Genomic DNA, 127,742 nt, shown 5'->3' on the forward strand with positions numbered 1-127,742 from the left:
AGGCACAGAGAAGCGTGTAAGACTGCAGCTCTGTCTCCTGGCCTGAACTCTGGATTGTCAGGGCTTTGGCTTCCTAATAAACTCATAAACAGATTTCTAGATATGAGAGATGCTCCATCAAAAGTGGGAATGAATGCCGTCTCTCCTAACCAGACCAGGTCTCCCCCAGAAACTCTTCCAATGTTGTCTTCCAATGATTAATAATTTAGAGTTTATTAAGGGATCATATTTCATTCTAACTGAGAGTGAGGACAATGAATCATGATTGGCTGAGACCACCTCACTCCGCCTGTAAACCTGATACTACCCTCACAGAGAATAAAAGCTCTGCCGCACAAAGAAAGAAGTCTACAAGCAAACTTAATGCTGAACCGCTGAGACACTGGCAGAATCCGTCACCGTGTTAACTGGAGACAACGGCCTCCACCTGGATCCTGTTTTTCCATGGTTACCACCGCAACCTCAACTGCCTGGATTCCAGCCAAGTCTGCAGCTGCTGCAACTCACAGTAGGCCAGTCTTAACATTCTGCTTGTGACAAGGGTTGATGATAAAATAAGTAAACTTTAATTTTTGCCATCAATAGACATCTCAAAATTCAGTACAAATAGATTACAGTTACAGACTAAACTATTTGCTTCCACCATATCACTCTGCTCATGTTATCTGCTGTTAGTTCACCTATGCTAGTTTGATCATACTTACATTTCTGTTTTATTTTTATTGCACATGTTTTCACTCTTTTATGTATATATTCACTTTAGTAATCAATAAATTGTAAATACACATGTAGACCCAACAGTTTTGTGTGCTTCTTTGCAATGGTGAATCGAGAGATCACAATCTCAGATATCAGACTGATTAAAATTTATGGCATGGATATTAACATTGATCTTGATATCAAAATTAATATTCCTGATTTCCATCTCAAAATTGGATGGTGGTGCCCCATACAATGAGTGTAAATTGGATTTTCCAATGATTATTTTGTGCATTTATGCAACAACTGCAACAAACATGACCTCAAATCCCATAAAACAATTATGTGCTGTTAGTAGCAAAATCTTTACATGCTCTTTTGCAGGAAATGGAGATTATAAACCCCTGACCTTGCAAAAAGAAATGCAACCTCACATTAAATTTTTAAGTGAGGCGTGAAACAGGGATTGTAAATCTAAATATGGGTGTGTATGTATTTGTTAGTGCATGAGAGAGAAAATATGGTACGTGTGTGTGCATTGGTGTGTGCCAGTTACAGGCCTGCTGATGAGGTACACATCAATAGTTCTGGGCTTAGAATACGGTGTCATGAATTTTTCCATTTTTATATTCCTATCAGTTCCCCCTGGATGAACTCAGCAGCACTGTGCTACACAGACCAACCGACAATGAATTGTTCTTGAAAGACACTTAGCCACCTGTTGAAAAGCTTAATTTTGCCCTTGACCATTTTCAATCATTTTGGTTTTGGAAGTTTAATATTTAGTTACTGCATATGGTGAGTATGGTGAAAGTCCAGCATAACATAAACATAGACTGATTACACTACCAATGTTTCACAACAACTGGCTCAGTCACAGGCTCATTCATCCAGCTGTTTAGTAATATCTAATCATACTTATGCAGATGTATGGCATAGTGTTCCATTTGAAACTGCATCTTTGTTTTGAGCATTTCCTACTCATGATAACACCAAGCATCTGAAATGAATTCCTGCAAAGTGGCATACTGCAGCATTTCATTCAGAGTGATGCTTTTTCCTACTTGCCTACATGTATATTTTTGGAAAAATGCAGCCTTGAATAGATCTCATTAGATCTAGCTAACAAGATGAAAAACATCCTTTTTATAAAATGTTATCATGTCCATAAAGAAGGGTAAGAATGAAGAGAATAGGGGAAAAGGGAGCCTCAGAATAAGACAATCTGAGAGAAAAGTGGAAAATAAGGAAGAAAAAAGATGAATGCAAGTAGAAGAACATTTTCATGGACTCTGACTCATCCATCTGGCTTTCTGTTATGATGTAAAGTCTCACCAGAACCACTGAATGAAGAAGTCAAAGCAATGTTCCAGACATGGCTTTGCTATATTCAAAGCTGCATTCAGAGTTACGCTGCAGTGAGGTCAGTGATACTCAGGCCTGAAGAAACTGATGCAGCAGAGCAACATATAGTAAGGACATTTGTCAAGTAGGTGATGCAGTTTTTGCAGAGTGATGGCACATATGCCAATCAGGCAGGACTGTTTTATCTGTTGTCATGTTATCTTTTTTATTTTTAGACACTAGTCATAAACCAAAGAATTAGAGTGAATAAATTAAACCACAGACATCAACTTCATAGTGGCACAAGATGAAAAAGTCAGAGGATAAGTCATTAACTTCATCCTCTGGGGCCATGAATGTCATGAATAGCAAAATGTCATGACAATCATCAGTAGATGCATAGGTTGACCCACCGCCCACATTGTCATCCATATAACCACAGTGATGCTGATAAGAACATTTTGACAGAAGTGTGAGGTGAGACAAGCAAGAGGATGAGAAAGCGGAGGAACACAAAAACCAAAACAAAACAAAAAAAAAACAGAATCACATGCAGCCAGAATGTATTAAATAGAAGAGAAATTAGTTTGAGGTAAAGGCACAGGTGACAAAACAGAGCCAAGCTCATCACCTCCTCCCTTTCTAAGGGTCAGCTCAATTATTCAATCCTGTGGTGGAAACAGGGATGATAATGTTTCAAGATTTGATGAGATGTGTCTACTTTTGAAACATTGCTCTTTCTTCTCTGTGAGCTGGGTGATTTTTTCCCCCTCCCACTCTTAACATTTATTCCAAAACTATTAAGTGACTCCATTCAAATGTGTTGTAGCTATTTTTACTCTGTTCTTAAGTGGTGATCAGAACAACTGGACAACCTAAAGTGACATCTTGAGCTCCATAAACACACAATGAGCACAGCTTTGTGTCACTATACACTGCTCTTCCTGCGGTTACTTAAATTCAGTTCCCTGTCACTCCTCTGAATTTGAATCTTTTTCAGTCTTTTTCTTGTTTCGTTCTGATGGCTGCCACTGACACAGCCTAACCCCCCACCTCCATCTATAGCTTGTTAAATTTGACTGACAGAACTAGATATTTGTGGTGAGTGTCAGGGCCGTGAGAGTTTGGAAATAGAACAGAGGGAAGATGTCCATGCACGGGGACTGCATGAAAGTAATATCCATAAAAGTGCTTTAACACTGTTCTAGCTTCACCAATTTGTCATGAATGATTGATTTAGCTAGGGAGGTATGCAAGCATGCAAATAATGCCTATGCACACACACACACACACACACACACAAATAGATACCAACGTACAGGGTTTTGATGAAAATGTGAATATTCACTCTCCATGTACAGTAGCTCTGGTTTTGTCTCCACCTATTGCTGGTGGAAATTTCTGGTGTTCACCAGCTAGTTGCTAACTTTGCCAATGTGCTGGGCAGGTAGGGAACCTACAAAACAGTTGTAAAACTGATTCCTGCTGCTACTGTGTTAATGAGAGCAGTGAAACTGAATCAAAATAGAGACTGTAAAACCGAAACAATTAAATAAAAATGCTGAAAAGCTCTGTAGAACTGAGGGGAACTGCTGTGTTGAGTGATAATTGTAGATGATAAAAAATGTTAGCATTGGTTAGAGCAGCTTTAGAAGTATGTGAGTGTATGCATTGCATGCATGCCTGTCTTTAACAAAGACATGATGACAGTCCTGATTTATGTCTCCTCAACAGAGCACAGATAACAGAGTTTGCTGCTTGGCCTTGAGGACAAAAGGTTACAAATGACATTTCAACTTACTTCATACACTAGATCCAATATACTTACACCTTCCTCAGCTTTCATTTTTTTCCTATTTAATTCAGCTTTAACCAATTTGTGTTCAGTGTATATGTAGTGATATAAATATATACGGTGATATATAGATCGTTAAATGGATAACATAGAAAGCCTATATCCTATATTAGAGTGGGGAAAGCCATTTAAAGCAATTTTCTGATTCAAATAGCAACCAGCTTGGTGCACTACTTACTACTTACTGACAGGTACCCGCTGTGATAGAAGTGTTCATGCATGTGACTAGATTTTATTTTTAGACATACAGTTTAAGCACTTAAGAGCCTACATTGCTGCCCAATGAAGGTTATTTACAGTATCCCTGCAATGTCAACTTTGAAATGAAGTTTAAAAAAAAAACAGCTTTGATAGAGGCTTTGTGACAGTTTATTTAGCAATTTTGTTTTTCCAATGTAAGATCCTAAATAAGTAAAGATACCATGTTTTTCAGTGGTTGGCAATAATGGTTGTGACTTATCATGAATATTACCCATGATATTGTATTAACAATGACACCTGACAAGAGAAATAATGTCAGAATCATTTCCTTGCTGTCTTGTGCACATGTTTTAGTACAATACATATAACAATCACCAATAATGAAGCAATCAGTAATCAAGTCTAGCATTGTCTGAACTTCAATTAAGACAATCATCAGAGCAGTGTGGCTTAGTAATTTTGTTCACTTCCTGTGAAACCAGAACAAAAAGACTCCCCACAAGATACATTTGAGCTTATTGTGATAAAAACACAGATGTACCTAGTTACATTAATGGTGGTGGGCCTTCTCATTGAACCAGTATTCAAAATAACAGTTCTACTGGCACACATAAATGGAATCTCTTTTTAAAGTTACACCTGCGTTTGAGTCCAAATATCTGCTGTGAGAATGGTGCTATTGTGCTTTTATTGTGCTAGTCTTGCAACTAAAGGCTCCATTCATTCTTTTTCTTTTACTTTTTCTTCTTCTTCTTCTTTTTTAACCAAAACCATTGTCAAGTCTCATGTTTAGGTCCTCAATGTAAGAAAAAGTAGGTTTGGGCAAGCAGTTGGGCATACTAAGAAAATTCAGCTCGGTCTGTCTCAGAACATTAGCCTCAGTGACTGAACAAGACCAAGTGACTCCAGAATGTAAGCTAACAGTAGTTAATGTTAGCAAGCCGGCCACACAACACATAAATATCACAACTTTTATGTCAGTGAAAGGCATATTTCACCTCTGGTAGGACAACAAACAAGCTGTCCATTTGTAATACATATGCAGAATTTTGAATTGTAAATCCTTATGCTACTTAGTAAAGAGATAGCATGGACACTGAACATGACACTGGACAGACTTTTGTACCAGTAATCTTGTCATAAGTGACCATTGGTCTCAAAGCACTTAACTGTAAGGAAATTTCTCCAGTTATGTTTAGCTTCCAAACAGGCACTCTTGAGTAAAACTGTAAAAATGTATAGTGGTGGCACCTCTATTTAAGTGGAATATGTCTTCTTCACCTTTTATGGAAATTAAAGACAAAATGAGGAATATGTTTTAACAATCACTCTTTTAACAATAAACACTTAACTTAAACAATTCAATACATTCAATCCATCTTCATTACCTGAAGATGGATTGAATAAAGCAATATATAACACACTTGGGCCACAATATCCAGGGCTTTTTTAGAATTGTTATAGTCCATTAGAGGAAATGACTTCCACCCAATATATTCAGTGCAATTTTCATATTTAATACACCCTTTTGGCCTGTGCTTCCTGCAGCAGAGCCTTATTACCTTCATGAAAGTCTTATTTAAGCAGGCAAGTCGACTAAAGACAAATGCATATATTATTACAGAGCCTACAGGACCTTGAAAAAGAAAGGATTTTATCCAAAGAAACAAATTTTTTATCTATTCAGACATCTATTTCATACTGGTTCCCTAGTGAATTATTTTAACATGTATGAATAAGAGTAGATATTGTATAAGAGAAAGCTACCCTGAGCATGACCATTTCATATAAAGTTCAAGAGAACAACATTTCAAGGTTTCACACCAATACTGATTTCTTCAAACTGAAGAAAAAAGTAGGATATTAGAATGCAGGAATGTTATTGGCTGGTGTGCAAACAAGTTGTTTTCATTCTTGGTCAAGGGTACAGTCCAGATGTCAGCCATCCGTCAGACAGTTTATAGTGCAGAGTCACTCCAGATGGGATCCATCACACAGAGGCATCCAGGCCGATACTGTTTAGTTTAACCATCTCAGCTAGGTAACGCTCCTTTTGGCATTTAGATGCAAAGCCATGAACACTAAAGGAAAAGCAGTTTGGTGCGAGCTTATTCGATGAACCTTGTTTCAGTGAGCTTTTATTATTTACACACATTTGTTACCTAAAATCAGACACTGATCATAAATGCTGTGTTTTAAATAAACAAGGAAAGCCATAGTTAATCAAAGTTGTGCATGTTCCTCTGCAATTCAGACAGAATAAATGGAGATTACAAAATGTTGTCAAGGAACAAGATACATTTAAAAGAAGGGAATGGATCAAAATATCACCAAACTCAATTTATTGCTTAAACTACACATTTTTATGAGACCTAAAACTTCCTCATTTCCACAGTTCCTTGTTCTTTTCTCTACCCTAAAATAAAGAGTAGAGGTGGAAGAGTAAAGGGGGACGGTGATGAGGAGAGTGACTAATTTATTAAGTATCCGTAGAAGACCTGAGGGTGCAGAGATGCTCTGGCGACACCTGGTGGTCACTGTCTTCTAGTATAAGTGTATCTGTATCTTGTAAAACTGCTTACAAGGAATTATAGTCTGTGTGAGAATATAAAATGACAATAGGCCATAATGGAGCATGTGTTCATATGTATAAGGCTTATTAAGATAGAAATTATTTATCATGTTAGCAATTCAATTAGCTGTGGTGCCTCCACTCAGGTGTCCTTGAGTGTGTTGTATCTAGAAAGCACATCAGTTGCTTTATATATCGCTGCTATATATTCGTGACTTTAACAATTTCTCTGTGCTTATCGTTGAATCATATTTAGTGATGTTCATCGCTCATTTTTGATGAAACACCTCGCACCACAAAATCTGTAAATACACACAGGACAGGACCAATAAAATTTTTTTAAACTTAAGTTATCTAACTTCACTTTTCTTTCAATTTCAATGTAATCCACATAAAAGAAGAATATTAAATGATGGTCTTTGTTCATTTGTTAATGAAACATGGTAATTTAAGGTCATCTTGGAGCAAAATGCGTAAGTACGCACAGGAGATGAGGATGAATGAACATAATTATTTTCCTTATTTACTTCTCATGTAACTATACTGCTCACAGTTGAGTTTGTAATGAGCTGATCTAACCCCTCTGCTTCCGTGCAGCCAGCAGTATATAGAGAATTTAAAATGTGTTGCCGTGGTTGAACAGCCGGCACATTTGTATTTTTCCCCAAGAGGCAGCTCCATGTGTAAGATCCATACAGACAGACAGACAGACAGACAGACAGACAGTGTGTGTGCTCTCTGCTTGTATGTCTATTTGCTGAGGGCTGGCTCGTATTCGCGAGTGCAACTCCAGCTTGGACCTTCCCTCGCCTCACGTCAAAGAGACAGCCGCGTGCACCGGGCTTGGTTATTTTGGCGGATCCTGCTGTTTCTACGCATCGAGTAATCCGGAAACAGCAGCAGCAGCTTCTCTCTGCCCTCTCTCACTTCGCCGTGGTGCGCTCCAGACGCACTCTTCCTAGTTCAGGATGGACTCGTCTCCGTCTCTTTGTCTTTACCTTTAGCACCGACTGTGACGCTGCTGTAGTTTGGAGGAGTTCGCGTGGAAGGAGCTGATCCTCTGTCCGCTGTTCCACCGCTCCACTACTGTTTTTATTTTTGATTGGACACTGTACTCTCATCTCTAGGCTGCTGCTCCAAGATGGGAATGTGCTTGCATCTGCTGCTTTTGCAGTACTACTTCGTCTCGAATTTTGTGTGCAACGCCGTCGCCTTCGTTGAGGTGCCCTCCGGAGGCAGGTCGGACGGGTATTGCGGGCGGATTCTCCAGGCACAGACCCAGGGGACCCGGATGGATGGACATCATAAGTTCAGGCTCAGAGTGGAGGGGGACCCGGAAACCTACCAACCTGGCAGCACCTACAGAGGTATAGTTTGTTTTCAGAGTTAGTTTACGCAATCCGTGCGTAAACCATTGAACCAGTGGACAGTTTAATGAAGTTGGGAAAAAAAACAATCTTTATTTCCAGAAAGCTTGAATATATCCAATTACCCAACAACTCACTAACTTAAATAATAGCCATAGTATTCGAAAATGTCATTAGAAATTGCAGGTGGGAGGACACAGTTTTCAAACTGGCCTGTCTGCCAACTCTGCAAGAAGAGTAGTGGTTCGTTAAGGCTACTTAGTGTAATGTCCAATGACTAATATCCACTTCCTCTACTACTCCTGAAAGCAAGTGGACATGCATGCGCGCGCACACAGACACTCACAGATAGATAGATAGATAGATAGATAGATAGATAGATAGACCCCTTCAAATTTAAAGTCCCTATTCTGCCTAAAAAATCAGAGATTCTTGATGAGTTTAGAAGTGAACACTAGGCAGTTTGCAGTTCAGCTTTTTTCAATAGTAAGACCTCGCATGCTGTTCACTTTGTCTTAAAGTTTCCCCACTGAGATTGTATTCCAGGTCATACAGTTTTTTGGCTGTGACAACACATTTTAGCAAACTAGGGCTCAATACACAACTTCAGGGATAAAATAGGTTCCTCCCCCAAAACCTCATAGCCTTTAATTAATGAGTAAGTTCACTTTTTAAAAAACGAATGAGATTGAAAAGCCTGACATCATCCTTCTCAGTGCCGAGGGCAAGTTTTGGGATAAATGGGCGGATATGAAAATGCAAGGTAAATGCACAAGAGTGAAAAAAAATTCTACACACATTGTTGAAGTAGGTAGTAGGTGTTGAATTAACACTGCAAAATCAGCAGTGTTAATTCAACACCTACTGAGTTAAGTTCAACACTTTGAAAGTGTCTATATTGGTCCACGCTACATAGAGTTAAAACTACACTTTTGAATGTGTTAAATACTTCACACTATGACAGAGTTGGAGCAACTCTCTCAATAGTTAAAATGTAACACTAGTCAACACAGGTGAGTGTTGAATTTATACAACACTAGTGTGTAGTGTCAAAAGTTAACACTATCCATATATTCTTTTTTAACACTGAACAGAGTTACTGCCATATTAACACTGTAGAGGATGTAAAATTGAACTCAATTGAACTCTTTGTACAGTTGATCTGTATTTTAAAAACACCATCCATCCATCCATTATCTATACCTCTTAAGGGTCGTGGGGGGGGGCTGGAGCCTATCCCAGCTGTCATTGGGCGAGAGGCAGGATACACCCTGTACAGATCGCCAGGGCCAACATATACAGACAAATGACCATTCACACTCTAATTCAGTTCTATGGGCAATTTAGATTCACCAGTTAACCTGCATGTCTTTGGACTGTGGGAGGAAGCTGGAGAACCTGGAGAGAACAGAGAGAGAACAGGGAGAACATGCAAACTTCACACAGAAAAGCCCGGGGCCTGAACCAGGGCTCAAACCTGGAACCTTCTTGCTGTGAGGCAGTAGTGCTAACCACTACACCCCCGTGCAGACCAAGCACATTAACCTCCGTGAATCAAAACATGCCATTACCACATCCTCACCTTGAAAATAAAGAAGAATAAAGTGTTACCTCACTGTTCTGTTGTACATAAGGGACCAGTGGACTGCTAACTGCTATTTGCTGCAGCTGGCTGGTCTCCCGCCTCCATGCTGGAAAAAAACAGACATGTTGGACCTCTGGCAATAACACTGGCTACGTAGTGAAATCAACTCTGTAGAGTTGTTAGCAGAGTATGTCATTTAACTCTCTGTATCAACACTGACACTGTCTGAGGAATAACTATCTTGTAGTCGAATTAGACTTTAACAAGAGTTGAAACGACTCTATATTTTTACTTTCAACTCTAACACTGAAAATCTAACACTTCTGATTTTGCTGTGTACTCACATTTCATCATATGGCTCCCGTTCCTGGCCAGCTCCCTGCACTAGACTCCCTGCATGAGATTCATAGACTTTTTAAAATTCTAGCATTAGATGCTAAGCCTTTGTTTACAGCCCCCACTCTTCCACATCGCATTGATGCTTAAAGTTTACAGCTTTCACATGTGCTTCTCCAACATCATCGATGGGTGACCTTGTGTCATGCAGTGTGATCCAGTGTGAATATCTTTTTACTGCTCAGTTTCTCTGTGGAGAAAATACACATAGTCTCTCTTCCTTTACAGTGGTCCTCCTGGCAACCAGCCCTGCTTATTTCAGAGGTTTCACCCTCATTGCACTGAAGGAGGGCAGAGAGGGCACCACAGATGATGACTACATTGGCCAGTTCCAGGTAAGAATAAGCAGGTGTGGAGAGGAAAAGACAGAATCTCTGCATACTGATTGTGCTTTGAGCTTTCTGGGAAAGTTTGCAAAACATCTCATTTGCATGCTTTAATGCATATGAGAGTCGACTTAGCTGCTCCCTGCTGTCTTCTGATATGGAGGTTAAAGGAGGTGTTGCTGACAGATGCAACACAGCTCCCCTGGATGAAGCAAGGAAACTGAGCTCTCCTGTTGTGGCGGAGAAGAAAAAACAATTTAGTTGCCTCTTTGGTGCAGCTTTTCCAGAGTGAGGCAGACATGGCATCCTTCCCGCTAAGTAGGAGAAATTTCCTGCAGCGGAAGGAGAGAGGGAAGGAGAGGGCAGAGGAGAATAGAGAGGAAGAGGCATGTGAGGACAGAGAGAAAAGAGATAAACAGAGAGAGAAAGCAGGAGAGAGATGTGAGGTGTTTGGTTCAGTAGTAACACAACTCCCACTAAGCAGCAAAGAGCTCCTGAGGAGAGAGCCAGACTTCCTCAATTACCTCCTGCTCAGTGTAAACAGGAACACACATCCGTAGCTGTGTTTCCTCATGCTGATCCTAACCAGACCTTTACACAGAGCAGGAGGTTCCTCTCATGTAGCCAGCAGTTTGAAGAGCAGACTGACAAGTTTGATGAGATTTCGTAGTAATGCTGCTTTCCCAGCATGCAGGTTGAACAGTGAGTGTAAGGTATTTAGCCAACTCTTAATTTCAAATTATAATCCTCTTTTTTTAATCATGTTAGGAACATCTGTGTTTGTAAACACTCTTGTACTTGAGTCAAACAATGATATTGTGACTTCTCCTGGATTTTCCATTGATAAGGGGGTGAAAGAAATTACAGTGACCAAATCAGTTCCCTGTATTTGGATTGATAAACAGTCATTTATGTTTGGGCTCAAACTTTTGTGATTTTGCATCCATCCATTCATCCAGCCACCTGACCGGCTGCTCAACTTCAATTAAACAAAATAAATCACCTTGTAAGATTTTCAGCACCAGTCAATCAGGCAGCAACCACTAATGATGGTTTAATTATAAATTAGTCACTGCCCTGTTTTGTGAGAGATGGAAATCAGTGTAACAGGAATTAGGGATAGACCAATTATTGGCCGGGCTGATTATTGGCACCGATATTCGGCATTTTGACGCATATCGGCATCAGGCGTTTTTTTTAATCTGACGGCTGATAAGGGATCAATTTAAAACGCGGTTATTTTGGCTTTGATGCAGCCGCGTCTCTCTGTCTGTAGTCACTATTCTGTCTCCAGCATTGTCCTGCCCACAGCACCATCTGTGAAAGCTGTGCATGCACCGTGCTCATGCACACTGAACAACTCTGCTTTTTGCACCACAATCTGGTGCTGCTCAGTTGGGGCTACTAATTGATTTCTGTGCAAATTTAATTTAACTTTGTTTTATTTACTTTATAAAACTCCAGGAAGCTATTTATTTATTTATTTAAAATTTCAGTTAACTTTATAAGAGATGCTGCTGACCCTGGGAACTCCCTGCACTTTTTGTTTTTGTTTGAACTTAAAACAAAGATAAGTGAAAGATGAAATAACATTTCAGTTATATTGAAATTTTGGAAAACTTTATTTACTGTAGAAAACTTTAGGGAGCTATTTATTTGCTGCTGAGCCTGGGAGCTCCCTGCACTTTTTGTTAGAATTTTAAAACAAAGCTGTCTATTGTCTAAGATAAAAAAAAAACCTTTAATATGTTGCAAATCTGAAAATCAGTTTAATAAACATATGCTTAAAGGCATTTAAACGAAGTAAGTGTTGGAGTTTGTATTATACCAAAATTTTGACGCCAATATTTTCTCGTTTACTGCAAATGAATATCGGCTCCAAATATCAGTTATCGTTTTCCTTGACTACTAATAATCGGTATTGGTATTGGCCCTGAAAAAACCTTATCGGTCTATCATTAACAGGAATGTGCAGAATATGGCCCAACTCCAACTGCCAATTCCTATTAGAGCATGCTTTGAATTGCACTTTACAGCTGATATATCTGTCGAATCACACAGCCCTATAAGCTACTTGTACAAGCAGTTGCAAATGAGCACAAGTTAAACAAACACCTCTCCAAAACAGTTTCAGCAAAAACGAAATATTATAGCCTTCATGGATTTATTAGCAGTATTTTATTATGTGCATTAGAATGGATTAGTTAGAAAATAATTTACACTGTGCAAAAGTATGTGGGAAGGTTGAAAAAAATATGTGGACACTTCAACATTGCACCCATTCCAAAACAATAGGCATTAATCTGCTGCTATAACAGTATAACAGTTGTTTGTTAGTCAGCCAGTGACCAGATTTGTATATTTATTTAAGGTTGGACCACATTTCAATAGAATTTGATGGAATATAGCAATTGCAAGTTAAGGGTAATTTTGTGTGAGCTCTTCAGGCAGGATAAAAACAGCTGAGAAGTCTGCACTGATGGTTTTTCAGTAGGAGTTTGGTGTTTCATGATAGAATAAGTTCTCACAACAGGACACAGGAGTAAGCACATTTTGTGTAGCGCATGGAAATTTTAGACATCAACTTGCTTTGGGTTTAAACAGTCCAAAATCAAACATGTCAGCTCACTCTGCTCTATTTGATTTTTGCTCCCTGCACAATAAACACCTTACAGTCTCAACTTCAATGTCCCAGCAGAGTCTGGAGTGAGGCTGAGACTAGGGAGTAGGCAGTAAACAGAAACTGGAACAGAGCGGGTTGAGTGTGAACAAAATAAAAACCTGACAATCAGGCTTTTCAATCTATTTAACATATATTGGCAAATCCATCAGACACTTTTTGTTCTATAATTGACACTTTTATCCACATATGTGATAAGGCCTCTTTAGACATCAAAACACAAATCAAATCAAGTCAAATGTTCAAAGAATATATCTGAAAAATTGACCATACTAAAAAGATAAAGAAAGAAAAAAAAGAAACTTTACTTTAGATTCATTTTAGTATCAAAAATTAGTTTTAGAATGATTTCATTTATTAAATACACCATCCTTTGTGTCCCAGTTTTATTAGTGGGTCGATAAGAGAAGATGCAGCATGACAGTGAGTCTGGCTTTTTATCTAAATGACCCCAATCCATCAAACTCAGCCTCTCTTTATCAGAGAGGTTTACATAATAATACTTATTTACAATGAAGTTGAATACAATGATTCATATTCCTGACAGTTTATTTTCCACAAGTTAATTATGCAGCTAGTTTTGCAATGTCATTATTGTTATTGTGCAGTGGAAGAGGAGTCACAGTTGTGGTTCCCTGTATGGCTGTTCTCTCTCCTTGCTCTCTGGTACTCGGTTGTTTCTGGCAGCTGTCCTGGAATGTGCCCGCCTGCTGCTTTACTAAAACACAATAACAGAGAGTTGCTGCTCATTGTTTTTTCCTTAAGCAATAATCTGCTCTTTGTCCCTGTTACTACCATTAAAGGACTTCTGTCTTAATGTGTCAGACCTTAGAGAGTATATCTGTGTGAATGTGAGAGACTCAGTATCCCACTGAGTCTGTAGTCATTGTCTATTTGGAAATGTGTGTCTTTGTGCTTGTACATATATGCACCAAGTGGGCATGTGGGTATACATAAGGGTCGGTGTGTGTGTTTTTCCCAGCTCTCCTTGTGTTAGTGTGGGACGTGGGTCATATTTATCTAGGCCAGCAATGTGTTATTGCTCAGGGAGACAAATGGAGCCTGTTTGGATAAGGGGAGAGATGAGCAGACATGAGATATTATCTTCTTTTTTTCTTCACAGATTATCTGGGGTTCTGAGTTTAGCTGGGGATAAACAAACCAAATCAGTTTAAAGTGCCATAGCTAAATCGTAGGTTTTAGATAGAGGCAATTATGTAAGCGAAGCAGAGCTTAGAGGGCTTTATAGAAAAGGACATGTAGGATGTGTGCAGGGTTGTAATGATGGTGACCTGATAGACAGAATAATCACACTCAAATGTGATCCTAAAGTAATTATTGCTTCTCTACCAAAAGATAGATACATGCTGCATAAGCCTGAGTTTCACAAACGTCCCTGATTTCTGATTATCAGGAATTTGCAAGGACAACTGCATGCTTGTTTATTTCAAGGAATGTCCAGTGGTGCCAGAGAACAGTCTACACAACTTTTATGTAATATGCTTGACAAGCTGGTTGGTTCAAATGCTTGAGGTTTACATAAATAATGTTGTACTCTACACTGATTATGGCTTATTAATTACATATTCCATCAAGACTATGAGTGCGAGGCCACTTTTTCTTGCTTAATGCATTCAGCTGTGACTATTCAAGTGTCAGGCTGGATGAGTCCTCGCAGGGATGTGGCAAATAATTTTGGGAGTATTGTGAATTGATGTTACAAATATGAGCAAAATTTATTTTTTTTGTCACTCAAACATTTTCCTATAACGAAATTCTATAATCTAACGATAAGCTACAGTCAAAGCTTTTACTTTTGCTGCTATGCACACCTTGGTGTCTGGTAGCCATTTTTCTACTGCACAGGAAATTATTTCAAATTTCCAACTGCAGCAAAAAGTGGTTTTTTGACATAGTTGGCTAATTTGTTAGAATGAGTAATGACTGACCACCACTGAACAAACTTCAGAAACAGAAAACAGGTTCATGCTGTCCCAATAGGGTCTGATACCTCCATGTAGTGATACCAAACAACAATCACAACTGTAGCACCAAAAGCTGATCCCTCACTGGCTTCCCAGTCGTGAACATTATTTATTTAGAACACAAACATAGAAGAGCCAAAGATACCTCTGCCAGTAATTGAACTCTAAGTCTCTGTATTAGGTGTGTGCTGACTCACAAATATTGTTTGTGATGGACAACATAATCAGGCTTGAGGCACCATTACTGACAACTGAACATCGGATTTGTCCTTGTGCATTACTGTTCATATCAAGTGACAGTTGATTTGTGGAAATTTGCATGGAAAAACAATACAGTGATGAGCATTTAGCAACAAAAATAGTGACCAAATGAGGATCATTAAGCTTTCCATCTGAATACAAACATAGTTATGAAGCTTGTCAAATAAATGCTTAATCATACAATATTTTGACTTTATAGTGTGAAATTATGGTAATGATAATGATAATATATAATAGGTCAAGCAAAAATACTTGCAAAAGAAAAGTAATTAGCATTGTTTGGTGTCATTGAAAATGTCACCACTTCATTCTTTTTGGAAGCCAAAAGTGATAACTTGGATCTGGGAAAAAATGTGGAGGTGTGTTTTGAAACTGGAGACATTTTGGTTGTAAAACTCAAAACAGCTGTCTATCAAGTTAAGAAAAAGAAATGAGTATAGTCAACAAGTCTTCCAACCTAAACTGCCATATAGGGCATTTGTCCCTGCCTTCTGATACAACCCATTTGTCCCTACCCTCCTCCTTTCAGTGTTTCCTGAAATAGCGCTCCCTACTGTGGCAGGTGAGGACACAGAGATACTGCTAAAAATCACTATTGAGAAAACTAACCTTTCTATGACAATGTAACAATGCCATGGCATGGTTCAGTTTAGGCACAAAAACTATTTGGTCAGGGTTAGTTAAGGATTCTACTAAAGTAAGATGATCATCGATGATCTTGTTTTATTTGAACATGGTCGTAGTTAAGAGAAGTTGGACTGTTGATTTGACTTTGAGCAGCCTCTTGTATTAAAGTCCATCCATCCACCCCAACCTCTTCCCTAAGCAGACTTTGTCGCTATACAAGAATGTCACCTGACTTCCTCATTTGCCTCCTGTCATAATTAGTATGGCCACTAGTAGGCTTGGGCCAGTGTAAAAAGTTTTAGACCATCTGACCACCAAGCCACGTAGGTCCATGGAGAGTAGGTATAGTATGACCCAAGAGTTAACAGTATGTTTTCTGGATTATTCAGACTCAGAATGGTCAGATAAAACTTTACCATATTGCATTTGCATATCTCCATGTGTCATTTCGTCTGTTCCCTGAGTATGCACTTTTCGTCAAGGTGGCAGACTTGTCTGTCATTGCCAGAGCTTTTCACAGCAAAACCTTGATAACATCAGAGCTTTTGCACAAGAAAATCTGAGATGAGAAAAGGACATGACAGATTTAAAGAAGGGCAGGAAAGAAATCATTTCAGCTTCCTTTACAAATAGAACAGAGACAGTACATTTATCTAGTCTGCTTGGGCACAGACATCACACACAAACACTCTAGCAATGACAATTGACAGCAATGACAGCAACAGCTCATAGAAACTGTTCAAATTTCTCTTGAATTGACCTCTACAAGGCAATGGAGTACTAAAACTGTTGATAGACCTGTAAAGAGTGGATTTTTTAAAAGAGGTTTGCGGTCATTTTTACATTAAACAGACCCAATGAACAATATGCTCCCGCTTCTCCAATGTTATTTTGTGTAATTGAACGCCAAAAGCCACAGAATTGAAAAAATCCCACCCCACCCCTACACGCACACACACACACACACACGCACACACACACACACACACACACACACACACACACACACACACACACACTATTTTTTTTACAGAGTAGCTGTTTGGATATGTGACACTGCTGCCTTAGTTGGGTGGCTTAGCCACAAAATGTAATATGATGCAATATAGGTGATAGCCCCAAGATCTCAGTGGTATTCTGCAGTAATAGTACTGCTTTGATTGATGGAAAGCTTAAGGCAAAATGTTGGTGCCTCCAAGGTCTTCATCAAGACGAGGACTTTGTTACTTTCTGAAATAAGCTCATCTTCAAGAGGTGGTGGAGAAGTTTCATCTCTGTACTCAAATCCCAAAGGTTTCAACAGTATTCACTCCTTTGTAACTGTTTTGCATTTAATTATGATCCTGCAATGTACACACCAACCAACAAACACACATGCACTAATATCACTCTTACTGTCAGTTTTCTCCAGGGATCTGAGATGTTTGTTAAAGCCTGGGTTTGCCATGTCTGTTTCCCTCTCTGTCTTTGTGTGCGTGATAATGTGTGTGTGAGTGTGTGCGTGTGTATGTTTGAACAGGGCTCTGCGTTTGCTTGTGCAGGCACTCTGAAGCATCTGTGTTTACTGTCTCAACAGAGAGCGAGAGACTGAGAAAAAGAGACTGAGATAGACAAACCGTGGACACACACAGACATGCCAGCCTCTGCAATGAAAACAAACGCTCCTTTACCAGTCTTCCCACACTCTCTTCCTCTCTCTGTCTCACTTTCAGTCTGTCCTTCCATCTCTCACACATTCCCCATTACAAGTGATTTAAACGTTGATGTGTTTTACTTGTTCCTAGTTTGATTGTTTGACTAGAAACTGTCAGACTTGGCTTTTGAGATAATTTTCTGACTTTTGAACTTACCTGTCCTGACTTGACTATCAAACATGCCAGTTAGAACTTGTCTGTCTTGAATGCCAACATTTACAAAAAACAATACATTTGAAAATGGTGTGGGGGTGGCAGGTGAAGTGCATGGTTTATGGTTTCTTTCTCTTCTTTTCTTCACTTATCTATGTCTCTTTCCTCACTCGCTGTCTCCCTTTCTCTTCTGCCTCCAGCCAGTTGTTTGTGCCTGCTTTTGACTGACAGAGCTTCAGTCTTGGTGATACAAAGTAAACTAAACTGTGAGTAAGACAGAAATACAATAAAGTATCTCTAGAAATAAAAAAAGAAAAAGAAAAAAGAAGCTGTCAGTGACTTTGGTCCCCAACTTAATGTCCAAAATCTTGGGACAGGGTGTTAGGTCATCATTATTGTTGCGCTGAGGCAGCGAGAGAACCCTACCAATAAGGTCATAGGCCATGGGTGCATGTGTCTGCCTGTGTGTGTTGAGTCTTTAAAATGTCTGGCAAGGTCCACGTACCAAGGGGACTGGGCCTCACTTAGTGACTTTGAGTTCCTTTGAGTGCTGTTGGTTTGAACTGGTGTCAAAAGACAGAGATTTGCATTGTCATCATATCAGAATTAAAGATAAATCATATTACTCTGGTGTCAGTTTATTTAATGAGTTATTCTCCAAACTGATACCATGTTATAGTAGATGCACAATGTACTCATTTCTGCACTCACAGCACAGTACATTTTGCTTCCCTTGCTCTCTGATCACTGACAAAGATGTGAGACTACTCACTCTATGCACACACCACATATTTATGTGTTGTGTTCCATAAGATGACACCTACTTTTCATGTTTTTCCTTTTTCAAAATTTTAAGCAAAGATCATGCCTGAGTTAAGAATATAAATGTCAATCATACTTGAAATAACATCTGTGTCAAGCAAATAATATACTACCCTGGTAGAGAAGTGCTATGCGTTTGCAATTCAAGGCTTACTGCTCCATTTAGTAATGGTTTTGTGATACACTGTTTGAGATGATTTATACTCATTTTCAGAAAAAAATGGGAAACCTGTTTTTGAATTCAAAGATATCAAAGTGACAATTTCAAAAGCAATGTCATTTGTTTTTTTATATGTCAATACTAAATACTCCATTCTTTTGGTCTAGATCATTGACGAGGAGGACACACAGTTCATGACCAGCTGTCCCCCTGCAGTGACAGAGAGCACACCTCGCAGACGCACTAGGATACAGGTGTTCTGGACAGCACCGCCTACTGGGAGTGGCTGTGTTATACTGAAGTGAGTTTCATTTTTGTCTAATTATGCACCTACCTTTAAACAGAAGATTTACGCCATTTGGTGTTACTTCTTGAAAGTAACCTCACATGGTAAGTGGTAAGTGGTACAGAAAAAACTGAAATCTGGACTGCTACACCACCAATGAAAACTGCATCCTGGCATGGTCATTGTTGTTTTTATAGATAGTCATTACTGGCCATAGGGAACACAATAAGTAAGCTAATGACAGGTGTTTCTCCAGAAGCTGTAACACACTGTGTGTGTTGTGTAATGGGTTCAGCCCCTCAACAAAGAGACAGATGATTATGTGGGTAATTTGTGGTTTAAAGCAGGTGTGACTCTAAAACCACTGTCTTATTTTAAGAGGGGGTGTGTGTGTGTGTGTATGTGTGGGTGTGTGAGAACACTGTGTGAAATGGCAGCAACATCTCCAACAATACTACTAAGAAATACTAATATACGAGAAGCTCTGAATTTCTGAAAGATCAGATTAGAGGGCTGGTATTATTTAATCTGAAGAGCACAAACTTCTCACTGTTGTGTCTCTATTAATCATTTTAAAAGTTCTGTAAAATGGCTGTGAGGCTGCTTGTTTTGTCAGTGATTTCAGTGTTTCCTCATAAAAAAGGTGGATGGGTGATACCAGTAGTGCACTGGTAACTGAGGGTACGTGTATGTGTATTAGTAATAGGAAGGACATCATTTTGGTGTTCAAACTTAGAGCCCAAGCAATAATTCTGCCAAGCCAATACATAAACTGATGTTGGTAAGGGGAGACCCTACGCATCTTGCAAAACTGTCAGAAAATTACATGTTGGATGGAACTTGAAATGGCTCCGAGTACAAGATGCGTCAGATTTTTTTTTTTTTTTTTTTACATAAAATTGCATGAAAACTCATTTCAGAAGAACACTCGTCATATATAGATAATATATTCTACACATTATTCCCAGAGATGTAAAAAGGTGCATAAGGTTCCAAGCCCGTTGTGCTTAACACTTATATAACTTTAATGCATAACATATAGTCAACAAAAAGTGATATGAAGCTACTCTGGAGTTCATATGACAAATCTGATAATTATTTGGAGACTTTAATGATATTTTGCTTCATTGAAAAGTTGAATATCCCTGCAGTAAGAAACAAAACTTCAAAAAAGGGAAAGCTTTGTATTTGTGCTTTTAATCACAAAGGCACTGTCACAATAAATAATGATTAAAAATGATTTGTGCACCAATCACATTCTGTTATTTTACAGTACTTAATGACATCATGCATATTTCTGTTTCATGTTGCACCATCACTCAGCTACACTGCAGTTTAGAAAAGTTTGAATTTTATTGAACAGAGTGGAATGCAATGAAGTCTTTATTCAGCCCTGTGTACTAAAGTACTTTGATGCTGATGTCATGATGAACACATTCATTCTTAATGTTGTTCTTACTTCTTACTATAGCCAGGGGTTATTGTGGAATTAAGAGAAAATCTATAGGTAAAAATTGAAGAGAGCAAGAAAACACAAGACTGACTAAGTGAAAGAAATAAGAGAATGATTTTCATTCACACTGACTGATTTATGTTTCTACAAAAATTATATTGTTTGATACATAACTCTTACAATGAATACATGATGAGGTGTAAAGTGTAATTCATCCAAACAAATCTTATATGGCTTCAGTTAACTATGGCGATGTATAGCTGCTAGCCACTTTTTGATAAATGAAGAATACAAATTATAAACAGCTGATAATTGAATCTGATAATTGAATAGAAATGAAAATGGCTCTGTCTGCCTTCCTCCCTCTTTTTCTACAGTTCTACATTATCCCTCTCTTTTTTGTTTCCATCTCCTTCTCTGACACGCATCTCTTCCTCCTCTGAGCGAGATGCTATAACTTGCCCTTACCTCCACAGTATACTCACAGCTGTTACTTTTAATTTATTTCCTCCTGCTGTATGACATATGGCAAGTAGCCATCCCAGTATTTACTAGTTCAATAAATCTAGTCCTGCATAGGGGAACATCTGCTATGCAAATTCATCTCATATTACTGTCACTTTTGTCTGTCAGCAGTGAGATAGAGATTTAGCATTATGTCATCTAGCATGTATGCCTCTCTGTCTTCCTTAAACTGTCCACTCTTTGGCTGTTGTAACTTGCTTCTCACCTAAATTTTGTTTAGAAGATTTTTCTGCTTTTCCCATGGTGCTGCTGGCACTGTCGTCAGACACAAACTCATGTGAGTGAGGGAGATACTTTGCAGTAGGTCTTTTCTATAAAATGTCACTTTAGTGTACAGCATTATAAACAGCCTCCAATGAATCATGCCTCTTTGTGATGGCCAGTGTCAAGTTAAAAGAATGAAAACGTAACCGTAACTATGAATCTTCCCACCAGAGTTGTGCATTTTCACTCACATCCCACATCATTCTGCCCCATGGGAATAGTGTCCGTCTTCTCCCCTTTTTTATCTTGCAATCTGTTTCTCTGTTCTCCTCAGCACTCGGTTATAGATTATATGTTGCCAGTCCAGGACATCAAGCACATTTCTCTCAGCTCATTCCAGGAAGCTTCAAAAACAACTCCTTACAGCTGGGAGTGTTCCAGTACTTTTCTTGCATTTTGTGAATCTCAGTGGTGTTTTTGCAAGTGGAGCCTCTGGGACTGTTTTTTCAATTTGATGCCAACCTCAACACCTGCGGTTTTAAAAACAATGCAGTTCTATTTTGGGTCACAAAGCTCTTAGTGACAGCTATAGCATTTAAACACTTGTTACAAGATTAGCTAGAGATTTAGACTTATTTATTAATACTGTTTGTCAAGAAATATCCCTATTTGCTTTCTTGCTGAGACTTCAATCAGATTGATACCATAGCCACTCACCGAGTTAATTGCCAACACTTGGGAATGGGGTGATTTCACAAAAAGGAAGTCAGACAAGGCGAAACACTTGAAGAATCAGATTAGAAGGGCTTTTATAGAAATCCTGTAAACTTAATTGAAACAAAAAAAATTACCTGCAAAATTATTACAAATTGTCATGATTTCACTGAGCCAAGACCCCAAAGCAGGACACAGAGTGCATGCTCACATGGAATGACAATTTGAGAGTCTTTAATGGAATTTAGTTGACAGGAGATGAATGCGAGACAGAGACGCTGGTCAGACTGCAGTCCTTTTATCCTCACCACACATATGATGAGGGGGCAAAGCAGGGACAGAGGTGATCTATACAAAAGAAGAGAATAGTCAGATATTGAAAACACTGCAGAAACTCTCAACCTTTTGCACATGAACTGTCTGTACTGTTATCACGTGGCTATGCGGAACCCTCTGGCGTAGAGTAGGGGGAGAACCGGGCTTAAATACTGGACCTGATAAGTTAATGGGAAACAGGTCTGCCAAACCTCCAGCTGCGCCCCACCTCTGCAACATAGACACATAAGAGCACACACATACCATGAAATGTGGGGTGAATCCTGAGGGATGAGGGCAGTTTTAACCTGCCAATTTATTAGATTCAACAATTCAACTTGTAATGGGAGGTTCTTAGTGGAGAGCCAAACCCGCTATCCAACTTGGTAAGTGGGCGCTGGGGTACGGTGATGGTCAGCCAGGTTGCGGTTCCTGGCAGCAGTCCTCAAGAGGGCAGCCCGGGCCTCTCTCCATATTCTCCTGCTCCACCTGAACTGGGTCTGGACTGAGGGGCTTGAAAACCATACATGACCACGAATGGTGACATACTGGTGGCGGAGAGAGGGAGTCGTGGGCATATTCAACCCATGCTAACTGCTAAGGTGTTGGGTGAACACACATCGCAGGGCAGTTTCCAGGTCCTGATTTTCCTGCTCCGTCTGACCGTTGGACTGGGGATGGTACCCAGAGGATAGGCTGGAGGCTGCTCCTAGTGTGCTACAAAAGGCTTTCCACACTCAAGAGGAAAATTGAGGACCTTGAAATTGAGGTGAAAAACATGCTGTACTAGCAGTTCTGCAATTTCCAAGGCTAAGGGGGATTGTAGGAAGGGGGAGTGAAATGTACAGCAAGCAGCCACAAACCTGTGTGTGTCCTGGACTGTGGTGGGCCACCAGAAGTGCCTTTTCAGGGTGCTAGCAACCCCCGGATGCCATGCTAGGTTCAAAGAGTGGCCACACTGGAGGACTTGTGACCTGAGGGGCTCTGTCACAAAAAAACTGTTAGCGGTTCTGTTACCTGGGTTGGGATGGTCCCTCAGAGCTTCCTTAACCTGCTGCTCAACTTCAGAGCGAACAGCAGCCAAGATGCAGGAGGGAGGCAAGACAGTTTCAGGTGGGGTGCTGGCTGGTTGGCACTCAGTTTGGTGGAGAGAGAGCGTCTGGCTTGGTGTTCCTGGAGCCGGGCCTGTAGGTTAGTGAGAAGTTAAAGCGGCCAAGGAACAGGGCCCACCTGGCCTGCCTGGAGTTGAGCCTCTTTGCTGATTGGAGATAAGTTTTTGTGATCAGTTCGCACAATAAATGGAACCTCAGTCTCAGTCTAGGGCCAGCACTACTGCAAGAAGCTCCCAGTTCCCGACATCATAGTTTCATTCACTAGAAGACAGGCGTCATGAGAAGTAGGCACAGGGATGTAACTTTTGGTCATCTGAGTACTGGGACAGTAGAATTGGAGGTGTCAACCTCAACAAGAAACTGTTTAGTTAGGCCAGGGTGGATTTACACAGGTGCAGATGTGAAACGCTCCTTGAGCTGTTTAAATGCCCTGTCTGCCTCAGGAGAAGGAGGTAGAAGTCAGCTGCATGAGAGGAGCCGCTACTTTACTATAATCCCTGATAAAGCGGTGATAAAAATGAGCAAATCCCAGGAACCTCTGAAGTTGTTTGCAACTGTCAGGGATTGGCCACTCTGCTACTGCCTGGATTTTAACTGGGTTTACCCTCATCTGCCCCTTCTCAATAATGAAGCCCGAAAACAAGACTGATGGGGTGTGGAAAGTGCATTTCTCTGCCTTAACAAAGAGGGAGTTTTCAAACAATGGAGGACTAACCTGATGTGTTGTTAACGTTCTTCTAGGCTCCAGGAGAAGTTCAGGATGTTGTCAAGTTAAACAAAGCTAAAGGATGAATGTGAGGCAGAGATGCTGGTCAGACTGCAGTCCTTTTATCCTCACCACACATACGACGAGGGGGCAAAGCAGAGACAGAGGTTTTGCACATAAACTGTCGGTACTGTTACAGCATGGCTATACAGAACCCTCTGGTGCAGAGTAGGGGGAGAGCTGGGCTTAAATACTGGAACTGATGAGTTGATGAAACAGGTCTGCCAAACCTCCAGCCGTGCCCCACCTCTGCAACATAGACACATAAGAGCACACACATACTGTACACTCAAACAAGGAAGGAAACACAGGAGGAGCACAGACTAGAGAAACAAAAAACACAGAGGTAATGAACAGACCATAACCCTCCTGAAACAAACATATAAGCCATATTTCCATAAGGTTTTTCTACATTGTTTTACTCCATTGGAGGTGTAACTGGCATTCTTTTTTTAAAAATCATTTTCAGTTTTATGAGAAATTAAATACACAAAATGTAAACCTTGAATGGAGAATACAAAGAACATACAGAAATAATAAATAACAGAGAAAGAAAAACAAAAAACAGAGAGACTTGAAAAGAAATAGAGAAAGACTACCAGACAATACATAATAACATATAACATAACAATAAAAATAATGGATAAGCAGTTGCCAAAGTAATCAAATAATATGAATGTAACAGTCAGATCAGGTACCACATCCACACATAAAATTTGGCAGGTCAGCGTCAATGTAAATGTGAGTCTCAAATCTGAGATGTGTGTTAGTTCTGTGTAATCACATTTTTTCCATGTGTATAACAGACAGCGTGTGAGAAGGTAGGTAGGTTTTAGGACCTCATTAAAGGCTTTGAAAAATTCTGGCCCAAACCCATCAGGTCCAGCTGCCTTACCAGAAGGAAAGGCTTTAACGGCATCCTGTATTTAAGACAATGAGAAAGCTGGAAGCTGCTTCTAGTTGTGGAAAGGGAAGTGATTCAAAAAAACATCATAGTCTTCCTGTGTAGCTGTTAGAGGTGTAGATTTCAGAGTAAAACTCCCTGAATTGTTTGTAAATATCCTTTAAGTCATTCATTCCTTTCTTTATTTATTTTGAACACAAAATAAAACAAAAAGATACAAAACAAAGTGTCCGAAAAGGATTAGGTAGAGGTAAAAAAAACTCCCCGCCCCTTTTTAACAATACATAACAATCATCTTTAGTATACAAATATCAATTATTTACATTTTAGTTTACAATTCATATTACATCAACTGCTACCAAAACACTTCACGACCCTGTTCCAAACCTACACCACCACCTAGAATACTACAGACCACTTTGCCACCCAGTGTCTAAGATTAAAAGTAGATCAACATTTACCATCTGTACAAGTCCACCATGTATATCCCAAGCATTTCTTTCTTATATTGTTAGGGTTAGGGTTAGGGTTTGTGAATTTGTTTATATTTGTGCTTTGCTTCAATCTCTCATTCAATCCATTCCATAAATCCAGCACACAAATTGATATACACATATTCCTCTGTGTGGTACGAACACAATATTTTTTGGAATTAAGTTGACCTCTTAAATTGTAACCCCCCTCTCTGTTACCAAACATTTTTTTAATGTTTACCGGAACATGAACATGATAAGTGCCATTTTAAGTTTAACCAGATCCCCTAATTTTAGTGTATTTGCTTTCAAAAACAGTGTGTTTATGTGTTCCCTAAAACCCACAGTGTGCTATTCTGATTGCTCTTTTTTGTAGTATGTAGAATGGTTATAAGTTGAATACACAGGGAACCAAGATTTGTAATTGAGTATGTAATGGTTTTCCCCAGGACTGCTATGCTCTTGGCTAGTTTTGTTCTGACTTGATTGATTTGGGGTTTCCAGCAGATTTTATGGTCCAGTCTCTCTCCAAGAAACTTCATTTCAAAAACTTTTCCACTTCAGCGTTATCAATTATTATTAGGGCCCGAGCACTTCGTGTGAAGGCCCTATTGTAATCGTAAGAATGATTCTCGTGATGCTAAAATCATGTTTTTGAGGGTCTAAACATGCTCAAAATCTCACGAAACTGCACACACATCAGACCTGGCAAAAATTGACATTTGATAGGTGTCTTGTTCATTGGCACCATAAAATAGCTCCATAGCGCCCCCTTGGACATACCTAAAATCCCATTTGAAAATTTTGCCCATTTTTGGCAATTTTTTGGCATTTGGGGATGTTGTATTTGATCGAACTCCTTCTACAGTTTTTATCATGTTGACCTCAAACTTGGTCAGGATACTCTCAAGGCCTTTGTGATTAAAAGTTATTAAAAGAATTTGTTGACGTCAAAGGGTGTGGCCGTGGCGGCACGTCAAATTTTGATGCCTTGTCATGAAACAGGAAATTGTGTTTAAGTTGCTGTATTTATTGTAAAAATTTTGATGTTCCATTGAAGGGCATGTCTGTGGCAGCGTTTCGATGTTATGCCATTAACCAGGAGGTTGATGTAACTCATGCAAAAATTGTCTGATCTGCCCCAGACTTGTTTGATAAGAGTCCTGCCCTGAACACATCTACATGGTTGTTGCTTATGGGCGTGGCAAAATGGCTCCAGGACATATTCAAAATCCCCTTGCCTTTGGGCTTAGTTTGTCCGAGTTGAATGAATTCGGAGGCATGATGTAACATGCCAAGATGCACCAAAAAGTCTCTTGACATCATGGCCTTAAACTTACAGGAAGTCAGCCATTTTAATTTTATTGCACCAATTTTGATTATTTTTTGCCATTTGGGGACGTTGTATTTGATCGAACTCCTCCTACAGATTTTATCATATCGACCTCAAACTTGATCAGGATACTCTAAGGCCTTTGTGATTAAAGGTTATGAAAATATTTTGTTGATGACAAAGGGTGTGGCCGTGGCGGCACCTCAAATTTCGATGACTCGCCATGAAACAGGAAGTTGCGTTTAAGTTGCTGTAACTCAGCCATACTTTATTCAATCAGCCCCAAATTTCACAGTGATGATAAGGGTCCCGACATGAACACACCCACATGTCAATATCCACAAAAAGTTATAGTGCCACCTACTGGACACAGGAAATGACATCCTGTTACCATCAGGTTGATATTGATGTGATCCACTTTAGACTTCGTCAGGAAAGCCTTAAGGACTTCATGATGCCTTATTGTGAAAATTTTGATGTTCCGTTGAAGAGCGTGTCTGTGGCGCCGTGGTGAATTTCAATGCTTCACCATTAACCAGGAGGTTGATGTAACTCATGCCTGATCTGCCCCAAATTTCACAGGGTTGACAACAGACCTGTCCTGAACACATCTACATTCAAATATATAGATGTTATCATGGTGGAAACAGGAAATGATGTGTTTTATCTAAAGAGGTTGATCTGATTGACATCAAATGTGGTCAGACAAACATTAATATCATACTGGTGCTGAATTGTGAAGGCTGTGAGTCTTCATGGGACACCCTTACTGTATCGCCATGGCGAATTTCGATGCTTTGCCATTAAACAGGAAGTTGTTGTAACTCCCGCATGCACCGCAGTCTCCTTAGGAAGTACAGCCTGCTTTGTGTCTTCCCATACAGGTGGCTGGTGTGTGTTGTCCAGTCCAGTTTATTATAGATCCACAGCCCGAGGTATTTGTAAGAGTCCACAGCCTCCACCTCAGCTCCCTCTAACAGGACTGGTCGTGGTCATGGTATGGACCTCCCAAAGTCAATGACCAGCTCCTTCGTCTTAGAGGTGTTGAGGTGTAGGTGGTTAGTGTGGCACCATGCAGCATAGTCCTCCACCAGTCTCTGATACTCCTCCTCGCTGTCATCCCTGATGCACCCGATGGCTGTATCATCGGCGTACTTCTGTATGTGACACAGCTCTGAGTTGTAACAGAAGCCTGAGGTGTACAGGGTGAAGAGAAGAGGGGCCAGCACTGTGCCCTGGGGGGGCTCCAGTGCTGCTGACCACAGTGTCAGACGTGATGTCCTTCAGCCTGACATACTGTGGCCTGCCAGTGAGGTAGTTGGAGATCCAGTCCACCAGGTAGGGGTCCACTCTCATCCTGCTCAGTTTGTACCAAAGCATGGGGGGCTGGATGGTATTAAAGGCGCTGTAGAAGTCCAAGAAGAGAATCCTCACTGTGCCGCTTCCTTTATCCAGATGGGAGTGGGCTCGGTGTAGCAGGTAGAGAATGGCATCCTCCACACCAACACCTTGCTGGTATGCAAACTGCAGGTGGTCCTGGGCGTGTTGCACCTGGGGTCTGAGGAGGCTGAGGAAGAGCCACTCCAACGTCTTCATTAGGTGTGAAGTGAGTGCCACTGGTCGGAAGTCATTCAGCTCGCTGGGCTGGTTCTTAGGCTTAGGCTAAGGTTGAATATCTGTTGTAGTGGCTCCCCCAGTTCTGCAGCGCAGGTCTTCAGTAGTCTTGGACACACTTTGTCCGGGCCTGCTGCTTTCCTGGGCTGGAGCTTCCTCAGCTGTAAATGGTAAATGGACTGTACTTATATAGCGCTTTTCTAGTCTTTTCGACCACTCAAAGCGCTTCACACTACAGATCACATTCACCCCATTCACACACATTCATATTCATATACATTCATATATATAAGTGCTTTCTAACACATGCACACACATTCACACACCGATGACACATCGGAGGCAATTTGGGGTTCAGTATCTTGCCCAAGGATACTTCGGCACGTGGACTGGAGGAGCCGGGAATCGAACCACCGACCTTCTGATTGGTGGGCGACTGCTCTACCTCCTGAGCCCCAGCTGTCCTCTGACCTGGTCTGTAGTGAGATTGTGTTGAGGTGGAGGAGGAGGATGGGGGTGTTGTGGTGTCTGGGGGGAGGTGTGTGGAGGGAAGAAGAAGAGATGGCTGTGGTGAGGGTGGGGGGGGGGGGGCAAGGCCTAGTTGAACCTGTTGAAGAAGTCGTTCAGTTCGTTCGCCCTCTCCCTTGTCCCCCATACAACTCTGGTCTTTGTGTTGTGACCTGTGATGGTCTTCACACCTTGCCAGACCTCCCTCATGTTGTTCTCCCTCAGCTTCTGCTCCACCTTTCTCCTGTAGCTGTCCTTAGCTTCCCTCACACAGTGTTTCACCTCCTGCTGTGCTGCCTTCCTGGCCTCCCTGTCTCTGCTCCTGAAGGCAGCCTTCTTCTTGTTGAGGACAGCCTTGACCTCCCTTGTTACCCATGGCTTGTTATTAGGGTAACAATGGACTGTCTTGACAGGGAGACCACGTCTGCGCAGAAGTTCAGGTACTCCGTCATATAGTGTGTCATCCCCTCTATGTCCTCATCATGTGGGTTGATCAGCACATCCCAGACTGTGGTGTTATTACAGTCTCTCAAGGCACTTTCCATCTCAGAGGACCACCTCCTGATGGATCGAGTTGTCACTGGCTGCTTTTGGACCGGGGGGTGTACAGTGGCTGTAGGTGAACCAGATTGTGATCAGACTTCCCTAGTGGGGGGAGGGGAATCGCTCTATATGCATCCCTTACATTAACATACAGAAGATCAATTGTTCTGTTGTTTCTAGTAGGACAGTCTACAACCTGATTAGAAACAGCCAAGGTAGAGTCCAGAGTTACATGGTTTAAGTCCCCAGAGATGATCATAAGTTCCTCTGTGTTGTGTCTGCAGCCTTGCTGTGACGGAGTGGATCTTCTCACAGGCAGTGGCTGCGTCTGCTCTCAGAGGGATGTAAACACTGACAGTGAACACATGACTGAACTCCCTCAGCAGATAATATAGCCGCAGACTAAGAGCTAGCAGCTCGAGGTCATGGCAACACAAGACTGTCTTTACGGAGATGTGTCCTGGGTTACACCAGCGATTGTTGATTACGGATTCCATGATTACGGAGGGAATCGATGGTTTGTAGCGCCTCCGATTCTCCACTAGCTCAGCCTTTAGCTTGGCCCCGGCCTTGCATCGCCTGGGTCTCCTCCTCAGCCGGGATGGGGCGTTGTATCCCGGCTCGGCCTTTTGTGCGCAGAGCCAGCAGTTCCTCTTGTGAGTAAGTGAGAAAACTGGCTCTTGGTTGCATTTTAAAGATAAAATTTTTCATAGGATATATATAAAGCACACAATCTCTCGCAAGAAGAGTAAAAAATTAGAGGGAAAGTGGTTAACAAAGGTTAAAAGAGCTAAAGAAAAAACTGGAGAGCTACTGGAGAGGCAGCCGTCTCCCACAGCGCCAGAACACTACAGAGGACTCAGATTAGACTCCGTTTTCAGTGTGGTTTCATAAGAAATAATTTGTCCTCCTGATATTTACTGTGAGTGTCTCCCACAGAGCTGAATCACTCACCTCACTGTTGTCATTGGTCTCAAGGAACTGTCAGATATGGCTTGAAATTTATTTTTTAAATGCCTGATCCTTAAGCAAAAGAGGGTAAAAGTGCCAGCTGTAAGCTTGCCTAGGAAGGGACTGTTGGAGGTTGAGAATGACTGGCCTATGATAAGAAGTTATTATGCTGTGATCAACTTAGGTCTATGATCTGTGCACATTAGAATAGAAAGAATAATTGCGTTTGGATGGGTGTTGTAATCTACAAATATATACCACCTTCTTCGACTGTATCAAATTGTTGAGGGTTTGCCCAGCAAGAATGTTGGGTGGGGTGGCAGAGGAAAATCTACATAAGGGTCCAGATAAAATGTGACTTGAGTCATCATCTGGAATCAAATCAAAAACCTTATGGAAGAAAGCAGGATCATCTGTGTTTGGCCTGCATGTATTTACCAGTGTAACAGGATGTAAATTATTATGCCTGTTCAGATTCCTCTGGATTTAGATGTGAAAGGTGACTGATAAACGTGTGAAATACAATTAGCTTTGAGTATTCTGTGCTGGGTGGCTTTAAGATGAGTTTCTTGATAGAAAATAATGTCAGATTTCACTGACTTATCAAACCACACATGTTCCAAGAAACCAAGGACAGAAGAATTCAGACTGTTATTAATTTGTAGTACTTTTTGCATTATATCAAAACACAAACTTCACCTTTAGTCTGGCAGCAAGTAAAAACCAACAAAAAATAAATAGTTGACCTCCATAGTTTAACGAGCGCTGCCTCCTAAATCGCAGAATCTTTTCCTTCTCCTGTGCAAAATGCACCCAAGCAATTATTGTACGAGGCCTGGAGCTGTCTGGTGGTTTGGGATGTTGTATGTGCGCCCAGTGTCAGTGACAAACGGCTTAGGGATCAGGAGACAAACTTGGTCGGCTTCCCCTTTTCCTCACCTTCCAGAATGCCCACAATCTTGATGTTGTTGCATCTGGATCCCCCCTCCAAATCTGAAAGCTTGCCCCATAGATTTTTATTTTTTCACTTCAACCCCTTGATGCCTGAATGTATTTACAATTGTATAAAAAAATTAATTATTTGTGTTTTTGCTTTCAAGCTGACGCTATCTCGGCTGCAGTCTGAATGCAAACGGTATGCAAATTCGCGACAATCGGCATTAAGGGGTTAACTCGACATTTTCTGCCAGATGAGTGGGAGCTTGCCTTCCTCTTCAGCTGGTGACATGTCTGAAGGTGTATTCCTGGCTTCGATCTTGCTGTGTCAGCTAGCTGGCGCACAACAGTCTTTCTGCCATGTGCAATTTTACTTGACATATTTACATTCCACTTTTTGTTGGTATTAAGAAAAATAGCCAGTGAGAGTTTCATATTAGAGTTTAAATTGATATCAGTTGTGTGCTGTGAGGAGCTCAAGAAAATGTGTCTACTTTGCATCCATCTCACTAGCGCTCCCCCACTGGCACTCACTTGTTAATTACATCATCTTGTTGCACTCTCTTCTTCTTCAGTGGTTTAATGGCATCCGACTTAAGAATTACGGCCAGCATTTTGTTTTACATATCTCAACAAACCAACTCCTAATATTCATTCAGTGGTAGTGAATCGAAACATGTATAAACACATATAAATCAGCATTTTCTTTTACTGATTTTCTTGAAATGTGTTACATTGTTTTCCTACTAAATTTTGGATGAAAGCCTGTCTTGTGACTGTATTTGTTGCCCCCTTGTCTTTTTGTTCCCAGATCTCAGCAGTAACACAGCTGTTGCAATTAGTCAAAATTGATTCAACAGAATATTAATCAAAAACAATTTTTTTACTGGCTTTTAAAATAAATAACCAGATACAATGCACAAAACAATCATTCTTCTTGTATGTTAATTTATATAGAAAGAAATATTCATTAACAATTAAATGAAACATACCCAAGAAAAGCAATTAAATTATGTCATGAGACACATTTTCTCCTTATACAAAAAACAAAACGTGATTCCAGACAAGCAATTAGAATTCTTTGGTTGTTGGTTATGCAGATTGGCTTTTTTCCATTCAGATGATGCATTTTTTGTCATTAACTTAACCCAGGTCTAACTTGGTTTGTCTGGTTACAAAGGGTAACCTTAACAGCTGAAATGATACGGCAAGGGCAAATGCTGATTTTGAAATCCAAGGTAAATATGATCTGCCCCTGAAGAGACAAAGTTGAATTCATTCAGACAATGGTATACCTAGCCATTCTTGCACTGTTTTGATTACCTCTCTCCAGAAAAGAGAGAAAAAAACTAAAGGATAAGTCCACTTGTCATGAATAAAGGTATCCTCGTGTCCAACATTTCCAGACGAGTTTAAATTATATTGTATTGATTAAGTGTCTTTTAGCATGTAAATTAAACATTCACTAAACAATTTTGTGTGAAGCTACCAAGACTGAACTACTTGATTCATTGTAAACCTTTGTTAGAACTGATATTGATATGTCTATATTATGTCTAAAACTTTCTTTCCATTGACAACCCATCTAAACTCTGGGATTTCCCAGGTTTACCCCTAACCTCTAACTCAGTAATTGGTTCTTCAGTCTTCTGTGTCTGATCTGAAGAAAGCTGGGAAAGTTCAGTCTTTGAAAAGAATGTTTTCATCTCTATATCTGAATAATATCCACGCATCCATCATCTATACCACTTATCCATTAAGGGTTGTGGGGGGTTGGGGCTGGAGCCTATCCCAGCTGACACTGGGTGAGAGGCAGGGTACACCCTGTACGCACTGCCAGTTCATCGCAGGGCCAACACATATAGACAAACAACCATTCACACCTATGGGCAATTCAGAGTCACCAGTTAACCTAATGTGCATGTCTCTGGACTTTGGGAGGAAGCTGGAGTACCCAGAGAGAACCTACGTAGGGAGAACATTCAAACTCCACACAGAAAAGCCACGGGTGAACCAGAGCTTGAACCCTGCTGTGAGGCAACAGTGCTGATTCCAAATAATATAGATTTGAATAAGTACTTAATTAATGATGATTAATGTTATGTGCCTTATTAAGTACGTCTCCCTTTTCATTTCTGATACCTGGGATGACGTGATTAGCATCTTTTTGTTTAAATTGCCTAGCCAGTAACTTATTACCTTTTTCTCTATTCTTTAATAAATTTGACCTCATCCTAAAAAGGGTATATTCAACTCTTTTTTCTTTTCTGGGATATATAATAATAATAATAATAATAATATATAACAATATACAATATATAATAATAATATAATAATTATTATAATATTACCACATTTGAAATATTGTCTTTATTCTTTGCTAAAATATGCAATTTGCCTCTAATAAAAGCTTTGGATGCTTCCCAGACAGTGACAGTTTTTTCATTGGATCGATGCTTTCATCTTCCAACATTTCCTTAAAGAGTGGGTCCTGGAATGAAGACATCTCTATCAGCTAAATAAGATTATGAGAGAAACACTGTTTTTGTGGGGTTCTCCCATATAGCCACCAAGCCAAGATCTTCACCTGTTGATCCTTTGGATTTATTTGGCTATAGCTTGATCTATGTGGCATGCCATTTTAAACCTGATTGAAATTTGCTCCCAGTTTTTATTTTTATTTTCAATAATATATATTTTGCTGTCACCTCTGTGAGTAATTGGTGGCTAATAAAGGATTAACCTTCTGTATATTCTTTTGGGAGGTGTGATTCTTTTTTTGACAGCAAACCTTATTTTAATTGTAACCTACTTTACTGAGTTTGTCTATCTGGCTGCAGCCTCTATAGTCTCTTCTTGAAAATTTAAACTCTTTAAACAAAAATATCAGAAGCCACTGGTTCTTAGATAGTAAATCTGATATCTTTAGGTTTGGGGCTGCTGGTTGAAGAAAACAAGCAATTTGAGTAAGTCATCATAGGTTTAGACAATTTTTATAGGTATTTTCCCTATTTCCTGACATTTCATGAAACGATTGATAAAAATGATCTGTAAATTAATCGGGAAGTTAAGACTCCACTGTTTTATGATCACATGCTATATGATCATAAAACAGTGGAGTCTTAACAAGCTCCACTTGGGGAGTAAACTTTTTTTCCCAAAGGTTCAGACAATGAAGTGATGTGAAAGCTGAACATCTGAAAGAAGTCAGCTGCTAAACACGGTCATCAGTTTCTTGGCAAGCAGAACATGTCAGCAGCTTTTGAATAGCACTCTTGAACATGTGCTATCTCTGCTCGTCTCAGCCATTATTGGCACTGGAACTGACAACAACCTCAAGATGCAATGTGCTACTTTTCTCCTTGAAGCAGGAAGTATACTGTTAGGCCTACCCTCCTCCTCCTCAGTTGGTCAAGTTTTCACCCCAACTCTTGTCATTCACCCTACAAAGCTGTTGGCCATGAAACAACATGTAGCCTGAGGCTGAGGGATACAAGCCTCTACAGGTGCTGAAAATGTCCACGTTTTTAACTTTTTTTTTTAACTTTTTTGACATATACTTAGCTCTGCTGTATTTATATTTGACACAGTGCTTCTTCATTCTTCTTGTTCTTGTAACATACCAAAATTTCATTTTGTTATACACATGGTGGCAAATAATCACAAATTGATTATTTGTTTGTTTGTTTATTTTTAAATAAACAATTGAATGTATCATGCTGGCAAAGTCAAATATCGTCTGTAACAAGACACTTATAAGTTTTATTGAGCTTTTATCATCAGCCACTTACCTCAGGTAAAAAGAGAAGCTGTGTTCAAATTGTTCCCACACATTATGAACTCGTGGCTCAAATGTCACCAGAGCTCCGTAGAAACAGGAAAATATAACACAAGCAAATGTCATGTTACTATAGTTAGCTTTTTAATAGTTAATAATCAGAACTATGTTTGAGATGGTTTTACAATAACCTTCTTTTTTAACCAAATTGCAAAGTGTGCGTCTACCCACAGAAATTGACATTTTCAAAAGAAAACAAGTCACACTCACACAGATTTTTGATATTATGTTGAAACCTCAGGTTTGACAATCTCAAACTCAGGCCCATATAGTAAAAACAACATGATTACATTTTTCTTTCATGAGAAAACTGTCAAATCTTTACTTTGATTATGATGATTCATCCAAACAATTTCCCTCCTTCCTCCATCTTCAAAGCATTGTTTAGTTTCAACTGCCACATGTTGTGAGGATTTTCAGCAGAAAGGTTTTTATATTTCTAGCTTGTTTTGACTTTTATCTTTCGAGAGCATGGTGTGCTTATATACACAAAGTCCCTGGGCCTTGATGGTGTTTACGTACATATGAGATTGTGTTTGTCAGTGTGAAAGATTCTGTGTTTGTGTATTTTCCACCCCAGGTCACCAAGGTCCTTGTGGCCATTCTGATTAGCTCAGCCCAAATCTGTTCTTTAATCTCCAGGAACTCCTGAAAAGTCTTTGAGTGTCTGAAAATGTTTCCATCTGAAGCGAAAAGTTAGAGAGAGATGAGAGAAAAGGGAGCAGAAAGGGGGTGAGGCAGACTGTTTTCCAGTCCAAGTTTTGCTGTCCTGTTAATCGCTTCTCATCTCATTATCAAGTTTACTCTTACATTTCTCCTCTCACTCAGTCACTGCCCTCTGGCTGTCTGTTCATCTGATTTTCACCTGACATTGACTTCCCGCTCAATCTTCCCATCAGTATTCTGGTGCTGTTACTGGTAAGACTCGAGGAGGAGGAAGAGGCCACTAGTTGTCTGCTTGTTCAATGTCAACACAAATCTAACTGTGATGACTCTGAACCTCTTCGAGAGCTGGATTTAAACTCTTCTGTCTTGATGCAGTCACAGACAAAGACAAGCCTTTTGAATTGATCAAAGATTAACTAGGTCATTTCAAGCATGCCCAGATGTCAGAAACCACTTGCTATGTGGTTGCATGGCCATCTGGCTTTGGGCCCTCTAACACCCAGCACAAAGCAGCACAAAGCAGCACAAAGCGCAATGTACCTGGTCTGAAGTCAGTGGTGCTGTATTTTACTGTTAATTCAAAGGTGCCTCATTAAGACAGTAATATGCATCTACATAGATGGGCACACAATATATGTACACTTGGGTGTTACACTTGTTATATGCACAGCAGCTCATAAACATGCAAAATATTAAAAATAAAAAGGTATGTTATATGTTGCATAATATTGCAATGCGTCGCTGCATGTTCCAGTGTCTTTGAACCCAAGTACACCACCAACAGTACAGGCAAGAAGAGATCAGCTGTTAGAAGAAGCCGGCCAAAGTCTGCCAGTATAATAGCAATCAAGGTGCAAGCACACCTGACTTTTAAAAGGAATGGGAAACGGTACTCTGATTAATTTACTGCATGTTATTCCCAAAACACATCCATATTTAATTAAGAGACCACAACCTCTTTTTCTGCCATCAAACTAGCCAAACTGGATTTGGACATGCCCTATACGCACTTGCTCAATGCGCTTTAGGCCATGCACTTAGACTAGAGTGCATTATATACATAACCTAATGCTTTATTAAATTTTGATATTTTACAGTTGAGAAAGTGATGATTTGGGTTAGCTTATTATTGTTAAGAAAGTTGCCCCATTTGTATGAGATGTGAGGACTGGCCACTTGGGTGAGGATGGGTTGTCATCTCACGAGGTTGTAACCTGGTTCCCAAAATGACTGGTCAGTCTCTGCAAGCCCTTTGTTAATTTACTGCCTTTTTAAATATGTTACACAGAGTCATACAGAGAGAGCAGGTAAAGAGACAGACACAGCTGATAAAAACTTTTTGAAAAATGTTTTGATGGTCACATTGTGATTTAAATATATATTGTATTGAATAGAAATATTTAATACAAATGGCAGGCAGGCAAAACTTACCTGACACATTTCTCTGCCTTGCAATATCTGGTGTCACTCTGCCCTTCGCCATCACGTCTCTACATCCATCACAGTTACTTTCGTGGGTCATTTTAACAACTTATAAACATTTTACATTTTCAAAACTCATATGATGAGCTTGAACCAACTATTTAACCTAAATTCAGTTAACTCATGTTTATTAAGCAGTGGGGAACTTGTGTTTATAAGTTCAATGTCAAATTCTCAGCAGATGTCAAAGGAACATAAATTTTACTAACATAAATAGCAAACTAATTTGTGCTGTTTATTGGTCAGAATTAAATCTGGCCTTCTTTTGTACTCTCCACAATTCATAACAAACTATAGTATTTATTCACATTCTAAAAATCCTTGTGGATGATTTGGTCTAATTCTTATTTAGATACAGAGGAAACAGTATATGGAATTCATATTTTCATACAGGGAAGAATTCTTCATTCTTGCCAATCAATGAACAATCTCCCAGTTATAAATCAATATCACATTTTTAATTTTGTTACTGTCCAGTTTTCCTGACTTATGTGTTATGTTTAGTTGTGTCATATTTTCCTTCACAGACTCAGTTTTTGTATATGTTCAGATAAACCCTTTAGGCACCGCAGTTATTTAAAAAAAAAAAAAAAAATCAATTTTGATATCAAGAATTCAAAAGGCTGTAGCTTGGCACTCTATCTGGAGCTATGGTCTGTTTCTTTCAGTTTTGTTGCTTGTTGCAATTTTGCGACTTTGGTGCTTAAAGGGTTAACAAACAAAAGTAAATAGCATACACTGGAGCTGCTCTCTGGGGAGCTCTCCACATGAATCTAAACAGCATACTGAAGATTCAGCAGCGAGCGCCATCCAAGCCTCAGGGTGCACAGAGGAGAAGTCAGCGGACATGTTGCTGAGGTGTGGAATATATATAATGCTATGGTAGGTTGGAAAACGGATGGAAAATCTAGATTAGTAATCATCAATATGCTTCATTTGCTGCGTAGCTGTACCTCCTTATAAGGAACTCCTTTACATTTTTCTATTAAGAACAGCATATAAAAGTGTCAGAGGCATGTAGACACAGCAGCTAAAAGAGTGTGCTATTTGACAGAAGAGTCAAAGAGAAGGGACATCTCCAGAGAGCTCAACTAGATGTGCTTACTCAATATGAGAGTCTGGCTCTAAAGGGAGAAGCTCAGTGTTGAATCCCACAGTCAGAGGGGGTGTTAATGGGGAAATGCTGTAGATGGTGCTCTCATAGTCAAAAGAATGAGATACTATTAAATAAAATGACAAACTATGACCTGTCCATACACACACAAAATTGGATTAAATCTTACCTGGGTGGTCGACATCAGTGTCTGTGGGTGAACAATACACTATCCCCATTTAGAGCATGCACACTGGGAGTCCCACAAGGGTCAATTGTAGAACTGCTGCTTTTCAGTATATATATTAATGATCTCCCATCAATGATGTTATGTGTGTGTGTAATGATGTTAATATAATAATGTGTACTGATGATACTATGTTGTATACTCATGGGAAAATTGATAAACGCAATGATAATTCCACATTTTTTGTACTGTATTACAACTTGGTCACAGGCTTGTGAAACAGCCCTAAGACCACTTGACTCACTATGTAAAAGTGCATCTAAGATTCATGACAAAAAACCATGTCAATACCATCATTGTTGTATCCTTTCTAAATATGAAATCTTAAATTTTGAAAATTTGTTAATGCACTCAAATGTTTGCTTATTCTTTAAAATTATTCATAACACTACTGCACCTCCTTTGAAAAAATTGTTACACTTTGCTCTGAAAAAACAACATGAGCAACTCGATTGGTTACAGGGGGAGAATGCCATATTCCACAATGCAAAACTTGGGCAAAATTTGACAAAATTTGGCAAAATCTGGCAAAACATCTTTATCTTATTTGGCCATAAATCAGTGGAAAGCTCTTCCAACAGAGCTAATTTCATGTACAAACTTTCAATCCTTTTCAAGCATAGAAGGTCTAGACTATACCCTTTATATTACTACGTGAGCAGTCTCATCAGTTCCATTTCCAGCTTCAGTGAGTTAAAAACCTAAAAAAACAAACACAAACAAAAAAATAAAATAAAACAAAAACTAACTAAAAAACACCAAATTGCTGACAAGGTTAGCAACTAGCTAATGATCACAGTGTAGAAACTAAAAACCTAGGTAATTTTGTGAGGAGTTGGTCGGAACCCAACTAGTGCTGAAGGGAGAGGGACTTGTGTTTGTCAGAAATATGACTTAGTGTAAATCCTTAAGTCTGCTGCATTCTTAACAACTTCATTATATGTCAATGTCTTGTTAGCAGCAGGTTCCACTGCCACCAAATGGCCAGAAATTAACTAATTCAGCTTTAAAGTTGGGGTTAGCAATTACATTCTAGGGCACTTTTATTCAGATTCAGGGAATGTCTCCTCATAGTTTGTTACCTATCCCCTCTGAGAATGTGCTGAATAAATTCTGATGTTTCTACACAGCCCTGGCTCTAGAATTGGGATATAAATGAGGGTAATAAAAGGAAGGGAGAAAGATGTAAATTCCAGTGCATGCTGATGCTACAGAGCGGAGAAGGGTTAATGACAGGTAAACAGCCTAAGAGGAAAAGGACAGAGGATATACATTTAAAAAGAAAGGCAATGACAGAGCCAGTGGGGCAGTATTGTTTTGTCCTGGTTGTTCCTGGTGTAATGTTAGTTAGACAAGGAGGAGAGTTGTATCACTGTCTACTGTGCTATCTCTGGGAAAATGTCCTGTCTGCACAGCATGTTAGTTTCACTGCAGCTAATATAAAACACAACCAAAGTGCTCTGTTGTTCACTCTACATTGTGATATTTGCCTTTACAATGTTTGCAAAGGCTTCTATAGACACAAAGAAAACAAACGCTAACAAACTGAAAACAACATTTTTAAGAGCACAGTGGGATTAATGCATAAATTGAAATGCTCCGCCATGTGAAGTTAAACTATTTAAACCACCAACTCTTGCCAGTTTTTACTCCATTATGTTGTGGATATTGTGTTTGTGTGTGTTCCTTTGATGAGGTTTTATATTAGATTTAGTATTTATTTTGTATAAATGTGGCATGGTGGTGCAGTAATAGGGGGTTCTGGGTTCGAACCCCATCAGTTAGCATGTTTTCTCTCTGGTTATTCCAACTTTGTCCCACAGTCTAAAGACATGCAGGTTAGTTTAATGGGTGACTCCGAATTGCCCATGAGTGTGAATGGTTGTTCTGGTCCTGGATCTGTCCTGGGTGTCCCTGCCTCTCTCCCAGCATCAGCTTGGATTGGCTCTGGTCCCCAGCAACCCAAATAGGACAAGAGCTATAGATAATGGACGCATGGATGGATGTTCAGAACCTACAAAGTGCTTGGTTATTAATTAAAATGAGTCCTTGATTTGTTCCTATGAAGTTATTCAGGAGTTTGTGTATCTTACTGCAAATGTTACCAATGAAAAAATCATGCAAGTTTGGTCAAGTAAAACACCTTTGGATATCTGAAACAGTTATAGTTTTTGCTATGGTTAATTCAAAATAAAATCCCATGTATATGGAAGATACCATGATGAGAGGTAAGAATTGAACACTGAACACTAGTTGCAGAATTTCAAGGTAAATGTACAGTAGATACCTTTTTTCCCATGCCTCCATTTGTACACGTGCTTTCTCCAGTTTAGAGGGCACTAACAGTGTTAGAACTTGTTTTCTCCTATACATGTCTCTAGTACAGCCTGCCTTCTCTGAGGTTTAGCAGTCTGTAATAGACATTTTCAAAAGAAACTGATCATAGACTGAAAGATACTGATAATGAGGACAGGGTGTCTTAAAGGGAGTAAGTGTACCTGCAGGTATGAATACTTAGAACTGAAAGCTGACAGCAGTGAAAAGAGGTGAACTGGTGAATTAATTTGATCAATAATCCAACTGACCATTAGGATCAGTGAAACTATTAGAGAATTTACTTAAAAACTATCAAGGCCAGCTCCATAGTAGTTTGTATATTTCACTTTTGTTTTTCAATTTCATGCACAAATAGTCAACCTATGTTGCAGGGTTTATTGCACCATTCAGTCTGTGTAAGATTTATAGGAGCAATATAACCACTAACACCTACTTAATGTCACCAGTCCCTCCTCTGTCTTCACAGTGTCATTCAACTCACTTTCATATCTCAGTTTTATGTGTCTCCACTGTATGAGGTGGAGACACAAGGTGAAAACCTTGCTGCTGTGACACAAAGACTGCCTTTTGAAAAATAGTAGCTATGTGTGTATTTCAATTTATATAATAAAGTTATATACTGCATTTATTTTAAAAACAATAGAAAAATATTTTTCAAAAATCTTTTAAATTGTATTTGCAGACATGCTGCTCAACTGGGCACCGTTTGAAGATTCTGCAGATTCTTTTTGCTGCACTAAACCATATCACAGAAGTTGATGTGTCAAAGCCAAGCACTGTACAACCACTGTCTTATAAAGTTATGTCACAATAGAAATATAAAGATTAATATGTTTCATATGGTCTGTTTGATTAATTAGAAGCCACACTGGATCTTTAAAACCAATAAACCAAACTTGGTCATAACAACAGTTTGGTTCACAACATTTAGTTCAAAATTGTAAAGTTTTGTGGTATGATGTGGTGTGGTATGTATATGATTTACTGTTCCATAAATTTGAGCATTTCAGTAAAGATTTGTAGGTTTAATAGAAATTATGCATCCATTAACTTGGTTTTGCAGCACACTAGTTCACAAATAATTTTTTTATTAAAGTTTAAGAATCCCTGCTCTAGAGAAAAATAAGATTTCTGTCAGCCACATTATTGGAAATTGCTTGGTTTCCACGTAGTTTTTGATTGTTGACTGTGTTAAATGGCTAAACAGCAGCTTATGACAGCATAGTGGTGCAAGGAGGTATTTTATCTTAAAAATATAGGTGCTAACCCACAGAGCTATTCAAAGGGAAGTGTATACAATGTTATTGCAATGTAATGTAAAACCACTGCCAATCTATTGTAAAAGTTTTGAAAGGCCAACAGACCTTACTGTACCTCTGGCAAATTTTTACCCTTTTTGTCACCACAGGACTACCATAGAAGAGGTGTTACACAAAGTTTTGCATTTTGACTGAAGATGAATGTAAATGACACTGGTAAAACAATTTATTTTCATTTGGACAGTTTCATTTTCAGCCAGTATTAGCTCATAAGTTAGAATGTGCCTCTGTCCACAGCCAGTACGAAGATCTATATTCTTACTTTCGAATGTAATTGCAGGTCTCTCTTCGTCTTGTCCGTGGGCATGATTGCTTCCTGTGTGTTCATGTGTACTGTGTGTCCATTATGAAACCTCAAGCAATCCATTACCTTCCCCTTTCACAGAGGATTACATAGATATTGAAAAAAAGACTACAGTGTTATCCACCTATGCCCTTTTTACACTCCTTTTACAAGTTTCTCTCCCTTTTCTTTCTCTCATAATTTCCCAGTTTTGCTCTTCATTTCCCTTTCTCACTTCCTCTCTCTTTGTGTCCTCAGGGCCAGAATTATCCAGAAAAGAATCATCTATTTCCAGGAAGAGGGCTCCCTCACCATTCGGCTTTGTGAGAAAGGTATTGACAGCTGCCCATCTCATCCCATCTGCTCCCTCTCTCCCTCATTGGCCCCTCATCTTTTCATCCTTGACCGCTCATTATGGTGTCATTATCCCTTGTTTTATCTGTCATTTTTTTCCCTTTTGGAGAAGAACAGCTTTCAGTCTTTTATACTATGTTTAAAAAAATATCCCTAATAAATTCTCAACTCTTTTAAAACGGTGAGACAACGGGTCTCTCTTAGCAAATGTTCATTGAACAATGAAAACCAAAGCCTGGACAAATGGTTTCTCAGACTTTACCTCAGGGGAATTTCACTGTAATAAAATCTTACTATCCTCACCAAAATTATTAGTTGTTATGCAAGCCAATCAATTTAATTAAATTCAATTCAATTTTATTTATATTGTGCCAAATCATGACAACAGTCGTAGCGGGAGAAGAACATAGCATAACATGGGTTCCATATAAGATGTAAGGTGATGCCAGTAATACAGTAGTCATAATGATAATAGTAATAATTAAAGTATTATCTGCTGACGTAAAACACTAATAGCAGTGTAAGTAATTTCTAATTCTAGCAGCAGGTGTTGAGTGGAGTTGTAGGAGCAGCAGGAGACTTGTCATCACAGATCAGACTCTACAGCTCCAGAGGCAGAAATACCTGCAGAGAGAGACAGAAGAGGAGGAGAGAGTCGGAAGAGCACAATACTACAGGAAAGGGAAGATACTGAGTTAGTAACATGTATTTATAGGATATGAATCCATACTGAGAGAGAGAAAGAGAGAGAGAGGGAGGCTCAGTGCATCATGGGAGATTTCCCGGCAGTCTAGGCCTATAGCAGCATATCTAAGGGATGGTTCAAGCCTGAGCCAACATTGTCTTGCCTTTAATGTTTGACTCATCCTGCTATATCTTAGATGTCAAGTGAGCATTTCTTCCAAATACTTTGATAACTCATAAATATTCATGTACTCCCCTTACCTGTCTTTGCAAAACATTGGTCAGGGCAATATCTGAATATTTATGAGTCTGTGCCACAGCTAATGTGTCATTTACTCACCAGTTTATTCCATCTATGTAATTTTTTGACATTCTCCCTGTTCCAAATTGTAGTCATTCATCTGGTAATTAATGCGGGTGTGCATTTGTGTCAAAGCTTGCTGATCTCTGTTTGTCTGTTAAATCCTGAACTATGTATAATTTATTAGGTTTTGCATCTTGTCTACCCTTAAATCTTTACATATGAATGTAGTATGTGTATCACATCCTGTCTCCCTGTAGAGCGTGTGTTTGGTGAAGCTACAGGAGCTCCTGCAATAGAGTGCTGTGCCTGTGGAACAGCCAAGTACAGACTCACCTTCTATGGCAACTGGTCAGAGAAGGTGCATCCCAAAGACTATCCAAGTGAGTTCAAACCATGGGCACACATTAATGCAGCATGTATATTGTAAGTATAGAACACACTGACAGATCTGCATGAACATTCATAAACCCACAAGCATGTGCATATCCATTATAATGATAATGGTCATAATAAAAACAGATTTTTGGTTTTACCCAAATGAGACAGAAATACTGAAAGATGGCACAAAAATGTTAACGAGGAGGATAAGATCCACACAGCTGTTCAGGTTATTCTGAATAATAATCTTAGACTTTTAACTGAAGTCTAAAAACAGCAAACTTTGGTTTTATGGTGTTAGGTGCTGGATCGTTTCAAGGTCAGGAGTAGTGACTTCAAATCTCCACTGGTTGCCTGCAAACACATGGTAATGATTAGTTGGTGCCTTGCCCTGCAATAGACCTGCAAATAACTTCCCATAATACCACAACTTAACTCCCCACAGCAACTATTACTTTTGTGAGTATGATACCGGTGGGATGGATATGTCAGTCACTACTGACTGGTAGTAGAAATAGATGGGCTAACATGAACACAGTGTCAGGCTGGATGACAGGATAACATGAGACAAAGTGGCAAATCAGTCTAATTATCAGGCTAATGTAATCATCATTATAGGCTTCAATGTATTAAATAATCACACATATTCTGTGTGGCAGAGACAGACAGACAGACAGAGTTAGGCGAATCCAGTACAACTATAATAGCCCTAGAAAACTGTGAAAAATATAATATTATTCTGCTCATACAATCAGTTAGTATTCACTCCGTTGCTGACTTACCCATTAGAATTTAAGCCATTCAAACCCAGATTTAGGTTTTTCTCTGTCCTGTCTTCCAGGACGGGCCAACCACTGGTCGGCTCTGATTGGTGCATCCCACTCCAGAAGTTATGTGCTGTGGGAGTATGGTGGGTATGCCAGTGAGGGAGTCCGTCAAGTTGCCGAGCTTGGATCCCCCATCAAGATGGAAGAGGAGATTCGACAGAAGGTAGAAGTGATATCAAATGGCGACTCTGTGAGTCACTCCATTAATGATGTAACAGCACTATTTCCATGTCTTTCCATATGTTTTCTTGGACTAAACCCAAGAGCTGTTGTTGTCTATGACAAGATACTGTGAGGTTAATGACAGGCTTAGGCATTAAGAATCAGAAATCACACACACACACACACACACACTAATTTTCCTCTGTCAAGATGGCAGCTGATGAATGTGCAATACAACAAAATTCCCATTTCCACATCAGACAAAGCATTGACAGTAGCAACAAAGACCATCTTCCTTTGCTTAACCACTCATTATGCTGGACCCTTAATGAAATCAGATTGCCTTGGAAAACATCAGCACACTTCTTTTGAGTGAGCTATGCCTTTAGGGGATCAGATATTTTTGGAAGGTATCCACTGCACAGCACCCCAAGAGGACAGGCCATTGTGTGTGTGTCTGTGTGTGTATATGTGTTTATTAAAACATAGCACAGACAGGGAAGATTGCATGACAGGAAACAGCTGAGAGGTGTGCATGAGCATAATGTGACAATACATTTTGTAATATGAGATCACAGAAATTGGCCGATTCTGCTATGTAGCTATTGGTATTTTAGGTCAAATACATCTTCCTCGCTTATTTTTAAAGTTACCCCACATCTCCTGACATTCCCACCTCTTCACAACTCAGTTTAAACAATGAAAACTAACATATAAGTCATTTGAATCAATTCATTTACAGTCCACATTGCTGAAATCCTGAACTTGTGTAGAATCAAAGTTATGCTGTTCATTTGCTGTACCTCCACTGCCTCAATTTAGGAACAAGCTAACATTTCACAGTACACAGAATTTCAGTGTCGTAGTTTACACTGTGACTTATATGTACTATTTTACAAGATTTTATCCGTACCTACCAACCCTGTCTACAGTATTACATACGTGTTGCTCAAGTGTGCTGGTTTTACTGAGGCCTACAGTATATGGCTGTCTCTGCGCATCCTCTTCCAGTACCACTCTCTCTCTCTCTGGGTACTGAAAGGTGTATCCTGACCATTTGCAAATGAACAATAGTGTTTTGTTAGTAGGCTGTCAGTGTGGTGTGTGCCTGTCAGTTTAGGTTTGGGCTGTTGTGTGGAGACATTAAAGGCTGACGGACGGCCCTAACTCCTCTCTTGGCTGGCTCTGTCTGTCTCTGGAGCTAATAACTACTCTGACACAATGGAAACTTCAGCCCATTTCATAGCAGAATGAGATGGCTTGATTGTGTACTGTAGACTGGAATGTTAGCTATTGAGCTGTAGAATGAAACAGCTTTATTGTACACTGTACACTGGAATGTCAACTATTGAGTTTTTGGACTTTGTAACAGGGAGGGAGGTAACCTTTTCTAATCCATGAATGAAAAAGGTTTTGTGGCCTATGCTACAGTATGTCCCATCTTTTAGGTAAGATTTAAAATTGTAGTTTATTTTTGGCCCACAAGTATAAAAATACAAAAAGTAAAAATACTAAAATTTAAATTATTCAAGAGATAAGGTCTTGATGAGACTGTCAAAGCCCCCCATAACTGTTGTGATCGCCTGCTTGAGCTCCTTCAGGGCAGTCAGGTCAAGACAATGCAACAATCAGTTCAGATCTTCTTTGAAGAAGACATCTGGGTACATGGGTTATTTGATTAATAGATTGATTGTTACATAGTCTAAGAAATAAAAATAGTTTTAAAAATCCATTGATTGTTCTCAGTGCCCAATTTCAGTTTCTCTTTTTGTTTGACCAACATTGCAAAATTTTATATCATATAAAACAACATATCATCTGCAAATTATAACATTTGAGAAGCTGGAACAGGCAAATAGAAAACAGTTGTTTATCAAAACTGATCAACTGACCAAAAAAATTGCATTAGAGGACATTAATTGAAATTACTTGTAATATGTTGATGTGCTATAAAAACTGAACTTGCAGAAAACGTGTGAATGAGCCAGCAACTTCCAGTGTCACACCTGTTGTGTATTGTGCAAAGATTGATACCCACTCTCATGTGTGCATGAAACATGATGCTACAGGGAGCAGCTGGTTAGCTTAGCTCATTATAAAGACTGGAAACAGGGAAACAGCTTGCTGTCCAGCAGTAACAAAATCTGCCACCATATCTCATTTGTTTAATACATATCTAATTTGTTACTAATAATACACTAATAACATAATTAACACAGCCTGGGCACTAATGTGCTTGAGGAAAGAAACACACACAGTTAGAGTGATGCAGTGATTTTTAAGACAGTTTACCGTAATCTTGTCAGCAGGACAACATGGACACCATTTACTAACCACTATGCTCAAAGGATGCATTGAGACTGACCCAACCTGCTGAAGGTAAAGTGGTAATAACCAGGGTAAAGGCGAGGTGACACTGTGCCAGATGGCCTCTGAGAGTCAAATCATCTTGATATCATCAGCAGCCTCTGATTCTGAGGTGATTATTTACAAGGACTTTGTCACTTAAATGGAAACAATGTATTCATCAGTATACTAGGGTTCATTTCAGTATTTGTATGTGTCCTCATGTACATATACAAACTTTACCGTGTAGAAAAAACTGTTACATGTTGTTGCTGAAAAAAGATATTAAGTTATCTTTTCAAGGTTTTAGACACAAATGAAAGCACAGACATACGCACACTCTTTTCAATTCTCTGGGGCATCTAAGTTCAGACAGGGTGAACATCGAAGTGGCTGCTGTAAAGGTGGGAAGCCGACATGGGTCAGTAATCCCTGTCTTAGCTGAGAATCCCAACCATCCAGAGGAGCAATCAGCTGTGGTGATGTGTGGACAAAGCCTTAAGACCGACCTCTCCAGCCCAGTGCAGACCTATGCTCCCCTAACTAACACACAAGACAGGCAGACTGGCAGACAGAGATGCAGACATACAGGCAGGAAAGACGAGACCTGAGAGCTCTCACTGTGATGATTTCAGTATGAGCTAGAACATCTCTGTCAGAGAGTTGCCTCTTTAAACTTCTGCGTTACAGGAAAACAACATCTTATTCAGAAAGTCATGAGGCAGAATTAGTTTGTTCTGTAAGCAAATATTTAGAATAGATGTTGTCTAATAGCCTGCTCCATCTTACAAGTATAAATATAATATGAGACACAGTCAAAGTTGAGGTGTTTGTTGATTTACTGCAGACATTACAAAATCATGATCAACATCTAAATCTCTCCTGCTTGTTTAAGTTGAACTTGGCCATCATGCCATCCATCAAATGCTCCCTGCAAAACATGTGAGCACTAAGGCTCACTGGACAGGACCTGACATGCATGCCTGTGGAAAATATGTGTGATAAAGCTCATTTTGAAAAGCTTCAGGCACATATCAGCTCATACAACACATTGCTGCATAGCAGCTGAAAGTCCCAGCTCGGACTACTTACTGAAAATGGGTCTCTCTAAATGCTGGCACCAATGACTTAACAGCATTCAGCAACAGGTTTAAACATGCCAGATCCTAAAGTGATTTTGTCACTTCACTGAAGGTGTCAGAATAAGGCATGAAGCTCTGTTATAGACAAAGAGAGGTGCATGGTGAATCTCCAAAGTAAATAGAAAGAAAGATTGGCTTGACTTAACAAAACTAGTTGTAAATTGTTTGTTTGAACTTTGTTTCACGTCAACTTTATGAATGCCCCTAAGTTTGTGAGCAAGATTCTCTGACAAAAATGTCAAGAGTTGAGAGAGCTTAACACACATTTTTGAAAATTAGCCGAGGAACACATAATATATAGCACTGTAGTATATTTGGGGAAGTTCAAGCAAAGATATCCAGCCTATAGTTTTCAGGGAAGTTAAGAAATGGATATAGCATGTAACCCTTCAGACCACAAGTTGCCATTTTTTACATTTTTATCATGAACCACTTAAAAAAACGTGGAATACTGAGCTGTAGAGATGCTGGTAGGTGTACTTACATGAGAGAACCAGGCTAGCTGCTTCCCCCTGTTTCCAGTCTTTGTTCTAGGCCAAGCTAACCAGCTAATGGTTCTAGCTCCATATTCAGCTTACAGATATGCCAGACAGCAATCAATGTAATTTCTAAATCTGAAATATATACACCACACACAATACTACTAGTCTACATTAAGTAAATAAAAGTTGACTGAGGTTATTTTGAACTGAAGCTACTAGTGTCAGTAGGATAAGATCAGACAGACTAGACAGATTTGGGTCTCTTTTGTCCAGAGGAACTAAAAGTATATTTTTAATGTCATTACTCCCTTATTCAGGAAACAAAATTATACAGCAGATCTAATTATTGATTGCTTGGAAATGTCACACAGAGAGTGTGTAACGATCACACAAGTGGAGGTTGTAAAATGTGAAGAGCTACTGGCCAAGGAGTAAATCCTCAACATTTTCAATGCCACAGCGCACTCACATGGGATGATAATGAAAAAAAAAATCTGTAGCCAACTAATTATTACACCCTGTTAAATGCCACGTGATTTCTGCCAAGCATGATCACACTGAGATCTGACAGCTGATGGCCAAAGAGCCACTTGTCTTAACATTAAAGAGGAGAAGTATGATCACAGTCTCAGTCAATTACATTTTAATGAAGTGAATTCAATTCTCTGCCTCAGTAGTGATTTCCACATCTGAAATCTCAAGGTCTGCCGCAGCTGGCTTGCTTCATGGTTCACTCTTACTCACCTCTAAAAGGATTTGCCAATTTGGTTCCTCTTCTTTCTGCATGCATTGCTCAGAAGGTGCTTCAGGGCATTGCCTGTCATGGCTACAGCTGTTGTGAAACGCCATTTGATGTGCGATTCTTTTGTGTGGAAGTTTAGTGTGTTTTTAAAAACTGGCTCAGCTTTTTAGCACTGCAGAGAGCAGGCAGTAGCTCACCTTTTCCTTTAAAACTGAGATACAAAGCAGGCAGGAGTATAAAGACAAGTGGATACACAGCCACAGATTTTCCCTCCAAATGTTGCCCTGAGCCATAGGCATGGCTGTATATTGCCCTGGGCTAGTACCTACCAGGCCTCTCTGGGGAAAGCTCTGGCTGATATTTCCTCTGTAAAAAGTAACCCAACTTTCTATTACAAAGTCTCAGTTTGACAAAAGGTTTGACTGTGAGATCTGTCACAGAGACCTTCTCTGTGCCTAGAGAGATCGGTCATGGTGCAAGGTCCATTTACAGGTTTCTCCTGTTGGTCTGAGGCTGCTTCACTTTCACAACCTTCTTCTCTGTAGATGCTATTAAAATCATCTTGTACTTACTTGCATGTCTTTACTGTTTTGTATTGATGTCCTCGCTCTTTCCTTCCTTCTCATCCTCCTCCTCAGTCATTGTTTCCACATTTGTAATTCTTTTTTCTTTCCTCCTTTCCTCTCTATTCCATTCCCTCTACTTGAATCTATTTATTTTCTTTCTTTCATGCTTCCTTCCTCTTCCATGAGAAAAAAAACACAGGTAACTTTCTGCCATCTTGTTCCCCCATTCCAACTGTCTTCTTTCCATTGCCTGCATATTTGCATTATTCTCTTTCTATCTTTCCACACTTTCTCTCCTATCCCTGAATTTTCTTCAAACATAACTAACTGATTGATATCCCTTCATGAATACCCAAAATGTCTTTTCTTTGTTGTGGTCTTATGAACATATCTGTTTTCCTCTTTTCTTGACTGTCTCATTTTTCTGTTATCCTACTCTCTCTTTCCTTTCTCCTTCTTCTCATAATGTTTTTCTCCTATTATCTCCCTGTTTTGAAAGGCCTTATTTCAGACAGATTGTCAGATAAGAGTGGGGGTGAAACTGAGGAAAGTAGACTGGGTGGGAAAAGAGGACCAAGAGAACTATCCTTCATTTTCATCTGTCTACTCAAAACACTTCACAGGAAATTGCTGCAGATGTGCCACAGACAGATATATAGGCGGACAAGCAAACACACACACAAACCACTCCTTCCATCATTGCTCCTTGCAGAAATCCGGATTGCACCACTGAATAGAGACGGAAAACACAAGGTGCTCTGAGAGCACTCTAAAGTTTCTCTCCCATTCCTTTCTCATGTCTGACACCTGTCAGGTTAAGAGTGAAGAAAGTAATTCTAAGGGACACACTTTCTCTGTCTTTGAGTGTATCTTGGTGTGTATGTTCACAGTCCCTCACTTTTTCCAAGATGTTTTGTCAAGCCATCACAACTTCTACACTCTACTGAGAGAATTATTTTTGTGCTGCTGCTCAGAATGCCTCAGAAGGGAAATTTTCTCTTCATCGGTTTGGTAGTTAGTTAGAATTACTGTTCAACATGCATGCAGTGAAGGGGAGAAATAGTCGGCACTAGACTCCACAGCTGTTCTTCTCCCTCTCTGTATGTATTTTACAGTGAAAGAGAATCTTTATATTTTTGTTTTACTGTGCAAAATATCTACATATAGTAACATAAATAAATAAATAAATAAAATAAATTTAAAATCTGATTGATTTTAAATTGATTTATCTGCTATTAGAATATACTGTACAGAAGCCCTAATGTGGTGGTCTTGGCCCAGATCAAACTTGAACCATTGTTTGGTTTGTGAAAACACTTCATTTGGATGGTTCAGACTTGTGGACCAATTACAGTAAGTTGAGGCAGGCTTGTCACCCATTAATCAATAGAAGAAAAAAAAATGAGCTGTGGTTGCACATGGGAAGCAGAGGAGGTGAAATATTTAATTGCAGTTTGGTCTGATGAGAAAATCAATAGTCAGCTTGAAAAAAACTTGTAAAACTACATTTTTATCATTTTTTTGCAGTGTAACAAAAATATGTGCTTTGGTTCAGACATAGGTCCAGACTTTCTGGTGTGAAAACACAGTAAGTGTAAATGAGTGATTAAGTGAGTGATTAAGTTTACCAAAAACTAAAAGGCATTTTAGTTTAGGTTGTATATTTAAATTTTGTATGCTTCTGACACTACAGTTGTCGTGCCTTGATGTGTATTGTTAGCATGCTGAGCATTAGCATTATTTTCACTGGTGTTTCTGAAAAACATAAAGCATGTACCTGGGGATTACCTTCCATGTTTTAAGACAAATCAACACTTTCCTACTTTTAGAACAGAAGTTAGAAGTTTCTATTCCACTCTGACTTAATGTGTGATTCTGCAAATACTGCAAATTCATTTACTAAGACTTTCCGTTTAGACATGAGTTAGTCATCCTGCGACAGTAATAAACTCTAGTTGATGACATATTTGTGTGTGTGATGCAAGTTTGCGTTCTCTCCTCAGCTCCTGTTGACAGAGCAAAAGAGCTGCAATAAATACCAGAAAGTATATTGATAAAATTTTAAGTCCATATCACCCATCCCTACCACTGGCCCGTCTTTCATATCATTGTTTAGTTTTTACTGTAATGTATTTTATTTTATCTTTTTATTCCTGTTTTTGTCATGGAAAACAGGTTGCAACAACATGCACATCTTTGGCAGTACTGACTTTCAAAGGAATTGGAAGAAAATAAAAAGGTGGTGGTGGATATCAAATTGCAGGAATACAATATATTTTAATCTCTCTGACCAAAACAGCCACAGGTGGACGTAATTACTTGGTGGTAGTACATACTGTCTGTGTGACATCACGTTATCTCTTTTGGAAACAGGAGGTGGAAACTTGTTGAGCCTTCATAATTAATAACACACTGATGCCAGCTGTGTTTCTTGATGGAAACATGGGAAATAATCTTTCGTTGTGTGCTTGTTATTCATCTTAGATTGACTCTTATCTTGATATTCATTGGTTGGAGGTGTCTTGATGAATTCACACTGCTGTCTTGCACTTCTTTCCACCTCTAGGCATCTTCTTTATGATCAGATACATGTCAACTTCGATAAAAACTGAATTGAATATATAACCCTTTTAACCCCTTTTCCACTGTAGAAGACAGTGCTTTGCTTGTTTACTGACATAGTTCACACATTTTATTTTGCACATTTTATGCATTTCACATACACACTTTATCAGGCCATGGATGTGATTTGACAGTATTTGTCAAGCTGATGATACAGCAGGCTGCTATGAAGGGTGTTGTCTGCCAAAAGGTATTTGGACTTAACTTCACTTGTCTCTGAGAGGGAGAGGTGGCTGGAAAATGAGAGACAGCTCAGCCTAGCACTAGTTTTGTGTGTGTGTTTGAGTGTGTGTGTGTCTTCTTCTCTGTGGTTGAGTTTGTGATTTGTGCACATGTGGGAGTAGTATGTAGTGCGATCTTGAGTTCCTGCTGTGAAAGAGTGAGAGGTAGTTAAGTCAGGGTGCAGCTGATGACAATGGGACATATACACACAAACACACACACACACACACACACACACACACACAGACGCACACATCATGCTCACAGAGTCCTGGGGGATTTTTGGAAAGCTTCTGGTGGTTGACAGACGGACAGCGTCTCTCAACTGACTCTAATTGGTCGAGAGTTTCAGGAGGGAGACAACTGGACAAATGAAGCAGAGGGTAAAGACAGTGACAGCCAAGATACATCCTCCCTATTTTTAAAAATTGTTTAATTTAATTCATGCTCACACCTAAGCTTTCTAGTCCCTTTCTAACTTCTCTGACACTATGTCACATCCTGCCCAACCATTGAAAAAAAAATCTGGTGAACATTTAATACAGACCTTTTATGTTGAAACACCAAGATACTTAGAGGTGCTAAGGTCTGAAGGCTTCTTCAGGCTGAATGTGAATTTTTTTAGGCCTGCGTGACTGTCTGCACATTCATTTGAATGATTCAAGTGGATGGCGACAAATGTGTGTCTGGTCTAGAGAGGAATCTTAAAATAATGCTTCTTGTATTCATTGAAAGAAAGTAAAATGCTGGTGATTGTTCAGTGGGTGGCAGCTTGCCATGAGGCTACATGATTTATCTGCAGCTTTTTTTTGTTCTCTTGCTTTGTTTTGTTTGCTTTCAGTTGTTTTACTGAACCTCCCAGAGTTTCTTTTAGCCACATTTTTTGCTCAAGTCACAGTGAGGTTTGGGCATCTTCACCCCCAGCAATGTGACATATTTCTGAGAGATGGAATATGTCATGTGATTTGAGATGTGATTTGATCTCTCAAAAGTGGGTGCGACTTTGTAAATACGGTACCACGATATGGAACTGAAAAGAGATATGGTGCTAGATGTAGCTGCAGAGGACTAGCTGTTAGCCTTCACACACACCTCCCTCACCTGTGATATTGGACCAGGAAGAGGAGGAGGTGAAAATTAAATCTCAACCACATTTTTCATGTTCATCAGCTGAAGAGTAAATGCACACCACCTATTACAATACTGCTCTTCTACAGATTTTTATTATCTTGGTCATTACAATACACAGCATTGGCGTGGTTAGCTAGCCACAGCTAATGCTTGGACTATTGGCAAATTGGCTACCTATAGTGAATAATCATGGACTGGAAAAAGACTCCAGCAAGAATAAAACCATGCAAAAATGCTTTTCATTTAAAGCTGCATACACTCTTTTTGCCACAGGGGCAAATAAAGATTCACAGAAGCATTATGACATTAGCTTTGTCTGTCTACCATATAGTACTAAGCAGGAAGTGTACAGTAGGTTTATCTGTGCTTTTTATAATATTTGCTTTCAATTTTATAAGGGTGGGAACATAAGAACTGAACACACAGTCTCAAGGGATGGAAACAGTCAGCTAAGAATGGCTAAAAGGTACCAAGCTACAGAGTTGAGTGATAATTATCAGTAGGTTCACAACTAATTGAGATCCACTAGAAATATTTATCAAAATGCTCTCTAACGTTTTTTTGAGACAGACCTGGAGGTGATATTGTATGGGACTCATACCCTTCGAGATCTCTAAATGGAGATATCAATTCTATCAGCACCACAGGGGATCACTGGAAACTGAGATTTTGCCTTGAAGTTTCTCTGTACTTTTCCATCCCTAGGAATACAATTTGTATAAATTACAGAATACAGAATCATGAGTAAACCTGTGATATCCATGGTAAAATGCCCTCAAGAATATAGAAGCTAACATAAATAAATGTCATATATTTATTTTGATTCTAAGCACGAGTTAAAAGTCAATTATGAGGAACATTCTACAACATTTAAAGGGTTGGTGACACCTGTGTCACTGTGGGCTCTTATAGTTTTAGCAGCCAGATTTAAAAACCTCAAAAGTCAATACTGCATTTGTAATGTATTAGTATTTTTGCAGTTATAATCACTAGGAGATAGGTTGATCAGTAAAATGTCATTTCCATGTGTTATTCATTGTTTGTGTGAAAGGAAAACTGAAGGAAAGTATATAGTAGAGAATATGTTATTAACAGTTTTCTTTCTTACCTTACAAGTGACTGAGACTGCGAACATAAACATCAAAAGGCTATGAGAATTCATTAGAAGTAGGGGAATATGACTTTTATTTTCATTATTATTGTTTTTCCTTTTAATGGCAGTATGGTGGTTCCAGCAAATGTATAAATGTGTTATTAGGTTGACAGTGATGACCACAGGATGCACTCTCCCTAATGTAGCTCGGTAAAGCAGACAGTTTTTTTCCTTGCAATATTTGGTTTCTATTCTTCTACTGGTCATTAAACAAACAGAACATCCTTGGCCTGGCACTGCCATTCATGCTATCTTTTGCTGATGTTTGCCTTCATAGAAAGCGACAGTTTTAACAAACAAATGTTAAATGAAAGAAATTATGTGATCAGTGTAGTTGACAATGCAATTTAGTGTTTTTTGCAATCACAAGATATTTGATTGCTACTTTGATGGAATGTTAAGGGCTAAGATGCCATCAGTGACTGCAAAGGCACAAAGTGAACGTGCCATTAAATTTACCAAGGTGAGTTGTAATAACTTCGCTGATCTGGTGCCAGTAGGCAAACGGATAGCCCAGGACAGTTACACGACATAGTGCGTATAACAGAGTTTTTAAGCATTTTCCTTGGGCCCAATTCTATTTTGCCTGCTCCTGTCTAGTAATTTCAATACGTCAAATGAATGTGTTTGGGCTGAGGTGGAAGAAGAGAAAAGGCGGCACAGTGCATTTTTGGTTCTCATTTTGGCATGAAATCACATTCGCATTAAAACATGCTCATCTTCATATCACAGATGGAGGGAAATCTCTGTAGCTTTAGATCTCCTGTATTCATCACATGGCCACAGGAATGATGTGTGAATATTATTAACTTGTGAGAATGAAATGTCTATGTTAAGGTTATTCATTTTTAAATAGATTATTTGATCCAATGTTATTGTAGTGCCCATATCAAATAAATGAATAAATAAATACAAATGTAATCTACAATGTTTGAATTTAGAAAAGGAGTGTGTGTGATTTAACACATGAATGGTACATTTATGTTAATTATCAGATCTCCTGGACACAGAGATATGATCAGTCAGGGCCTAACAATAAATACTACTCTGTGTTTTTCTAAATATCAGACTTGAAAACAAAGTTTAACAGTAAATTCAGGACTGCTAACACAGCTGTCCTCAAGATGAGTCCTGAATTCCATCAAATCTGCTGAGATATTTTTGTTAAAAGCAAAATTTCAAACTCAAGAGAGTTAGAGAGTTAAAATATTTTCTCTGTCACGAAAGTATTATTATAAGGATTATTACAATGTAATACGTACAGCTGCATCCATATAACCACCAGCAAAACAAGCTCACACATACATGAGGTTGTTTTCCTGCACTGTTCAGTTTGCAAATCTACCATCTTCCATTCCTGGAATTTTTTTGTAATCACTAAATAGCAAATTTCCAAACTGGAACTTTGAAGCTTTATTTTTGGTTGTTCAGCGAGATAAGTAGTCTCTCTCTCAGAGACCTATGACCTAGCCTTCAGACGAGAGGAGGTCATGTGATTGGTCATTATAAAGTTCGCCCCAACTCCACCTGCTGATTCTGAATTTCTCCTAACCATGCCTCAAATCTCTGTTTGCCCAAACTGAAATCTGGCCTGAGAAGAGGAGACATTTCTATACTTGAAAACTGAAATGCAGACTTTCAGAAAACAACAGTGTGCAGTATGAATGCTGCAGCATTCACACAACTGTTCTCCTACAGCTGTAAACTTTTTTCTACACTTTTTTTTATCACTTTTTTCTTCCGTATGTTTTTCAGTTGCTAACGAATCTTGCATGCTACAGAAATAATTCAGCTTTTTAAATGTTCAGCTTTCTCTGGACATTTAAGCCTGTGTACAACTTTTTTTCTGCAATTTATAGGTGATTTTATGTTCTCTTTTTTTATCAATTAAAAAATGAATAGGATCCTATGGGAGCTCTCCTCAACCTCCTTCAAAAACACTCAACTTTGCAAGCTTACTAGTCTTGCATACATGCAGCCACAGACTCCATTTTTAGCTTAAAATGTTCCAAGACTTTGATCTTTTAATGTTATATCTTTTCATGTGCTAAAAATGTTTAATGTAGGAGATTTGTGGCATTTTAGTGAGGGTTGTTACAGTTTCTTGGAGGATTTATCAGTGTGTCATGTGACCACTGAGTGAAGAGATCCTCTCTGCTCCCCATTTTTTTAAATCCTCATATCTCCCATTGTGTTTAGTGTATGGACACATGCTGTATATTTTTTAAAACCGTGTACCGGAGAGATCTATATATAAACTCATTTTCCAAGAACTCTGCTGTGTGGGCTTCAGTGGTCATCAGTCATCACACCAAGTAGAGCAGGTTGCTTTCTGATCAGAGGTTTGGCAGTTCAATCCCAGGCTCCTCTGGTCACTGAACCAAAGTGAAATTTTATTGATTATCCCAATGGCAAACCATTCAGTTTCCTTTGTCCTCCTTTGGTATAAAGCAGCATACATCAGCTAAGTTTGCAAACATTACTGTGCCTTTTATGGATAACACCACTCAGTTTTTGGGTACTGAAATTCAAACTTAGTAGTTATCGGTTTATTCCTTACTGCCATATAAAGCTTCTAACATGAAAGCTTGTCAGTAAAGCTTTAAAAGGCTTTCAGTGCAGTGTCCCGAGTCAACAAATATAATATATACAAAGATATTTGTTTTTTAGACAGATTGCTATATAATCCATATTTTACTGCATGTAAGTTTTAGCAGTGGACTAAGAGTTTACAATTAAGTTACATTCTTGTGCTAGACAGGATGATGACATCTCTCACTACATGCCATGTCTCTTTCTTTGTTTCATCTTATGTTGAAAGGATTTAATGCTTCACTTTGTAGTGGTCTTCATTTAAGCTCAATGTTTAGATGCACTGCGAGAATTTTCAAAGTCCGCTTTATTGTCAATTCTGCCATATGTATGCACATACAGAGGATTGAAATTTTGTTGCTCTTAGACCCACAGTGCTGCAAGGTGAACATAAAAGTAGAAAAAAAATATAGAAACATTTTTTAGAGAGAAATAATACAAAAATAAAAATAAAACATCTATAATACAACAACAGGTCAATGAATAAAGACTAACACACATAACATATTAAAGTGACATGGCGTGATGTTGTGCAAACGGAGCAGTCAAATGCTGTGTAAAGTGGCTGGTGCCCCTTAGTTTTTTTGTATGTGTGTGTGTGTGCGGGGATGAACAGTATCTGAAGAGCGAGCTGGGAGCTCAGGGTTCAGAGTTCATGTGTGTGGAGAGGAGAGGGGGGAGAACAGGGAGGGTGTTGAGCTTCCTGACAGCCTGGTGGACGAAGCTGTCCTTAAATCTACTGGTCCTGGCCCAGAGACTCCACAGCCTCCTCCCTGATGGCAGCAGACTGAAGAAGGTGTGTGATGGGTAGGTGAGATCACCCGCAGACAACACAGAGGGCTTTGCGAGTGAGGCAGATGTTGTAGACGGCCTGAAGGGAGGGAAGAGAGGCAAAGATGATCTTCTCAGCTGCTCTATGCGCTGGAGGGTCTTTTGGCAGGACGCAGTGCGGGCGCCACACCACACAGTGATGCAGCTGGTCAGGATGCTCTCGATGGTGCCTCTGTAAAATGTGCACATGATGGAGGGCGGGGCTCTGGCTCTTCTTAGTTTGCAGAGGAAGTAGATACACTGCTGAGCTTTCTTGGCCAGTGATGCTGTGTTGATCATCCAGGAGAGGTCCTCTGTGACATGCAGACTCAGGAACTTAGTGCTGCTCACCCTTTCCACCGTAGCACTGTTGATAGTCAGAGGGGCATGCTGGGTGTGCACTCCCCTGAAGTCCACAACAATCGCCATTGTCTTCTCCATGTTCAGAGAGCGATTGTTGTATTTGCGCCACATGGCCAGGTGGCTCACCTCACTCCTGTAGTTTGTCTCATCCCCATTGGTAATGAGACCCACCACAGGCATGTCATCTGCAAACTTGATGAAGAGGTTGGAGCTGAGTGTTGGTGTGCAGTCATGGGTCAGCAGAGTGAAGAAGAGGGGGCTCAGCTCATCCTTGAGGGGCCCCTATGTTCAGAGTGATGGTGCTGGATGTGTTACTGCCGACCCATACTGCCTGTGGTCTCCCCATCAGGAAGTCCAGCAGCCAGTTGCACAATGAGGTGTTGAGCCCCAGGTGGTCCAGTTTGTGTTTGTGTTGAATGCTGAAGTCTATGAACAGCATTCTAACGTATGAGTCCTTTGTGTCCAGATGTGTGAGGGCTGAGTGGAGGGCAGTGGAGATAGCATCATCAGTCGAGTGGTTGGACCAATGATGGAGTCACTGTTGTATCATATCCTTTTTACTGTGGAGATGACTGCTGGCTCTAAAGTGCCTTTTATTCCATAATTTCCCCTATTTTTTTAATTCCTTAATGCCATATGAGGCAACCACTGTCTGTTGAATTATCTTCTGTCAACTACTATATATCATAATGTTCTCTTTTTAATATGTGGTCTTACTGATCTTGTAAATGTGTTTTTTAAAGGCTACAGAGAAGAGATATGAAAAAGATATGTGAGAGCAGAGTCAAATGGATAAACCAGTATAAGTGATGAACTACATTAATAGAATTATGGTTGTAATAACTCTTGCCCAGTCATAAATGTTTAATAAGGTATTTGAAAATGCACAGTGCTGACAGAAAGTGGTGTCCAGAATGGATCGTTTTTACTTCAGGCAAAGATCCCCTGTCAGCAAATCAATGTGGGAGGTTGAGGCTGTAGTGAGACAGTTTGTTAAGCTGGCTGGCACTGCAGGGCCTGTCTTGTCCTTGACATGTCTTACTTTGTTTTATTTTGTTTGGTCATTTTACTTCTCTGTCAAGATTTCCTTTTCTATTTTGGAGGGAAGGGTGGTAAGGGTATCTTGCTTAAGCCTAACTGAAAAGGGGAAAGAGAAAAAGTTGAACAGAGAGTAGGGCAACAAAGGACGCTGAATCTCGAATCCTGCTTGATGGGAATGTAAACCTAGGACACTCAAGCTGACTAGAAAAAAAGCATACACTTTATGTTTGATTTACTTATTTCTCTAAATGTCCTCTTATAATCCAGCTGACATAAAAAGATGTAAAAAATTATGAGTTTCTTAAAAGTTGTTCCTCCTTCAATTACACAGCGCAAAGGTGTACTCAGACACAAACACAGAGCTAATTCTGTTAGAGATATCAGATTGCTCTGCCACTCTGGAAAAACATATGGCAGGTGCTGGAAAGGAGACTGATTGTCAGACCTCAAATTCATTCACTATGATATATGAAATGATAATGATTTATTTAGAGCTTTAACTGGTCAAGCACTACTTGTCTTGCATGTCCTGATGACACAGCACTTGCTAATACTATTTTAAAGTTGAGATAGTGCACTAATGATTAAGCAGATTATAAAGCATTTCTAATATTTTGTTAGGTTACTATATAATTGAGAGCACAATTAAAAATTTCACATGTTATTTGCTAGGATAAAATCCCCAGTTACATCCCCAGTTACAGGGATGAACTTCTAGTCTCAACTTTTACATCAAAATGTATGAGAAGCTCTCATTCTAAATAGTGGAACAGAAACTCCAGAACAACTGCTTCTTGTGATATGATTGTGTTTTTAAAGAATGTATTTTTTCAAGGTTAAGAATAAACACTCAATCTCAGCATTCACATAGTTTCATCGTGCCCTTACTCCCCCTTTGTTATCTCTCAGTGTTTCTTTTCCATAGGGAACACAATTTCACTTCTCCAGCTGGTGCTTTATATGTTTGCATCTGCATGTGAGTTCAAGAACCTCCACCCTCTCCTAATTGGGAATTTGTATTCATTAAAAGCCCTGGATGAAAACTAAGATGCACACCTGTTGTTTATGTCAGTGGCGGCTCTGTTGGAGGTGGGTCAGCATTAACAGTGGCCAACCATCCCCCTCCTTCTCTCACTAATAATCACATTCACATCATGAATCCCCAATTATCTCCCAAGCTGCTGCCCTCAGGCAAGATTCAACTCAGTCTTCCAGTTTCAAAATAAAGAAAATATTTTTTTTGTTTTACATGTTTTATTGTGCTTCCTGCCATAGATATTCATCTTAATTATTATTTTCCATTGTATCTCATTAGAGTGGAGAGGAAGGATTAAGTTGTGATCAAAAGAGGTGTGTTTGGGTGCGTGGGCTTTAACATGCATGAGACAGACAGAGATGGTAAGATTATATATCTTGTAGTTAGACGGTAACAGAAATACACAGATGACTGACAGTAAATAGAAGACACGCAGTAGCTTGTTAGCTTCACACACCTACCAGGTAGCAATATGTTGGGAGCTTTATAATGAGGCTGCTTCTTCCATGTGGACCAAAGCTTTAATCCCCAACACATCAGCACTGTGACATATGGTTAAGAGTGCATTGTTTGCCACCTACACACCCTCTTTCTTTGGTACTTTTCATTCTTATTCTCTTCACTTTGCTCTGAAATGAATCCATCTGCTCCTTTCTTTCCTTACTTAGTACTCACACCAGTCTTCTTTCTTTTGTTGCCTCCTTTTTGCTGTCACCTCTTTCCTACCTTCCCCATTTTGTTCTTTCTCAATCTTTTCTCCCTCTCTTTTTCTAACTAATCCCGCAATCACCATTATTTCAAACTTCTTTCTTTATCCTTTCCATGGCTGGGAGATAACTCCAAATGAAGTGTATGAGGCGCTGCATTTGGCTTTGATTGCTGTGAGTGTGAGCTCATGTGCCCTCATGTACACTCTCACCTTGCAATGGTTTGCTTTCTTGCTTTCTGTTCTTTTGTTTCAGTATAAAAAATATCTGCTCCTGATTATCAGGTATAAACATAGCAGGCGTGGGAATATTTAATCTATTTTTCTCCTTTCTGAGCTGCCCAATCTGCTGATGCATCCTGTTCTCTTAATCTCTGTCTGTCTGTTCCTGTTTCCTTCTCTTCACCAATGCCTTGTGGGCGCTGTCTTGTGTATTTTGTGCATCTTTTGTATCACTCCATCTCCTTTTATTTGCCATCAACATTTTAATACCTCTGCTACTGCATTAAAAAATAGGCATTGCCTAAAGATGACAATATTACACTAAGATTTTGAGTAGTAGCTAGCGGTCAACCGATTAATCAGGTTGATATCTGGCATTTTGAGATAATCAGCAGGTGCACTATAATTTTATTTTTTTCTAATTCATGTTCAAGTTCATTGTTCATTGGCACCAGAAACAAAGAGATGTCACTGGGTGACACTGTGTGCAATAACATTGTATATTTATTTTTTATTTATTTATGTATGTGGCCTGGTAATTCCAAGGGGATACCAAGCCAGATGAGATATTGGAATTGGGCACATTTTGTTCTTCAGACTTCAGTGTGAAATAAGAATAAAATTAAAGCTGCGAGCAGCGTTGAACGGGCCCTCGCACCCGGCGCCCGTCGGGGGAGTGGCCACCGCAGGGTCAACGCAGGTCGCAGGGCACACGCTGGCGTAACAGTTCCCACTTCCGAGATGTACCGAAGTGTCCCCACGGCATAATATTCACACCGCTGCGTTTCACTATGGAGACGCTGTTCTTCGGGTGGTACGCCTCTCCCCTCTTCTTCCAAACACCAGCAGTGTCTCTATGGCCAAAGAGCTCTGGTTTTGTCTAATCTGACCAAAGGACATGCTTTCAGTATGCATAATCTTTCTCCAGGTTGTCCTTGTCGTACTTCAGTCTGGCTTGAAGGCGTCTCTTCTGCAGAAGTGGAGTTCTCCTTGGTCTGCAAGCTCACAGTCCGTTCCTGTGCAGAGCTCTCATAATTGTCTTCTTTGAGGCTACAATTTCTGACTTAACTAAGTCATTCACTAGTGTCTTGGCAGCGTTTATGGTTTTCTTTCCAGGGTCATTGAAATCTTACCTCTGCCAGGCTTGTTCTGCACAGTGTGGCTCTCCTTGAATTTCTCGGTGACGCTTCTCATTTGAGTTCTTGACGCTTGGAAATGCTGTGATAACTTTGTATATCCTTCTCCTGCTTCCTGAGCATCCGACAATTCTTTTCTTCAAGTCTACAGTGATTTCTTTAGTTTTTGGCATGATGCTTTCTCAAGTGACAGCTCAAATCTTAACTGAAGTTTTTATACCGCGTGTAAAGCAACAAAAAATTTTAAATAAAAGCTTTTATGCTAATTATTTTCTGTGATAATATTTTTCAGAGCTCATCATCTGTGACAGCTCTTGGCTCTCCTGACTGTAACCTCCCTGTGGCAGCTTCTCACAGACTCAATCAACTCCTCTTCCCCTCCCCCCTCAAACACACACACACACACACACACACACATACACACACACACACACACACAGATAACCCCTCCTAAAAAGCCATCAAAGAGTAATACAATAGCTCCATCTGCTGGATAAAGCAGTAAATTGCGCCCAACATCTGGCCATAATTCACCTGATCTTGGATCTTCAACTTTGACGGGCCAGAACAGGCACATGCTTCGACCAAAACTCACAATTTTCGGAGCACGTCTTCCTTAGGTCCTTAAGTCTGTCCTGACAACATTTGAAGTGAATCTGGTCACCCTTCTAGAAACTGGACATCACACTATAAAATATATAATTTCCTGCTATAAATAGGTGGTGCTACAACAATTGTATGAATATTGACATATGGATGTGTGCAGATACGTACCATTAACAATCCTATAAAGTTTGATGCAGTTTGGACAAAGTATGGCTGAAATATAGCAAATTTAAAGCAACTTCCTGTTTCGTGGCGAGTGATCGAATTTGAGGGGCCATAGCGTCCACGCCCTTCAACAAAAACTCAAAAGCTTCGCAATCAAACATCATCTATGTCTTAAGAACATTTTATCAAATTTTGAAGTCAATCGGATAATGCGTTTAGGACAAGATAGATTTCCCGTGACCCCTGGAAATGGCAAAAAAGACACAATTTTTTCACCTTCCGGTCAAAATAAAAATACTTTCTGTTGGGTTTAGAATATGGCTCCAAGAGACTTTTTGGTGCGTCATGGGATGTTACATATGTGTGCACATTTTCAGATTTTTAGGTGCAACGGGCTTGAGGGGCTGTTCAGCCCATGCTCAAGACCCATAAATTATTAAATTTTTCACCATGACTGACGCATCTGCAAATTTTCATGACTTTTCGTGCATGTTTAGGCTCCCTAAAATGCGATTAAAGTGGCACCGGAAGAAGAAGAAAAAAAAATAAAAATAATAATAATGAAACCGAACGAAAACAAGAGGGTCCTTGCAACTCGGGCCCTAATAAAGGATGCTACATAAAGGTCAGGAGTATAGGTAAGAGTTCGACCAGTGAATTGAACGCTTTGCCTCACAGCTCAGCTCTATCTTCACCATAATGGTCTGTGCCTGCATTACGGTTTACACTGGACCAATCTCAATCTTATACTCAATTTTACCCTCACTTGTGAGATACTTGAACTCCTTCACTCAGGGCATCCTGGAGAGACCAATCCATCCATTTACAGTGATGATCTGAACCTTTAGTATGCTAACATGGTCACAATGACAGTGCTAATATGCTGATGTAACAATGTTTTCCATCTTCCCTATCCGTCAGAGCATCACAAAAGCAGCGGACTATGTTGTTTCTATACAAAAATGTATGCCAATCCATCCAGTAGATTTTGAGAGTCCTTTAGATTACTCAACCAAAGTAGTGGACCAACCAGCTGACATCATCATCCGTAGGTCCCTCCACTGGAGTGGGCCAAAAATGATAATTAAGTCAACAGTCATTACTCCGGAAAGCTCCACAGTATGATCTAGAATCCATTAAATAAACAGACCTGGGGTTGACATGAGTTGTATTTTCCAGTCTCAGAACACACAAAATGTAATTTAGTTTACTTCTTTTATTCTCCACACTGCTGTCTTTCTCCCTTCATTCCTTCTTTGGATTCTTCTGCTCTATGTTATTCTTGTCACTCCACTGTCTAACACTTACAGCTGGATATTAGATGATAAAGCAAAAACAGGGCCCCTATCTCAACTTCAGTGCCTGTGTCAGTGCTGACATGTGGGTTGGCATTTACTGCATAACAGCAGCTTGATGCCAGTTCACATCCCTCTTCATTAGGGATGCTGGAGCCAGTTATATTTTGCGCCAATCAGTCTTGTTGTAATTAGCTGTGTTCAACACACCAACCTAGCCCCATGACAAGATAATTACTGTGGGTTCCCAGAGGAGACGTGTGGGGAGGACCACAGAACTCAAGTAGAAGTTGTAGCTGTAGTTGAACCATTAGGCTGTGGTCTATTTCCATCAGTTTAATCAGGCTTCTTCTGTGGCTGATTTTAGAAATGTGGGGGTCGATGCAGAGATTGTAGAGTGATTAGTCACCTGCAGGAGTGTCATAAATAATCAGTCTAAAATGTGCTGTACTTGAGTACTTACATCTTTGTGATTTTATCAACAAGAGCAAACTAAATCCATGGAAGAAATGCTCAGTAATGAGTGAATAATGCTTTAAAAACTGTAAACCATTTTAACTAATCTCTCCGCAGCCAGTAGAGGTGTTTAAATTGCCAAAAGTGAATGTTTATTGCATAGAAACACTGGTAAATCAGCCTTTATTTATGAATTAGTATGAATGGTTTCGACAGTATCTGTTGTCCACTGTTGCTTTGTACTGTATGAAAAGCTTCTCCATAAGTTCATTAAAGCCCTGCAGCCATCTGAAGGCTGAGGGACACATGCATTGATAAATGCACACTCTGATTTGAGAGATGCCACGTCTGACTGCAGTGCCAGCAATGCACAATCATCCTCTGTGTTTGGTTGAAATGCTGTTGTGTCAATTTTTATGGCATAATATGACCATTTATGACATGAGAAACAGTATAAATGGAACCAGTAGAAACAAAAATAGTGTTAGACTGATGAGGTCCTAAAATGACTTCTTTTATTTCTGTCATCTTTGTACAAGTTAAATAAAAAATCCACACTATCTGCCTCTGGTTGCAGATATGAGGTTTGTTTCGCTCCACCATCCAGACTATAATATAATTTGCTGGAGAAGCATCTTTCCATTTGTTGAGCACAGCTGTTTCACAGCAATGAGAACAGTAATGTGACTAGTTAAGAGTGAGTTTAGTTATCACTGCACTGTCCAAATTAGATTCTACCCCAACCAGTTGTTGTAGCACTTGATGTTGAATAAATTTTGAGTCAGTTTTATGTAAAGAATGTGAACACTTACTTTACCAGCCATTTCAGAATATGACATATTTTCCTGTAGTTAAAACAAGCCTTATGAAAGTTTAATGAGCAGGAAAAACCTGTTAATGTATTCTTTGCTGGAAAACTCCAGAGCTGCTGCAAACTAATAGAGAGGAGCATAAAGAAAAGCAGTGTGAGTGCTTCCCTGGCCAAGTCCTTCTCCAGTGTTCAGTATATCACTGGTCATAAACATCATCCAGTTGATAGGTCACACAGACCAGAATCCATCTGTCTCAGCTCTATTACAAATATTTCTAGTTCAGTCTCTTTAGTTTTTCTGGCCTTTAAGGATCCCCTCCAGTCCACCTTTTCCGTTCAACAGTTTCCCTGAGAGGCTGTGAAATCTGCCTGTCCCAGACCCTCTTTTAGCCTGTCTTATGTTCACCCTCTGTTTTTTCCAAGTGGTCATAAACAGAAATCCCAGTGCGCAGTGACTGTATTCCCACAACAGCACCAAGTGCATGGAATTCATCACTCACTTTGACTGAGTTACACCTCGGCTCAGCTCAAGGTCAAAGCAATTACTGGACTTTCACTCCCACTCTGACCTCCCTCTTCCCCCTTTTCTCTGCTCTCTTCTTCACAACTCTAGTTCACTCTGCACAGTCTTTCACTCTGACACCCATGCTTTCTCATGATTTTTGTTTTTCTTTGCTGCTCTTTTCTTTTTCCAACTTTGTGAACTTTCTTTACTTGTCTTTCTACCTGACACGCTGCTTACAGAAGATTGTTCAATTGTTTTTGTTTTTTAATCTTTTTTTCTATTACTGTGTAATATACTTTGAACAGTATACTCTGAAGTTGTTTTAAGTTATAGTTATAACCTCCTCTGGTGCTACTGCTGCATCCCACTAGTGGCTCAGCAGCAGTAACTCAATGTCCTGGGTATAAATCAGTCCCACATTTGATAGCTAAGATAAACCCCATTTGATTGGAGATCAATGCAATAGCAGACACAATGAAACTGTAAACTGTAAACTGTAAAATACACTGATCAGCCATAACATTAAAACCACTGACAGATGAAATGAATAACACTGATCATCTTGGTATAATACAATGTTCTGCTTACTACATACCACCCACCTAAACATTGTTGCAGACCAAGCACTCCCCCCAATGACAATAGCACTCCCTAGCAGCGGTAGCCTTCCCCAGACGGACAACGCACAGAAACAGGAACACGACAAGGAGAGCCCAAAGCGTTGAGCCAGCCCCTAAACTCCCCAGATCCCTGTCTGATCAAGCATCTGTGGGAGGCACCACAGCAAACCAGATCCATGAAGGCCCTACCCCACAATGCATAGGACCCAAAGGTTCCTATGTCAACCCCCCAAGGGATCAGAGCTGTTTTAACAGCAGGAGGGTCATCTGCGTTATTCTCTTTACAAAATGTGGCAATCTATCCAATAGTTTCTGAGATATTCCAGTGTGGACCAATATGCTAGGCTGACTGACCAACCCTCGCCATCTATAGAGCCATGCCTAACATCCATGGCTAACTGTGTTTTGCTTATCTCCTTAAAGAGTCATTTTACTTTTAAGTCATTAGATCTGTTTCTTAGTTTTTTCCCCTTATTTTTCACACAGTGATTTATCTTAGGTCAGCCTATCCAGTACAATATAACACAAAATGAAACTGCCAGAGGCAATTTCAAAATCATCACCTCAGTAGCCAGAGGCGAAGAATCAGTTCTCAGTTGGGCACATAATGACCTTTGCCTTCCTCCCAAATTACAGCTAAGGAAACTTTTGAAGTTTGATTTATCTGAATTATCTGTAACCTGCTATAGAAAAAGGCTATATTCATAACCTTGGAAAAAGTGTCAGACCCTTTCTTTTCCCAAAGGTGTGTTATGGTTTACTTATTTGATAGGACACAAGAGAGGAGAAGAAGTCCCCTAATGCTACCAAGACTGTCACTCCAAAAGACAAGACATTAAATTATACTGGTTAATATGATGAAATTTCTCTTCTCTTCTCTTCTGTGCTCTGCTCTGTTCTCCTCTCCTCTCTTGTATCCTCTCTTCTCCTCTCCTCTCACACCTCAGGTCTCAGTGATAATGATATTTCAGATTAATCCTGATCACCTGATCCAAAAGCCTTTGAGGTGTCTTGGATCACCACATCATCTACATTTCAAGATCCATTTCAAATTCAAATTCAAAAGACTTTCTACTGAAGCCTGCAAATTTCTACCACAGCAAAACTTGGTTTTCAGAGCCAGTTGATTTATTTTTATTGTAATGACAACATCAAATTTCTTATCTCATCTTGAAACTATTTTCCCTCTGTTTTTTAATCTGTCATAACATGTTTTTTACATTTTTTCTTGGCTAACCAAATCAGCAAGTTATACCAGCAAGAGGTATAAGGGATGGTTTAAAATAGGATGATGTGTGGGTGTGCTTTTGCTCATATTTTTTTAATGTCACTACAAATAGTTATCCACACACAGGCTTGTATCACATAGTTCTGTGACCTGATGTATTCAAAGTAAAAAAGCTCATAACTCTGTATCACACTTCAGCCTTCATTAATTGCCGCATTTTGGTACTTGACCAGTGCTGACCAGTGTGACAATGTTTCCTCAGGTGAATGTGTCACATATTACACCTGACACTGGTGTGATGGATTACCTTGCCCTCAGATTATATTACCTTGGAGGAAATACACACATACGCAATCATTTTGATTCTGAAATACACATAGCAGGGTGCACAAAAAAGTGTGTATACAGTGATGTGGCTGTGGACCTCTCATAAAACACTAAGCTACACAACATATTTGTTAAACCTACTTTCTCAATTACCTTACTAGTAGCGATGTAGTCCTATGTCAGTGTCATTATCTATACCACCTATCCTTAAGGGTTGCAGGGCCAACATATATAGGCAAACAACCATTCACACTCACATTCACACCTACGGGCAGTGAGATTCACATTACCTACTTGGCGGGGAGGAAACTGGAGTACCCTGTGAGAACCCAAGCACATACAGGGAGAACATGCAAACTCCACACAGAAAAGCCTCAGACGATCTAGGTTTTGAACCCAGAATCTTCTTGCTATGAGGCAACAGTGCTAACCACTACACCACCATGCGGCCCTATGTCAACACATTTCCTGCCGAATTTACAGGATATCTATATTTTATGTTTTGTCTGTGCCATTCTTACTGGCTTGAAGAGGACAAGGCTCAGTTGGAAAAGATCATCAATGTACTTCCCTACATCAGTCAAGATTAAGCAATGACTGAATCAAACTCTGATAACAGTTGTGGGTTGTTTACTTTAGGGCCAGCGCAGGCCAAATATTTTTGCCAGGATTTTCCTGTCCAATCCAAATTTGATAGATCTGAGACAGAAATCCTCTAGGCAGTTCGAAACTGTGCTCTTGTTTTTCAAGCCAAAAACAAGATGCACTTGCATTCAGCAAACTTATGAGATGAGTCTGAAATGGGAGGAGCATACTATCCAATCAGAGCACATGGGGCTCTGAAAAGAGGACAATCCAAAGCAAAACAATCATGTTTACAAAGAAGGCAAAAACGGGAACTTAGTGAAGCTCACTGAACTCTGGCCCTGCTTAAGCTCCACTGCTAGATGAACATAATCAAAGTGGACCCCTCTTGATCCACAGCCATCTTGATGCTTTTTCTGCATCAGTGATGTTCTTGATGGCTCTCTTCCTGTGTGGTCCTGTGATGGCAAAGAGCTTGAGGGCTCTGCAAAGGAACTAGATGGGGATGCCATTCTAGCTTCCTTCCACAATGGGCGCCAAGTGCACACACCACCAGCTCCAGCATTCAGCTAGTAGGTCTGCATAATTTACTCTTCTATCTGGTCCTCCTACAAGACATTCAGTTCTATTAAGACCATTTACCTTGCTGTTTTGGACATCAGGACCATGCCTTGCCTGAGTGTTGTCTATACAGTGGTGTCTGGGAACTAAGCTGCTTCATAAGTCAACCTTCAGTAGTGGCAAGAAGCCCTAGTGATCTTCGATGCTGCTGTGGTCTCTCCCCTTTCTTGACAAAACCATTTGTCTTCTATGTTTGCTGCTGACAATCCCTGTGCATAAGGTATCTGCCCTTGCCATCAGCACCCGAAGGACCACTGGTAGTGCCCCTTCTTCAGGGCTGTGGAGGATGTCATAAACCAACTGGATCAGAAGCTTGATCCAGAGTGGCTCAGCCTTCTACAGATTTGACCAAGTAATCTTGCAGTTGATCTTGCAGTGGGTATTGCAGTGGGTACATGGCCTGTTGCCACATCACCACCATTCTGCTGGCATGCACACACACTATATATTATATTTGAAACCAGGGGCTGTAATGGGGATTTGGTTTAAAACAGTAGGTGTGGTTTTTGCTAATATCTATAAATCCTAAACCATCAGGGAATTATTCTTCTACACAAACACTGGGATTTCAGCTGGCTACATTCAATATAATAGCATGTTTTCATGCCCTGATGTTACTATCTTGCTGGTGGCATTGTTGCTATTATTACAACAGGAAACATAGCAATCAACTAGCAAGCTTTTAGGGGAAAGAAAATATGGGCTTTGTTTATTTCAGATCTGTTGATGCTTTGTAAAGACCTTGACAGATGATACAGCAGGGCTTCATATCCATGTCACAGGTGGTTGATAAATAACCTGCTGAACTGAAATTGGTGTGTGTGTGTGTGTGTGTGTGTGTGTGTGCATGCTCCTCCAGTTTGACCTAAGCTGTGAATTTTATCCGACTAAGTTACAACATATTGGCCCAGTCATCCATCTGTTCCACAGCCCCTATGCAATTGTAATTGCATTAGTGCAGTGTTGATTTTTTAGTAGACACCTTTTCCCAAAGTCCCCTGGCTCATTTTCCTTTATTAAACCAAGTCTGGAAAGACAATACAGAGCCTCAGGCCGCCATGCACAAAGTCCCTCCAGGCAAAACTTAATTCCAAAGTGAGTGAGTGATAAGTGGGCAGAACTGAGACCACTAAGGAAATGTGGGAAGGAATGGTGCAGGTTATCTGTATCTACCTCATACAGATATGTTCACAGTGGGTCAACAAATGTCACAGTTACCCTGAGATTTATGGTGCTTTATAACATTGTGCTTTGCACAGTGCATTATTTTCCCAGCATGCAACTTCAGTCTTTTGGTTCACTGTCACTGCTTTCCTAACATCGTCACAACCATGACTCCAAATCAATGCTGATGTTGCTCTATATCTACTAGATGTGTAAATAGGCTAGTGATTGTTAACACGTTTGCCATATAAACTTAAAAGGTAGTATGTGCTGTGTTCACAGACACAAGGTCAATTTTAATCATTCAATAGCTTCTTCTGGGACATTCCACAGTACCTTGTGGTCTTCATCTGCAGTTTTTAACAATATCTCAATTTCAGTGTAAAGGATCCTCTGACACAGAGTGCAGAGGAGGACAAACGGATAGAAACAGGTGAAAGGAGAGGATGATTGGAATCTGACTTAAGACTGAATGGACAAAATGGACATGGCTTACTCAAATGGAAAGGCCAAAAGCACTGGATGCTTTTGGTTATGGTAAAGGGGATGAAGATGATGAGGGGTGACACAGGCAGGAGACAGGTTAGCGCTTTTGGAGAGGAATGTTGGAGACTGACTGGAGGTTTGCAGATCAGTGGATTCTGGCATGTGAGCAAGCTGAAGTGGGGGGTACTGAAATGGCACAGCAGCAGCACAGACACAGGACATTTCCTGGGGCACAGGGAGACATTAGGTTGGTGAAAATACAAGAAAATAACATAAACACTCAAAACGTCTTAGATATACCACTGTCATGGCAGAACAATCTGACAGAGTGGATGAAGAGCTACTTTTCTCATGCAGCAGGTGATTGAATGATGAGGAGCAGGTATCTCAACAGCCAGGAGCAGGAGAACCACACTACAGCCTAAGGGGAAGATGGGAAAAACACAGAAACACAAGGAAAACATGGTGTCAAAGCTCCAGCTGTGAGATTTAATTTGATAAATTGTAAATAGCAAAACAAGCAGATTAAGACATAGCTGCTGTTTAAGCCTGAGATTTTTTATTTGCTGCCATGTCTCAGAAACTGGTAGGAGTAACAGCAGTTTCTTGTAATTTCTCTGTAAGATGTGTCCCAGGCTTCACCTCTTCATTTTCAATGCTGTCACAACTGCTGCTATAAAATCTGACAGAACATGAATGCTAGCAGATCTCACATGGAAAGTCACTCAAGTAAGAGATAGTCTGACTTTAATGTAATAAAGTCACTGTAGCAGGACCTCAAACAAATTCAGTGGTAAATACATATGTATTTGTGTGGATTCCTGATGACTCGAAATATAAGGAGATTTGGCGAAGGAGCACCCAATATAGATAGGATTATTGAATAATTATCGTTATTGATGAATATATAGATTTTTAGCCATGCTAACAGTGTGCTTGGTGGTGGATGGCATTTATGGCAATTTATGGATCGGTTAGTTGCTCCAGACTTAAATATTGCAACAGATATTGGATAGATTGCCATGAACTTTGATATAACTAATCTAACTAATGATTTTGGTGACTTGTTGGCTTTTCTTCTAATGCCACCATGACAAATTAGTGGTTTTGAGTGAAATGTTTGGTCAGTGACTGGATGAAATGTTATGAAATCTGTTACCCCTTTTGGTTTCCCTCTGGATGAATTGTAATAATTTAGCTGTTCCCCTGACATTTCTCTAGCACCATCACCAGGACAAAATTTAATTAGTAAAATACTTTGGTTTATAACCAAATACCTGCAAAACTAATGACATTCCTTTCGGCCTTACCTGTAGTTTATATTTCTCTCTCTCTCTCTCTCTCTCTCTCTCTCTCCGTCCCTTCTCTTCATCTTTCTCTCCTGTAGTTTTGCACTTTTTCCTCTCTCTCCTCTTCTCCTGTTGCTTTTTGCAGGGATTTCTGCTTCTGGAGCTATAATGTCTGGTCTCTTCATTATGCTATATTCCCTTATTCCCTTTCACCTGTACTCTCCCCCCCCCCCTCTTTTCTCAACCCAATGGTTGAGGCAGATGGCCACTGACCATGAGTCCAGTCCTGCTCGAGGTTTCTGCCTCTTAAAAGGAAGTCTTTCCTTGCCATTGTCACCTAGTGCTTGCTCAATATTATAAACAGTGCAGTCTAGTCCTGCTCTATATGAAAAGGGGCTTGGCCTTGTATCGTGCCTGCTGGTGCTTGGTCTTTAATCCTATCACTATCAAAAGTTCAGTCTAGTGCAGGTCTCTTCTTCTGGCAGGCCTCATGGAGGGAGTCAGAGAGCTTTGTTCCTACCTTTGTGGTAGGATGATGAGAAGGAGAGCAGCACTCAGAAAGAGGGAAGCGACTCCTCTCTTTTGAAGGGTTTGCAGAGTAGAGAGAGACAACTCCTCTCTCAAGGGGTTTGCTGTGGAGAGAGAGAGGGGTAGCAGAACTGGGCATCTAGTATTGTATGGGTCCTGGGCCATACAGTGGCCAATTGTAGCAGGAGTTGAGGGATTTTACACCTGGGTGTGAAAAGGTGAAGAGACTGAGTTCAGTGGCCCTCCTTTGTCTGTGCAACAAGCCATTTGGTCTTGGGGCTGTGGCCCTACACCACAAATTCTCAAATTTGAAAAGCTGGAAACAGAAAATATTTTGATTTATTTATTTTTCTTCATAACTGAAGCTATGAATGAATAGCAGAATTGTTCCGTTGATACTACACTGTGTCCCAAAAGTCCAAAACCACAGAAAAAGTCAACTCAGATTGTGAATATTCAACAGAATGCACCCCCCCCCCCCCCACAATCTTAATTATTGGACATAGAATGCACTAAGTTCTTTAGAATGGAAGGCTCAGTGTTGCCCCACTCCCGCACAGCCCTCACATTGAGTTGCTTCATGGTAGTAGGGGGTGGGCTGTGGAAGGATACCCCAGCAGTTCTCAATCGGGTTGAGGTCTGGGGAGTTGGGTGGCCATTCCTCTTTGTGCAGAAAGCCAGGAAGCTGCTCAGAACACCACTGCTGAGTTGTATGCGCAGTATGTGCGGGGGCACCATCTTGCACGAAGACCATTTCCACATGCCTGTTGAACATCTTCCTAGCTGTGACAGGGCCCGATTTCTTCTTTCTGGTGAGTATGGGAAGTAGCACTGGCTGGAGAATGTTCTTAACATAATACTCAGCATTGATGGTGGTGCCCTGAGGTACAACATGCAACTCAGACAGCCCTGAAGATGACATCGCCCTCCAGACCATGCAATGGGCGCTGAACTTGACCTGTTCAGAAGGTGATACTTCCATTCGATTGTCAGTGTAAATGTGGTCGTTTTGGCTGTTGGGAGTTGGAAATAAGTAGAGAGGGCACTCATCAGAGAAAACCCAGTTTTCCCAGTCTCTTGGGGTCATTTTAGCATACTTCTTTGCAAAAGCAAAGCTTCTCCTTTTGCAGTTTGGTAAGGCGAGGAATCCGCTGTCTTCTGTATGCTCTCAGACCCAGTTTCTCAGTCAGAAAATGATGGATGTTACTCTTAGACACTGCTTCCCCAAGATTCTTCACTCTTCGACTGAGTCTGCGGCAGGATTGGTGTCTCTTTCCATTGTCCCTGCGGATGAGGTCCTTGGCCCTCGAACTCAGAACTGAGGGGCGACCTGCACGGGGCATGTCTTCAAGGGAGTCACAACTCCGGTATCTCCACCACTTCTTCACCCATCATATGCTTCTGCCAAGGTCCTGTGCTACCTCCCTGCAAGTTTTCCCTGCCCTGCGCAAGGCAATGGCTTGAGCACGGACTTGAGGCTTTGAAAGAGATTTTTGTTTGGCTATCGTGGCAACACTACCAAAAAGGTTCTCTCAGTGACATGCTTCATGGTCAACCAAGAAATGTATATATTTTATATTTATTGCCTATCACAAACAGATGAACTAATTAAACAACCTCACAACACCTGGCTGACCAGGTGCAACCCATTTTGGAGACGGACAGACAAAAATGTTGCCCATTGGTGCATGACCTTTTGAGACGTGGTGTATTTATCACTTGACTTATCAATTAATGAACTAATCATCTCTGTAATTATAAGAATTAAAACCTACTTAATACCTAATATGATTAGGTTTGGGTATTGGTTATGTACGTTTGAGGAACTAAAAGTCATAAAATGAGGAAAAAATTAATGGATTACTAAGAATTAGGAACACAACACCAACACAGGAATAAACAATTAGAAACTCCAGAATGATACAATACAACAAGATTTTATTTCTACACGGGACATTTGACTGTCACCTTTAACAAGAAATCTAATGGAGAGAACTGTTCACTTTCAGTCCCTCTGTAAGGCTAAGTAGTATTTTCTCATAAATAACACCACATTCCAGTCCTAACTGTAAACTGGTATTTTTCCATTTTTCCTTAGTTCTAAAATCATATGAAGTAATTGTCCAACCATTCTGTAACCCTAATCATTTTATTGATCAAATGTTTTAAGATAATCTGATGAAAGTGCTGTCATGGTGCCATCTGGCCACATCAGGCAGTATTATATCTTATTCCATTATTCTGTCTTATTCATTAATTAAAGAACTGCTCTGTATCACCACTCATTTATTAACAGAGCTAAAAACAATTTATTCCTCTGATCAATTAATCACCTTTGTTTAAGGTTTGCAACTGATGTGCCAATACATGATTAATGTTTGTATTCATTAATTGTTTTTTTCTTGCCAATAATAGCTCCATCAAATTCCATATCTCCTCATGTGTAATGTCTTTATTGATTATAGTGGAAGGCAAATATGCAATTTGTGCATAGGAACTCCAGAACTCCAGAACTGGCAGAGATCACATTACCAGACCTTCAGAATATGACCTAACTCCCCAGGGAAAACAGCACAGTGTCTGTGTTTCCAGGGCTTTGGTTGTGTTTTGCTATGAGCTTACAGCCATTTAGCGTGCACTTTATCCCTGTCATTTGTCCCTGCATGTTTGTTCCCCCTTTCACCAAGAAATTAACCCAGAAGAACAAGTGTCTCAGTATACTTCTATAAATTCTTTTTAATAATCCTGCATTTTTATTTTTATGTTGTTTAGCCAACTCCACTTTAGCCAACTGAAGTTCAGTACAGTAATTAGTGAACTTATTCCATCATCAACCAGCATGAAAACCAGGCAGGCTGCTCATCTACCAAAGAACTCCAAACCAAGAGCTCAATTGAGTGCAGAAGGACAGTCTTTGACATCCAGAAACTGAAGAGGGGAGACAGACTGTACAATCGTCGCTAGGCAACTGTACAGCAACATTGGGATCACCCATCCAAAGTCTGCCAGGCAAAATGTTGCCAGCTCTAGACAGTGCTGATGCAAATCACTGCTCTGGGGTCTGCACACACACACTGTCTCTTTCCATTAAGTGCATTCTTGTAATTTTTTTCCCTCTGTCCCTCTCAGTTGTGTCTCCCTTGTGCCAGCCCACCTCAGTCCCATTCTTATTGTTCAATCCCTTCCTCTCTTCCTCCTTGTCCTCCTTGTCTCACTTTGGGTATTAATGCTTGTTGCTATTCTCTCTTATTGTTTATTCTTCCTATTTTTTATTCTAACCCGACCAGCTTCTCCCTCTCCATCAGTTCTGCTCTTCTCAGAAAATTTCATGAAAATCTAATGTGCCTTTAAACATTGGTAAATCACAGTCATTTTGTGCCATTATCATAATTACCATAAACAAACAAGACCATTACAGGAACATTTGCATCTCCCACTGGCCTCCATGAAGTATTTTGTATTACCTGATAGAGGCTGAGGGCTGCCTAAAAACTGCAGGACTGTTTCACCGAAACAGGAAGCTGTTCTTTTGGCCTAAACTGAACTAAAGCATTGTGAGTTACCGGTAGTGGCAGATATTGAATGGAGTTAAAGAATGATGGAGAAAACATGTTTATCCTTTCATCATGTTTATCTGCCTTTGAACTATCAAGTTTGGAAAAACGTCAAGAACTGCAGGTAAAGTGTGAAGTCATATCTAACTGTGAGCTGAGTATGTAGTGCATCACTAAACAAAATTATGCAGCCTATACTTTGGTATTTTGACATGCATATGAAAATGATCACATTTTGACTGATTTGGAGTGTATGTGTGAAATGTTGTGATGATGAGTACTGTCTCACAATACAAAAACTGTATTATAGAAGTGACGGGAAGCTGCATTCTGCACTGCACCCCCCCCCCACTCACCCGGCTCCTGTCAGACTATAGCCCCTTTTACACAGCCTGTTCAAGGTAGGAATGTTGCACTGTTATTCTGCCTTGCCATTCTGTATAAAGTATGAAGGCAGTATGGGGAGGCAATGTTGTCTCACCTTTAAACCGACTGCAGAGGTAGTCACAGAGCTGAATCGATGTCTGTGTATTAGGGAGATCCGGCATGTGGGACTGACACTGATCTGCGCCAACGCTGCTGTGGTACATGTCACACCTGTTTCTATGATCCTGGCTTTACAACCTAAAATCACACACTGGGGTGGCATTACATCAGCTTTGTTTGGTTCAGTGTAAACAAGTAAAGACAGCGTAATCAAGGGTCTTCTTAACTTCATCTCTGTGTGAAAAAGGGTCATATGTGAAGCGCAGATGTTATTTCTTTGACTGAATGTCTTTCACTGGAGTGATTATACTGAACTTGGTTTATTGGAGTAAATTGATAATGGACACTTCCAATGTTGATTAACAACTCTTCTTGATGTTTCCCCCATTTTCCTCATGTGCTGTGTTTCTTCGTCCAGGATTTTCTTGTCTGCTTAAAAAGCTTGTGCTGGATGGGAACCATTACAGGTGTTGGCCTGTAAAGCCCATGAGCCCACATGGCATGTGATGGACTATAAAAATAAAGTTCGCTTGGTATGACTTTTAACATCTGGAGAACGTTTCATTACTTTCCAGACTGAGCCGTATGTGTGTTTTCTGGTCTGATGCACCTTTTGGCAAAACCTTTTTACACATAGTCCACTTCATGCAGCTTGAGAGGATTGGATAGTGGTTTGATCTTTAAAACAAGCTACATGAAGCTAAATGCATCCATAAGCATTCAGGATGGTTTGAAACTGATTGCTCTAACTGCCCGTGGTGGAAATTTGAGCTGCATTCTAGCCACTGTTGAAAAAGTGAAAATATACCAGTCTCTTATACATTTATTCCTCCCTGTAACTGTACCAGTTTGCTGTACAAGCAGTCTGTGGAAATATCCTCTCACTACTTGATTTTCCTTACACCTTCATGCTCTGTCTCCTCTGTCCTTGTGATAATAGCAGTTAAACACTAGAATTACACTGAAATGAGTTGTTGTCCTCTGTCTCCTTAAAGCAACAAGGAAAAACAGCTCCAGCAATTTCTGTGTGTACAATCAAATACAAAGCACACCATGCTACTGAAGTATTTCTTCTGTTCCCTGACCAGTTCAACCACTAAATGATCTGTGTGCACAACAATGAATTGATCTGTATGAGTGAGGGAGCGTAGACAATAAGACAATAAAACTTTCATCTCACTCAGTTTATAGATTTGGTGACTAATTGGAACATTTGTCTATTTACCATATTGACCAAGAAATCTGAGAGGCACCAAGACAAACTGAGAAAGATAAAGAAAAACTGAGAAATTAAAATAGCTGGCAATTCAAGCTGTGATTTGACATGCAAATAATGTCTCATTGTAGCCCTTTTGATAGTAACTTTGGGTTGCTGTTTGTGTTGGTTGGTGTGTGATTCACATTCCCTTGCAAGAAGTTCAAGTAGTAGTAGTTCTTCTTTTAACCATGGCAGTTATCTTCAGTTAATAAACCGTTTACTTTCTCATCATGTGCTAAAGGTAATCAAGTTTCTTTTTTTGTGCCTTGATAGCCATCACCTGCTCATTGGTCCTTCTATCTGTTCTATCTTCTATAGTCTGTCTTACTTGACACCATGACAGCATTATGTGTTTCTGTCCCTCTGGCTGTCTACGTTCATATACATATCTGTGTGTGTGTGTGTGTCCACCTGTGTCCATCTGTGTGTGTGTGGGTTTGTTTGAATGGAGTAAGTCTGAAACCAGAGAGACAAAACCCCAGGCTGCTCTGAAAAGAAGATGGACACAGACTTGTAAACTTATTTTTGCCACTTTGCCCCAGGGAAGAGAGGAGGCTTTTAAAGCAACCCTGGAATCTTCAGTCACCAGAATTTTTTTTTTTTTTTTTTTTTTGGCATATCCCAAACTGAAGCTTTTGTTTGTGCATGTGTGTGCATGCAGTTGGAGGTGTGTGTGTGTGCATGAGAAAGAGTGCACACAATACACAGAGACAGAGTACACACAATAAAAGCTTTTATTAAACCAGAGATGACCCATTTGGACTTTCCAATTAAGTTCAAATCAACTGCTGCACCAAACTAAAGCCATCATTTGTCTTCCTGCTTTTGGCTGAATAATTACATCTTATTCGTTATGACAGATAATGTGTTGTGCAGTCCATAAAGTGGCTGTAATGCTACAGAAAGACTAGAGAGCGGTAGGTGTTGTGCAGAGTACGGAATGACAGATGACTATTATAAAACAGCACACATCCATTTTGTCGTGATAAGAGACAGACATTGTCCAGGTTCTTAAACCTTTGAAAAGTGTAATATACTTTGCTGCCCTTGAATGAGAGTACTCACTCGAACTCATGTCAATTTGTCAACTTGGTCTTTTCCCTGTCAGTGTTTCTTTTTTCTCCTTTTTTAGTCATCCTATTTAGAGACAAATTACTTTTTGTATCTCTCTCTCTTGCTCTTTCTGTCTCTCTTTTTGCTTCTTTCTCTCCACAGGGAGATGAAGTACTGACTGTCATTAAAGCTAAGGCTCAGTGGCCAGCATGGCAGCCACTCAACCTGTAAGTATCACTCAATGCTAGTTTCACTAAAGGGAAAAGGCACTTCTGTGAGAGATATAATTAAAAATTCAGTTTCATGGGTCATTTGCCATCAACACATCTCATTGCTTGACAAGGAGACAGAACTGTAGCTGAACCTAACTAATCCCTCTATTAGTACTTCAATGCAAACAAGCTTGGCTAACTAGCTTTCTCTTTACAAGTGGAATACAAACAGAACATTACCAACACTATCTGGTTTCCATTTGCCTAACATGGCTCCTCACATCCATCAGTCATGTCTCTTCCTTAGCTCCTCCCAGCAGGGATGTTAGAGGACCACAGGAGCAGTAAGTCTCATGTGCTTTTCAGCCTGAGGGTGATACTGTCAATAGGGATAATAATAATAACTGTGACTGTGCAAGCTATAAAGCTGTTGTCTACATTTTTTTCCTGAATGGGCCTATGCATCTGGATTGAGAGACCAATCACAAATTTTGCCATCTAAACTTCGATATGGGATACACTTTGAATTCAGTACAGTTCAATTCAATTTTATTTATATAGCGCCATATTACAACAACAGTCATCTCAAGGCACTTTTCATATAGAGCAGGTCTAGACCGTACTCTTTAAAACAGGTATTTACAGAGAGAGACCCAGCAGATCCACCATGAGCAGCACTAGGAGACAGTGGCAAGGAAAAACTTCCTTTAAGAGGCAGAAACCTCGAGCAGAAGAGAATAGCGAGAGAAGAGCATAGCATAACACAGGTTCCATATAAAACATAAGGTGATGCCAGTAATACAGTAGTCGTAATGATAGTAATGATAATTAAAGTATTAGCTGCTAACACAGCAATACAACTAATAGCAGTATAAGTCATTTCTAATTCTAGCAGCAGGTGTTGAGTGGAGTTGTAGGAGCAGCAGGAGACTTGTCATCACAGATCAGACTCTACAGCTCCAGAGGCAGAAATACCTGCAGAAAGAGACAGAGACGGGAGAGCACAATACTACAGGAAAGGGAAGATACTGAGTTAGTAACATGTTTATGGGATATGAATCCATACTGTGGAGAGAGAGAGAGAGAGAGAAGCTCAGTGCATCATGGGAGATATCCCGGCAGTCTAGGCCTATAGCAGCATAACTAAGGGATGGTTCAAGCCTGAGCCAACCCTAACTATAAGCTTTATCAAAGAGGAAAGTTTTAAGCCGACTCTTAAAGGTACAGAGGGTGTCTGTCTCCTGGATTTTGGCAGCAGATTTTGGAAAGAAAGGGGGGGTTAGATATTGGTCTGTAATTGGCTAATACATCTGGATCTAGAGTGGGCTTTTTTAGAAGAGGTTTGATTACAGCTGTTTTATACGACTGCGGAACATAACCTGTTAACAAGGACAGATTTAACATATCTAATACAGGACTGCAAATTAAGGGCAGAGCTTCCTTAAGCAGTCTAGTTGGGATGGGGTCTAAGAGACAGGTTGAAGGTTTAGATGCTGAGATAATTGATGTGAGCTGGGGGAGGTCGATGGGAGCAAAAGAGTCTAGGTTAGGTTTTACAGTTGAGTCTATGGATCCTGTGTTTTGACATAAATCAGTGCTTTGGTTCCTCGTCGTTCCTCTCTCGATGATGATGGACTTGGATCAGCTTCAAGTCACAGGCTAGAGGACGGAGGAGTGAGGAAGGGAGGAAGGGAGGATGTATAATTAGAACTGAACCCCTCGTATCCCTTGCACCACAGAAGTTACTAGAATGCCAGTCCTCAGATGTCAATCAACTGCTGCCATTGCAAACAAATCAAAGTTTAAACTCTCTCAAGTTTCTTCTGCACAATATGCACAATAGCTGCAAGATCATATCAGTTTAAATTTTCTACCACAAAAAGTTAAGAGATTTCAAATTGTAATTAGACTTTAGATTATATTTTGGAAGCTCACAAAACAAAATGTTTTTTTGTTTTTTTTTCTGCTGCAAAGCGGCCTAATCATTCCTTCAAGCCAAGAATATTCTAGATTTTTTTCTAAAGCATAACATAATCTGTTTGGCTTTAAGTAAACAAACAAAACTCTTGTTCAATGTTCTGTATGTAATAATACATGAAAAACTCTAAATTTACATAATTTAGGACATACAAGATGATCAACTACACAAATAAAAATAAGGAGACAGAACTGTAGCTGAACCTAACTAATCCCGCACTATCAAATTCTTAATTAGCAGGAAAAGTTTGATCCAGCGTTATGATTAAAATTCTGATACTAATGATGAATTTTGATAAACTTATTTTTAATTGTTTTGTGATGCCTTCCTTTATATGCCTCTTTAAAGCCAGACTGAATAGTGCACGCCCTGGCATCTTGTGCACTCTTTGCAGTTAGTTTAAGAGCAATTAGAAATTTATCACAATTCTAGCTCTTAGCACTGCACTGGCATGAACACACACACACACACACACACACACACTACACTAATGTACTGTATCATTCACTAAACATCGGTTTAATTACCCCTCCTAGCATTTGCAATATATTGTGCCACTATTGTTTTTACTAATGAGAACATCTATACAAATGTGGGCACCCACACAGTTACACACTCACACTGTGAGTATGAAATATTGGCTCATTGTTCACATGTTCAATTTTGCATACAGTTGTCAAGTTGTTCTAAAAGAGTTATTTTTGCATTTATGTCTTGATTAAGACATGATAATTAAGATACCTAAGACAGTTTTCCACAAAGAAACTTCAAATTAGCTTATTTATTATAATCAGTAGGTTTTATAAATGCAAAAAGAATATCTCATTATGAGCTATTTTCTGCCTCTAATTAGATATTTCAGAGCTTCAATTATCCAGCAATTAGCAGACTATGACTGAGGTCAAAGGTCATGACATCAGAACTGACCATTTTGCAAGTAATTAACTAAAAATGCTGTAGCAGTGTGTGGGGATACAGGAAGAAATTTCTCCTGAGATCATTATGTTAAAAACATACTTACAGCAACAGTACGGAAGTATATTGCTCCCACACCGGAAAAAGAAAAACAGATCACTATCACATTATAACATAAACATTCTTGTTATAACAAGATATTTTTCACATTATAACGAGATATTTTCAGGTTATTACAAGATACCAACTAATCATGTTATAACAAGAAACTTTTCTCAACATAATATTTATATTGTTTGACAAGTGACAAGGTCTCACGTTAAAACATGATAATAAAACATGATCATTTATATTATTATAATGTACTATAATGTTTCTTTCTTTTTTACATTTCCATGAATACATTTTCCATTTCCAGTATTCAGGATATGTTCTTTGTTTCTGCTATCTTTTACTCTTTTTTCATAATATTCCCTGTCACCATTACCAGACGAGCAGCTCCATCAGCAGAGTTTTCTGTGGACCGGACCCGTCACCTAATGTCGTTCCTCACCATGCTCGGGCCAAGTCCGGACTGGAATGTGGGGTTGTCAGGAGAGGATCTCTGTACCAAGGAGTGTGGCTGGGTGCAGAAGCTGGTCACAGACCTCATTCCCTGGGATGCAGGCACTGATAGTGGTGTCACATATGAGGTAATTTATCCAAATTTACCTAATTAATTCAAATGTTAGTTGTTTCATGGTTTGCTGAAGCTGTTGCCATCAGGACCATGGAGAAATGATGGCAAAATAAGCTATAAGAAAAGCTAAATTATTTTAAAGTTTATGGTCACATTAGTAATTTTACATTGGTAATGTCTTGTCAGCGGCTCTAACTGTAGTCAAAACAGCACATAGCAGCAGCAGCAGGTTCAATGCCATCTCTCAAAGTAATTCATGAGATGTTATGTGGCTTGTGTAGACAGTTGTATTATTTAAATAGCATGTGTTCCATCAGATGCGCATGAGATAGATGACAGAAAAAAGACGAATAGTATCCAACATCCAACCTCATATTTTGGGACCCCTGTTCTGCAAGTCAATGGAGTAGCATTCCCATAAATGAGCTGTCTCACTTCCTTTTCTGCCTTGAAAGTATAAAAGAAAATAGGTTACTACTTTTATGGTTCATTTAACTCCTCAATGCTCAGAATGAGAGAATAACAGTATCTCAGGGTTGCCAACTCTCACACTTTCACGCCTTCACTCTCAATCTCACACTCTCACTCTGCCTGAACAGATCTCATGCCAAAACCAGGGCTGTGTCCAAAATCACTCACTACTCACTATATAGTGCACTATACAGCACTACAAAATGGCGAACTCACTATGTAGTGCACTAGTGTCTTTAATAAAAATAGTTTTAACTACCATTAGCATTTTATTATTAGCAAAGTATAGAAAAGATAGAGAAGGATCCAACTTAATAAATGTCTGCTAATGTGCTGCTGAGTATTAGCTTGTTGTATATGGTGATTTTGTGTCCGTCAATGAAATAACAGTACTGTTATCCTGAGTAGGAAGGAGTTTAAAATACTTTCCTTAACACCTAACCTAAAACAAGACAAAATATCAGCTAGTTTTTTGCTTGACAGAAAACATTATGTCAATACTACTTATTTTCTTACTTAGCTTGAATAACGTTAGCCTTGTTAGCCTTCGTAAGAGCAATTTGTGTTTGTTACCAAGCTGATTAAAGCAATTATTGTTAATTTGTTTTTACCTAACAAGAAATTAGCTACTTTAGATGCATTAATGTGTCTAATGTATCTACTATAGCTAATGTTATCTAAAGTTGTGTGTTTATAGAGAAGAATAATGTGATCTTTAGCTGACCAGATACCGTAACTAGCTATAAACATTTAAGCACATCTAGTTCTTTTGAGCGTGTAACACTTTGCCATTCACTGCTAAGAATTAAAGACCTCCAAAATGGCTGCTGCGGGTGTGTTACATCAACGGATACTGCACTGTGTAGGTGACACTTGTGTCACCTATGCCTCATTTAAACCTGCAGTGGTACAGTGTAATTATTAGAAATGAATCTCTTGCTTTAGTGACGGCTGACAGTTACAGCATTTTATTACAAGGCTTATAGCGCACTAGCTGTTGGAATTAAGCAGCATTTATAATATATTGCCACATCACAGCACACTTGACTTCCACCTGTCTATTATTGTGTCTGACTTCTTTAGTTTTCTACACCCTTGGAATGAAATGTGCTCATCCATATTCACCCACTGTTTGAAGACATCAGCAATTTATTTATAGTTTACAAGCTTATGAATAAGCAGCTCCTTGCTTATTCATAAGCTTCATTTATCTAGCTGATGGGAGTTGGTAAATACCTTTCGAATCCTCACATAAAGCCAGACCTCTTTCAGCTTCTGTTACTTTTTAAATATGGAATTGAGTGTTCAGGGCGTGATTTCCTTGTGTCAGGTAGTCTCTGCATTTTGTGTCTTTGAGCCCTCAGCCACACACTGGCACTCACTTTATTTACATTTGTCCTGATTTTGTAAGCATTTTCCAAATTATAAAATGTTGTGATCATAGACAATAACTATAGCAGTTAGCATTGTACTGAGCATGTGGTATAGCTTTTCTCTACATTACTAGATAGCTAGGTAAATGTTGTTTCTGTGTATTGTGCTATGGGTGTGTGAATCATATGTATAAAATGTGAAATGTAACACAATGTAATTCTGCACAGTTAACCATTAGATGAGCTATTAATTCTACTGTACAGCAGACATCAAATGACTGCCACCTACAGACAGAGACAGATGGGATTACATCTTCCAGACAATTGCTCTTTTTACAGTATGAAAAGCAAAGCCTTTATAGTTTCTTTTTGTCTGCAAAGTTGTAGTTTCTGATTATCTCCAACAAGTCACATGTGTTTTCTGTTTGGTCTGACATAAGATCTATTTAACCAAAAAGTTTGTGAATTTGTGAACTACAAAGACAACTATCAATGTTGTTATAGCAATGAAGATGAAGATGTAACTTCATACTCCCTTTGTAGATGTCCTCCTTGTGTCTTATTCAGTACTGCTGAATATATTTAATTTATCAGAAGCTGATTTAAAACTTGAAACAACAAAGTTGATTTAATCTGAGAGAAGAAAGAGAATGATTCATTTGTGTCATGCCTTATCTGTTCTATCACTAGATTTTTTTTTAAAAGCTCAACAATATGTGGAAACACATGCTATCACACACACCCAGAAACAATGCCATGAACCTCTTATGGAAGGGATGTTTAAATGATTTTAAATATGCATTCCGAGATGAAACAGAAAAGAGGCTCCAGACCAGATGGCTGATGGGAAAAACAGCCACCGTAGTTGCCTGTGTCAGGCTGTTACCTATCTCTTCATGTTTGGTCAGAATGGAGTGTAAAATCAGTGTAGCTAGTATTATTACTCTTAATTAATTTTGTTTTACCCACTGTTCCTTCCCTCAAGAGACATTATGTTGTTCTCCTTTCAAAGGCCTCTTTCATAGACATGCATACACTATATACTGCTGTTATATTGGTATTCTGTGTCCCATAAATAATTCCCATGCCCTACATTTTGTCTGTTTAGCCTTGATTATTCTAACCATTCCTCGGTGGAAGAGTCAGACTCTCTCTCATATTTGATACCCAATATGATGTTTTCCTCTAGGACACCCACCAACTGACCACAGAGGGCATGATTTGCACAATATCAGTGTGAGAATGTGGGAATAGTTCCCCTTCAAATCAGAACCTGATCTTCACTTGTAGCATCTTATTTGCTTGCTTACATTTCCCCCGATTGTTAAGAGCCATCAGAGCTAATTCACATTTAGATTCACATTGAGAACTTTGAGACATCTACCTGGGGAAATTATTGTTAAAAAATAAATAAATAAAAAAAACAAAAAAGGCCCTTGTAGTGCTACAGAATTCCTGATTTGATATTCAACACAACAGGGATGCGTTCTGCTGGGTGTCCACCTGGTTTCCCATTTTATGAATTTCCAGAAAGGTTACTGGTGGCTCAAAATGTTGGTGGGTGAATTTGTCAAACAATGGACTTTCACCCAGAGGACTGGGGTTTGTGTCCTGTTTTATTTTTTAAACTGAATTGATTTATTATTTTCAGGTGTGTTTTTTTGTTTGTTTGTTTGTTTGTTCTGACCAGAAGGGCAATGCAACTAGCTGTGCATATTATCACCTTATTGTCTAAGCATTATAGTAACATTAGCATTAATTTGGAGCAGCATTTGTGTCCACTTGATGACTATAAGTCCAATATTCATTCTCCTTTTTAGCTTTGTTTTGGTCTCCACACATTCCCATGAAAAATATTTGGCTCTTTAGTAGCTCCACTGTTCACCAGCTATTTGCTGACTTCATCTGTTTGTTTTGTGGTGCTGAGGAGATAGCATAAAGTCAGTTTGAAGAAAATTATGCTGATGAGAGCAATGAGACTGAACAAAGAGAGTTGAGTTTGGACAGTGAAGCCAAACAACAATCTTAAAGATACTAAAAGGCTTCATAGAGCTGAAGGGAACTACAGAGGCAGGTGATCATTTTCTGTGGGTTCATCACTACAAGCAATACATTTCACATTACATGTCATCATTTCCATTGTTGTTGTTGTATTTGCTCACTTACTCCTTATTTCACCCTCTTTCAGTCGCCAAACAAGCCCACTATCCCTCAGGAGAAGATCCGACCACTGACCAGTTTGGACCACCCTCAGAGCCCGTTCTATGACCCTGAGGGAGGGGCAATTACCTCTTTGGCTAGGGTGGTAATGGAACGCATTGCTAGGAAGGTAAAATGTTGTACATGTGCACCTATGTGTAAATAAGATTTAGAATTTATCCAACACTGGTAGCTGTGGTTAGTTACAAAATGGACAGACATACAAAAAATGTTTCTTGAAAACAAAGAAAAACCATTGACTCAAGGTCCACTTACTAACTTTCCAAACACATACAATCATGCAACCACTTGCACCTTCAAAACCATGGTCATCTAACAGACTTTTCAGTAAGATCGTTCAATTAAATTGCAATTTTGGTAAGAAAAATTACACAATTACACTTTGTTTTCTTCAAATTGTTCAACCCTATAGTGAAGTATAATCATGTTCACACATTTTATGAAATCTATGTAGGTAATCTATGTAAGATAACATAATAATAGTTTAAACAGCTAATAGTGGTCTGCTGACAATAAACATGCCAAGAAATTAGCTTACTAGAACTGGTACTTGCTTGGCTGTCTTCATCAGCTACATGACCCTCACCATGAGAATCTTCCTGTTATCCAGTTCCATACTTGCTTACTAATATATGATGACAACTGAGCCATCTCCACGACAAATGAGAAGACTTCATCCACTGATGAAGACTGTGAAATTTGGTTGAAAGTTCCAGAAAAAGCCAGTAACTGGACCTTGTGATTATTTTTTTATTTTTTTATTTGAGTTTTTTTTTGTTTTGTTTTGTTTTGTTTTTAGAACAAAATTTCACCCTCAAAGATTGCTTCATCTTGTAACACATTTGGATCAATTTTTGTGTGTTAGTGAATAGTGTGGGACCCCAGTTATCCTTGTGTGTGCAGGGAGAGCAGTGTAATGTGGTTCCAGACACCATAGATGACATCGTAGCTGATATTGGACAGGAAGAGAAGGAGGAAGGTACAGTACATGCACTACCACATCATCCTTTCTTGATTACAGTACTTCATGGAAAGAATCCAACCAAGATAAAGACTGACCCACATAGGTGGATAACTGGTTCCGTAAAGTTAGTCAAATCTTGCATAAACCAGACAGCAGCCTACTATACAACACAATCCACAGATTCTGAACACCAACCCACACTAGCTTTGCTGTTTAAGTCTCCTTCTTATCTAACTTACAAACAATGTAAGCACACATTTTGTCCTGCACCTAAGCTTGCTGAGTGAGCCACCAAACTAACATAAACTGGGGAAAAGTTCAATGCACATAATGTGAGCAGCAGTTAGGATTGTCTAAAAGGCATTTTGCAATGTGTTATGTATTAATATACTTTATGTAAGATGGGGCCACCTTTGTACAGGATGTATGGTGGCCAGCTGCGCTGGCTGGTGAGAAAGGAGACAGGGTTTCTCTTTTTTCATTCTTGACACAACCATTTCTATCATTTTTACTGTGATTAATTGAGTGTAACACTATGACTGAGAGAGCCTGAAAATGTGTGCTGTTATATTGTTTATTGTGTCCTCATATAAAATGATAATGTGTTTTCACATGCGTCACTTGTCACAAACTAGTTAACTCGTATCAAGTCCTTACAAGGATCAGCACTATGACCTTAGTTACAGGATTGTTCCTCATTTACTCAGTAACCTACAGACAGGCCAGATGTGTTTGTGTTATACATGGGTGCTTTGTTACTCTTTTTACTGTAAGTGGCTTTAGATAGATTGCAGTATTTTGCCTACACAGCAGAATTCTTAACAAGGATCTCCTGCCACCTAATAAATGTCTTCCTCAGTCAGTCACAAACCATTTGCCTTCCCTTTGCCTTTTTCTTCTCTCTTACTCTACTGGCTTTCTCCCTCCTCACTGTGTGAGATGACACTTCAGAGACAAGTATCCATTCAAGCTGTCCCTCTGGTTTGCCCGAACCTTCACTGCTTTCACTTATACATCAGCCCAACACACCTCTTACCCTCCTCCCTGTTTCTACAGCTTTTGTCTTCCCTTATTCTCGCCCTTTGTCATTACATGTTATCCCAGAGAATTGGACCCACTCAGGTTTTTCCCTGAGGCCTGATGGTATATTCTTTCTCGCCTCTCCTTTCATTTTCTCTGCCTCTGAACCCACGAGAGAGTATTATTAAGTAGCAGCCAGTACCCCTGCTACTTCTTGTAGTTCGGCTACCACTGATAATTGGACAAGACATTCACAAATCACAATGTTCTTATTTCCAAATCTGTCTCTTACTCCCAACCTCTCAACCTCAGATGTCACTCTGTGGTCTCTTGTGGTACACTTCCTGTGGTAATCACCTTTAGATACTATGTTAAATATTCAGTGTTAGCCTAGTTGCCCATCCTTCACCCCTCCCCCTCCATCTGACAAATGTGTTCACCTGCTTTAGAGGAATGAAATAGATAATTAAGTTTTGTAAAAACAAAATTTAACTACTAACAGTGATCTTGTGACCCAAGTCAATCACTAATTTAGCGGAAAAATAAAATGAAATAAACCTTCTCCTTCTCTCTCAGACGACATACCAGAGACATGTATCTACTCAGGCTGGTCTCCCTGGTCGGCGTGTAGCAGTGCAACATGTGAAAAAGGGCGCAGAATGAGGCAGAGGATGCTGAAGGCTCAGTTGGACCTTAGTGTACCATGTCTCCACACTCAAGATTTCCAGCCCTGCATGGGCCCAGGATGCAGTATGGAAGGTAAACACACACACACAAATACACTGTCATTAGGTTGTTATCAAAAGGACCACAACTTCACACACACACACACACACACACACACACACACATATATGGCTATTAAATAACAAGAATAATTCTATAATACAATTATATAATTATATTGAGCATAAACATTGTTCATTGTCTTTCTCCTTCTACATCCTCCCTTCTCCATCAACACACCGCTGCATTCAGGTCTTCCACTGATCAAAGCAGTGCAGTAGGTCTTTTGGACAGTTGTCTCAGAGCCTCTGTCGTTCTTTTCTTAACTTCTGACACAGACTCAAAACGTGTTCCTTTGAGAAACTGCTTTACTGAGAGAGCAGTGTGAACTGGCACGTTGTCTTGATGAAGAATGAAACAATTTTCCCACAACTGTGGTTTCTCTCTTTGGACTTTTTCTCTTTTTATCAGTGGAGCCCTCTTCTGCTCTCATTCTTATACTGATACTGATACAACTGTTTGTTGAATGTTTTCAGAAGTTTTTGATGTTCATGGGCTCCCAGAACGTTCATCGTCTTGGACATACTCTCTGCCTACACTAAATCTTTTGTGCCATTCAAACACGTGCATGTGTGTACAGTGTTCCTCATACAATGATTTGGCTGCCGTTTTGTTCAGTTTCAGTATGTTCAGTTTCACCAAGTTACAAGTTAATGCTAATCATTTTCTGACACCTTAGCAAAAACATGTGCACTTCAATCAGTAGCTAGCAGTGAACTAAAGACGACACTTATTGGAAACTTTCAGCAGTTGTGTGTGACTGTGAACCACATGGTTTTATCTTCGTAAGTGCAGTCTCATTATTTAATAGAAATACCTTGTGTATACATACATATGTCTCACACACACACACACACACACGCATATATACAGTATATTATCATTATCATTATTATATAATGATAATGTATATAATATAATGATAATGATAAAGCTATTAAATGAAAGAACATCTTCAAGCTACCAGATGTATATGTGTATGCACTGGTATTTCAATGCATACCTGCTGTTTTCAGGTGAGAACCACTCTGAAAGCAACCAATAAATTCCAGTCAGGCTGTCAGGCTGTGTGTACAACTGATAATTACTTCTAGCTAAAACAAATGCAGTCTAATACAACAGTCCTGCAGTAAGTCCTCCCTCCATGAACAATATGATGTTCAGTTTTCAGTTTGATTTCGAGAAGTGCTGGGAGTGGTGGGATGGCTATACACTATGTACATACACACGCAGACTCTCACACAGACACACACAGACACACACACACACGCACACACAATTGTTTTAGAGTGTAAAGATCTAACCTCACTAAATTCAAACTGACAAAAACACACAAGTAAAAACACACTGATGTCCCTGTCTGCTGCAGCACTTCATCGTACAAAAAGCATCACAAAACAGACAGTTTCATTTCTTATGTTCTAATCCTTTCAGAGTTTTAGAGTTCCAGGCATTCATTTCCTAACAACAAGAGAGGCAATCAGTGAACCCTCAAAATAATAAGCAGATTAAAGTTTAGGTATTTATCTCATGCTGACTAAAACTCAGTGATTGTGGCTGGTTCATTTTGGATTAAACTGATCTGTAGTAAAAACACAAAGCTGCTACCTCATTTAAATTACACAACCTATTGGTATAATAGAACTTTAATTGTGCAGCCATTCAGTAACAATCAGGGTCATTGTTGTGAGGGATACAGTGTGTGTAAACAATCAGGTAAAACAGAAGGAAACACTGACTGTGAGAGCAGATTCTGGATGTCAAAGACAGTGACACCCACACATATTTGAAGTTGATATGGTTACAGCAACAGAATATGTCACAAAATATGTAAAATCCCTAATTATACATGGTAAACACTAGTGATTCAATATCCTAATTACTTCACTGAAACAGAAAAGATTATGTGGATTAGTTGTTAATACTGAGCAGCCTTCTGCATCCAGGATGCTTAAACCAGGATTTGACTATGTTTTATTTGATTAAAAGAAATCAACACACCGTGCTTTCATTGTTGTGTTAAAGATAGTAGGGACAGCAGGGGGATTGTATCTGCTAATTAGGATTCAGACAAAGTGTAGATGCAAAGACAATATTTCACAAAGTGGAAGCTCATGGTTCATGGTAATCCAAGTAGCAAAGCTGACGACAGATGTCTTTTAAGCAAATAGGCATTGACTTTTTTCCTGTTTCTCTGTGTTGCTGTCAGAGAAACTTTTCTTTCCCATTTCCATCAGAGTCAGTTTGATGCTCTAGTAACAACCCACCCATCTCACAATAAAAACACACACAAAAGTACAAAACCCCAGGAGTTTGCTTTTGTCCAATTTCCAGTGAAATTGTCAGTTTGGAACAAATGCTGAGAGGCAGCACAGTCAGTGTCTGTCTTATCCCTCCTCACTCTTCTTCCCTCACTCCCAGGATGTCTACCAATGATCAGACAAGTGAATCTCAGACTGTACAGTCCTAAAGGAGCTGCACACACACACACACACACACACACACCACTCCACCATTTACAGCTCCTCCAATTGATTATCAGACAGCAACATAGATAGCTTTTTGTACCTAAGCACCTCTCCTTTGTTTTCATTTAGCGTTCAGTTAGCATGCAGTGGGAGATTGATAATTGCAAGGTTCATGCTGGGTCTGGATGGGGGCCGATGCCTAGGGTGATTAATATTCCTGAGAAACACTTTGGTTCTCTAGGGACCTCATCCAAGCCAGAGATACCTTATAGTATCTTTTATTAATGATTCACTTAGTTCTGCTTTATTAGGCCACAGCTGGTACGCAACACCATTCTCAGTTTGTCAGAAGGCGGGAAGTGTAGGAGAATCAAGTGTTGTGAGTCAAAGAAAAATCCATGCTAAGTTGCTTAAAGTTCATTCATCATTTCTAGTTGATTGTCTGTTCTAATATACTTGTCTCTTCCTGACATACTCCCATTTTCTCTCTTTTAATATCACCAGGGCTCCTCTCTCTGAAGAGGTGTATGAAGGAGACAGCAGTAAAGGGGGCTTAGACTCATACAGTGACTCTCCGTAAATGAAGAATAGGGAGATCCTGAAGCGTCACGCTGGCTCATAGTGATAAAATACACCAAAGTGGAGCATTGTTAAGCCAGAGAGGTTGCAGTTCACTTTTCAGCTGATACAAGCTGGGCTCAGGCAGCTTGACTTATTAAAAGAGAGTTGACGCAGTTTCTTAGGAAGAGCTTTCTGAAAATGGCACCTTCATCTTTGAGACAGACTAAAATCTAAGCAACTGTTAGAGAGAATTCTGGATTAGGGTGACAAGAGTGTGTCTTGTTACTGGATGACTTGGGTTCAGATATTCCTGTCAAGCATCCTGTCTGTTGAAGTGGTCTTGACCAAGACTCTGAGACTGAAATAGCTCAGTTAGGTGAGCGTTAGACTGAAAATCTAAAAGTCTCTGATTTGTCCCTGATTTTCTGGAGCAGGGTGATTGTCTTTTGGGGGCACTTGTCCTCAAAACTTAGTGCTGTTGTTTTGATGTTGTAGCAGTTTAGGTTGATTAGGGCCTTCCTGCGCGGAGGTTGAAACTTATTCAGTGTATCTTCATATGGGTTTTCTCCCACATTTCATATGCACTCACTGAGAAGAAACAACTGTTTATTCATGCAATTATCCAGTCAGCCAATCGTATGGCAGCTGTGCCATGAATAAAATCATGCCAAGTCAGGAGCTTCAGTTTATGTTCACATCAAACATCAATCTCAGTGACTATGACCATGTTTTAGTTTCGGAAACTGCTCATCTCCTAGAGGTTAAAGGAGAATGGCCAGACTGGATTGAAGCTGACAAAAAGCTACAGTAGCGCAGATAACTATTCTTTACAAATGTGGTGAGCAGAAAAGCATCTCAGAATGTGCACCACATCGAAGTGACGATGAGCTCAGTGTACTTCAATGGTCTCTACCAGTCACCACATCCGAATCCACTAGTACACCTTTGGAATATGGTAGAATGGGAGATAAATATGCAGCATGACGGTACATGTTGGGGACATACTACTCCTATTGTATGGACAAAAAGGGCTCTGCAACAACTGCCCTTTACACTGAGGTTGGTGTTACTTAGAGAAATAAATAAATGAAGGAATGAAGAAATAAGAAATAAATAATAATCCAAAAATGATTACATGCAGATGCAGAAAAAAATAATTATGTACATATTTATTCAGGTAATCTCATTAAGATCAAAATCTCTTTTACAAGAGAGACCTGAGATAAAGAAGCATTCACAGTCAGATGAGCAACCAGCAAACAAAAACAGATAAATATCCACAGATAACACAAAAAACAATTACGTGATTCATATCAAATAATAAAGCTTCATAACTGCTTAGGGAAGTTAAGGAAGTTAACTTGAGGACAATGTAGCAACATCAAGCCTGGAATTTGTGATCAGGCTATTAAAGGTAGGGTAATGTACTCAGATTAGCCATTTGCACATGTACAACATATAGGACAAAATCAAAGATCAAACGGCCAGTTCAGAGGATCATCTGACACAAAACTGTATGGACTGTGGGAAAAAGAGTTCATCTCTACATTAGACATTAGAGTGTTATTTCTAGGGACATAAAACAAAAAGAGCTATGTAGATTGGAGACTCAGAAACTCACACTCCCCTGTTTATCTTTCTCTGCAAGGCATTAACCAGATCTCATGCCATAAATCACACCACATTCCTGTCTTCATCGTTAACCAATGTTCATGTTGAAATCATATAAAACCATTGTCCAACCACTGTGTTACCCAAATAATTTTCTGAGTAAATGTTTTCAATTAATTCAGTAAATATCCTTCGATATTCCTAAGTAGAGATGTGCAGTAGTATTTACGTGAGGAATCAGGTAAAAAATATCTGTCATGGAACCATACTGCCATTTAGTGACCATGTCTACATGTCACCCTCACAATGCGATGTAATGCTTTTCACTATTAATTAAATCAAATGATAATTCTTTTTGTCCTGTATGGCCACTCATTTCTAAATAGTGCTAGAAACAATGTATCTTTTGTCTGCTCAATTAAGATGTGCAATTGATGTGCTAATACATGATTCATGTTTGTATTTATTCATTAATTTATTCTTGTTAGTGCCAGCAAGTTCCATATCTTGTCTTGTATAATGTCTTAATTGATTATGGTGGAAAGTAAATATACAATTTGTGTGGTCAAACTCCAAATTATAGAATTTAGAGTCTAATAAAATAATTTTCCGTTCTTTCTGAGACAACGAAAAGAAGATGGGCGAATAAGAGATCATGCTAACCTGCCTTAAAATGTGACACCATTCCCATGGAGCCATGCACCATACACTTTATCTCTGTCGTCTCATTCTTTCTTTCAACACATGCTCTTCAAGTAACTTTTTCTTATGTCTGTATGTGCAAGTGATTTCCTCTATCTTACAAACCAAGCAACAAATCAAGCTACAGGAATAAAAGTGTAAGAGTATACTTTTATGATCTCCTTTTAATAATCTGTGTTTTCACCCTAAAGACTTTAAAAAGTTTTTCTTAAGTTATCAAGATAAAGTTATTTTTTCATCAACTGGCATGAAAACCAAGGCAGGCTGCGTTTTGGGTTCCCAGCTGCGCCATCTCAGGCTAGGAAGACAGCTGAAGCAGGCTAAACCTGTCATTGATCTTGATTGAATTATTTGCTACAGCACTTTGCATTTCACTCCATTTAAGAGGTGCATAGTACCTAAAAGCATTCATACCAAGGTCAGTGAACACATCGGATATCTAAGGATAAGTAGTTATTGGATCGTGTACTGTAGTTACAAGATTCAAATGACAGTTTGGGACCTGTAACAGTAAGGCTTTATAGATGAATATCAAGAGCAGATTATTCCCTCTTGTCAGACCTTATGATACAAAGAGCAATGAAGAGTAAAAATGTATTATTACTAATGAAGTATAATGCACTGTAATAACAGGGTTCAGTTGCTGAACAATGATGGGTAGCGTGACTTTACAGAAAATCTCATAATCAAATGCAGACTAATAGATGACTGAATATAGTTCACAATTTGAAATGACATACATCTTGAATATGAATCTTAAATGACAGTCTGCTGTCAAGCAAATACCTAATTGACAATACTGTTAACAGAATTTGTCTCAAGTGCGGACAATTTGTTGGTACCCTTCCATGAAAAGGAGGAACCCACAACGATCTCTGAAATAATTTGAAACAAAATGACAAAATGAACGGCATCAATCATTGTTTATTCTATGCTTAACACAAATCAGACGTTGCTTTTGATTTTTGATTCAACTGAATATTTTAGATAATAAACCAAATGAAAATGGCATGGACAAAAAAGATGGTACCCTTAACTTAATATTTTGTTGCACAACCTCTAGCAGCAATAATTGCCAACAATTGATCACGGTAGTGGTTCGGTAGTTCTTTCCACAGATGTTCAATAGGATTAAGATCAGGGCTCATAGAGGGCCATTTAAGAATAGTTCAGTGTTTTTTTCCAGCCATTCTTGAGTTCTTTTAGCAGTCTGTTTTAGGTCATTATCCTGTTGGAGGATAATGACCTAGGGTCCACTATTTTAGCCTGCAACTGAGGCTGAGTTTTCTAACACTGGGCAGTATGTGTCTCTCTCTCTCGATAGTCTTGAGCCTTCATTGTGCCCTGCTCAGATTCAAGGCCCCCTGTACCAGACCCAGCAAAGCAACCCCAAAACATGACAGAGCCTCCTCCATGTTTCACATTAAGTATGGTGGTCTTTTCTTTTAAAGCTTAATTTTCCATCTGTGAACATAAAGCTGGTGTGACTTGCCAAAAAGCTCCAGTTTTGTTTCATCAGTCCAAAGGGCAATCTCCCAGAAACTTCGTAGCTTGTCAACAAGCATTTTAGACTGTCAGCTAGATGGATGGTGTGATCAGATAGTGACAGACCTTGACCTTGAAGTTCAGTTTGTATGGCTTTGGATGTTTTCCTTCTCTCTTTGTCTACCATCCGCACTATCCTTCTGATCGACCTGGGGTTGCATTTCTTCTTGCAGCTACATCCTGTAGTCACAGAAACATCAAGCTGCTTGGAGATGGTCTTATAGCCTTTACCTTTAAGATGGTTATCTATAATTTTCTTTCTGAGCTCTTTAGACAATCATCTCCTCTGCTTTCTCTGGTCCATGGTCAGTGTGGTGCACACAACAATACCAAACTACACAGTGGCACCTTTTCTCTCTTTAAACAGGCTGATTGGCTGATAAAATGCAATGATTTATAATTTTTTAATTCTTTTTAGGGGTACCAACAAATCTGTCCAGTCTAGTTTTAGCATATCTTGGTAAAATAAACAATAAATCATCTCTTTTCACAATTTTACTAGTTTTACATTAACATTCTATAGGTGCTCAGGAATGTACGATAATTTAGTCTCTTTTCAGGAGGAATGAAGCATTGTTTCAAAAAATGCTGTAAGGATACCAACAAGTTTGTCCATGTCTCTTTGTAATGATTGTGTGTTGTCTGTTAAAACTGTCTTTGGCAATGAAGAAGTTACAATTTTCATACCCTTTACACTTGCACTGTGTGTACTTTCCATGTCATTTTATTTAAGCTCTACAAGTAATGTCAACCCACCAATAACCTGTCATTTGTTGGAGCTAAAAATGAAATACATGATTTGTGTGACTTGTTGGCCATTGTACATTTTGTTTGTTTGTCAGTTTGTGTGACTGGGAGTGTCTACATTAAACTAAAAAAACTAAACTAAAAACTAAAAAAACAACTCAAATTTAACATTTTTATAGGTGAAGGAACTACTGAGGCACAGCTCCTTACCATGTAGAGAATTCTCCACTTCACAAAACATAACACATTTTCAGGCATATGCTCAATCTTTGTCTGCGCCACAATGCTTTTCTGTGATTGAATCTGTGTCTCTACGGATGTCGCCTTCTGGAAATAGGCCAATTGACTAAGACTACAGTATTTTAGCAACAACACTTGGGAACAGTTGCAAATATGTTATTGCTGTTGTTTTATTTCATAGTGACACGACACAGAACCTTTTGCAGTGGCAGCCAAAATTATTTGGCAGTGAGCTTGTTGCTATTATTCACTGAAATAAAAGGTAAGTTCTAGCAGTGGACCAATACTGGTTGCAGTGTGGAATGGCAGCAAGGCTACTGCACCTGCAAATTCTGACAGTGCAAACAAGTTATTTTTAAAACAGTTTAAGTACAAACAGAACTTTTCCTAATGGCAAAGAAAAATGAAAAAATAAAATAGAAAATGTCAAGATGTTCCTCTAGTAGTATCTGTTACTAGGTGGATCTTGTTCTTTTTTCCTCTCCTCGTGGTCAGAACCTTCAACATGCATGATGTCAGAGTGGATCAGCTGGTCAGCCTGCAGTGCGTCCTGTGGGATGGGGATGAGGTCCAGAGAGCGATATGTTAAACAGTATCCTGAGGACGGCTCACTCTGCCAGCTCCACACCGAGGAAACAGAGAAGTGTGTTGTCAACGATGAATGCTGTAAGTCCTTGCTAATGCTGTGGTGCGATGTGCATGTACGAATGTCTGTATGTTTGTTTTGTTAAAAAAAAAATAAAATAAAGAGATCAACCTGTCAAAGGCTCACTCACAAGAAATTGCAGTTTTCTAAATTACCTCAGTTTTTCACTGTGTTGTGGCCAACACACAGTGTTTTAATTTGATTATGCTGTTACATTTTTATACATACAGTGTAATGGGTCGACAATCTGTAAAATGAGCTCTAGTTCCAGATGTGAAATGTGTTTACCTCAACCTGTATATGGAATGAAGCACATTTTTATTTTTCTTTTACACTACATTAAAGCTCCACTTTATCTGGAGTTTTTTGGTTTGGAAGCCATTAGAAGATTTTTAACTGCAATTCACCATGCATTTGATTGTGAAAATAACTTTACATACCATACTATACTTTACTATCATAATAAATATGAATGCTTAGAATACCATTTTTAAAATGAATTCAATTCATTAATATTTGAAGTTATTTAAAATATATTTACTTATTTTTGAGTCCATGGACTGTCAGAATTAAAAAGCATTAAAGCATTAATGTAAACACTGAAGTTAGTAAGATGTCACAAAGTGCTTCTCAATTAAACAAATAAGAGAGGTAAAATGCTAACAAATCAAGCACTTAACAAAACCTGTATTTCCAATAGATGTTTGTGCCAGTCATTGCAAGTAATACTGGGTAGGCATTTGCCTTAATGGGACATTGTTGCAAAAAATAGACATAAATAGCTTTGGTAATTTTACCAGTTCCTACATTTAAAAAAACACATGGAACTCAAAATGAATTGGTTTGTACCATCTGTAGAGCCATGCTAGCAGCATAGTCTGTCATAGTCTGTCAGCGAATGGGTTGGTCCACCACTTTGGTCCAAATTTAACAGATGTTAGATGTTAGACTTGGAATGGACTTGTACTTATATAGCTCTTTTTCTAGTCGTATCGACCACTCAAAGCGCTTTACGTGTCACATTCACCCATTCAGTGCTTGCTCTGTTCTACAAAGCACTCTAACACATGCACACATGCATTCACACATTATGTTCAGTATCTTGCCCAAGGATAGTTCGGCATGGACTGGAGAAGTCGGGGATCGAACCACTGACCACTGACCTTCCGATCAGTGGGCAACCCACTCTACCTCTTGAGCCACAGCCGCCCCTTGGACTGCCATCCAACTTTCTGTAGTTTTTTTGATATTCTACACAGCTTTTTATGGCTCCCAGATAAAGACTAAAGACTTTTACTCTAGTGCCACCACGCTGACATTTGTGGTTTTGAGTAAACTCTCTCAACATATATAGTGGAATGATTGGCATGAAGTTTGGTTCATACATTCATGTTTCCCTCAGGAGGAACTGCAATAACTAAGTGACAGATGATCATGTTGTTTATCATTCTCTAAAAATCAAGCAATTAGCTTGAAGTTAGCAGTCAAACTTAAATTAGATCCTTCTGTGGGGGATCTTTGCATTAACTGGCATGTTGACCTTCCCACAGCACCCAGCAGCTGTGTGGTGACTGAGTGGGGGGAGTGGGACCCCTGCAGTGTCACCTGTGGAATGGGCATGAAAAGACGCGAGCGCATGGTGAAGATGCCTCCTTTAGATGGATCAATGTGTAAAACCGAGGTGGCTGAAGTGGAGAAATGCATGATGCCAGAATGCCGTGAGTTAACAATTATTTACTTTTTTATTCATATTTATATTATCTATATTACACGCTTGAAAATTTGTACTTGTGTGTTTTTGCAGATACCATCCCATGCATGCTGTCTCCGTGGTCAGACTGGAGTGAGTGTAGTGTGACATGTGGGCAAGGTGTGCGAACACGTCAGAGGATGCTGAAGTCTGATCCTGCAGAGTGCACCGAGGAGCTAGAGCAAACGGAGAAGTGCATGCTGCCTGAGTGTCGTAAGTGACCCAAGTACAAAACTGTTTCTTTTCATCTCTTTCTCTCATCTCCTCTCTCTCTTTTCAACTTTCTCTCCACTCTGTTAATGACAAATCTGTTTTTACTGCCTGGATCTGATATTAGTAGTTTTGGCCATCATTTCTAATTATTTCTGTAATATCTCTCTGACACTTTGCAGGAGTGAAGTATGCAAAGGTCAGTAAGTGGCACATAGGTGGTCAGATGATCAGCCAGTCCCTAGGTTGCTGTTTTAAAGTGGACTATGACAACTAATACAAGGCTTCTTGTAATTTACCATTGATTTTTTTTTCAACCATATTATCTAATAAAAGTGAAATCAATGATTTGGAATTGTTGGAAATATCAGCATCTGTTTGTAAATGTGCTTCCTGCTTTCCTTTGAACTACTGTACTTACTAAACTGTACATTCATTATGACAAAATTTGGTATTCCTAGTTCATATTCACATGAATTTTAACTTTTAACTTCTTTACAACCTGTCCAGTCATCTGACTGTTCATGTCATCATATCGCTGTTACTTCCTGAAGTATGGTTTGTGTTGTAAGGTTGTATGTGCAGTATATGTATGTTTTTATAGTAGTTGTTTTTAAGGTCTCATTTAATATTCATTAGCCATTTGTCTGATGTCTGATTTTCAGGTGCATCACCTATAGTCAAATGTCTTTAAAAAATAATCAATCTATGTAATAAATACATTTATTTAGTGGCTAGTCAGGGTCCTGTGCCAGACAGATGACCTATTTGAATATGTGTTAGTTTGTGTGTTGTGGCCACATGCCTTTATATGTTCTTTGTTGTGACTTGTGTCTCTTTTGTCACTGGGCACAAGTGACCAAACAAATTTTCGATTTGGTAATTAATAATGTTATATAATATAATATAATATAATGGACTCTGACAATGGTAACACTTTATATTAGGCTACACTTATTCACCATTAACTAGTTGCTTATTAGCATATTGGCTTTTTATTAGTTATTGTGAAGCATTTATTAATCCTTCATTCTGCATGAGGGATTAAGGGTCTTGTATTAATAAGTGTCAAATTATTAATGAATTATTTGTGATCAAGACCCCACTTTAGAATAGGGAACATATTCTGAGTTAGAGACTTAATTTAGACTTATTTGGACACTATAAACACTTATTTATCAAGTGTTAATAAGGGAGAATTAGAGTTGTTATGTTACTACAAAGCAACGCATATAGGATCATCAACAACTTCCTTACTTACTGTCAATAAACAGTAATTCAGAGGTTATTGAGGGAAAACTCTTAGTTAATGTCTGAATGCAAATAAGCAACTAGTTAGTGGTGGATAAGTGTAGCCTAATATAAAGTGTTACTAATCTAACAAACAAACAGAAAACACAATTTCCTTTTAACTACACAACAGACCTCTCATAATTTTGATGTCCATGTGGAATTCTCCAGGAATAAACCACCCATAAATCATGTTGCCCTAAACCTTTCCCATCTCCATTTCCAAAGACCAAAATTTATTCTCCAAATCAAGCATTTCAGTAATTATTTAACATGTCCTGCCCTAGGAAAAATATGTCATTTTTCTGTGTTTTTTCACCATTTTCCTTTCTTCCAGCTGTTGACTGCATGGTCGCAGAGTGGTCAGAGTGGTCCGAGTGCAACAAGTCCTGTGGTAAAGGACACACTATTCGGACCCGCATGGTCAAACTGGAGCCACAGTTTGGAGGCAGTGCTTGTCCTGAGACTATTCAGAGGAAGAAATGCAAGATCAGGAAGTGCCGGACAAAATCAAAGGAGGAGAAAGGAGGAGGTGGAGGAGGAGGAGGAGGGGGAGGAAAAAGAGGAAGGAGGAGGACACGGGCTAAACAGGGTAGAGATGCAGCGGTGGAGGAACAGCAAGGTTGGTGGTCATAATCTGTTAGACTGTCATTATTATTAAAGCAGCTATATGAGGCCACTGTTGAGATGCTGCTGTCTTTCATTTGTTCCAGCAGGTTGCAGGATGCAGCCGTGGAGCAGTTGGACAGACTGTACCAAACCGTGTGGAGGGGGGATCCAGGAACGTCTCATGATGGTGAAGAAAAGAGCAAAGGGCACTGTGATGGCGAGCTGTAAGGACCGTAGGGAGATCCGTGCCTGTAATGTTCATTACTGCTAGGGGGCACTACTGAGCTAGAGAAGAGGTAAGGGGAGCTGAGGGTTAAATACATGAGATATGAAAAGAAGGGTTTATTTGATGAAGGCAATGGGGGGACTGATTTTTTTGTGCGCATGTGGGTCAGGTGAGGGTGAGATGATGGGTTTCACATCAAGGACAAAGAATGGTCTGGGCAAGTAAGGGGGAGTGGAGAAAGAAAAGAAAAAGAAGAAGGTGATTCACTGTTTAGTGAAGCCATTGTAGACTCTTAGTTAACAGGGCTGACTTTTACTTTAGACCACAGTGGAAGTATTAGAGTCATATCTGTGTCCTGCAAAAAAAAACTAAATAAATCTTTTCAAGAATTTGAGTGAAAAAAACAATTTAACTAGCTTTCCCATTAACACAAACTTTCCTGTTTTCTGAGAAAAATAACCAAGAAAAACCTGTAATTTCTGGATTTCCAGTTTATTAGATTTAGCAGTTCCATCTGATTCGAATTCATTATGATTTACAATAATCTGTAAATGAAAACTATGCAGACATGACATTTCAGCTATCTTTATCAGACAGGCAGGATGGAGGCTTCCTGAGGTGCAGTGATGTGTACGAATCATATACCCACCTCTGTGCAGGGGGATTTACAAGATACCTAGCGAGAAATATGTTTCATTGTACTTTTTGCAAAAGAAAAATCATGTTAATGATTAGCATGATTTGCCTTTAATGTTCTTTCATGTCATCTGTGGTGTTTACTTCACTTAAGACACATATGCTCTCTTACTTTAGCCTTTAAAGCAGAAAACATGCCTTTAAAGTGGCACCAAGCATGTCTCTTTCCTTGCTGTTGTTCCATAACCTGCAAGCTTAGTGGTGGGATATTAAGTAGATTAGATGGTTACTGTTAAAACACAAGTAACAAGCTAATGGGGCTCACATACAGTGTGTGCCAATGACAGTGACAGCAGTTACAAGCCACAGTTAGTAGAGCTACAAGATATCCATAAAGAGACAATGAGAAGCACATAATGTTCACAACATTACGCCAATGACCACTCTGATCCATAGTAGAACTGAACTACAAAAAAGTCAATACTCAAGTAAAGCAGCCACAATTTACCCTCTTACCAACACACCACTACAGCACCAGCAGCTCCATCCCAAATTCAGTGCATTCAATAGGCGAGGCACTGGGTGCAGAAGATTGCCCTAACATTACAAACAAAAAGTTTTTGTTTGTTTGTTTGTTTGTTTGTTTGTTTTTTGCAAGACATAGATGCTCATGTCTCTACAGTCTTATGGATGTACTGTATATCTACTATCTAACCAACACTTATAAATGACACTAAATGTAATTACTAAAAACACTTTCCCTATTAAACAGATACATACATTTAAATGGAGATGTTTTATACTGTTAAAACTAGTCTTTATATACTGTACTGCTGTTTATTTGTTTCAGCTGATGTAGCATTAAACCTGCAATAGCTCTCAGTCTGTCAGGAAATCTTAGTTTAGCATGTGTAAAAATGATTGTTTTGGTTGAACAATGTGCTTTATCAACCATAGATATTGTCTTAAAACAGATAGCTAAAATGGCTGTATTGGCCCCTGCTAGTTCCTGAAAGCACCAATAGGTGGAGCCTTAGAAGTGTCACATCTTACACATGGGCTGTGCTGCACTGGTGCACAGTTCTGATTGCAAAAGAAATTGTATGGGAAACAATATAGATGTTTCTGCACTATTAAAATCTGTAGGACAGCTAAACATACAGACTGTTACTGGGGCCTTGGTTACATTATTTCCATGTATTGTTTTTATTGCGCTTTTCATTTGTATTTCCAAGATGACAGTGATTTTTCTGTTTTTCTGTTTTAATAAGACTGTCGTCACCAAAGTTCTGTGTAGATTTTCTGTAGATCTCTGACTTTCTTGTTTTCAGGCCTCTTCTTTTGTTTCTTTGCCTCTGTATCATGTGACTATTTTATAAGAAACCACCTTTCAATAAAAAATGTAAATGTGAAAATCATCCAGTGATTTTCATTCATTATCTATCCCAGCTGACATTGGGCAAGAGGTGGGGTAGATCCTTGGCCCTCTTTAAAAGCCAAGTACTGATGCGGAGTTTACATAAAATATTTCCTTATATGGTGCATTAACACTGCTTCATTTTCTCCTCTGTATTTTGTCACTGTCAAATGTGCAACCCCTGTTTGTGGCAGAGAGATGGGTTACCACTTCAATACTCCTTTTCATATTCTTTTTTTTTTTTTATATGGTCAGAAGAAAATGAAAACAGTCTATGGAAAATTATCAGCTGATTTTGTAATCTAAAATGATATTATTTTACACATACCAAACAATGAGGAATTGAAGCCAGTGGCAACAAAATACAGAGAAAATAATTCACATGTGAACAACGCTCTGTTAAAACTGTGCATTGGTATTTACATTGTTTACCTGGAAAAAATATATATAACTATACAGCTTTCTCGTCTCTGATAATGTACTTGCAATTTCACTCCACTAGATGGAGATAGAAGAATGAAAAATCATATAACTCATGAGGAGCTCCTGGTCAAGATGATACTGTGAGTAGAGCGCATCGACAAAATCGGTAAAACAGACTCAAACAGTGTGTTCTTGTAAATGTATAATCAATATAATATTATATAAAATATTTTTGATCTTGATATTATATATTATTACAGGTTATCATCAATTTTTACATTTAATTATTTCTTCAGTTGTGTGTGATGTACTTGAAACTTTTTTCCAGATGGTGATTCCTTATGCATCGATAGCAGTATGCACATGCTTTTAAAGGGGCTATCAAACTATTTATTCTTGCAGTTCAATAAACTTGACAACATTGTAAGTGACAACTTTGTGCACATAAGTAACTTGTCAATCTAATGTTTTATGTTGCACCTCTTATCAATCTGCTCAACTTCAGCTACCTGTTTAATTGAATTGTGAAACACAATGAAACTTCAGGTGTTATGAAGTCAGCCCACAAATTATAAGTAAAGGTTGCTCATAAATAATAAAAGCTAGATGTAGTACAATAGCTTTTTATCTACTAATGATCAATATTGAATGATGTTTTACTGCAGTTGGTTTGTGGGCTTGGTGTTTCAGTTCATACAAAGAGAACAACAATTAGACATGCTTTTAGCTTCCAACAGAGCAGAAGCACTTTGTGACAGGTCCCATGATGATGACTGCATTCCATTTCTTTTAAAACCTCTGAGACTTACAAGTTTGATCTGAGGATGTGTAGCAGTGGATGACTGTTTGAAACATTGTTGACATTCAATAATGTAACCCCCATGTTACTCAAACTCCTGCGCTTCCGTAGGTGGAGCGCTCAATGAAGGAATATAACTTATGCTTTATCCAAAGGGAGAGCATGTTTGATGTTTGTACACACCAACTCTACCAAACTCTACCCAAAGCCTGATGAGCATGCATTTGCAGTAGTTACACTGGATTTCTGCAGTGCTACATTCTCATGGCATTAGTGTCATACTCAGACATGGGAGTGGTATAGAACTGAAAACTGAACAAAACCAAATAGGTAACTATTTATTTAACCAAATAATACCACAGAAATTTGGTCATTAATTTGTGCTAACGTTCTCCAACAACCAAACTGCAGGACTGAGTGAGATGGTTTCGGAAGTATCTCAGTGGCAGCCATGATAAGAGCTGGTCCTATTCTCTAAATGTTAAGGAAAGGAGCTTCAATGCCTCCTATCTTATCTCTTTTAGCATAGGATACACAGGACCTTCCTTTATGAAAGGAAAGAATACCGCCCCACAATTCCGTGCAGCAGTAGCATTTAAAGCAATACACCATCGTAATTACACCACGGCATATCCACATACATGTAGAAGCAACAGAGCTCCTGTTTTATGTTTGTGACATGATCCAAAACTTCTGAAAATCATCCCCCTCTAAAAATAAATAAATAAATAAAAATAAAATTCTCTACTTAACAAACTTAAACTTAAACTTAAAAGCTAAAAGCGCCCATAACTGTGTGAATATTATTTACTCTGGACCCGTCGCATAGTTCCTTTTTTATCATTATTTTAATGGCTCAACTTTGTCAACTTGTATTTTCCTTTCATGATATTATATTATTAGTGTTAGAGAGGAAACCTTATTGAATTGTAGCACTGAGTTTGCCACTGTACATGTCGTCTATGTGTAATAAAGTAGTTTTTAAAAAAAAAAAACGCCTAGCGTAAGTACAGTCGAATTCTCTACATACGGCAGTTCACTTTTCCTAATTCCTTATCAGTTCTCCTTCACATCTTTCCTTCACTTCATGACATTGTCCACCGAGGTCAAGGAAAAGTGGCTACTAGGAAATGAGATTTTTTTTGATTATTGGACCGCAGCCTAGGCTTGGTCCTGGAGGTCCGTGTCCAACTGGAAACACAAGCATTGGTTCTGTAATAATGTTTGATCCTTGAGTTGTTCCTTCCGCAATGAGACAGAGAGGATGCGACACGTGACAGAAAAGGTCTAATACAATGGACAATAAAAAGAGCAAAGGCAGTGCTGAAAAAGTCAGACTTAAAAAAGACTTTAGAAGCTTTAGAAGCTGACGAGTCTCACTCTGGCCCTGTATACAAAGCTGACAATTTGGACTCTGTCAGAGTTTTCCAAATGAAAACAGTTCATCAACTGAGGACCATCAATATCAACAGAAAAAATGACCATTAGTTTTGAACAAATCTTATCACAAAATGGTCTGTTGGAATTTTTTCCGTGATGTTGCAAGACTAATGCTGGGGGGATCACCAAGAACATGATTTATCCTGTTATCCAATATCTGTTTCTTCCTAGCTGGTGTAGACTGTTCGGATTCTCCATCTTTATAAGGCTCATTACGACTTAAGTATTACATAACATGTTCGCTACGCTGGCTCTTTCTCTCTCTTGTCTTTCTCCTTCAGTGTATGTAGACTTCTTCTGTGTATGTCTTGGTCCAGGAACTAATGCACTGCTGCCTCTGCATACTAAACTGCATTACCTGGACTTTTCCAGGGAAGACAAAGCAATATCAGGAAAATTACCACTGGGATCAGTACCCTTCCTGAAAGGTGAGGAGGGGCTATGAGATAGCAGAAACTGCATCTGTAAGTGTATTATCAGTATGCTTACACACAACAACAGATGTAATGGCAATTCTGGTTCGTATTCTCATAATTGTATCAAGTCCCTCTAAAGGGAGAGGCAAGAGGTGATAGATGAATAGACAAATGGACAGATGGAAGACTGTGCTTCAGCACTGTCACAGCATTTCACCTCTTTACACATCCTCTGATTTTTTGTGTCCCATGTCAGTGTGCCTGCTCAGTGTTTCCCTGTTTTGTCTCTGAACAAGAAACTTGTGTGGTCCCCATGGAGAAATTGGGACATTGCAGCATAAATAGAAAGATGATACAGTGAAGAAGAAAATAGACCACAAACGAGAGCAAAAAGAGCATGTAAATATTTGAGGATATGCAAAACTGATAAAGCTGATTCAACACTCTCAACTTGTGAGAGCCCACTCAAAATTCAGAATTCAAATTATTACTGATGGCATTTTAAAGTGTGTTGTTTCTGCTGTTGAAGCAAGTGGCAGCCATTTCAGCAGCTCTGTGTGTGCCTTGCTCTTTTTTTGCTGTTTTCTATTTATTTACTCTTTATTTTTGCACTCTTTCTAATCTGTGTGATACTCTGTGTTATTCTATCCTATGGATATGGATTTTTTATCACATCAAGACTCATTTATTCGAGTGAATTACTTCTTGCTGTGAAAACAAAGTCCTGCGCCAGGGTGGTTCCCCATTTACCTGATGAGGTGAGGAGGCCATATCATGGGTGCAGAGCTGGCGTAAAGCTAAAGGCTAAGCGTCTAGCGAAGAAGTGGCGATTTAAGCCTACAACCCACTGCAGGGGTCACAGTGAAAACATCGAGGAGGTTGTTGACTGCACTACTGACTACATCAACTTCTGTATGGACGTTGTTGTTCTAGTTAAAACTGTGCGCTGCTATGCAAACAATAAGCCCTGGATCACAAGTGACATCAAGGGCCTTCTGACCATTCTCATCTCAAAACACTGCACCCCCCCACAAATTGATATCAATGTCAACTGCTCTGACGGACTACACACTACATACATACACATACTGTACACCATGCACCTTAAATATGGCATTCTGTTTGCACTGGACTTTGCACTGGACTTGAAGTCTCTTCACTGTGTTTTTTATCAGCTGTGTTTTTATTACTATTCCCAGTATTCATTGCATGCCTTCGACCTTTTATCTTAAGTCTGTTGATGCTGCTGGAACTGTGAATGTCCTGTGCGGATTAATAAACTATCTATCTATCTATCTATCTATCTATCTATCTTTAATGTGTTTATGTTACTCAAATGAGTTGAATTGCAAATACTTTGGAATTATCAGTAGAAATTGATTCTGGTAGAGATGCACCAATCTAATAGGCCACAGTTGCTAGTAATTGTGTGAGGCTGTACTTGGGCACAGTGATTCTTTGTGATAAATGCTGACATCAGCATGCTAACATACTCACAATGCAACATGTCTTCCAACCTGAATGACCGATGACTAGCACTTTATAAGGAACACCTGTACACTTGAGTATTCATGCAATTATCCAATTAGCCAGTCAATGACTGTGGCATCACTATTGGTTCTGGACTGGGTGGTTTGACTATTTCTGAAACTGCTAATCTCCTGGGATCGTTGACCATGTGCATCCTTTTATGACGGTTAGTTCAGTGTACTTCAGTAGCCCTCCTATTCACCAGATCTGAATGCAGCAGAACATCTTTGAAAAATGGTTGAACAAGAGATGGCCAGCATGAATGTGCAGCTGACAAATCTGCAGACATTACAGTCATATAGTCATATCCACTTGGACCAAATTCATTCACCATAAAGGAGTGTTCAAGAATGGAGGCTGTTTTGAGAGCAAAGGAAGGCCCTATCCAGTAGTGTTCCATGAGTGTAGGTTGCTCAGATATGTACCATAGAAATGCACCAGCAGCAGGTAACAATAATACTATTCACTGTAAATGTGGTTAAGTTTGTGGAATGATTATGGTCTGGTTGGGTTTGGGCATAAATATACTTGGTTCGATTCAAGGAAAGATCATTGTTTGGGTTAAAATTAGTACTTCAAGGTTAGAGGACCTTCATCATTATCATTACAGAAATGAACAGACTTTAAGGTTAAGGTTGTGGAACATTTACTGATGAAAGAAAAAGTGGTCTCTTGTACAAAAGTCCTGTGTTTTGTTGACCCATCCTCCTCTTAACGTCACTCTATAGACTCCGTCACATAACTTCCTCCTTTGCCCCCATCATAGTTGCTATTGTCACCAGCGGTTGCCTAACAATAAAAAAAAAAACATACCTATGGGTCATAATAGGCTGCTTGTACAGACCACTTGTCTTGCCTTGTTTTTTGCAGGACAGTCTCTCACAATAACAATGCCAACATACTGATGTTTACCATGTATAATGGCCACCATCTAAGTCGGGGTCATTTAAGTTATTAGGATACATCCTCCAGTGACCAAAGATGTCGAACATTTTGTGTCAATCCATTTCGTTAAATCCTATCCCATCACTAAAGTCATTAGGATTCACCTTCTGGGTACTTGTTGAGACATTTCACTAAAATTTAAAAAAGTCAACGTGCTGGTGGTGCTATAGATAGGATCATCATAGTCAGTAGGATCCATCATTTGAAGACCATGAATGTCTGGACCAACTGACATTGCCAACACAAAAATCACAAAAAGATCTGGATCTAGAGAAACTTAGGTAAAAAATAATTTCTAGATTCTGGTATACTGTAACATGGTAAAGTAAAAGATTTATAGAGTAAAATATAAAGTGTCTGTGGTGTGTGGCAGTAACAGTGACAGGCTACATTATGCTCCAGTGTCTCATAATCTGTCCTCATACTACCAGTGAATGATTCCATGTTAGGCCTTCGTATAGCAGTGGGACATGACTGTTTCAGTTGTCCAAGGTTTCAAGCATTTGTAATCTAGTCCAGTTTTCAAGCATTTACTAACAAGGTTGTAGGATGCAGATCAAGTAATATATAAATCAAAAGCTCTGAGAAGGCCATGTTTAGACATTCAGTGTGTACATGCACATACTGTATGGTACATTTAAGTAAATGTGTAGCTCCTTGAACCTCTTGTGCTGCCCCCTGTAGAGGATTTCTTGATGTCCCTGTTTTATTCAAGGGCTCCTTCCTAACATGCACTCCATCAAGCAGCCTGTCCCTGTGGATTCAGCTTTATCTAGTTAAGTTTCCCAGCTGAGAGCTCAGAGTCTAAAGTAGTCTGATTTGCCAGCAGATGTGAAATATTCATGATCTCATTTACATAAGTCTATTCTCAAAACTAGTCATGTCCTAAAAATACACATACATGCCTCTATGCTCATTTTAGGTGCTAAAACATCAATAAATAAATGATTGAATGATTGAATGATGAGGAATTTAACAAGAGCATCATTTAAAATTGGACTTGAACTTGTACAGTCAAGAGGAAAAAGTAATAAAGCTGACACAATTAATATACAGAAAAGGGTACATGGACCTAGAGTTGTGACCTGAATATTACCTGTATCTGGATATGTCAATGCCACATTTGAGGCACATACCTGATCCCATACCCAAGGTTATATTTTTGATCTATTTCATTGATTATTGCCTATCTACTTGACACAGAGATTTAAAAATAACCTGACCAAAACCTGTCAAGCCTGAAAGGTTATGCAACTAAAAACTAAAAGGCTCACAATACTTTATACCACTACATGTTTGGGTGACTTACTGGGAAAATATATTTTGTCACAGCTGGAATCAACTTCATAACCAACCTTGAAATTGTCCTTGCTGAAATTAAAAACATAATTAGTATATTACTGAAATCTTGCTTGTCAGTCACATGGAAGTCCTGTGATTTGGATTCCCCACCAGTGTGTTCAAGAAACCATATTTTATATCATACATATTAGAATATAAGACTATAGAATATATTGTAGCACCCTTTTATTTTAAGCCTCAAATTAATTAATTGAGTTTTTAGCCACTTGGTGGCAGTGCAACATATTTTTATCTTATTAAGAATACTGTGCTAAAGTCTTAGGCCACCACCAGCTTTGTTGTTTTAGCAAAGTTTGACCATCATATTTATTTTTCCATCTCTTTTTTAAGATAGAAACAGAAAATACAGGAAATATGTACACAAAATTGAACATAATTTTCTGAACAAAATGTTTTCTACAGGCAAGAGTCAGCAGTTAGTGTGACCTCCCTTATCACTAAGTACATCTTGAACTCTTTTGGGGAGACTGTCTTAAAGGTTTTGTTAAGTAATCTTCTGGTATATTATACCAGTTTTTTTCAGCACTTCCTAGAGTTCCTCTTTAGATTAGGCTGTCATTTATTTATTTCTCTATGCAGTTTCTGTATACTGCCTCTGTAATGTTCATTAACTGCATTAGCAGTGTGTTTTTCCTATAAAAAATAATTTAAGTGTGCTGTTAGTATACTTCTTTTAAACTGTGCCATAGTTTACTTTTTATGTACCTATCATAGATATACTTAACAAAATTAAACTTGAGTACTGACAAGTATAAACACAGGTCTATACTTGGTTTATATGTGTACCTAATCTTTTGATTGAGATATTTTTAAAAGAGTATAACTTGTAACTGGAAGAAAATGTTTTAGATTTCAAAAGGTTCTGTTTTGCATTGGAAATAGAAACAATTTATAGTGAAGATATCCCTCAGTTGAAGGTAATAATGTACCAACTTATTTTACTGCAGTTCAGATTACTTCTTTATAACAGTAAATACATGATATTACTACATGAACTTTTTTTGCCTGTTTTATTTTTTTATTTAGTTAGTTAGTTATCCCTGACCTGAACTTGGATAGACTGCAATCACCTGAAACCCCTAGTTTTTTGATAGATGAAATTAACACACACACACAATACAGCAAACCCTTATTTGGTATGAGGACAATACTCTCCCCTCCACCTCCTTTCCACCGTGCTCCTCTAGTTTTTGAGTTTCCCCACAACTATTTATTCTCTTGGACACACCCTCTCATTCAGTGGTTTTTCTATGCCCCCTGAAAATTAAAACATTAAAGCGAAAGAGACAAGTTCCATGGTACAACTCTAAAACCCGTACACTAAAACAAATATCACATAGGCTTGAAAGAATATGGTGTTCCACCAAACTGGAGGAATCCCACTTAGCCTGGCAAGTCTTAAAAGATATAAGAAGGCCTTCTGTAATGCAAGAGGCGCCTATTACTCGTCATTAATGGAGGATAATAAGAACAACCCCAGGTTTCTCTTCAGCACTGCAGCCAGGCTGACAGAGAGTCAGAGCTCTATTGATCCATGTATTCCTATAACCCCCAGCAGTGATGAGTTTATGAACTTTTTAATGATAAAATTTCTACCATTAGAGACAAAATTTATCACACCCTGCCTTCAACCAGCACTGATTTATGTCACAACACAGGATCCGTAGAATCAGCTGCAAAATCTAACTTAGACTGTTTTTCTCCCATCGACCTCTACCAGCTCACTTCAACTATTTCAGCATCTAAACCTTCAACCTGTCTCTTAGACCCCCTGCCACCCCAGATAGCCTTTAATTTGCAGTTCTGTATTAGATATGTTAAATCTGTCCTTGTTAACATGCTATGTGTTGCAGGTGTATAAAATAGCTATAATCACACCCCTTCTAAAAAAGCCCACTCTTGATCCAGACATATGAGCCAACTATAGACCTATATCTAACCTCCCCTTCCTTTCTAAGATCCTGGAGAAAGAAGTTGCAATTCTGTGACTTTCTACAAGATAATTCATGGATTTTCAGTCAGGATTTAGGTTGTATCACAGCACAGATACAGCATTTGTAAAAGTTACAAATGACCTCCGAATTGCATCAGACAACGGACTTTTTTCTGTTATGGTCTTGTTAGATCTCAGTGCTGCTTTTGATACAATTGACCATCACATCCTTTTACAGAGACCGGAGCATTTAATCAGCATTAAAGGAACTGCACTAAACTGGTTTAAGTCCAGTCTATCTGATAGGCTTCAGTTTGTGCATGTTAATGACAATTCCTCCATGTACAAAAAAGTTAGACATGGAGTTCCACTAGGGTCAGTGCTTGGACCAATTCTCTTCACCAAAACTTTCCTCTTTGATAAAGCTTCTAGTTAGGGTTGGCTCAGGCTTGGAACATCCCTTAGTCATGCTGCAATAGGCCTAGACTGCCGCTGCTGGAGATTTCCCATGACGCATTGAGTTGTGAAGAAAAACCCCTTCACAACATCTACTCAAGTGAAGAACACTCTCCAGGAAGTAGGTGTTTCAATATCTAAATCTACCATAAAGAGAAGACTTCATGAGAGTAAATACAAAGGATTCACCACAAGGTGCAAACCATTAATCAGCCTCAAAAACAGAAAGGCCAGAATTGACTTTGCCAAAAAACACCTGAAGAAGCCAGCCCAGTTCTGGAACAGCATTCTTTGGACAGATGAGACTAAGATCAACCTGTACCAGAATGATGGGAAGAAGAAAGTTCGGAGAAGAATTGGAACAGCTCATGATCCAAAGCACACCACATCTTCTGTAAAACATGGTGGAGGCAGTGTGATGGCATGGGCATGCATGGCTTCCAATGGCACTGGGTCACTTGTGTTTATTGATGTGACAAAAGACAGAAGCAGCCGGATGAATTCTGAAGTGTATAGGGATAGACTTTCTGCTCAGATTCAGCCAAATGCAGCAAAGTTGATTGGACGGCGCTTCACAGTACAGATGGACAATGATCCAAAACATACTGCAAAAGCAACCCAGGTTTTTTAAAGCAAAGAAGTGGAATATTCTGCAATGGCCGAGTCAATCACCAGATCTCAACCCAATCGAGCATGCATATCACTTGCTCAAGACAAAACTTAAGGCAGAAAGACCCTCAAACAAGCAACAACTGAAGACAGCTGCAGTCAAGGTCTGGCAAAGCATCACAAAGGAGGAAACCCAGCGTTTGGTGATGTCCATGGGTTCCAGAGTTCAGGCAGTCATTGCCTGCAAAGGATTCTCAACAAAATATTGAAAAGTAACATTTTACTTAGGGTTATGTTTATTTGTCCAATTACTTTTGAGCCCCTGAAATGAGGATCGTTTGTATAAAAATAGCTACAATTCCTACATGTTTAATCATATATTTTTGTTCAACCCCTTGAATTAAACCTTAAAGTCTGCACTTCAATTCTGTTGTAGTTGTTTCATTTCAAATCCAATGTGGTGACATGCAGAGCCCAAATCATGAAGATTGTGTCACTGTCCAAATATTTTTGGGCCTAACTGTACATATATATGGAATTGAGTCCAGGGGTCCTTTTTTGCAATCCCTGCAGCAGAACCTTGGGCTGCCTCCTTGCAGCAATTGTTTTTTGAATGTGAGTGAGTTTTACCATGTGATTTAGAAGCAACACTGACTTTGTGGTGCCAATAAAACAACAAAAGGGAGCTAGTGTGTGGATTTTCATTGGTAGATATTATTCTATATGGTCCCTTCTCCAATCTTACGCAGTGTACCATTTATACATACAGGAAGAGCAAATATTCAATACATACCCCTTAGTCCAAGGGCAGGATCTGACTCATGATCATCATCATCATCTCCATCTACCTCGCCTACTTCCAGTTCATCTTAAGAAAAGCATTGATGAGCAAAAACACAATATATAGTACCAGTCAAAAGTTTGGACACACCTTCTCATTTGTTTTGTCTTTGTTTTTATTACTTTCTACATTGTAGATTAATAGTGAAGACATCAAAACTATGACGGAATACATATGGAATTATGTAGTAATTATGTAGTAGTGTTGTTTAACAAAAAGTGTTAAACAAACCAGAATTTTAGATTCTTCAAACTAGCCACCTTTTGCTGTGATGACAGCTTTGCACACTTCTGCCATTCAAATTCATAAGGTAGTACCAGTTAGTTGGCTAATCAGTTTGCCAAACTTCAGGCATGCCATAGTGACATTAAGACTTGGATGACAAGCAACTTTTTACTTTACCTGCTGCTCCTACAACTCCACACAACACTTGCTGTTATAATTAGAAATTACTAGTAGTGCTTCTAGTTTTACTACTACTTTTGCAATCATTACTTTAATTATCGCTACTGTCATTACTACTACGCTATTCTCTACCCCCCCTTTCTCAACCCAACTGGTTGAGGCAGATGCCCACCCACCCTGAGTCTGGTTCTGCTCAAGGTTTATGACTCCTCTATAGTTGCCTCTAACAGCCAGTAAAAGTCTTTGTGGATCTGAATATCATGGCCCTAAAAGTTAACTAGTTGGTCCAGCTCATTCTTGAGGTTGAGAATCTGGGACAATGTTGCAACGTGCTTGTGAAGATGTGTAGACCTGAGATAGTCCGGATTCTTTGCACCACACTAACTTGCAAAAATCCTGATGCAGTCCTGTCCTCTGTAGAAGCTAGTGGGGGGTTACTGTGGCCTTCCAAATAAGAAAGGGTTGTCCCTGTCCACATTACATATGTCACAGTTTCAGGTTTTAACAAAACCAACTTTTCTCCCTCTTTTGTCCATTATTTCCACCCTGCTGAAATGCTTGGCCAGCTTTCACTCAAATGACGAGAGGCCAACAGCTAAGTCCTCATGAAGCTGAGTCTGGTCTCTTTTCATGAAAGACTCAAGTGTCATTTTTGAGACTGTACAATGTCTGATAATTATTTGAGCAAGTGTCACTTTTGCAGGTTCTGCATACATCTGTGGAGACAGCATCCACTGATTTCTCTTCCAGGTCTCTTGTTGACCTTTGATTTGCTCAAAGTAGCATGAGGAATGTACGGAGATAAGTTCTGTCCATTCTTTTGAGCACAGTTGCATGAATCGCTCTGCTGCTTTCATCATCTCTTCATCCTCTGCTGCAATGGCCCTGTAGAGAATAATGTTATCCAATCTTCTTAAGCAAATGTTGTAATTTCAAAGCAAGACTTGGTGTGTGATAGACATGCTTTCCCTCATTGTAACCAGCAACATCTTTGACTGCCTCAATGACTTTGTAAAAATCGTTCAGTTTTACAGCATCTTCAAAGCTAAATATAGAAATGTGTTTTTCTCAGTGTCAACAAGAGTCTCCCCATTTCTCAACCTTCTGTCTGATGCATTCAAATTTTGTTGGCTCATTTCCATGCTCAGTGTAGAGAGACCAACCAAGTTGCAGCATGAGGAAATCATTTTAAGCGACAGATGGTAACTCATCTTGCCTCATGTTTCTCAAGATCTTCCACACCAGAAATGCATTGAATGAATGTTGATTTTGCAACATCAGCTAGAGCTAAGGCATTTATCCTTACCAGTTGCTTCAGTGTCTGTGATTGTCTTTGATGGGCACCTATGCAAGTGGCACCACAACTCTGTGCAAATGCATCCCTTTGCAATATACACAATGCACATATACTTTTGAATTTAGCGAGATGTTAGATCTTCCTGGTTGTCTTTTCAGCTTCAGTGGTCCACTCTGATTGTCCATGATCCCTTGAATGCTTTTAATTGCTTCCATTCTGCAGCTTCTTAAGTCCCATATTTCTCTCTTTATAGTGTCTTGGGAGCAAATATGCTTAAGCAGTTTCAGGTTCTTCTAATTCATACTGTTTGAGGTGATGAACAATTTTGGATTGAAGCACATTGCAAACATAACATTAGTTTTTGTGGGAGCAGTCTTTGAGGTTTGGTACAGTCTCAATTGTTGCTCCCTAGTTTGAAGAATGAGACTTTTTTATAAACTTTTTTATAGTTGTTCTCTTAGCCCTCTGAGTATTGTTTGTGGTGGGGTCAAGATCAGAACAGGGACACTGTCAGGTATGAAGTCTTCGTCAATACTGAATTTGTCAGAGTTGGAAGCAGCACTCCCCTCCCATACAGCAGTTTATGGGTTGTGGCACTGTATTTGTCTTCTTCTTAGAAGACTCTGAGACAATTATGAGTTGATTTCAGACAACGGCTGCTGCTTCTCTGTCCAATCTGGCTTCATGTCCTACTCACTCCTTTCTAGATATTTTCACATTTTACTTGGTGAATTAATGGTTTATTTCAACCAAAACATTATTGGAACAATGAACCACAAAGGATTTAGCGAGTTTTATTCTATTTCTTGTTTGGTGAGATGTGTTAAACTTACTGTTTTTCTAAATGGAGTCTGGATTAATAAAGTGGCTTTCTGGCTTAACAAGAAGGGTCTTACTCTTTAACAACCAAGTGGTTGGAGATTTAGAAAAAAATCTGAGCCCAGCACTGACAAAAACACCAATTTTTTTCACTTAAATGAGATACGCTGACAGCCACCATTTCCCAAAGGTTTGCAGCCTGATTCACCAGTGATTACAGCATTCAATACTGACACAAAAACATGGGAAAACAGCATTCAAAGTGTAAACATGGAATTTACCCTTAAATACGTTGCTAAAAAACAATATACTTAACAGTTTGGTGATTCCTCATCTGTACATCTCCCTCCTTTGCACCGTCCTACATTGAGGCCTCGACCTAACAGTCATTTTGACAGGAAACTCAGCAGCCACTAAGTGGCCAGAATCTGCCCGATTGCAGTGCAGCCAATCACTGACCAGGGATGTGCTCTGCCATGCAATGAATGGCACTTAATCAGTGTGAAAGGAGACAGAAATGTTTACTGAACATCAGGACCGCCCAACTTTTGACAGCAGGAGATTATACACTGCAAGCATACACTTTGTCCTCACAAGAAGGAAAGCCAGCAAAACCAATGCACACACACACAGACCCTAGGTAACAGCTTTTAAGACAACTACACAAAACTACAATTACATAGTATGTCCAATAGGTGGCTCTCAAAGACCACAAATGGCACAAGATAACTTAATCTCTGATTAATGTGTTAAATAAGATATAAAGTTACAAAAACGTTGTTACATGCCACATATGACACAACTAACATGAAAAATTGGCAACAACATGTTATATTGACGGAAACAGCGTCCATCAGTAATGAAGCTATAAGCTGCTAACTAGGGGTTATCAAGGGAAGTCAGGGTTGACAAACCCTGGCTGCCTCAGTCTGTCTTAATTGGTACTATGATGGTGATTAAGATGTTAGTAAGTTGAGTCTGTGTTAACTTAATCAGAGTTTGTGTGTGTGTGTGTGTGTGTGTGTGTGAAATGGGTGTGCACCATATTTCTCAGCTGAAGAGTGCACATTAATTCTGTCAGTTTATGAGGAATTTAAAGAGTCTTTAACAGCAAAATGTAAAACCAAGGCTGCCAACAAAGCCAGGGAGACTTGTCAAGTGTTCTCTAGTATCTTAATTTGTAAAATGAGATGTAAGGACACGGAAAATATGTGATAATTATTAGGGTACTTGGATTATAGTCAACATGTGGGTCACATTTCTGAAAATTACCTGTTACTCACTGTAAATTGATGCCTAGAAAACTTAGGCTGCACTGTATGAATGTAATGCTGTTATGTTAGGTATTAACTACATTTTAACAATGCCTCAGTGGTATGTAGTCTGCAATTACAACAGCCTGCCCCACCTTCCTGACATTTAAGGGATTATTCAGATATGCAACATTAATAATTTTAAATTCTGCCATTGTCTTTCTCATTGAATTGAAAAACTGTATAAATAACACTAACCTTTTATCCACATATCGCTACCATCTACTAACTACCATTTTTTCATTTTTCTTTTTAGGAAAGGGCGAATGCAAGGAAATAAATACATGACTTTTTAAAAAAGTGTTAAAAAATTTTTTTCAGACTGAAGGTCTTTACACAACCCTGTTCTGCGAAGTCAGCCTCTCTCAGTCATTGTGCCAAGATGAATCGGTTCTTTTACCTGTGGGGTAACCTGTGGGTACTTATGTAGGATAAAACCAAGTCAACCATGAACATAGCTGCAGTATAAAGATGCATTGTAAAATACCATGGCAGCAAATCGTGGGTAAAACCTATCCACCTTTCCTAGTATGGGTTAATCAGGAAGTTACACCTGATATCATTAAGTTACTCCTGAAGTTTCCCTGATAAACCAGTGACCTTGCTTCATAACACAGGCCTCTGCTAGCTCCTGATTAGACTAGCTGGAACAATAAACAGTCCTCTTTGACTCTCTGCCAATCAGGTATCTCTCACCAATTACTGTCATAGGAGGCTACACTGACTGACAGGCTTTATAGCCTTTAGGCATAATCACACATTTCCCTGACCCCTGGAAAACTCAGTAACTGCAGTAATAGTCCTTTTCATGTTGGTGTGTGTTGGTTGGGTTACCAGGGAGATTGTTATGATTTGCCTTCCTGAAGAAAGTTGTGACTGTAAGGTCCTCTTATGGGAGAATGAGGTATTGTTTTAGGCTACTGCTGTTAGGTGAAGCTCAGTGTTGTCTCAAACCTTTTGTGAAACCTGTAATGCGTGGATTAAACTGTAACTATGCATAATGTGTATGCTACTTTGCTTATTATTTCCAAGCTTAGGTTTCTGTAGGTTTCTAAGAGTCCAATCTGCATAGTTCTTTTCATGTTATTTCCCTTGATAGAAGTAACAATCAAATACCCAGTGAAGAGATGAAGTGTGTATTTCTACCATCCATATGGCTTTGTGTCCATTATAGCTGATCTTCTGAACTGACTGTTTGACCTTTGACTTGGTCATGGTCATATACATCGTACATGTGCTAATAACTGATCTGTGTTAGAAAGAGGGCCTCCTCTATATCGGCTTCTTATCATGGGATGACAGAAAAGCAGGAGACTGAATGTGTTCAGGCCATAATTTTTTTGTGGTATTATTTTACCCTAATGCGGTCCCTGGTGCATATCTACCTGTGTGCCAGGTGTGATGACGCTACATATGTTTTTTTACCTGTTATAGCTGCCGTGTCTGAACTTTTTAATCGCACCTCATATATTGAGTGCTCATCTTTCTGTGCGTTCAGTGTATGTTTTTGTAACAGTGCATATTCATGCACTTTTACATCAATTTTACATACATTACAATTCAGTGATTCACAGTCCAGTGACAGGCAGAAGAAAAGAGATCTCTATAGTGGTACCATTAATATGCCTGAACTATTACAGTATGTGTGTGTGCATGTGTATATATGTGTGTGTAATGTGTGTAGTTGGTTCCCATTGGTGGTCTTGTGGTTGCAGAGTAAATTATCTCGTTTGCAACCCTTTCAACAAAGTGCTTCTTACTGGGGGGATGATCTCAGTATCATCTCCCCAACCCCCTTTCTTTCTCTCTCTTTCTCCTTGCTCTCTCCCAGATCAACATACACACACACACACACACACACCCATGCTCACACAAATGCAGGGGGAGTAGTGTCTCCATTTAGATGAGATGGTGGAAACAGAGTAGCATTTCCTGTGTCCTCTGATAATGAGCTCTGTAATTGAACATACAATATTCATTCATTCATTCATTCATTCAATTTTCATTCATTCATGCATATTTTTGTCCTGCTGTTACTAGTCCTTGAGGTGAATTTTAACTGTTATTTAAGCAACCAAGTTTACCATGAACACACTGACATACATGCGATAGTCTGATGGACTACTTGAGAAAGGGTTTTACACACATACACGCACACACACACACACACACACACATACAGACACACATAAGATAATCTATTTAAAATTACACACAGTTTGAGTTTGCTACTTCACAGTAAGTGAAAGCAATACAGTGTGGGTGTGTATTCAAATTAAGCTGTAGCTGAACACCTACACATCTGCATAAGAAGAATTAAGCCAAACAGTGACTGACAAAATCTGATGAGGGCATCCAAATACTTATCTGCAGCTCCCTCACTCAATCAAAATACAACACACCAATACATAATTGGGGATTTCAAATATCACCTTAAAGAGAAAGGTCCATGGTTTTACAAAGTAAAGGTTTCAGAAGACCAGCAAGCTGAGGAGAGTGAAAATATAAATTCATGTATTCATTTAACTTCTGCTTCTCAATACATGTGACTGACAAGACCTGCCAAATAATCTTAAAAGTAGCCCAATTTTTTTTTCTTTATCATTTAAGAGAGGGTTTTTTGTTCATCCCATTACATAATGTTGCTATAGATTCAGTAAGCTATATTGTAGGCTGGCAATTTGAGCCCTATTTCTTTTAATCTATATTTGTTTAATGTTAATAGTGAAGTCAATATTAATAGTTTCTGTTTTATGGGTTCTATTGGATGTGCTAACAGCTATTAATGATTTGCTCTAGAACTGAAGAAAACTTATAAGTGGAATTACCATACTTCATGTTTCAATGACGAGGATTCTCTTCATCTTGGATTCATAAAATCCCAAGAAAACCTTCACAACAGGACAGGAAAAACAGATGATGTCAAAGGGAGGTTGTCTTATATTAGGTCTATATTCTAGCCAGTACAACATTATTCCACTGAGTCATATCTGTGCCTTACCCATACTACCCATACTTAACTTGACTGTGGTATTTGAGAGGAAGATATTTTATATGTTCTGCATGTCTTTTATCATTACTACCTCAGTAGTAATCATTACTACCTCATTACTACCTCAGTAGCAGTTGTAGCTGCACTATAAGAACTTGCGTGTTTACCTCTGCATCCATTGCTGTTGCAAACACATATAGCAGGTTGTAGCTTAGAGTATAATTACTTATAATCAATAATATTATATCAAGAGTAAATGACATGACTACTTGTACTACTATGTGAAAGGGATTATTTGTGGTGACAAATCTTTTAGTGTCTTTCATGGTTTTAGTTTTCTGTCACTACTTTTGTGTCATAGGTTTGGGCAAAAGCTACAAAAAACCACCATTACCACTGGAAATTATTAGCAGTTGTACTTGGCTTCACTAGTTTCCACTGCCACCAAACATTTGCTTGTGAAGGGGTGTTTATTCTACCCAACCCGGACACCAGTAAAATTTTCTCCTCCTTTCCCTCCATTTTCTATGATTGTCATGGTCACACTGCAAACTGTGGGGCAAGTCAAAAAAGTTCAATCATCGTTAACCATCTTCGAATGTCAGTAGCAAGTAGCTGTCTGATTTCAATAGAGCAGTATATGTCCTTGCCACATCTACTGATGTCGACCTTGGTAGTATGACTGATGTCTTGTTTACATTCAAAACAATGGAAGTAGCAATTGAAACTGCTAGCTGTTTGTATGTCTGCAAATACCTTAAAAGTGATGTCTCTGATTTCCTGGTTTCCAGATCAGTCATTTGCAGCAGTTTATCAAGGAACCAAATTTCAACTCACAAAATATAGTATAGCCTGTGACAAAGCTGCTCAACCTGTCTTGAGACATTTTTGGGCTTTAGATGTTTTCATGACTCTGAGTGTCCACAACAGCCATTACAAGAAGAGTACAAAATATCCACACAGCAACACACACCTCTTCAAAAGTGTTTTGCAGCAGCTTTCTGCAAATTGCTTTGAGAGCCCAAGAGGGATAAATTAGGTGGACAAATTGGCACTATATGCAGCCTGTGGGTGCCTCACTTTTGGATCATTTCTAGTGCCTGTTGATAAGTTGAATTACATCCAAGATGTACTTTGTCTTCACTAATGCCCTGTAATTTTTAAATGTGGCCCAGATTTCTCTGAACTGTGAATCTAAATGACTGATAATGTTGTCATGCTTGGCATAAATACTGTGTCAGCATTCTGTCTAGTTGGTTTTATCTATGGCAGTCTCATCATGAAACCACTTTTAAGTTCCCTGGTGCCTTTGTATGCTCTGAAATTGAAGTGTCAGCCCATTGTATTTGCCTCAGACAGAATATTATCCCAAACATCACTCAGACTCTACATTGCTGTTGCTTTATAGTCTCTCTGTTGGCTCAGCTATCTCCCACGGAGTGTGTTGTGTTCCTGTCCTCCATGCATTGTCAACCACAAGACAAAAAAGGGAAATCTTGTTGAAAGGCTTAATATATTTTTGGGAACATTTTCTTCTCATTTTGCCTTACCAAAGAGTATTCCATGGGGGCAAAATGACAGACAGTGAGACTGTTATTACAGGTCTTACAGCAAAATGCCTTTTTAGCATGGCCCTTGCTGGCTGTGAAGAGAACCTCAAGATGATTCACACCAACAAATATTTTATTTTGTGTCATAATAACTTGGTATATATCACAATATAGCCATGTTTGTATATGTTCATACATTCCTCTATCTGTGGCGCACTGAGGTCATGCAGCAACGTCTCTGCATGCTCAGTAAATTACATGAAGCGCTCAGTAGTGTTACAGTGTGCCTTTCTTCATCATACTGCAGATATCTTAGCAACAGAACAACTTGTTCTGTATGAAAAATATTTCATATGTGGAAAATATACAAATAGTTGAATCGAATATGTCAGTAGGTGTTTGTAAATCTCTAAGGTTTGACTGTCATGGACCTAATTACCAGCCATTGATCCCAGTCATTAGTCCAGTGAACTCCTGTTTTTATTCTAAACGATTTAACTTTTTAGTTTAAGTCAGCACCTGAGTTCTACAGTCTATACAACAACCTTAAAAAAATTGAAAAAGGTTTATTCTAGCCTGACATATCTCCCGTAAATGTGGCTATTGAGGCCTATGAGTCGTGCTAACTTTGAATTTGCCACCTCTGTTGAGAATTGTGGAAATGATGACTCACTTAACTAACTGTCGTAATTAATAGTATGCATTTTGCTCTTGTGTGTCATGATTTTTAATAACACCATCATCTCAAGTAAAATAGATATTTAGTGAAAGTCCAACAATCCCAGAAATGCATATAAGTGTGGAGGGCATCACAGTAAACTTGTGTGCCACACTAATGAGTTGTAACTCAGTAAACTCAGCTTTTTCTGGGCTGTAGCTGCAGCTGATGGTAATCATGTTAGGCTGAAAATGAATGGCTACCACAAGTTGGACCACACAATTTAACTGTGAGTAAGGAGAATTGGGGTTGATGGTAATGTTGCATCATTTGTGAATGATTCCTTCAAATGAAAAGATTTTTGAGTTAATGAACAGAAATGAATCACTTCCTGAAAGGATCCATTTATTTTTCAGTTTTCCGTCAGTTGTGAGAACATGTGCAGCAGTGTGCTTACTCACTGAGTGAGTCATTCAAGTCATTGATTCACTGTCATTGATTCAAGTAATTGATTTGAATCATGTTTACACAAAGAGATACAATGTATCTGTACATACTAACATGATTTGTTTGTAGTGAGTGAATGTATTCCTGTGGACAAACCATGTTTGCAGGGATAAACTCACATGAAGGCCTTTTCTCCAAACTAACGGCTAATGCAGATAGGTGTTTGCACACAATAATCAATAGCCTAATCAATGGTCTAATTTTTCAAGTGGTAACACTTAAAGCTTCACAAACTCAAAATTTTAGCAGACTTTCCCAATAAACCAAAATTTTAAATGGCTGGTTTGCTTGTATGAGAAGAGAGTGGAGAGACTCAGCAGTGTTGCTGCAGCTGCAATGAGAGGAAAAGAGTCATTGTGTGAGCCGTGAGTGATAGTTGGCGGCTCCAGAGACTGTCTTAGATCCTTTCACTGCGAGGAAACTTTTGTGTATTTTCAGAAATTTGTTCACTAAGCGTATAACACAGTGAACTCAAATAGGACTCAGGCCCTGCAAGTTCAAGAGTTATGACTAATTGTAGATCAGTTAGAAAGACTTGAAAACTATTAAAAACAGCGTTCATCTCCAATATTCAGGGATGATGAATAGACACTGTTCAGCCATGTTTCAATCCAGTGCAAGCATGAAATGATTTGGTGAGCAAATTTTTTGAACAAATCTTTTTTAGTGAATAGGTTCAAGTGATTTGGGGCACTGAAAAGATCCACTCTGTACCACATCAGAATAATGTAGAGCTTCAAGATTACAAGATAAGATCATGAAAACTGTCATTATATGACAAATTCTGCTGCTCTAACTTGACTAGAAACTTTAAGATCACCAGAAAAGAAATATCTGCTGTTTTTTTTAAAGGCTATAAATGTCCTACCTTTCAGCTTAACTGACAAGCAAAATCAGACTTTGACACTGGAGACGGCAAAAAGGTGGAGACGCAATTATTTCAGTGGGGATAAAAGCACTAATTTGGACAGTCTTTCCTTGAGGCCATTCATAGTGTTACATTTGTTTGTACAGTACCTGTCAAAGGTTTGGACACACCTTCTCATTCAATGGTTTTTCTTTGTTTTTATCACTTTCTACATTTTAGATTAACACTGAAGACATCAGATCTATGAAAGAACACAAGAAATTATATTGTAAACAAAAAAGTGTATGTTTTATATTTTAGATTCTTCAAAGAAACCACCTTTTGCTTTGATGACAGCTTTGCACACTTCTGGCATTCTCTCACTCAGATTCATGAGGTAGTCACCTGTAACTGTTTTCAGTTAACAGGTGGGCCTTGTCAAGAGTTAATTTGTGGAATTTCTTGCCTTCTTAATGTGTTTGAGACCATCAGTTGTGTTGTGTGCAGAGGTAGGGTTGGTACACCATTCTATACAGTGAATACCCCTATTTGACTACTGCCATATTATGGCAAGAACCACTCAACAAGAGAAATGACAGTCCATTATTACTTTATGACATGAAGGTCAGTCAATCCAG

At 39.2% G+C, this 127,742-nt stretch overlaps 1 protein-coding gene across 3 annotated transcripts; it reads left to right on the plus strand.

The window, feature by feature from the left end:
- Nucleotides 1–355: 355 nt before the first annotated feature.
- spon1b (spondin 1b) lies at nucleotides 356–106,819 on the plus strand. Of its 3 annotated transcripts, XM_051073587.1 has the most exons (18): nucleotides 356–508; nucleotides 7,799–8,038; nucleotides 10,248–10,354; nucleotides 18,895–19,028; nucleotides 42,887–42,960; nucleotides 44,228–44,350; nucleotides 45,190–45,338; nucleotides 80,849–80,913; nucleotides 84,282–84,483; nucleotides 88,503–88,643; nucleotides 89,438–89,513; nucleotides 91,095–91,277; nucleotides 99,674–99,844; nucleotides 101,375–101,542; nucleotides 101,629–101,787; nucleotides 103,412–103,696; nucleotides 103,788–103,979; nucleotides 106,465–106,819. In XM_051073587.1, the coding sequence occupies exons 1-17, from the start codon at nucleotides 445–447 to the stop codon at nucleotides 103,952–103,954; spliced, it is 2,508 nt and encodes an 835-aa protein (XP_050929544.1). In that variant the 5' UTR covers nucleotides 356–444; the 3' UTR covers nucleotides 103,955–103,979; nucleotides 106,465–106,819. The 3 variants fall into 3 exon arrangements, with proteins under 3 accessions (XP_050929544.1, XP_018559673.2, XP_018559674.2); XM_018704157.2 differs by lacking the exon at nucleotides 106,465–106,819 and having other exon boundaries at nucleotides 103,788–105,963; XM_018704158.2 differs by lacking the exon at nucleotides 106,465–106,819 and having other exon boundaries at nucleotides 103,791–105,963.
- Nucleotides 106,820–127,742: the final 20,923 nt, after the last annotated feature.

This window comes from Lates calcarifer, linkage group LG10 (assembly GCF_001640805.2).
Source record: "Lates calcarifer isolate ASB-BC8 linkage group LG10, TLL_Latcal_v3, whole genome shotgun sequence".
Classification (NCBI taxonomy): domain Eukaryota; kingdom Metazoa; phylum Chordata; class Actinopteri; family Centropomidae; genus Lates; species Lates calcarifer.

Coding starts and splice junctions, on each gene's coding strand:
- spon1b (XM_051073587.1), top strand. CDS start 445: ATGGTTACCACCGCAACCTCAACTGCCTGGATTCCAGCCAAGTCTGCA. Junction 44,351..45,189: donor GCATCCCAAAGACTATCCAA/GTGAGTTCAAAC, acceptor CCTGTCTTCCAG/GACGGGCCAACCACTGGTCG. Junction 88,644..89,437: donor TGGAACGCATTGCTAGGAAG/GTAAAATGTTGT, acceptor TTGTGTGTGCAG/GGAGAGCAGTGTAATGTGGT.